General features: G+C 37.9%; 1 protein-coding gene across 1 annotated transcript; it reads right to left on the reverse strand.

Moving 5' to 3' along the window:
• Nucleotides 1–41,070: 41,070 nt before the first annotated feature.
• Nucleotides 41,071–112,464, reverse strand: ddb1 (damage-specific DNA binding protein 1). The gene is made up of 27 exons (XM_038281278.1): nucleotides 112,266–112,464; nucleotides 108,324–108,472; nucleotides 107,794–107,910; nucleotides 107,414–107,635; nucleotides 106,343–106,457; nucleotides 105,550–105,647; nucleotides 98,732–98,890; nucleotides 95,647–95,730; nucleotides 94,413–94,529; nucleotides 89,539–89,641; nucleotides 88,804–88,879; nucleotides 88,602–88,710; nucleotides 78,526–78,704; nucleotides 73,852–74,015; nucleotides 66,212–66,319; nucleotides 64,138–64,345; nucleotides 63,827–63,922; nucleotides 63,529–63,640; nucleotides 61,551–61,674; nucleotides 56,606–56,770; nucleotides 55,995–56,089; nucleotides 52,838–53,008; nucleotides 52,055–52,164; nucleotides 51,214–51,383; nucleotides 45,228–45,330; nucleotides 44,617–44,740; nucleotides 41,071–41,564 (listed from the first exon to the last, which is right to left on the reverse strand). The coding sequence occupies exons 1-27, from the start codon at nucleotides 112,324–112,326 to the stop codon at nucleotides 41,481–41,483; spliced, it is 3,423 nt and encodes a 1,140-aa protein (XP_038137206.1). The 5' UTR covers nucleotides 112,327–112,464; the 3' UTR covers nucleotides 41,071–41,480.
• Between the last annotated feature and the right edge of the window lie 1,804 nt (nucleotides 112,465–114,268).

Here is a 114,268-nt window from a genome sequence, read left to right on the forward strand (position 1 = left end):
TGATTTCTCTGTTCAGATTGTATCATAAACCGATTCCTCTCACAGAAACATACTTTTGAATTACAAAACTACCACCTTTCAGGTTTAACTAGTTTAACTTCCCTAATTACTATTAAATTTAAAGTAGGGAAATCTCTAAAACATGCAGAACAGCAGCTGTTTGAGGAATGAATTTGGATATGCCTACTTAACAATGTCAAAGGGACCCAAAACATTTCAGTTAATTCAGTAGGAATCAGCCAAACTAAGTGAATCAGAAATGACAAACTCTTAGGCAGGTGAAAGCCCGAATCCTGAACAAAGCCTGAAGTTATATTCTACAGCAGTGGATAAAATTCGCTATTAGAGAGTAGGGTACATTGAATATTTTTAGTTGGGAGATTTGTCCATCTTTTGTTTGGGTAAAAAGCTGTGGATTTTTATATTGTTTTAGTGCAAATACATTAATTTATTTTCCAGAGGTGAAAAGAAAATGGCTGATATACATAATGGGATGTTCTAAAATCATCACGTCTGAGCTGATATGTATAATTTTTTAGCCTGTGTTGATTCTGGTAAAATAACAGTTGAATAGTTTTGCTAAAAGCCATTAATCGGATATAGATGAACATTAATTACATGTTGAGAGGTTAGAAACTTCTGACTGGACGTGTTAAATGGATGTTAGAGGTTGAAACCTTATTCATCTCAACATGTATTTTTCACTAAGCATATGCACAAATTATCAGCCTTTCTTTCTTTTCATGGTTTCACCCAAAAGCGATTAAAGATTTGCAGGCATTAATTAGATACTTTTTTCCCTTTGAGCTTATATGGCTTCCTACTGGTTATCTGTTTATAAGAATGACCCGAAAAAACTGGACCTCCTGCTGGTTTTGCTTTAGGGAGTTTCCAATGAACCCAGTGATTAAGATGTAATTATACAGAGCATTATTATCATTAATGAAAAGAAATCATGCTGCATTATGAAATGTGGTAATATCTTCTTCATGATTGTTTTATACAGAAGTAAATGATCCTGCAAGAGGGGTTGTTATCAATATATCTTCTCTCCCAAGCTTGAAAATAATTTATCCTGTCAATTCTTGTAGATAAATAATTTTCAATTGAAACTATACTGCATTAAAACAGTCAATAACTATCCTTGTATGTGAGAAACCACAATAAAAAGGTACATTCTGGCCTATTTTACTTAGAAACATGGCCAGACTGAATGCAGGACTCGTGAGCAGCAATTTTCAAGTCTTCCCACAAACTTGATTAAGGTTTGGACTTTGACTGGACCATTCCACCACATAACTATTATAGTATCTGGTATGAGTTATTCAATAGCTCTATGGTTAAAGTCATTCTATTGAAACATAAAACCTTGTCCCAGTTTTTAGTGTTGTATGTTTCAGGATAATTCTCTCTGATTTATCCACATTTACTGCTTCTTCCCATCAGCTCAGACCAGTTTCCATCTCACTGCTCATGTTAAATATTCCCAAACCATGATGTCTCTAACCATGTTTTACAAGTCTAAATGTTTGGAGTAATGCATAGTGTTGATTTCTTTCCCCTATACTGTATACTTCCGACATTTTTCTACAGATTCTTATTAAAACAGGTATAATTTTTCCCCTTTATTATGTAATACTATAACATGTTTTTAACAACTACCAAAAAGTTTTATACAGTTTTTGCCAAAGCAATAAACCAAATTTTTTTGTTGCATTAAATGTAATAGTGAAGAGATTGGATCTGAGATGCACATCTTTGGTGTTCCTTGCACTATACAGCTTTGTCTCTGTAGAAATCTGACATTCAAGTATTAATCAAGTCCTGCCTCCAACCCTCATCATTTTATCTGTCAAGAGCACATGTGCACACATCTGTCACTTACACAGCATGTTTTTGTTAAAGGAAACATCCGGTCAGCAAGGAATAACCAACGGGTTATACATAAAACTAATAGGTTTGCAGTGATTTGATGAATTTAGCATTAATCAGTAAAAAAATAAAACAATTTTTCGCTGCGATCACCGAGTCCAGAAGCGGCCATTTTTGCACAGATATAGTAACACCTCCCTCCTGACATTTTCCGGCATTGATTTCATGGTGCGGTAAGCCAGAGGCTTAACAAGCAAAATCAATGGGAGCTACTAGACACATCTGCAATCAACAATTATTTAACATTTTGAAAGGACTTCACCATTGAAATTGACAAGAGCTATAGCTAAACTAACAATACCCACATGCATGTCAGTTGGATGATGGAATACATCGGGTAAAAGTGAAAAAAAAAGTGTTATTTCACTTTTCCAATTCATGATCCACCATTGGTTTGTTGTTGGATTGCAAACTTGAAGAGGGAGGATTTGCCATCAGACTTCTGGCGAGAGAAAAAAAAACGTCATTAATCTGTTAATCTCTGCTTCACATATTGCAATGGTCGTCGCAGTCATGTTTAATAGCGCGTTGTGACAAACATCAGGTAGGGCACTGGGACTTGCTCAACACCCGATACCACACCGTGACGTCACAAAGGTGGCAGTAGTGCTCTTTGACAAACATAAATGTCTCCAGGAAATCACATTCAAACAAAATTACTCTTAATTAAAAACACTTATCATTTATTGAAAAGTATGTAATAATTTTATGCTTAAAGTACTTTCAAAAGTTTGTATTCTGAATGTGACTGAACTTTTCCTTTAAACGGAGACACAGAATCCTGCTACACATTACAGCCCTAATTTTTACACATCATATGATCAAATGAAGACAGGGAAGGCACCAGCATTACTGACAGAATGTGAAAGAAATGCAAATCTAACAGGTCAATAAAAAATTCAACACACTAGAGTAAAAAATAGATCCAAATGATAATGCAAGATCGTAGCTGGATATATTCTGTTTTACATGTAGAAAAATCTGGATACACATGGTTCAGACACAAAAAAGGGAAACAGAAGGGGATTATGGGTGGTAATCATCAGTTTTGTAAGACTAGAAAAAGAAAGATGCTTTCAGTGCCATTCATTTCTGTAACTTTTACAGCCGAAAAATAATTCCATTATGTTCCAATCTATACCTAATACCAAGGCAGCTCGCTCACATGGAGTCAGTTTGCACACATTGTTATTACACATTTCAATAGATATACTCTTTGATTCTTTAACTGTATCTCAATACCAGCTATAAAGAGATACGTCTGCCCAGTTAAGGCTTCCCAAAGTCAGCATTACAAGCAATGTCATCTTTAGTCTTATGGCGGACAATAAGATATTTCCCACAAAACTTTTTGACCGAAAGCTAAGCCACAGTTTGGTTTATGTTGCCTGTCACTGTGTCCTCTTCTTCTCAATAATTGCTCGGTTACAATGATCTACAGCAGGAAAAATAAACTATTCTGGTGGTGAAAATTATTCTTGAATGCCCAAGAAATAGATAATAGAGTAAAAAAGTATGAAAATGAAAAAGAAAAGTACAAGCTGGCCTAAGGTATGGTTTCGAGACAATACAACCTGAGGATGAATGGGTTTCTGAACGTCTCTAATGGACACATGCTCTTATTACTCTCTCTGTACTAGCAGAACCCTTTTGAGGAGACACAAAGGAGGCAAAATTAGGTGCAAAGTGACTTCAGTGATGGAAAAAAAAAGACATGAAAAAGAATCACAAAATGCAAACTGAATATAGCAGAGTCATGCAAAATGAGCACAGAGACAAAAACCGTATCATTGAAAAAAGGTAAATAATGACATTATAGCTTAAAGCTAGCATGCAGACGATGGACAATCAAATGCAGTTTGAATGGACTAGAGATGTGTATTGAAATCCCAAAGATGCGGGAAATTCACAAGATTGTGTCATACTATTGAAGATAATTATGGTGAGGAAAATAAGTAATTGAGCACCCTGCTATTTTACAAGTTTGACCCATCTCCAATGCTCTAACTGAGGGAAGGAGGTTGTTCCCCAAAATCTCCCTATACATGGCACTGGTCATCCTCTCCTTAATACAGTGCAGTTTCTCTGTCCCATGTGCAGAAAAACACCCTCCAATCATGCTGCTACCACCCCCATGCTTCAAAGTAGGGATGGTGTTCTTGGGATGGTACTCATCATTCTTCTTCCTACAAACACAATTAGTGGAATTATGATCAAAGAGTTCTATTTTGGTCTCATCTGACCACATGACTTTCTCCCATGACTCCTCCAGATCATCCAAATGGTCACTGCCAAACTTATGACGGGGTTTGACATGTGCTGGTTTAAGCAGGGGAACCTTCCGTGCCATGCATAATTTCAAACCATGACGTCTTAGTGTTTAACCAACAATAAAGTTGGAAACGTTGGTCCCAGCTCTTTTCAGGTTATTGAACTGCTCCTCCAATCTAGTTTTGGGCTGATTTCTAACCTTTCTTAGGATCATTGAGACCCCATGAGGAGGGATCTTGCATGGAGCCCAAGTGGAGGGAGATTGAAAGTCATATTTAGCTTCTTCCATTTTCTAATGATTTATTCAAGTGGACCTTTTTTCCCCAAGCTGCTTGGCAATTTTCTTTTCAAGCCTTTTGGAGGTGTGCAATTTTCTCTCTGGTGTCTTTGGACAGCTCTTTGGTCTTGACCATGTTAGTAGTTGGATTCTTTCTGATTATTTGGGGTGGAAGGTGTCTTTAAGCAGCTGAATTCGGATAATATAACATTTTAAGGCAGACTAACAGGTTTTTGAGGGTCAGAAGTCTAGCTGATAGACAGGTGTTCAAATATTTATTTGCAGCTGTATCATACAAATATATTCTTAAAAAATCATATATTGTTATTTCTGACATTTTTTTTAGATTATGTCTCTCACAGTGGACATGCACCTGCGACCCAGCCTCTTGACCCAGATGACTTGGTTATAGACCTATATTCAATCTTCCTTTCTTACCTAAACTTCATTAGAAAATAGTTGCTAAAAAGTGTGATAACTTAGAAAAAAGTGTGACCACTTAGACCATAATGAACCTTCAATCTGGTTATAGAGCTCATCATAGCACTGAAACATTTCACCATTCTGCAGTTTTTGTCAGTTCAATCTCCAACGTTATGCTCCCTCTGCTGTTTCTCATTATAGTAGCTTCATCTGGTATGTTCCTGTTTGGCTGTGACTCCAGCCTGGAGAGAAATATTAGCTGTGCTGCTGCCATCAAGCCTTTGTTTATAGAAGTTGGAACTTGGCCTATTTTTCAGTGTAGTCCTGTTTCTGTTTCTATGACTAACTGTATGTGCTGTCTTTCATCCTCTGACAGCTAGCTCAGAGCTGGTCTTCCTGGCTGTTTCTTACCTGGGTGAGGCCGCCTGTGGAGCTGGTTGACAAATGCCTCTCTGCTTCCATACCCTCACACTAAGCCAGGTTCTGGTAGAAGTGTCTTCCTGTTTAAAGGGTTTTTTTTTTTTTTCAATGATGCTACATGCCGGCTTGTTTGAGGGATTTGCTGTCAGGTCAATGAATGCAAAACTGACATGACACTGATGTAAAGTGTAAAGCAGGGGATTATTTTACATAAACAGAAGGTAAAAATCTGAAAATGTTTATGACTATTTGTAGCCTTTGCTACATAATTTCCTTAGATGCAATATATTACAACATATTTTCATAAATCCGGTGTTTGTCCATGTATTATTTTTTTCAAGACCGTTTGTTATGTTCCATTTATGTCTTTCTTTAAAATTCCCATGTTCTCTATGTCCATGTCATGCAAAACCCAGACAATTATGTCAAAGTTGAAAAGGATGTTGTTGGTGCAGGTTAGGGGCGTATCACTTCACAACAAAATCTCTAATTGTTGACTTGCAAATGAACCTAATGGATTAATTAACAACCGGCATCACATCAATTGCTTATTTTCAGCCACTCTGGAAACTTTTCAAGCATGAAGGTCCAGCCACAGAACATCAGTTTTCTAACCTCAAGATCTTCTAAGAGCAGAATTTGTAGTTCAATTGATCCAAACAAGTTATTGTTTTCATCATCCATCGCCATGTTTTATTCTCAGTATTATGTTACTTTAAAATTATCTCTTGGTTTTCAGTCAGCAGTAATATTTCACACATTTTTCAAAACCATTCTTTCCCTTGTCAGACCATAGAATATCTTCCCAAAAGCTTTGGGGATCATTAAGTGCTTTTTGTTTTTTTTTTGGCAAATGTTGACAATGCCTTTGAGTTACCTTTCCTCAGCATTGATTAAGAACCTTCCAGTGGATGTAAGGGGAGTTTGCAAAGCTTGAGATGTTGTTTGGAGCTCTTTCATGTCCACCTGGATGACTCCTCATTGAGTCGTAGATGGCTTGCCACTCTTTGTAATGATTATTGGATACTTGTTGAGGACCCACATGCAGAGCTGAAGAGGCAGAGAAGATTTCTTGCAAAATTTAATGAAGAAGTAAAATTACAGAAGCCATAATCCAGAACCTATCGACAAGAAACTCAGGAACAAAAACTAGGAGATACTAGGGAGGAATAAACCCGAGGAATGAAGCATTGAATGGAATCCGGCAAACAGTAACTGCAGAGGAGAAGTATATATGCCCAAACAGAACAAAGAATTGGGAGCAGGTGTGGACAGAAGGATCTAAAAGAAGCTAGGGGAAAGGAGACTGGCACAAGGAGGCAACAAAGCTAAAAAAGGTATATACAAAAGTGCTCAAATGCAACCAGAAACAACTAAAATGACACAAAATGGAAAAGAAACCAATGACTCAGAAAACACCGAATGACATAAATCAAATGGTAACTGAAAACTCAAAAAGAAAACATGAACAGAACCAAAAAGAATCATAAAACTCTGAGGAAAATCCACCACTGTTGTATGTTGAAGTAATCCTCTCTAACATTAAAGATCTGAAAGACAATCATCTGTTTTTGTGTGTAATTTTTATGTATTTAAATATGATGTGTTGCTTTTTGAGATCTTTTTACCAACCTTATGGTTCTGTTTTAGTAAGATATTGAGTCTTCAGGTCTAGTAGGAATCACCGCTGGTTGTACCAGCTTTGCTGTGAACCCACCTTCTTTAAAATTGTTCAGTCACAATCAAATGGTAAAAGGATGGAACTTCTGCAGTTTTTTTTTGTCACATCAACCACTCAAAGTATTCTACACTTTGAGCACCAAGGAATGTGCACCCATTCATACATCAATAGAGGTAGGTGACTGCCTTGCCTAGAGGCACATGGACATGTGGCAAAAGAACCAATTACTACTTCCCTGATAGAGCAAACCTTGACTCTAAATAATTATTGATCTGAAAAGTGCAAGTTAAACTTTTACATGGGGTCATCTATATCTATAAAGCTATTTTGCTAAATAATCGGTAGGACAATTTTAGTAACCAGTCTTAAGATGAAGGCTGTAGTTTGATGGTGTAGCTTGACTAAAGTTTCCTTATCTGTGTTCAGGCTCATTTGATGTGACACCAATTTCATGGATAGAGAAACAAAAACGTCTCATTCTTCAAATCACATCAACAACCTCAAAATAGCCTCCCAACTCTCAAAAGTGTGTGCATCAATCATGAAACAATCATGAAAGATATCACAGAGAGCTCTGGCTTATGAACTGCAGCTGTTTACATCACAACAAACCCCTCTCCAAACCCTGACTCCTGCTCTCATCCCTGTGTTGCTTCTCAAATTCACTTCACTGCTCCAGCCGATGTCTGTTTCCTTTCCACACTGTCTTATGCATTATTTACAGGCGTGTTCGCAGGCTTTCTGCCCATCTTGTGCTTGATCAATAAAACATTCTTGTGCTCTTGCTTCCTCACCTCTCCATCCTCAAATCGTTCTACAACCCAAACGGGAGCTCATGCCCGACAGATAAAGCTGCGTAGATAGATGGCCCTTTCAAACTGGGAGAAATGGTTTTAATCTAGCTCTCTGTCAGCATGTGGTTTGATTTAATTTGGGGAGACACGCCGTCTGAGTGTTTACACCCATTTTAGGCTTTTCACTAAAACACATCAAAAATATGCTGAAAACTCCTAAAAGTTATGCACAGTGTGACCCAATATGAGGTGGAAGCACTGCACAGAATATTAAATAAACCAGTAATCTCTAACAGTGTCAGGTTCAGCAAATGCTGTAAAAAAGGAAGAATAAATTGAGCTTTTAAAAGATTTTCTACAAATCTAAAAGGTATTTAATTAGATCCAAAAGACTTGACTAAATTAAATGACATATTCTTTCACCTTTACTGTCGATTCCATGCTGCTAATACTTCATTTGCATTCATATTATGACCTTTGTTCATGGAGGAAAGGTAAACCTGACAAATCTGTTCATTTTTTAAACTTCATATGATGGTAATGAAATCCACCCAGGGGGTATTTTATAGCTAAATGAAAACGGCCATCTATCACCAGTAAGGCTGGCATTTTAAATTCCTTCCATCAGAATAGAGCTAAAACTGAAGAAAAACTCTGTTAAGAGTCAATTTATTGTAATAGGAGGCCTGACTATAACAATCAAAAACACATTTAACGTTATTATTAAACATCGAGGGGAAGCCATAATTATCTGCTAAAAATGCCTCCATATTTCCCTTCAATTATCATTTTGAAATCTTGCTGCAGGGATTCGATGATGCAAATTTAGATCTGGTTGGGCAGTCCATCCACATTAATTCAGAGGGAACTATAAAAGTAGGATATAAATGACATATTCATTTATAACTAGTCCCTTAAACTTAATTAACATAATGAGTCAGTGAGGAGATTTTTTATGCAGGTTCAGATAAGACAGATTTTTTTGTCTTAGTATGTTGGTTCCTAATAATAGAATATAATCATAAATAGCAACACAGAACTTTCTACTTAAATGTAAAGTAGGAAAGACCTGGTTTTATGTGAGCTCCACTCCATCACTGCTAGAAGAGACGTTCTTGGTGCTTCCTCTTTTTAGAGCCATCTGTTTTTCTCTCATTTCTTTTTGAAGCAAACCTCTTCGCGGGAAGAGCAATGTCAGACAGATAACTTTTAAAAAATGACTGCTCTGTATATAAAACCAGCAGTTAATTTGTTGTGTTGAGGTAAATACGTCATGGCTCTCTGGGAAATGAGAGTTGGGATGAATGTTTCTTTTTCACCTGCGGTTTCTCTGCTTTTATATGTAACAGTCTGAGGATTAAAAAAAAAAGGTCAGTCCTTATACTATGAATGATGAACGGCGCAGGATGTTAATTTTCTCAAAACAATACTGCTAAGAATTTGCAGAATTTGCAAATTTTATCTTCAATTTATTTGTTATGGGGGTGGTTGACCTTTTTGCCATCCAAGGTATGCATAAAAGGCCTTGATTGGATGGAGTACTAAAACTGAACAACAAAATAAAAAAAAATGTCTTTATTTAGTTATTTCTGAGTGAGACATGAGCATGAACTACTATGAACAACACATCTACTGCCTTTCAATAAACGGCTGTTAAGGCAGTTTAGCAACCTCAGAATGTAGCTCTATCGTTCACTTTTCTAAGGAAAAGCTAAATAATTTTCCCCTTTCTGCATGTGGTGGCAAAACAGTCTTCCTTCAGCTTTGTTTGACATAATCCAAGTTCTTCTGGAAATGTGAATAATTTCATTTGATAACAAGCTATAAACATGTAAACATTTAGGCCAGAAGCTATTTTTCTGTATCTATTTATAAATTCATAAAGATCAAAGTGCATCAGCTTTACTTTTGTAGCAGACAAAGACAACTTTCCGATGTTTGATTATATTTAATTTTTCTTTATATTTAAACTGAACTTTGTTTCTTTCATCATTCAACTTTTTACTTTTGTTTTTATCGCTTTGAGATGGGCTACCTATGTGAAGTTTACAGATAATCTTTAGTAATATCATTGTTATTATTATTTGAATAATAATGCAGTGACTCTGGTAACTCATTGCCTATTGATACAGCATTGTGTTTGAGTCCCGGAGGTTCTGAGTTCAAGTCCCACACACTCCCATAGACTGCCACTCTAGGTCCCTGAGCAAGACCCTTAATCCCAGACTGCTCCCCTAGCCTGCTGCTCCTCAAGGGGAGGGGTTAAATGCAGAGTGAATTTCCCCATTGTTGGACAATAAAGGATTTAAATTACATTAACAATGTGTTAACTGTTTCTATTCTGCTCTATATCGCTGTGATTTATCTTCAATCCCAATATACAACACTGCAATATTTTTCATTTAGATTTAGTGTCACATTTCCTTTTTTTAAACACATCTTACTTTTTATTTTATGCTAAAATAATTACATTTATTTATATTTGTGTGTCTGTGCTGTAATGTGGACCTTCAATATCCCAATATCAGTCTATTTATAAAAGCCATGACAAAATGAAAGATAAGAAAATCCACCACATTTTTTTTAAAGCTCCCAAAGTTGTTTCTGGCTATTTACAAATTAATATTTTGCTTAAGATTATAGTCTATTTAAACTGATGGATATGTCATATTTCTGAAGTACTGAAATAAGTTGCTGGCTAAAAAATCTAATTGCACAAATAATCATGCTTTGATTTATAGGTTCACATAGGCTAAAATCATCAAGAAAAATCGAAATTTCATCCAATTTTAATCCAATAAGATACAGTTAGACGTTGTGAACTCACATTATGTCTAAGCACGGTCATTTAACAGTCAAGTTAAAGCAACACCCTTGTTTTTGGACAAAGAAACACATCACCACTACTCTTCTTTTTGCCAGATGCTTTAGAGCACATATGTCAAACTCAAGGCCCGCGGGTCTGACTGTTTATCCATGGCCCCTTGGATGATATTTAATTACCATTAGATCCGGCCCACAGGCCACGGCCGCTTGTGCGCGCTGCTGTAACCTTGCGGGCTACCATTGCATTTCCTAGAGGAAAAAATTATTGTGGTTTTCTTTTATTTAGATTTTGTTGTTGTGCTTTGCAAGTTTGGATTGTTTAGGTTTTTGCTTTTCCCCCTTTAACAAATCAAGCTAAAATAAAAGGAGCCTGGATGGTGGGAGGGGTGGAGCTGATTCTGCAGGTGATAGAGACGGACACGCTGCTGAGCAAGGGGCAGGTGGGATCCGCACGGTACTCTGATCGAGACGGAGTATCACTTACAAGCCCTGACCTCTGCCCTGACTGTGCCGTCTGTTCACGTCCCGGTATTCTGTGCCTGACGTACGGATCCCACCTGCCCCTCATTCGGCAGCGTGTCCTTCTCTGTCACCTACAGGATCAGCTCCCTCATATTACCTGTCAGTTTCTGTTCCCATGAAGTTCTGGATGTTTTTCTGTCGTCTTTTTGATTCTTCTGTCCTTTTTGGCATTATTCTGCTTTTTGTTTTATAAATTCCTTTTTTAAAGAACCTCTGGCTGAATTCTGGGTTCACTGCCGTGATTCAACACATTTTTACATTTATTTTTACAAGACTCGATTTTTATTTGAAGGAAGTATTGTTTTGTCTGTGTGCCATAGATTTTTTGTATTTGATTTTATTTATTCATATTTTTCAGTTGAATGGACTCTCTCGTGGCAGATAAGAGCCATGAGAGAGAATACAACTGATTTGTTTTAATTTTTTTTCTTATTTTACAATCTGAAAGCAGTGATCTGTAGGATCATAGAGCAGCACAGTAATGCATTTTCGGTTTATGATGCAAGAACTTTCAGTAATGTATTTATCTTAATAAGTGTATTAATATAATACACTTTATTAATTATATTGATATTAGCACTTTGTTTAAAAAAAAAAGCCAATGTGTTAGGTCTTGGTTCAATAGGCTATGTTCATTTCATTATGTTTTAATAAACATTTAACCAGTCCGGCCCTCCGCTTGTAGCAAATTATTTTTTTTTTATCCTTGGTGTATTTGATTTTGACATCCCTGCTTTAGAGGATAAACATGCTAACTGTAGAGAATGTTTCTTAACATTCATTGTCTGTTTTCACATTTTATAATGAACTACATTTGCTTCCCTGCGTGTTTTGACTTTTGACTGACCATGCATGAAGGAAAGTCAGAGCTGCTGTTGTATGGTGGCCATCCATCAAAGTCTCACTGCTTTTGTTTAAATATCCAACCAATCAACTGACACAATAAATTGCAGTGCAATTTGTAAGCAGCAGAAAATAACTTCTAGTTGAATTACAATAAAAATGTTCCAGACAAGAGGCAGAAAACACAAATGACAGAATTCTGACCGCATTAAGAGTTTTCTAATTGCTTATCCATCATGTGGTCTTAGAGCAATCTTTGGGTATTTGGTTTTAAAAATTCAAAAAACAAACTTTTCTTTTTGATGCTCAGGTGTGATGTCAAAAACAATAATTGTCCTTTTTGGGAGCTCAACAGGGCACCACGGTCTGCTGAAAAGGAAGAGGCTCTGCCTTATTAGAAAGCCCCCTGAAGTGTCAAAGGAGGCTCTCCTAATTGGTTTTCTGGGAGACAGAGGGTAAGAGTAATAAGTGCTGAAGTTATTAAGCAGAGTGCAGCAGGGTTGCTGTTATTGTTGTTCTTTCTGTGGTGACACTGATGTTATTCCTATGATAAAAAAAATCAGTAAATTAGGGGGGGGGGGGAGTGTATAAAATTACCTTTCTTTAAACTCTGATATTTCATATAGCAAACATGTAGAGAAGAGAGTGCAGTCCTTTTTTTGTTTTAATCAATTCTGCTTTCAATATTTTAGTTTTAATTTAAAAAAAACATCAAAATATTATTCAACAGCTACAGTTATGTTTATCTTTAATTATCCATTGTTGCTTCCAGTAAAACAAATGAGCAACCAAAAGTTGATATTTAAACACTGCAAAAACGATCTAGAAATAAGTCAAAATGTCTTAAATTAAGTGTATTTACCCTTAATTTGAGTAGGTAAATAAGAATTAGTTGCCAATGGGATGAGGATATTTAATCTTAAAGTAAGATAATTAGATAATATGCACTTGAAATAAAACAATAAATTAGTTTTTTCTTATTTTAAATGTAAATTGCCTTATTCCATTGGCAAAGTGTCTCACTAACCTCCTAAATGCAAGAAAAAATGCACTTATTTTTAAGAAAAAATTACTTATATAGATTTCGATTTTTTTCCAGTGAAGTCATAGGGATTTTTATTTATTTGACACAATGGTCACATAAATAAAATTAATAAAAGGTACAAACAATCTTTAAAACATGAGAAATAAAAGTCGAACATTGCTTTTAAACCATGCTTCAACAAAAGTGTAAAAAAAAAAAAAAAAAAACTTATTAAACAGACCTGGACAAAAAAGATAGTATCCTTAACTTGATGTTTTGTTGCCCAAACTTAATAACTGCAATCAAACTATTCCAGTCACTATATTTTGCTCCACTCCTCATTAGCAAACTGCTCCAGATGTCTCCAGTTGTCTCCAGTTGGAACGGTGCCTTTTTCAGAAGGCCTGTTTCAGTTCCTTCCAAAGATGCTCAATAGGTGTTAGTTCAGTCCTCATGATCTGCTATGATAGCTGGCCTTAATTGCTCATTTCACTCACCTGCCTAGTTCTGTCCAGCTCCTAATCATCACTCATATCATCCACCTGCCGGTTGCCCTTATATTGGGCTCAGTTCCAGCTATCATGGCCAGATCATAGTTTTATTTCGGTTTGTCCCCGTTTGATTTCTATTAGTGTCCTGTCTGTCAGTTTTATTAGTTATAGGTTTATTTTCAAGGTGCATGTTCAACTGAGGAGTTTATTTTTGAGCCCATGTCTTCAGGCTAGCTTTAATCCTTAACCAGTGGTGAGAGCGTTTCAGCATTTCCTGAGTGATTCTGTATTCCTGATTCCGTTCCCTCTCACCCATTGACCCTACCTGTCCATGCCTGATCTGCCCGCCTGAACCTCTGTTGGATTCCTGCTGGATTCTGCCTGTCTGAGCGTTTCTGTCTGAGCTGGATGCTCGACGCACGGGACTCTGAACCTGTCCTCCAAGGTGCGTTTCTGTCTGAGTTGGATGCTTGATGCACTGGATTTTGAACCTGCCTTCGCACTCTGATGGATTCCTGAAACCCAGATGTGTCCGTTCCTAAGTGGACTGAACTGTTAAACCAGAATCAGTGATGGGTTGCGCCCCACACCTGCAGTCGCTGCAGTCGCTGCAGTCGCTGCAGTCGCAGTTCCACAGCAGAGCGTTTCTCTTCTGTCTATTTTTGTTTTAATAAACGTTTTTAACTTTCCTACTGGCTGTCTCACCTTAAATACTGGGTCCATCTGTCCCGTTTTACGACACTAATAGAAGGTAATTTCAGGATAGTCCAATGTGGCTGTTTTTAGCTGATTGCTTTAGGTCATTATCCTTTTGCAAGACCCGCAACTATGATCAGGCTTTCTGACACCGGATAAGACTTGATAGGCTTGAGATTTAATAATACCCTTCAGAGATTAAAGACACCTGGCGTCAGATGAAGAAACAAGCAACCCCACAACATAGTAGAGCCTTCTCCATGTTTCACAGTAGAAACAGTGCTCTTTTGCTGATGTGCTTCATTTATACATCTGTGAAGATTGAGCTTATGTATCTTGGCATAAAGCTTATGTGTCTTGGCATAAAGTTTAATCTGATCAGTCGATAGGACAACCTACCAGAAGCTTCGTGGCTTACCAACATATAGTTTACTGTAGCTATTTCCAGTCTGGCTTTTTAATGATTTGTGTTTAACAAAGATGTCCTCCTTAGTTGTCTTTCATTATGTTCATTTTGGCTCAAACAATGACGGATGGTGTGATCTGACACTGACGTTCCATGAGCCTAAGGTTCACCTTCAATCCCTTTAGTTTTTCCTGGGCTCTTTTGTTACAATTTTAATTATATTTCCTCTGAAACCCACATGCAGGATAGTTGGAAACAGACCCATAGATCTTAAATTCCTTAACTGCATCTGGTCCATGTTAAGTGTAGTATACACCATGTCACCAAACAAACCAAGGACTACTTGTAGCCTAGACACCTGTGATGCTAATTAGTGGACATACCTGGATTTAACATTCTTTATCATTATGTTGAAGAATGGTTTAAAACCAGTGACTGACCATTTGTTTATTTTCATAGAAGTTTTTATTATTGATTACTTTTGGAAGATTCAAGATATTTCTGTGACCATTGTGGGTTTTTCTCTTATCAATCTAGTTACCAACAATGTTGTCTGTGTAATTCTTACAAATAAACATTATTTATTGTCAACCATTCCTATGCATCTCTTCTTCTATATTTAGGCTTGTCATTTAGTGAAGGTAAACATCCACCTCAGCCTCAGGTCTTTTGCAGCCTTTAAAGGAATGTACACCCAAAACATGATTAGCCTTCATTTTCTACTCACCCCCATGCTGAACAACACTCTGGAGTACTTTTTTGATATCTCAAATGCATCTGGAGATCTGGGAGGCTTCTTGCTGTCTGCTGACATTCAAATAATGGAGGTGCCCAGCGCCCGAGGCAGAAAGGTCCATAAAAGTCCACAAAAAACGTGTCAATATTCCTCCATACTGCTCGTCCAATGTATTCCAAGTGTCCTGAGTGGGTAGCGTCCATAATTTACTCGAAACGAAGTCATTTAGAATGTTTTTAGAGCATAAACAGTAGTGTATAGGATTTCCTAAAAGCGCGTTCACGAGTCTTCGGAAACCGCGGCAGACCAAACCAGACGAAAGTGCGCAAAAACATTCTAAATGACTTCGTTTCGAGTAAATTCTGGATGCTACCCACTCAGGACACTTGGAATACATTGGACGAGCAGTATGGAGGAATATTGACACGTTTTTTTTGGACTTTTATGGACCTTTCTGCCTCGGGCACAATAGACCTCCATTATTTGAATGTCAGCAGACAGCAAGAAGCCTCCAAGATCTCCAGATGCATTTGAGATATCAAAAAAGTACTCCAGAGTGTTGTTCAGCATGGGGGTGAGTAGAAAATGAAGGCTAATCATGTTTTGGGTGTACTATTCCTTTAAGTGTTTTTTTCCCCCCAAATTGTTCTGTGTTAAGCTCTAGCATATCTGTCCTGGCTTACAGAGTATATTATAAAAATGAAGAGGAGCAAGATGATCCTGCAATAAAAAAGAATAATAATTTTTATCAAAGCAAATCTGAAAAAAATAACTGGATAACTTTGATTTCTCTCAGTATGCTGAAGGTCTACTCACAATGTCAGTTCCATGTGCAAAATAAACCCAGAATACCAACACAGCTACCCTGCTTATCAAAAGGAAATAGGGGCAGGAATGAAAGAACACACATGCATGTCCAGTTTTAATGCTAATGGGTGAAGAAGCGTTAAAAACAAAAAGCCATCCCAGTTATATCCATTGCCTTGAATAAGCTGTGTTCTGCCTAATGACCTGCTATTCAGGGCCAAATTTCCTGCACAGTTCTACGGATGTGAGGTCAATGCATGACTCTGCATGTGCAACCCCGATAGCTTTGATACAGGTAGTCATGGTTGTTTCAGTAGTAGTAATAGAAGACTTACTTGATATGGTTCCTGTTGCTGTCATAAAATATATTTGTTGCCTTTCAGGAAACCATCAGTTAGTAACTATCACCATCGTATTATCACTGCAGTTCTGTGTGTATGGCCTGTCAGCATCTCTGCATGCTCCCATGCCAGCTTGGCTGGTGGCTGCAGTTATCTGCAGCGCCAGTTGTGTCATTCGTGAGTCTCATTTCCTCATCCCATCTTAGTTCCTTTAAGTATTTCTATTTGCCAACACTATTATTTTATTTTCCAATATTTTGCAGGCCAAACTCTGTCCACCATCTTTCTTATTAATTATCATAATTTTGTCACCACTGTCCTGAGCTATCAGGATGGTGTGCAAAGTTCTTTTTTCAGCTAAATATTATTTTTCGAATGTAAGCCATACACCTCCATTTTGGTCTTTGGCAACTTTTATCCAACACATAACTCCTCAGCTATGACTTTTAAACTTCTCCTAAACTTTATATCTCACACATGCTGGTGTGTCTCTTTGGTTAGAGGATTTTGTATGTCCACTAATGTTACGTCCTTTACTGTTGGCAAAATAAAGATCCACAAGTTGTATTTTCTATAAATCCTTCACATCCATTCAATGATTAGTGTTGATGCAATAAATCGACACCAAGTTTTTTCCAATCTTTATATGTTTTCTATATGGACCCCCGGCTTCACTGCAGCTGTAAACTTCTGGTTACTTCTCTCTACGACCTTAGCAGTGTCAGCATTGAATTATCCAAACCTCCTCTCATCAGGCAGCAGGACTAAGAATGACCGGGAGGTTGATGTTAGGTAACAGATGAGTGTGACCTGTTATCTAATATTGATGCGTTTGTGGCCCATAGGCCACTTGACAAATCCCCATGCAAAATTTAAGACCACTATTAAATGTTTCAAACATTCTTAAATAAGGTTGGGTGATGGTTTTGTCACAACATATTCATCATTTAAGCAATGCATGCGTCAAAGGGACGCCACTTTCAAAACTCAAATATCACATTTCAAAAGCTAGTGGGCAGGTTGCTCACTGTACATGCAGAAATAGTTCCCAGACTTTGAATTATTTATATCCTTTAGCTCCACAATTTGTTACTTAACAGAAATGTCCTTTTGAAGCAGCTCATTAAAGTTAGAGTGGGACAGAACATTCCCTTTTACAAGTTAAATTTAGTTAATTAACTTTTGCTTAGAGGGCAGGAGTGAAAAACTTCCCCCTGTTGGTGGCTAAGTAGCAAAAAAAAAAAAAAACTGAAGACAATTACCCAATAAGAGCATTAAACCACTGACTCTTTAACAGTTTGCATAAATAGGTTGCATTTCATAAAATTCTTTAAAAAAAATATGTATCAGATTAAGAAAAGGCAAGTGGTGAATGTTTGCTTTTGCTTTAAAAGACACTTCAATGCTGACCACTCTGTTTAAATGCACTATTTTACTAAGTAATAATAACTAGTTTTTGCCTACAAAAACAAAAAATGAACTTGAAAACATCTGACATAAAGTTCCCTGATGTCTGAGGTGTAGGTGCATAGAAGTCGTCCTCTGCAGAGTTAAGGATTGGTGTTTACCCAATCTTGATAAACTCGTTTGCTCCTCTGCAAAAGGCTTTGTTACTGAACATAGGCGAATGCTAATTCTCAAAATAGAACCAAAAAAAACAACCTGATCAAAATAGGAAAAATAAAAAATAGAAAACAATCTAAAATTTTTAAAAAAAGGCTATAAACACAGACAACTGTTGCACTAGATTTTTGATTTTGCTTTAGTTTTCTGTTGATGACAATATATCCTACTGAACAGAGTAAAAACAGCAGCCAGGATCACCATCCTTAGAGGTGGGAGCGTGAGGTGAGGGATAGCTGGGGCCCCTGCTGTTACAGCTCCAGAAAAATAAGCTGGCAGACATTTGAAAACATGTATCAACGTATTAAGAGATGCTAGAACAAATGTTGCTGGCTGAAGCAGCGCATAGCAAACTATCAGCACCTTTAATGACACATATACGTTAAAAATAAGATCATAGGCAAAGATATTCTATAAATAACTGATGTCCTAAATACCTAATAAAAATAATCAATAAACACGTCAAACCAAGAAATATTCAATCTTTTGGACATAAAAATATAAGCTCTAGCTTCCAATTTTTTCTTATATCCCTTATTCCATTTTTTTGTTATAGATCCACATTTTTCCTGGAAAAGAATAATAAATAGAAGAGCAATTCATTTTTAGTTTAATCAATTAAATCTAATATTATTATTATTGTGGAGGCAGAGGAATGCAACGATAAGCAGATGCTCGAAAGCGCATGATGATGAAGGGTTATTTAATAAAGGAACCAGGAACATCACAGGGTGACAGGAACTGGATGACAACAACAGAGGAACAACGGAGACCGACGAGAACCAGACGAAGGGCAACTGAGAGGATCAGGTTTGAATGAGATAAGGAGTAACCTAAAACAGGTGAGGATAAATACAGTAAGTGATAACAGAAACAGGTGTGAATGTAATCATTCTGTCATTAAAGTATCATCAGAAAGGTAAACTTTTTTTCATCAAGTGACAAAAAATGTCTTCACCTGTCGGAAAGCATGAAATTCAAATTGCAATGCAATTGTTGCTCAAACTGTAATGATATTCCAGGAGCAAGATGGGTTAGGTCACAACTCAGTTTAATTCAAGCAAACTCATGGATAAAAAATATATACACAGATGATCAAGGGATAATATCAATTTGCTGCCCTGCAGTTCACTAGGAGCTGCTAATATATCTTATAACATAATTTTCACATTTTTTTCATGTGGAAATAATTATGATGGTCATGGTCAGAACAAAACGGGAACATTTTCATCACCGTGCTCAAGGCTGGGTTCTAGCAGCGACAGTTTTGCACACGTAAGATTTATTTGCAGATAGCAGGGAGATAAAGACTGTGCTGCCACTGCAGAACCCAAGGCTCATTAAGAAGCATAAGAGCAATATATGCTTGCACCTCAGTCTCTAAAAGTCTCTAGGAACACCAGAACAAGAATTTTTGCTAATGGGGGCTGAGCAATAAAAAATCATAACAATAAACTTGCTATGTTGGCAAAAAATAGTAGGGCACCAGCAATGATGTTCCCATTGCTAAACACAGAAGTTACCAAACATCTGGACGTTTTCACTTAAAGCAAACACCTTATTAAAAAGTAAAGCTTTGTCAATAACAAATATTAATTAAGATCAATTTAATACTGCTGTATTTTATCAATTTACATGTTAAATCTTTTCATTTCAATTTGTGTTGGCTCACTGCTTAATGTCTTTATTCAGTTTGTTTAAAACCGCCTAGAAAAATTTTGCTGTTTTAAAACAGCAAAATAAAACAGTTTTAAAAAGTGAAATAGTGAAATAAAAGTAGGCTAAGTCAAATGTTTTTTTTTAAATAAGTGTTTCTGCAATTGATCTGAGTAAGAAAGAAAATAATCAGCCTATGAAAAAATATTTTTGCACTTAAAAAAAACAAAGATTACCCCATTACCATATTTCAGACGCAGTATATATATGTAAAATTACAGTATTGCAGGGGCCAGAATATTTATTCCATTGGCAGATGATTAGATGATTTCACTAAACTCTTTTACTGAAGGAAAAATACAATAATTTAAAGGAATTGTTTAATTTCTTTAGATACATTTTTTAGGTAATTTGGTCAAAGTGTTCTTTGTTTTTTTAGCCCTCATACTTTTTTATTTATTTTTTTTATTTCAATCTCATTTCAGCAGCCCTGACTTATTTCTTCAGGCAGAATCATGCAAAGGAACAAGGCCAACACCGGTTTTGTGTTCCAGACAGAGAGGGAGCTCTAAGCCCCTACAGCTATTTTTTTTTTTTATCATTAGGATAACAGAGTTCTCCTGCAAATCTCAAAAGTTTGTGAATATTGGCTTGGATGCCTATACCACCTGTGGCTCAGGCTCATCAACATTGTAAACGTGTGACTGGAAACCACAATGCAGCTCTTTGCTCCCTGAAGCATTAACTCTTTAACACGTATTGAAGGATGTTGTGGATTTAACTGTAAAGCACTTAAGTGAACACCACCACCGGAGAAAAAAGGTATTATCATGATAAAAAGCTTTTATATTTATAAATCTGTCCAGACTCAGTGATGCATGATTTTTTTTTTTTTTTTTTATCTCTCTGCACTGTATCTTTCTCTGCCCTGTGAGTAAATGCACTGGTATTGTACACTGAGTGCCAAAAGACATCTAGATTCTCTCCATGCATAATAAATGCATGTTTGGACTTCCAGATTAGCATCTCAACATGGTTATCAAAGAGAAGTGGTGGTATCACACACTTGCCTCCAGTCTGTTTAAAAATATAAATAATAATAGTATTCAGCGCCTAATGTAGGCCACCTCGACTTGAATATTTCATGCTGTATGCCTGCGCATCAAATCCAATCCCATCTAAGTTAACATGGTTACCAGCTATACAGGTGCTGGTCATAAAATTAGAATATCATGAAAAAGTAGATTGATTTCAGTAATTCCATTTAAAAAGTGAAACTTGTATATTATATTCATACATTACATACAAACTCATATATTTCAGATGTTTATTTTGTTTAATTTTGATGATTACAAATGACAACAAATGAAAATCTCAAATTCATCATATCAGAAAATTAGAATATTGTGAAAAGGTTCAAAATTGATGGCCCCTGGTGCCACACTCTAATCAGCTAATTAACTCAAACCACCTGCAAAAGCCTTTAAATGGTCTTTCAGTCTAGTTCTATAGGCTACACAATCATGGGGAAGACTGCTGACTTGACAGTTGTCCAAAAGACGACCATCGACACCTTGCACAAGGAGGGCAAGACACAAAAGGTCATCGCTAAAGAGGCTGGCTGTTCACAGAGCTCAGTGTCCAAGCACATTAATAGAGAGGCGAAGGGAAGGAAAAGATGTGGTCGAAAAAAGTGTACAAGCAAGAGAGATAACCGCACCCTGGAGAGGATTGTGAAACAAAACCCATTCAAAAATGTGGGGGAGATTCACAAAGAGTGGACTGCAGCTGGAGTGAGTGCTTCAAGAACCACCACACACAGACGTATGAAAGACATGGGTTTCTGCTGTCGCATTCCTTGTGTCAAGCCACTCTTGAACCACAGACAGCGTCAGAAGCGTCTTGCCTGGGCTAAAGAGAAACAGGACTGGACTGCTGGTGAGTGGTCCAAAGTCATGTTCTCTGATGAAAGTAAATTTTGCATTTCCTTTGGAAATCAAGGTCCCAGAGTCTGGAGGAAAAGAAGAGAGGCACTTCCTCCACGTTGCTTGAAGTCCAGTGTAAAGTTTCCACAGTCAGTGATGGTTCGGGGTGCCATGTCATCTGCTGGTGTTGGTCCATTGTGTTTTCTGAGGTCCAGGGTCAACGCAGCCACATACCAGGAAGTTTTAGAGCACTTCATGCTTCCTGCAGCTGACCAACTTTTTGGAGATGCAGATTTCATTTTCCAACAGGACTTGGCACCTGCACACAGTGCCAAAGCTACCAGTACCTGGTTGAAGGACCATGGTATCCCTGTTCTTAATTGGCCAGCAAACTCTCCTGACCTTAACCCCATAGAAAATCTATGGGGTATTGTGAAGAAGAAGATGCAATACACCAGACCCAACAATTCAGAAGAGCTAAAAGCCACTATTAGAGCAACCTGGGCTATCATAACACCTGAGCAGTGCCACAGACTGATCGACTCCATGCCACGCCGCATTGCTGCAGTAATACAGGCCAAAGGAGGCCCAACTAAATACTGAGTGCTGTACATGCTCATACTTTTCATGTTCATACTTTTCAGTTGGCCAACATTTCTATAAATCCTTTGTTTTTATTGGTCTTCAGTAATATTCTAATTTTCTGATATGATGAATTTGAGATTTTCATTTGTTGTCATTTGTAATCATCAAAATTAAACAAAATAAACATCTGAAATATATGAGTTTGTATGTAATGTATGAATATAATATACAAGTTTCACTTTTTAAATGGAATTACTGAAATCAATCTACTTTTTCATGATATTCTAATTTTATGACCAGCACCTGTACATTATTAACACAATTGTGTGGAAAGGATGTGCAGAGAGAGCGTCAGTGATCTTGGGATCATTTTTTTTTTTTTCATAAAAATGTAGACTTCATGGTTGAGTAATTTTGTATGGGGGTCATTTCTGTCTTTAATCTTAAAAAGAAGACATCTGCTCTTCTTATCATTGATACACAGGGAACACTCAGGCTGCTTTCACAGGGATGATTATGCATTTCATGCATTTTGAGGCAGGTCTGAAATACTTCAATCACTGTGTCAGCTCTCACATGTCTTAATCTACCCTTCTTATTGTGGATAATTGTTGGATTGGGGAGACGAGACAGAAAAGCTGCACTCCAATCTTCTAGTAATCCCATTTTTAATAGTTCCGCAGGGTGCTAAAGGTCTAAATTTATTATGGCAAATAGACAGTTTTTTTTTTTTTTCTGGAACCCGAATGAGAAATTATTTTAATATTTCCATGCACCCATTTAAAACTGAAGGGAAGTTGCTCGAAGAGACAAACAATGGTACAAACAAAACACGAAGGGAATGTAGTTTCCTCTTTTGTGGGCCAAGTATATTTCACGCAAATGGAGGAAACAGAGAGCCTTCAGACAGGATAACTTTATTTTATCATTGGCTTGCAGCACAGTACAGAGACAGGAGAAAGACATCCCCTCAGCTGCTGGAGAACGAGAATTGAAGTCACAAATTATGTGTCAGAAAGCGGAGGCTTCCTGTCAGAGCTGAATGCATTAACTATGCTGTTTAGATTCCATAAAATAGTCCACCTTTTTCCTTGAGGGAATCGCAGAGTTCATCCGGGCAAATTAGAGGAGTTCTTCCTATATGAGCCTCTGACAAAGAGCAGGGGGGTTCTTTGGAGAGACTAGAAAGTCCAGCGAAACACTCAGAAACACCTTCAGTGAGTGCCAACTCTGACTCTGATGAGGATGTGACAGCTACTGCAAGAACAGGTTCTCCAATGAGAAACAGCAAGAGAATAAAAGGTTTGATGTTTGGTAGGGTGATCTCTGACATTTCAATGAAAAGTATCCCTGGCAAACTATAATAAAACTGGTCAGAGTCTGTGATCTGCAGGAAGTAGAAACTTCTTGACCTGTGCCAAAGAATAGATTTGAGCATATCTGAACCAGTGCTTCTGAAATATGACCATTAAGGAAATACAACACCACTATACACTCACCGGCCACTTTATTAGGTACCCCATGCTAGTAACGGGTTGGACCCCCTTTTGCCTTCAGAACTGCCTCAATTCTTTGTGGCATAGATTCAACAAGGTGCTGGAAGCATTCCTCAGGGAGTTTGGTCCATATTGACATGATGGCATCACACAGTTGCCGCAGATTTGTCGGCTGCACATCCATGATGCGAATCTCCCGTTCCACCACATCCCAAAGATGCTCTATTGGATTGAGATCTGGTGACTGTGGAGGCCATTTGAGTACAGTGAACTCATTATCATGTTCAAGAAACCAGTCTGAGATGATTCCAGCTTTATGACATGGCGCATTATCCTGCTGAAAGTAGCCATCAGAAGTTGGGTACATTGTGGTCATAAAGGGATGGACATGGTCAGCAACAATACTCAGGTAGGCTGTGGCGTTGCAACGATGCTCAATTGGTACCAAGGGGCCCAAAGAGTGCCAAGAAAATATTCCCCACACCAAGACACCACCACCACCAGCCTGAACCGTTGATACAAGGCAGGATGGATCCATGCTTTCATGTTGTAGACGGCAAATTCTGACCCTACCATCCGAATGTCGCAGCAGAAATCGAGACTCATCAGATCAGGCAACGTTTTTCCAATCTTCTATTGTCCAATTTCGATGAGCTTGTGCAAATTGTAGCCTCAGTTTCCTGTTCTTAGCGGAAAGGAGTGGCACCCGGTGTGGTCTTCTGCTGCTGTAGCCCAGCTGCCTCAAAGTTCGACGTACTGTGCGTTCAGAGATGCTCTTCTGCCCACCTTGGTTGTAACGGGTGGTTATTTGAGTCACTGGTGCCCTTCTATCAGCTCGAACCAGTCTGGCCATTCTCCTCTGACCTCTGGCATCAACAAGGCATTTCCACCCACAGAACTGCCACTCACTGGATGTTTTTTCTTTTTCGGACCATTCTCTGTAAACCCTAGAGATGGTTGTGCGTGAAAATCCCAGTAGATCAGCAGTTTCTGAAATACTCAGACCAGCCCTTCTGGCACCAACAATCATGCCACATTCAAAGTCACTCTAATCACCTTTATTCCCCATACTGATGCTCAGTTTGAACTGCAGGAGATTGTCTTGACCATGTCTATATGCCTAAATGCACTGAGTTGCCGCCATGTGATTGGCTGCTTAGAAATTAAGTGTTAATGAGCAGTTGGACGGGTGTACCTAATAAAGTGGCCGGTGAGTGTATAGTTTATATATCTTATATGAAAGTTACAGTACTTTGCAAAATTATTCATCCCTCTTAAACTTTTCAACCTTTTGGGTTTAGTTCAGGCTTGAAACATAAAGGTTCAAGTTTTAATTTTTTGGTAAGAATTAACAAGTGGGACACAATCATGAGGTGGAACAAAATCTATTGGATATTTCAAACTTTTTTTAACAAATAAAACTGGGGCTACTGGCAAGCTAAGGGGGAAAGAGTAGACTAGGACTGTCAAGCAGTCTATATTTTGTTTTTGTTTTCTTGGGGAGAAATTTGAAGGAATATTTCTGTCAAAAGATTATCCTTTAATCTCTTCAGTTGATGGAAACCAGTGGCAGGTGTCAGGCTTGTCTACCTTGGAGAAGCTTCAGCTCTTCCTGCAGCAATAAGCCGATCAACATGTTTGTTTATCAGTTTATAATCAAAACTGAAGCTTAAGAAAAATATCACTAAGCTCACATAATGAACTTTAAGTTACTGGAATATGCAGGTATCTGTACATTTAAACTTGGAAAAGTTAGTGACGTGATTTGGTAAGTACTGCCATAAAATAAAATGGATTAATCCATGGTAAAGTTCTCAGGAAATCATCTCATATGTTTTCATTTTAAAACTGCTACAGTATTCACCGGCAGAAGAAAGTTGGAAAAAGCATAAACAGAATGGTGCACAGCAGTGGGGAAAATCACACCTGCTCCCTTAAGACATTCTCAAACAGTATAAATGCGCCATTTGAGTTCAATAAGGACAGGACTACTAGCAGGGATGGATGGACTGAAGGTTTGAGGCGCTAACATCAAAGACTCCATCACTTTCAGTGCCAGGAAGAGCCAGAGGGGTCGTCCGTCTCCGGAAAACTGTAATCAAAAGATGTAAGATTGAACAGGGGGTTTTCCGGGCTTGGCTGGGGTGAGAACCTCTTGACTCGTTTTGCACCTGTTTACTCTAAAGATAACTGCGTGTCAAACAACCTGAGGAATAAACACTTAGCTCAGTCTCCAAGCTGCTCCTGTGCTTTTCGTTTCAATCGACAGGCCTCGTTTCCCAGAAGAGGCAGAATAAGGCTGACCTCCCCTCTTTAAAGAGGGGCTATTACTCATCTGTGATGGTTAATACCTTAAAGGCTTTTTTATATTCAAACTAATTCTCTATAATTTTGACTTACACTGAACTGCCTGTTTTCCTCATTATCACTCTACTTTAAAATGCTTTACATTTTTATGACACAAACTCAGATTTAAACATCTTCTAACAGGATTTTATGAGGTATAATAATGAAGTTAGGATAGACTAATACATTGGCCCGCTTATATATCAAACAGATGTTAGCTCTTCTTATTTTATTTTTTTGCCAATACGTGCATTCTCTTGCCAATGCATTGAGAAGATATTTCTTAAGATCATATGAAGTTCCTGCACTGCTTCTCCCTCAATTTACTATTAATTTTTTATTATTTGATTAGTTGATAAATGCTTCCGTTTTACTAAATGTAGGCTTGTATGAAATTGTTTAAATTTGTGTCATTTCAATCATGTAAATGGAAAAAGAAAAAGCAATAAAGGCTTTAGATATCAGCCCCCCAAAAAAGGAAGAACATATTGGTGTCAGGGTGAGTGGCTGTAGTTGGACCCAAAATGCAGCGTAGAAGTAGGTTGGGAAGATTGTTAATTGTATGTTTTTTTGTTTTTTTTTAAGTAAAAGTAAAAATACAAATTCTGATCCAGAACTGATGGACAAGGAAACTCAAGAACCAAAAAACTAGGAGACATTAGGGAGGAATAAACCAAAAGAATGACAAGGATTTAGCAAAGAGTAACTGAACTGGAGGTATATATATGGGCAACAGAAACAATAGGAGGACTAATTAGCTGATAAGGAGCAGGTGTGGACAGAAGTAACTAGAAGGAACTAAGAGGAAAGGAAAGGACACTAGGGGGCAGCAAAACTAAGAATACAAAAAAAGATGTAAATCTAAATAACACAGAACAAAACAAAAAATATTTGACATATTTTCTAGTAACTTGACTGTATTTTTTCATATTTCACACAGAACTTGAAAATAACAGATGATCACCAAACTTTGTGATTGTGGGAGGAAGTACCTTCTGTTTATCCTCATTCTTGTTTCATCTGAGCATAAACTCCTTTAACTATCTCTTTTTGGTTCTTTTTTTGGCAGGTATGCAACAAATATATTAGAATTTAGTTTCATATCCTAAAAAGATTTTTGTTTTTTTAAATACAAGGTCAACCATGGACATCTTGTATCCCACAAAAATGTCATTTTTCCTGGGCAGAAAAGTGAGTAAGCCCACAACTCGAATGAAATAAACTCCCATACCTGTTTTCTCTTTTAGAGATGTCTTTTTTCAAACCCAGAAAGAGAATTAATCAGAGAAATTACAGGAGTGTGAAATAGTGTTTATTCGTTTGCAGATTGCCTGTGTTTTTTTTTTCTCACTCCTAAAGGTTTCAGATCAACAAACTCATTGTTATATAAAAAAAAAAAAAAAATTACTTCAGTAAATGCATAAAGCAGTTTTACAAATGTTTCTTTTGCTTATTCGTACTGTCCTGGCCCTATGTTAACAAGCAATGTTCCTAAAACCTAAAGACTAGCAAAAATAAGAGTTAGTAATAACTGGTGATGAGTTTATAACATCTCCACAGATGTGTAATAGTTGCCATTTCTTATGTTTAAATCCTAAAACTATAGCTGAGGCATGATCAGGCCGGGATATAGATGATGTTTGTGACCTCCTGGTTGAATCATGGAGGCCATTTTGGAATATTTTTGATTGACTAGCCTCTCTTCGGAAGGTTTATTGCTGCATTTTTATTCCCTTGGGATTTTGGCTCACACAAGTCCTAAAGATGACTTACGTATTTATCACACTTACAGGTCAGGTAGGAATCAGACTGGCTTCTAATTTTGAGCTCAGCTTTTAACAAAATGTAATTTAATCAAAGCTAATTAGTAATGTAATAAGTGGGCAGTTAGTTTTTCCCATAGGTAAGGTGAATAACTCTTTTCTCCTAATCAACTAAATCAACATTTGAAAACTGCTTTTTGTTTTTACCACAATTATCTTTATACAATATTAAATTTGTTCTTGATGATGATTTGAAACATTTCAGACAAAAATAAAAAGGCAAAAAGATAATCAGTCTCTTGACTCGTTTAGACTCTTCAGTGCTTATTATGTTACTATAATGAAAATAAATTATTCCTACAATATTTGTAGGAAATTAATTTTACTTGTTAATGCCTCCATGTTTTAGTTGTTGTTGTTTTTTTGCTTAAATTTTTAACAAGCATCTTCTTTCAAACACTCAATTGCAGACTTTAAAATATTTACATGCATTAGATGGACTGTAGCTATAGGGAGATCTTCCTAGGTCCTTTGTAAGTTTGCTCTCTTTATTTGTCTACTTTTTTGTTGAGTCGGTTTTTGTTCGACTAAAAAATACATAAACCCTGAAAACAATCAATGTGATAAAAGTAGAAAGCTTAAATTGAATTGTATTTTACCCATCGCTAAATCCTCTCGGCAGAAACTCAAATTTATAAAACTGGCAAAGGTTGGCGCAGATGAGTCTTAAAGGTTAAGTTATGCAGCCATGTAGCCTTATGGACCCTGATGTGTGACTTTTTTCCTCCAGAGGTCATCAACAAGTCACCTACAGAGTTCTAGGTTGTTTTACTTTTCTTTGAGACAGAAAAACATTGTTTTCATTATAGACTCAGAATAAGGATCATAAAGAAAATGAGTTATTTTCTCCAATCTCAAAATTAGCATATTGAATAATTACATTTAGATCAGATCAAGCTGAGGTATTTATGATACAGTCAATTACTGTGATCCTTTATGTCATTTTAACAAAAAAAACTTTTCAAATCTTTATGCTACAATGTTATTGCAATGAAAATGGGGAGAGTTATATGTGCCTTGATAGTGATAAGTAAAATACATTTTTTTTTAAATCCTGTGTAAAAAATATCAATAAGTATAGATGACAATTGTCTTCTAGGACAGCCATTCTCAACCTTGGGGTGCAGATCCCAACTGGGGTCTCGAGATGATTTCCAGAAGTTACCAAATCATTTTGGGAAAATATCAATGTGCAAAATGAACTTAGAAACAGACATTAGAAGGAAGGCATGCAGTTGGTCTCACACTTGAATTTTATTACGGTACATGAAACCAGTTACTGTCCGTCCTAACTAGGCTTCACCAAAACAACAAATCTGTCCTCTAAGGTCACAGCATTTAAGAGAAACCTGGATCAGTGGGCTGTGCACGTGGATGGGAAAATGTTGAAATGTTCCTGGATCTGCAGGACGTCATGGACAGTTATGGCATAACCATACAAATTATGAAGCAAATTATTGCCTCTCACCTCAGGAGGCTGCTTGAAACTTTCCATAAGTACTTCCTGAATAATGGCTGGATAGGCTTTTCACCACCTTTACTGCACACCACCTGTTAATAGAGCTGCAGGACGCCCTGCTCGACTCCTCTCTGATCCTACATTAGACTGTCTTCTCTGCATGAGGGCTGGAAGAGTTCTGGTTGTCTGTAGCAACAGAGTAAGCATCACTGTTGATCAACTGTTTCCATTTGCATCCGCATATCTGTCTTAAAAGTCTGCGCTGACATACATGAAAAAGAAAAACAGATCCCGAGTCCTTAAAGCTGAAAGTGATCTCTGCTTAGCCGTGTCTAACATAAAGCCATGAAAGCAGCTGCTCAAGTAGACCCAGTCATCACATTAAATAGCTGCAGAAAAATAATTTCTGCTTTTGACCAGGAAATTATTTTTCTTTCTTAAGTTCTCAGAAATATAGATGTTTAAAATTACTCACAGGCAGTTTTGTAGTGTTTTTTATTTGTTAAAGTTAAGCTCATGCTTTTATTGTTTCATTTCATGGAAAAGAAAATGAAGGTTGCATTATTTGCTGTCGGCCTGTTGGGAAAGTTAGCCTCTTGATGCTGCTTCATGTTTTTCAAAAGATCCCAATGTGCTTCAAAATAAGAGGATAAAGAAGTGAGTTAAGTCTTGTCTGATTATGTAAATGTAATGTATAAATATATTGATTGGGCATGGAGGGGGGTCATGGATAGCAGTGCATGCTAAAATGGTGGTCATGACTCAAAAAGGTTGAGAAGCACTGCTCTAGGACACTTATCCAGTGTGATCTTTATCTGATGGAGTTATACATCCTAGGGAAATATATTTTTTGTGGCTGGTGAAACAAAAAGGGACACAAAAGACTCTATTAAATGCGTAACATTGTCGGATTTCTGAATAGTTGCCCCCGTTAGGATTGTTCCAGAAATATGCCATCAGTGTGTGGCACCCTAAAGAGAAGGATTTCTGTGTGCTTTGCATTCTTATATGGACAGATTTCCCCAACAACACCCCCCTCTCTCTCACTGATAGCCTCTGCAGACCAAGTCCGCCATGAGTCAAAGCCCCTGCTGAGAGAAATCAACTGCGGCTGGGCCTCTGTGATGTGACCCCCCAAGGCTGACTCAAACGACTTTGTGCCAATATATTCCACCTTCAAGAGATGAGGTGAGGAACCTGGGCTTGCTGCCAGCATGATCCCTGGAAGGGGAAGAGGCTGACATCTTCAGCCACACAAAAGGGGTTGTTAATGTGATTGGCCACAGTGAGAGTCCAGGAAAATCCCCTGGGATGGCACCCATACCACTGTCTACGCTCCGCTCCTTATTCCTTTGGGAAGACCTTTGATGTTTCCCACTGTCTTGGGAGAGTCTAATACAATCTTAGACCTCACAGAGCTGAAATGGCTTCCTAATTTCCCTATTTTTAATTAATTAAGTTGATTTTTTGTGTTTTTCTTCACAGATACAGTATATGTATATACAGATAAGTTAGACAGTACAGCTCTAGACAGGGGCCAGTGACCCAGTCCTGGCCCCTGGTTATGACCCCTGTACCAAATATATAATACAGAATAAACTTATGATAAATAAAAATATACACTGTGACAAGAAAAACTGATAGATGCCTTGGAATAATACATTATTTTCTTTTTGTACAGTTCTTTTATTTACCTCTGCCCGAGGAGTTTATGCTTTTAAAAGAGTCTGTCTGTCTGTCTGTCTGTCTGTCTGTCTGTCTGTCTGTCTGTCTGTCTGTCTGTCTGTCTGTCTGTCTGTCTGTCTGTCTGTCTGTCTGTGTACAGGATAACTTGAAAAGGTATGAACAGATTTAAATAAAAATGTTTACCAGAGGCCTACCTCGTGTAGGAACAATTAATTAAAATGTCCTAATGATCCAGATCGTGTATGAGTTTTAGTTTTAGGTTTAAGTCACAGTTTGGGGGAACATTTGCTGCTTTGCAGAGGTCTGTGCTCTCAGAGGGCTTTCCTGCTTTTATTTATGTTTTAAATATTAAGTTGTTGCACTTTTAGTCACAGTTTTTCAGGTGGAACTGAGGATTTCAGAGGTGCAAGTGTCTCTTTGGTTCTCATAATATAATAAACGATTCACTTTTACCCTGTTTTTCATGTCATTCTTTCGTTCAGTGCCCCCATGAAAACAAACATTAAATCTCAATCTGTCAGTTTCATATTATCATATTATCACTTTAAAGGAATGGCTGAAGTAACAACTACGCCATCCCTTAGTCGTCCATGTTTAGAAACACATGGGAAATGTCTTTTTTATAAGGAACAATTTTATAATATCAATTTATTCAGCTATAATTCTGGAAGACTACAGAGAAACTTGGGTGCCATCATAAAAAACATAATTTACAACAAACTATCAAACATATCATCAAAACAAGTTCATTGAAAATAATAAAAACAGAAATCATGTTAAAAAAAAAAACTATTTCTTAATTTTGTGTGGATCAGCATTTTCATTTCAAAGGTTAATAAATGAAAAAATGTAATTCCACTGCAATTATTTACTACATGCTTCTACTACAATGAGACGATTTTAATTTAGCCAATTTGGGCCTCTGAAGGAATAATTTTCACATGCTGGACCTGCAGAGTGCCAACACTAACCGATCCCTAAAGGAACACAGCCAGCATTCTTACTGAGGCATGCCAGACTAAAACAAATGTGATTGAGTGAGCTAATTTCATTAATTTCATGTTAAGGGCTGCTTCAGATCAGCTGCTGCCACATGTCGCTGCTGCTATTCAGAATCAAAGCGCCCCCTGTTCTCCTACTGAACAGATTTCAGCCAGCATCAATGATTCCTGCCAACATTATGTGACGGCGCAACAGACCTTGGACTGCAGAAATGCTGAAGGAATGTTGGTAGGAACGGGATCTGACCGTTCTCTCTAAACTGCTTCTGTGTTCACAAGTTGCTACAGATTAGACAACAGATTTAGTGCAAAACTCACACATCGGACACTTGGGCATGCTGCAGCCCAAAGCTGTGCAGCTATTAAACAGTAATAGGATGGCTTTATTGTTTTTAATACTATAATCCATCCTGCATTTTGAATGAATAATGTTTGAAATGCAGATGTTCTTGTTAGGGTGGAGCCAGCTTATTGGGGTCAGTTAAAAAGTGGCAATCTGTCTTGTAACCTAATATTTCTAGTTTGAAAGGGGTCATCTTGCATTAGTCTATGTAATCATTGCTATTGCATATTCATTGAGCCGGCTTTGATCATTAATACCTCTGACCTTGATATCTCTCCCTATCTGTGGCATATCCACATAGAAGGGAGTTTTCAGTAAATTCTTCAGGCTAAGAAGTGAAGCCTTGAACTCCAACATATCCTCCCGATTCTGACTTCTAGAGGTTGGCCACACTTCAAGCACAGATGTTCAAGTATCTTGGCTTTTAGCAGGGAGTGTCTGGAGGAGGGGGTGAGAAACTGACTAAAGATCTTTCCTCTGCTGATGCTGTCACAGGAACTACAACAGGCTTAGATCAGAGAAAGCTGAACTTTCATTCAGTTCTTCTCAACGTGTCTTTTTGTGAAATTTTTGCTATTTGGGGTTTGCCATACTGCTTCAGTTTGTTAACTTTTTGCCAGACGTTTTTCTAGTTTGTTTTTATGGTGCTTTTTTTTGTTGTTGTTAGTTTTGAGATTACTTTCTGTATTTTTGTAAATGTTTGTTAGTTCTGTTTTTTCCTTTCACCTTCAGCCAGACTCAGCAGGTAAGAAGTAGATTCAGTTCATCTTTGTTTCCCCAGTGTCTGCACCTGTGCCCTACTCTACTTAGGCAGTCACCCTGCTACTCAAGGATGGGTGGGCTTTCAAAAGGAGCCTGGAGCTTATGTGCTGCCTTCATCATATCGATTCAGCAGGATGAAGAATGATTATTTTTTGTGGGATTCTTGGTCAGTCTGGCTTTGAGGGAAGTGAGATTGCAAATCAGTTAGCCAAGGAAGCTCTGTTGAATGGAATTGATGTTATCATTTTTTAGAAAAACTAGATTGTTTTCATACTTTTAAGGAGCTAATTCACAAGCAGTGGCAGAAAGAATGGAAAAGATGGTCTAAAGGCTAGCATTATTATTTATTTATTATTATTCATTATTATTTTATTATTATTATTATTTATTTTAGCTGTTTGCCTTACATTGAAAATAGCAGACTTTTTATAACATCCAGTAGAACGGATCAAGTTAAATTAACTGCATATGGACTGAGGTGTTGTAGAATATCTAAAAGTAAGCAGGCGGATTTACTGTATACATGCAGGACGTTAGAAAATGTGCCTCATATAGTAGATATTACACAGAATTTATTAAAAGATTTGTCAGATTTAGGCTATCTGTCAAAGCAATCCTTTTTTATACCTATAACTCACATTTAATAAATAAAGCTGTGTTGTAGTCTCTCAACTCATTTAAAGGGAATTAAATTGATAGCTTCTAAGGGCAGCATTTTGCTATGCCAGCGCATAGTCTGCCAGAAATAAATGAAAGAAGTATCCATGGATCCTTTGCTTTTTCTTCATACTCAAGTTGTGCTCTAACTCTCCATGCTGCCTCCATTTGTCCACCTGTATTCTGGTACAAATAAACAATTAATGACTAATATTTGTATATTTTCTGACCCTTTGGCTTTGGTCACGAGTTTCAATAATGTCTGAATTAATAAGAACCAGGATGCAAGCAGTGAACATTTCTCTGTAGGATAGAAATGGAGCGAGGAGCTGCTTCTCCTCTGCATCTAATCAGGAAGCTTCCTGGAGCCCTTCCTCTGAAGGCTTCCTATTCACATGTCACTGAGGGAAAGCAAGGGTGTACTCCACATACCCGATGGATTATAAATGTCCCCTCTTGCCTGGGGATGTCTTTGGAACCCCTAGAATAGGCTTTAAAGCATCACTAGAGAGAGAGATCTCCCTGCATCTCAATGCTCAGCAATCTAATCAGGTTTGGAGAAGTGGGGAGACAATGGATGGAGAGAGACTCTTCCACTAGATAGCATCTTTAACACTTTCTTTTCTGCAACACCTGTTTTACAAAAAAGCAAAGACAGCAACTAACCATGGAGTTTAATTCCTGTAAATATTTCTCCAACACACATAACAAATCTGTACACTAATGTGAATTATGTCCAAAACACAAATCCCTGCAGAGTAAGATTTTGTCATATACTGTGTGAGCTGCCAAGAACTGCTGGACCATAATTAATACCTAGACAACTTTTATTTTCATTTTGTATACACAGTGTATTCAAAACGAAATTTCATTTTGCACCACTTTCTTGACATTTCCATTTCTTAAAGTGCAGCAGTGATCAAATGTTAACATTGTGCAAGGAAAAAACATGGTGCAAAAAACACAGTTATATGGAAGTTCAGAGCATTAGAAACATTATATATATGGTGCAATCAGGCTTTGACTGGGAATGATTTTCGGCCCTGGCATTTTTCCATCTACACTGGCCCACTTATTTTTCGTTTTCCAGCCCAAAAAATTTTCATAAACCTGGATATACGAAATCTCGCCCAATTTGAACCAAAGTCTATTGATCTCTTAGGCTATAAATCTAAAGAGCAATATTTTTTTATCCATAGGCGGCCATCCTAAACTGCCAGATTGGGAAACATCCCAAACTGGCAACAATGCACAGGAAGCATTAGCATTTAGATGCAAAACCCATCATAATTCATTTTTTTAGCAAGGATTTTAAGTTTGAAGAAATAGAAAATTACACCATATGCCAACCGTCATAAGGATGTGTATGAAAAGGAAGGACTATATATACAGCATGCATCATTTAGGTAGTGAACATTGTATTACTGCTTTAAGTTATTTACTGTCACAAGTAGGCGCTTTGGCCGGAGAGTAAGTGTTGGGGCCAGTATGATTTAAGGTGGGCCGGCCCGCCACGCTGAACCAAATACCCGGCATCACAGATTACCAGTCCGAGCCTGGGTGCAATTATGCAACAGTTCAGCTGTCTGATGGCAGTGGGGAAGAAGCTGTTTAGGAATCTGCTGGATTTGCATCGAATGCTGCAAAGCCTCTTCCCAGACTGCAGCAGGAAGAAACAGTCCATGTTGGGGGTGTGGGGGGTCACTGATGATGTTACTGGCTCGGGACAAGCAGCGCTGGGATGAAATTTTTTTTATGGTGGGAAGAGGAGCCCTGATGATCTTCTCTGCAGTTCTCGCCTCTCTTTTCACTTTCTTCCAGTTTGAGGAGTTGCAGCCTCCACACCACAGAGTGAGCCAGCTGGCTCTATGGTGCTTCTGTAGAAGGTCGTGAGGATGGGTGGGGGCAGGTGGGCTCTCCTCATCCTCCACAGCAAGTGCTTTTGTGCCCTTTTGACCAGTCAGATGGTGTTGTGAATCCTATATTTTGCCTTTTCTAAAAACTGCTTTATCCATGCTGGGTAAGATCCTGATGTTTGAAAAAGAAGGTAGGGAGTCAAGGTAGCAAAATTAAGGTTAGCCTCGCTGTATGCAGTAAGCCAACCTTGTAGGTAAACTAGATCCTGGAAAAAGACTGTCTTTGGACTGCTGATTATTTTTGATGTTCGGCTGATCGCCTCCTTCACAGCCTTTCTCCACCCCTTTGTTAATGTGTGCTCAAAATGCTCCGTTTAAAAAGCATCCCCTTTATGATGTCATGGGGGGAAAAAAGCTGCCCAGAGTGGTCTATACGCAGCAACAATGCAAGGGTTAAAATCTTAGTTGTAGTGGTAATGAAATACTGTGGGTGTTGTATTAACAATACACATCAAGTAAAATAACACTGCCACTTTTTGCAGGAATTCTCCTCAAAAACAGCACAAAAAAAAATGCTCTGGGGGACTCCTTGTTAATATTCTTTTATTCTCAAATGTAGCATAAAATTGGGCATTTAAGCTGTAATATTTAAAAGTTATAAGGAGATGGAGTGTCTAAATATGTTGCCACTGTGTCTGTATGTATGTAATGCATGCTATATGCAAACATCTGTCTGTCTGTTGGGGTTTTATCTAATGGCAGAAATTGTTATCAAATAATTTCATTCAGTTATATAAATGTATCAGTGGAACTTTGTTTTATTTCTTGTTTATATAGAAAACAAAGTAAGCAATTCAATTCAGAATAATTCATAATAAAATAGTTTCATGTGACTCTTAAAGAAGGGAATTATTGTATAAAAAAAGGGCAAAAGTTACATTTTTGGAGAATAGAGCGGAATTAAATAAGTTGCTTTTCTTCCCACTCATTTTCAAATATGTAAATCACAGCTCTATTGTTTTTGCTCTGTTTTTCAGCAATGTTTTTATCTCCCCATGGGTATTTAGGGGAGTTACACATCTGTTCATTATCTGTTCTTGCTTAAAATAAACAACATTATGTAATAAAAAACAATACTCTATAGAGAGCTTAGCCAGGTCTGCAATATTTGCATTTGGATAGTTTGACGAACAAAGGGCTGTAATTGAGTAAATATGAGTTCTCATTAGAAATATTAATTAGAAAAGTTGTTTTTTTGCTATTATTATTAATAAACATCCCTGGGTTATAACTTTAGAGCATAATTGTTTGTAAAGATATAGATATTTTTAACATAGTGTCAAACTATGGGGATTTATAACCAAGAAATCTGGAATCCATTTTATTTCTCAAACCCTGCTGGTTTCAATAAATCATATTGTGCTATAGGGGTATTTTGTTTACTGGTCTCTCTTTGGTAAAGCATTAATACTGAGGAGGCTGTGGTTCAGTGGCTCGTATGAGCATTATGGATTCCACTTCCCCTGCCACATCTAAACGCGCCCCTGGGCAAGGCACTTATCCTCGGGATGTTTCTGACTGTTAGAGTGTAACTCTTTCTTTAGAGAAAATTATGTGACTAAAAAATTGCTATATAAACTCAGTCCATTTACAGAGGGAGTAAAAGGACAAACGACTACATGCTTTTAGGTCACATGTGAAATGACGTAACGTTTTCCTTTGGAGTTTAAGAGTCTATTCTAACATCAGGGGGAAATATTTAAATTTACCATATTTGTTATTCAATTAAAAACATCAAAATAAAATATGATGTATGCACTTTTGAAATTGTGGATTGGCACTATTTATGTAATAGTTCATAACATGGTTTAAAATGTTAAAAATAAAGAAAATCCAGTCCGAGTTTGAAACAAGAGATAAACAAGAGCCTGTGTGCCTCAGGAAAGACAGGAGGACAGAAATAGCAGCAGAGAACTGGCAGATGACTTGGACTGCCAGTCATGACCAGTTTCTACAAATCCTCAGTGCAGAGCATTATTACTGAAATGAGATTTCACCATCAGTCTGCCTGTACCCAAGCTTCTACAGTAGCACCCGTTTGCTCTGACAGAACAGAGGTTGTATATTCCCATTTCACATTGTCTACTGAGGATAAAATGAAATATGTACTGAACAGAAATTAATAAAGTTCTTCAGAGGAGGCTTCTACTATTTTAAGAAGTCAGACTCACAAATAAAACATTATTTTCCTACTTGTAAGTATTCATTAAAGCAGTGTGAGCTAACAGCAGCAAAACTGCATTGGCTGCACATAACAGCAGCAATCGTATGAATTTAACAAATACTCAGCATTTAAAGCTGATATAAGAACAGCCGCTAAGCAAGACAAACCTTTGCTCCCACGGCTTGAAACCTTTACTTGCAAGTCAAAGGTTTTCATACACTTATAAAATGCGGACCTTTTAAGATTTCATTCTTAAAGAGGAGTATTTCCGAACTATTATCGTTTTAAAATAGTTTGGGTAAAAATTTGTATTTAGAGAAAAGTTTCTGTAATTCAAAAAAAGGCAAAACAAGCTGAAAAATACACACAAATCAATCATCTGCAAATGTTTAATGTTCCTTAGCAAGTTGCAAGAAGGGCTTTGTGTTGACATTAGATTGCTGCAGAATTCTGGCTCAATATTTGATCAATCATCTTAAGAGGTTTAGGTTTCTGACAACTGATAGAAAACCTTTTTGTCAGAGGTTGAGGTTCGGAATGTTTGTCTGCCAATGTAACCCACTCCAAAAACAAAGAGGAAACCTTTCAGTTGTAAGGTTTATTCATATAGTGGATTTTGAATGAATTGTAAAGAATTCTGTACTTTGAAAAATTCAAAGAAGGTTGTTGTTTCTTATTTTTGTCTGTGCCATGTAGGATGGATAATTTCCACAGCTGGAGCAATAATCCTGGATCAAACCTACGATGAATGTTTGGATAAGCCAATACTTTAAATGTTTCTAAATGTACAGGTGCTGGTCATAAAATTAGAATATCATGAAAAAGTAGATTGATTTCAGTAATTCCATTTAAAAAGTGAAACTTGTATATTATATTCATACATTACATACAAACTCATATATTTCAGATGTTTATTTTGTTTAATTTTGATGATTACAAATGACAACAAATGAAAATCTCAAATTCATCATATCAGAAAATTAGAATATTACTGAAGACCAATAAAAACAAAGGATTTATAGAAATGTTGGCCAACTGAAAAGTATGAACATGAAAAGTATGAGCATGTACAGCACTCAGTATTTAGTTGGGCCTCCTTTGGCCTGTATTACTGCAGCAATGCGGCGTGGCATGGAGTCGATCAGTCTGTGGCACGGCTCAGGTGTTATGATAGCCCAGGTTGCTCTAATAGTGGCTTTTAGCTCTTCTGAATTGTTGGGTCTGGTGTATTGCATCTTCTTCTTCACAATACCATAGAAAATCTATGGGGTTAAGGTCAGGAGAGTTTGCTGGCCAATTAAGAACAGGGATACCATGGTCCTTCAACCAGGTACTGGTAGCTTTGGCACTGTGTGCAGGTGCCAAGTCCTGTTGGAAAATGAAATCTGCATCTCCAAAAAGTTGGTCAGCTGCAGGAAGCATGAAGTGCTCTAAAACTTCCTGGTATGTGGCTGCGTTGACCCTGGACCTCAGAAAACACAATGGACCAACACCAGCAGATGACATGGCACCCCAAACCATCACTGACTGTGGAAACTTTACACTGGACTTCAAGCAACGTGGATGAAGTGCCTCTCTTCTTTTCCTCCAGACTCTGGGACCTTGATTTCCAAAGGAAATGCAAAATTTACTTTCATCAGAGAACATGACTTTGGACCACTCACCAGCAGTCCAGTCCTGTTTCTCTTTAGCCCAGGCAAGACGCTTCTGACGCTGTCTGTGGTTCAAGAGTGGCTTGACACAAGGAATGCGACAGCAGAAACCCATGTCTTTCATACGTCTGTGTGTGGTGGTTCTTGAAGCACTCACTCCAGCTGCAGTCCACTCTTTGTGAATCTCCCCCACATTTTTGAAGGGGTTTTGTTTCACAATCCTCTCCAGGGTGCGGTTATCTCTCTTGCTTGTACACTTTTTTCGACCACATCTTTTCCTTCCCTTCGCCTCTCTATTAATGTGCTTGGACACTGAGCTCTGTGAACAGCCAGCCTCTTTAGCGATGACCTTTTGTGTCTTGCCCTCCTTGTGCAAGGTGTCGATGGTCGTCTTTTGGACAACTGTCAAGTCAGCAGTCTTCCCCATGATTGTGTAGCCTATAGAACTAGACTGAAAGACCATTTAAAGGCTTTTGCAGGTGGTTTGAGTTAATTAGCTGATTAGAGTGTGGCACCAGGGGCCATCAATTTTGAACCTTTTCACAATATTCTAATTTTCTGATATGATGAATTTGAGATTTTCATTTGTTGTCATTTGTAATCATCAAAATTAAACAAAATAAACATCTGAAATATATGAGTTTGTATGTAATGTATGAATATAATATACAAGTTTCACTTTTTAAATGGAATTACTGAAATCAATCTACTTTTTCATGATATTCTAATTTTATGACCAGCACCTGTATAACTTTTCCTGAGATGTATTTGTGCTCTACATGTAGGCAGCTGCATGATTCATTCAGGTTTTGAGATGTTAGCTTTTGACAAGATGCTTCTTACTCAATCAGCCTGGTCCAAAAAAATGATGTTAAAACTTGGTACATTTTTGTTTTTCTTGGTTTCACCTCACCATCTTCAGTGTGTTCCAACAAGTCACTGGTCCAAAGCGCACATCTAAACTGCTTTAGGAGAGTAGCAGGTTTCTGAATAAGGAACTAAACATGTAGTAAAATTTTATTCTGCCTAAACGGCAGCTTCATGCCAAGAGAACAAAAATATTTAAGAAGTTCCATCAATTAGGCAAAGAAGAGTGGTTTAAAATCTACATGCATGCTCTTTGCAACCTGCAGACATTTGTTCCAAAATACATGTTTGAACCTCCTAGTTCTAGTTTTGTATTTAACAGCCAACTGATAAAAAAAGTTCAAGTAAAATTCAAGCCCAGACTTTATGCACTTGGTGGGTGGTTATAAACTGCAGACTGGACCTGATTGTTTGACGTCTTCCTTTACGCTTGTGATCATATGAGTTTTGTTAATTTTATTTGAAAGATTGGCTTTAGAAATAATTGTACTGCAATCTTTCACAGGGTAAAAAAAAAAACCCATCTCCTATTATGTCTTAATCTGAGTTAAAACTGCAGGCAAACGAATACGTTGAAATAAAGCTGAATCAGTTAAAGATTAAAGATGGAGACACGAAACAGTACTAAAACATGGTTTATTAGAATAAACGAAGGAAACATCACAAAGACAAAATGACTATAAATCTATCAATTTCCTTATTTTGTTTCTTACATCATTTATTTCAGATCAACAAACCTTTAACCTGTCCTAAACTGTCACAGTTATCTGGGAGCATGGATCTGCTGAGGAAGTCTTTATTAGCGTATCCTATCCCCATCACACAAACGCGTTCAAACTCACTCAGACCAAGGTTACTTTGATCGTCCCAACATTGTAAGCACTTCACCTCCAGAGCTCCCACTCACCATGAAGCACCTTTCAAGGTCTGAGCAGCAGACAGCTCAGTGAAAGGCTGAGAACTCACACACTGTTTATAATTATTTACACATCTGTAAATTCAAAGGAGGGGGTGGGGGTCTGCGAGGAGCTAGTGGATCCTCGTCAGCTCCTCTACTATCTTAATCACCTCGTCCACTGTGGCTTCACGCTTCATGCCGCTGCCATCATCGATCTGAAAATGAAAGACAACACGCTGTGAGCAGAGACAAGCTGCACTTATGAGTAAAAGCGGGAGGTTAGGATGTCAAAAAAATATTTCCTTTAAATGAAGTATTATTCTCCTTTGCTCTGTTCCCAGAGTTTCACTTATGTACTTTTGAAGTGAAAACGCAAAAGGCTGGAATTTTTAATCTGGCCCACATAGACAACAGACTGCAGCTTTTTCCCCTCCACTTTATTTTAATCTAATTGCACCAGAAGGTGAAAACAAAGAAAGAAAACATTTATAATTAAAGGAGAAACTTCTCCATTCTTAAAACAAAAAGCAACTGAATAAAAATCAGCACCAGCTAAACTGGTTGCATGATTTCTGTTCTCGAATTTTATAGTATTATAACAAAAGACCAACAGATTTTATTAAAATATAGCATCATATTTATAAAAATAAATTCAGTTTCTCTGTCTTACAAATGAGCTAATTCAGCTAAATTTAAAGCAATGTGCCATTTTTTGGATAAATCGTATATTTGTGCATTCTGCCAGATCAGTGATGATTTGGGCGTTTTCTGTCGGTATAGAATCTGACAAAGCACTGTTAACAGCTAATCTAAATATTAATAACTAATACCTGCAGTGTGGCTGAAATGAAACCATGAAGCTGAACAATGTTTGCAAAAGGCAGGATGATTTTGCTGCTACGGTTCAGTCAAAGTCCAAATCTGAAGGAATGGGTGGGGCAGGAAACTAAACGAGCCGTCCGTAAATGATTGGCTAAACTAGATTTTAAATACTATCAAAAGGCAAATTGTTCTGCTGTGCTGAGTCGCTCCTGTTAAACTTCACTATCAAAGGTGCTCCAATTAGAATTAGCTTCACAGTCAAAAGAAAAAAGTTTAAAGGGGTCATAGAATGCAAACCGAGTTTACATTTTCATAGATGAGTAACGATAGTTCAGTGGGTGAAATGGACGTACAGAGAAGTCCAAACCCCAACGACACCTCCTTTCTCTGCAAATCTCACAATTCTAAACTTCCACCATAAAACGGGCGAATCCAAACGAAGCCCTGAGTTGATGTCATTTCGGGGATGTTGTCTTATTTGGTTCTGGTCTGAACTTTAATCACGTCCCGAAATTGACATACACATCAGCTCACCGGTTCATGCATGGACCGGGCATTCGAACCGAGCCATCAGCTCCGAGGCTGGTCCAGGTCCGGAGCGACTGAACGCAACACGGTGCCCGGTAAGGCAGGCAGGAGTAAACACAGGGCCATGGCTATTGTCACCGGGTCGTGTTCAGTCGCTCCGTCCCCTGCTGCCTCCCTGCAACGGCTCGGTTCTGCTGCACTGTAGTCGACCAAAATCCTGGACGATTTTGAAATTTGATGTTTCAGTAAGTGAGTGATTGCGTCTTTTGTTGTAAACCAACCAATCAGCACACAGCTCATCTAAATATTCCTGAGCATACCATAAAAGGAAGAAAACCTGTCGTTTCATTTTAGGGCTTTTAACCAGGCTTGCATTAAGGCTCATAGAACAGTAAATATGCCATTTTCAGCCCAACCAATGTTACACAACCTATTCAGAGACCTTAAGGACCATTACCAAATAGCCTATATAATCACTCTATGACCCCTTTAAGAGTCTGGGAATGCTTAGACAACACTTGAGATATTTTAGCGAATTTAGAAATGTTTAAAATAACCTGTTAACATCACTAGATCCAAAATCTATTCTATTTCCACATAAAAGTATAAGAGGACACCAGGATTGTGAGACAAACTTTTAAGAAGTAAAAATAAAATGGATTCATTGGCTAAATCTGATCTGAGTGGATCTAAACTGTTTCCTCTCAGTGATTTTAGAAGATAAAAACAGAGCCAGAACTGTGAGCAAACAAACAATCTGGGCTGTGACTGCCAGCGCCCAGACAGCAGGATGCCCACTTCAGCGTGTCAGATATCAGGAAAGGCTATTGGAGGCTAAAATGACTAAAGCTCTTAACCACTAAAGAAAGACTCAGCCTTCAAATCTTCCCCATGTAGTTTAACAGAAAAAAATACCTCACAGACAGAAAGAGACAGAAAAAAGGAAACTCAGAAAACATCCAAGCAAAAGGAGATAATCTTCTTTGAGGGCGATTGACTGACAGACTGTCAGCCTGACTGATGGATAAATAAATACTCTTGAAGGACTGAAAAAACCCACTATGGAACAAAACAACAAAAAATAAATCTCAATATCAATCTATTCATCTATCATGTCACAAAAGAAGGAAAAACAATATTTGTTTTTTTAGATATGGAACTTTGGATCCGTAAAGGTTAAAGGAGAACCTTAGCAATCAGATTGTCTTACTTTCATGACAGTAAAAGCAGCTTCACTGAACATGAAAGACAACAAAACTCATGAAATTTTTCAGGTTCCCAGGCCCAAACTTTCATTAGCTAATTTAAAACTAAAAAAGCTTAACTTGGAGTTTTAGATATTTTTGCACATAAATATTTAGGGATGCATGCAACCCAGATAAAGTGATTAACAGACAGCTGGTTGGATGATTGATCGATAAAGGAGGAACTTTTATTTTGATTTTTGTTTTTGTCAAGGGATCGGTGAGTATAGTCTAGAAACAGAAATGTCACATTTAGTTTTCTTGCCTTCCTTTATCTTGCAAAGAAAACCTGGTTTGGAGTACTGTAATTTTGGCTTAAAGGACAGATTGGTGATAAAATCTAGAGAAATAGATGCAACAAACATTATTCTGCATTCAACAGGCAAACGGAAGCTTGTCCCCAAAAAGGTTCTTCAATACTAAATAGAATTTTAAAGATTTAAAAGCAACATAACTTTAACATAATTCATGAAATCTTCTGAAATGGCTCCCCATCTGCTAATCAAAATATAACTTGCGTGATTTAAATAAGGATAGAAACCAAAGGATGTTGGAGATGTAAGTGTTTTTAAAGAGATGTGCAAAAACTTGTAGAAAACTACAACCATAGGCATTACATAACGGATGTCAATGATTAGTGTTGCACTTTGAGCTGAGAGGAAACTGCTCCCACCTGCAGAGTGCTGACCACCTCCTGCATCTTCGCCCGGCTCAGATCTAAGAAGCTTTCAATCAGGTCCCCGTCGATGAACCCTGTGGCCTGCTCTGTCTTACGCTCCGTGTGGAAGGACCTCCAGGTGTCACTCGGTTAAGGATAAATCATTACCTGAAGGATGCTTTAGCCTGAGGATGGGCCTTACAGTGACCGTGCAAACTTCACCTCAGGCAGAGTCAAAGCATATCCAGCAGGTGATATCATTTAAATTCACTAAGTTTCTGCTGATCACAATGGCCTCTCTTTAACCTTTCTTTTCTATCCTGAGAGCATACGGAGGGCATAAACATCCTTTGGCTATGAAATAAAAGGAAGACAGAAGTTTTTAAAAGGGATGATGAAACATAATCTGAGTTTTAGAACAAAATCCTTAAAAGAACTTCTCTTCCAATCTTTTTTTTTTTTTAAGTCCCTCTAATAACAACTTGCAGCAGAATGGTGATCAACTTATTATTTGAGCAATAACCATTAAATAACCCTTCAAAGTTAGTGAAAGATGTCATTATTGCTTATTTCCCCAGAACCACCCTGTCAGTCCCGGTCAGCTGCACGGGTTCAGAAAAGGATATAAGCTGTGCTCGATCTTGCCCACGCTCTTGATGACCTTGGTGAGGCGGTTCTGTAGGTCGAGCAGGAGGCTGTACCAACCCTCGGAGAGAGACGTCACCAGACCTGAAAAAGGCACACAGATAAATAGATTTTATGTAAGAATACAAAATGCAGAGTTAATACTCTGTCTTTAGTCATGTGAGAAAAAACAAAACTACTCACTACACTGATGAAAAGAGACCAAGTCCTGTACTATGACTATGAATGTGTAGGCAAATAGCTCACTCTTGTTACATTTAAAGGCTTTCCCAATAATTTGTAGCACCCTGTTGGCTTATACTATATTTTTTGAGTTTTACACTTTGCCTTCAGTCCATTTCTTTTTTAAACTTAAGCATTTTGTACATTTCCTGTAATAAAACAACACGATCAGAGATACAATACAAGCAATGGAGTCCAGCAAATCTGCTTTTTCTTAGCGGAGTTGTGACGAGAAAAAGCTCACGTTAAAGTTTGAAAACGCCAATAAATTATAAGATGAAAGGAAGGATAAAGACGAAACGCTTAGAACACAATGTAAACATTTCAGTTCGCAGTCTGATTAAGTTCTGCCAACAGGGGGAGACTGCGTACAATCCTCATGTCTGTGGATTGTACCTGGTGCAAAAGTTATTATAAGGCTAAAAAAGGAATCAATGAACTGTCAGGGTGAACAATTGCTGTATATTTTTTTTGTTTTGAATAACTTAGATTGTTTTTGTGTATTAATTAATGAGCATAGTATATGATTAGGCAACTTTAGGCTTCATACTCGTATTTCAGGAAAAAACACCAAAAACAAAAAAAGGACTCACCGAAATCTGTTTTTTAATCCAACATATCTGCATATATTTTTTGAAATTTTTACACAACGCATGAAATTAATGTAATAAACCTATAAAAACTTTAAATATCTAAAAGATGTTTGAAAAAAAAAACAACAATCTGGATGATGATGAATAAATGAGTTGGTATTCATTTTTAGTGAACTTTCCATTTTGCAATGGAAAGTTTTTCCTGTTTAAACCAGAGACCAGGAGCTGTCAGAAATGGGACTGAATTAAAAACAATCTCAGAATTATTTCAAATCAGCCATCCCACTATTTGGAAAAAGATCTACGACTTTGAAGGTAACAGAAAACTATCAACATGCCTGGATATGGTCACCAGAGCAGGTTTACTCTAATAGCAAGGTGCTAAAGGGAGTCTTTAGAAACATTAAAGCTCAGCATCTAGAGCAGGAATGTTCTGCTACCGTTGCTGTGAAAGGTCTTCTGGAATAATGTTCTTTGTAAAGATAAGTCTAAATTTGAAGTATTTAGAAACTGTAAAAGTGGACATGTTTGATTTAAACCAAATACAGCATTGAATCCATCCTAAGGATGGAACTGAAGCACAGAGGTGGAAGTGTCATGGTTTGGGAAAAATTTTATCTTTTATTTTTAATTACAATAAATTAAAAGTTTCCTTGTTTGGATAAAAGCTTTTAAGTGGAATTCAGAATGTTTATTTCCGCGGAAGAGTAAATTATACTAGCTGCATCTTTTTATTACCTCCACATATCTAGAAATGTTACTGTTTGAATAATTTTTTTAATTGTATTTGCGGTAAAAATTCCATTTCATTAGCTTTTATGAAAAGGTTACTGTATGAATATAACCTGTGAAAAAAAAAATCCCAGAACTGATTCCAAGCAGAAACCTGCTCCTGTTGACCTGCAGAGATAGTTTTTCTGTATCAGACACCATGTGGTCGCTTTAAAAAAGTAAAGAGCTGCAATTATACCAAATTAAACTAATTGTTACCTAATAGTAGGACTTTTAAAAACATAAGAAGCCCTTTTTAAACAGGTCACTTATTTTTCACATCTCTTTGGGCACAAATTCCTCTTGATATGTTTATTTCATTGTTCTCATATCTTCTGTATTATTCATTTCTAGCTCTTTAAAATCAAGAGACAATCAAGGCTGCTCTTATAATCAGGAGATACAGGTTTATGGCCTTTAAACAAGTATCAGTACTTTACCAACGTGCATAAATTGAGGAGAAAAATGGAGGCCAATGGAACAGAAGGGATTGCTGTGTCAGTCTTGTTCATTTGAAGCTTTGTTGCTCCCTTAATGAATTTGTTATTAAACCCTCTAATGACACGCGAGGACAGGGTTATAACCCTGCCAGCTGTTTCTCTGGCAGCATCACAGCAGTGGAAGGAAACATGAATGTCGGAAACTTAACACATTATTCCGATGCTGTCTGATTGTGTTTTATGATAAAATATTCCAGTTGGGGACTAAATAGGAGGAATAAATAACATCCTTGTTTTATAATCAGTCTGGAAAAAGATTGCTTGTATAAGTCCAGAACACAAACCAAAGCGATCTTTGCCAAGATGGACTCCTCACTATCGGCCTGATGACATAAATAAAAGATGCTTACATAATTTCTCTGAAGATTAATCTCCATCCTTTTTTACTGATTGTGATCATTTTTTTCTGATTGCAATATCTGATTTTAAAAGTCTTTGAAAAGTTTCTCGACATCTCAGTTTTATGGTTTTTTATTTTATTTTTCCTGGAGGAAATAATCCCATCTCCTTGCAGCTTTTTCTGAAAAAAAAAACATATCATACATCACGGCATCCCGCAGAGCGATAAGACCGACAGTGGCCTTTTATCTTTATTATTGCTGAAACTCATTTGGATTGGAGAGGAAAAGTCTCACGGAGCAAGAAGACCTTTGTTTTCATTTCCTGTGAAACTTTCTTCTGCTACTTTTTAAAGAATCACAAAAGTTGTTGAGGTGTTGTGGAGCTCTGGGACTGCCATGTCTGTTTCCTCTTTTTCCATCTTCTTTATCATACTGCCAGGCTGAAAGTTACTGGTTTCAATCAGAGTACTGAGACCTGATTGCCTTAAGTTTTATCTTATTGTCTGGAAAGTTAATCCTCTCTTAAAGAAAGGGGTTGTTAAGCATCTTAGTATAAATAGATTGGTATAATATGCTTTTTAATTCCAATCATTTTTGAAGCACCTTTAGTTTAATTGTATCATTAAGGTTAAAGGGTTTTTTTGTTTTTGTATTATAAATAGACTAATATCTGCCTGCAGAAGAAAATAAACCTCAGATGTTTTTGGATTCATCCTGAGAAGCTTCTTAGGAAAGAAACAAAGCTGTACAGTTTGGAGCTCTGCAACCTAAATCCTGCTCATATCCACTGAATCAAGACAGTGAGCAGAAGTCTCAACAGTGAGTGTCATAGCATAAAATCAATAAGTGTCTGGATGTGAAGACACCACAGAGAGGGAAAACCAAGAAAAACAGGAATTTAAAGAAACCTGTTTAGGGAAAATTCTCTGTTTCTTTAAAAATTGCGGGGAAAACTACTTTCCACCAACAGTTTAAAAGTACAGTGTTAAATGTTTTACACAGCTGTGTAATGAACGAGATGCAATGAGGGCCCAGAGGTGATATGGCCCAGATTGATCAAATGAGCTGGAGCCAAAATTGCCTACATGACCTGCAGTGACCCTGAAGCACAAGGGATTTAAAGGTGGCAAACAACCAGCAGAAAAACTACTATACAGCAATAACACAAACAGTAACACCTACCAACTCCAAGGCAGTAAGGTTGGTGAACATACTGCGCAAAAACAAAGAATTTCTTGAGTTTCCCAGTGACTCAGGGGAATGCCATATGATGCATCTGAAGATTCAACCAGTGTGTCAGAAATCCAGCAGTTCTGCAAGGCTAGTTTCTAATTCCCACACGTCAGTGCCAGTGACGGGTCAGCCAATCATTCTCTGATTGTTTGCTTTTGAAAGGCTTTTTCCAAACAGCTTTCTGCAAAGAGCTTCACAGATTGTCTACGAACAGAAATCTGCCCCCTTTGCAATCAAGAGACATTTTTATCTCCCTTCCTGTTAAGTAAAAGTGTTCTCCATACACAGAGCCTTTTCATTTTTCTTGGCACGAAAACCTAATAAGCAGAATGAAAAACAAACCTACATCAAAGGAGGCTTTGTTACTTTGGAAAGATGGACGATGTTTCATGCTTTATAAAAAATATATATTTTTTATATATTCTATATTATGCAAAACAGAACGGTAGTGTACTTCACTGTACTACAGTCCTTTGCTCAATCTACTTAAAGAGGCTATAGTATAAAATGCTGAGGCATGATATATACAAGGACATACTGCACTGCTAAGTAGACCCCTAAACTATACAACACTACACCATGCAAACTTTACTTGCTCATATATTACTGATATATTGCTTTTTGCAAAGCTGCCATAAGCTGTTAACCGAGGTACATTAGTTTAGGTTTGTGGTCCAGCTGTTTCGTTCTGAATTGTGCTCTATAAATAAAGTTGCCTTAAACTCTTGCCTTATGGTGTGATGCAATCTACATAGTGATGCTGAGATTTTCTGTGTTTTGTATTAGAATCTGTTATTCTCAGTTGAAGAGTGCCTATGATGAAAATGAAAGCATCTACATACTTTTCAAGTGGGAAAACCTTCAGAATCTGCAGTGCATTAAATACTTGTTCTTCTCACTGTGTATATCTGCTATACAAAATTGTACATTGCACTGTTCAGCACAATGGAGCCAGCAGCTGTAGACTTGTAGTGACACTGAGAGAAAAGTCTGATCACCTCTGATTTAAACCCATTTATGGTTCTGATGACTGATCATTTACACAGGCACTAGTTTATTCTATACTATATTGTGTGACCATTTTTCCTATAATGTTTTTGCTGCTTTAGACAGCAGAATTTCCCCATTGTGGGACAATAATGGTATTTTCTATTCTATTAAACTATATAGTAATCTAATTAGGCTGTATCCTACTATGCTGTACTATAAAGCTCAAAGCTGTGCTATATTTTACATATCTAGAACACTGAGCTACATATCATAATGCACAATGCTGAACTATCTAAAATACAATTTATTATTCAACGCCATGTAACAAGGTTTTGTCACATAATACAACAGTTTGTTGGAAAATCAATAAGCTTCATTTTATTTGGAAATTTTTTTTACAGTTTAGATCAAAATGAATTGCATGCAGTGTAAACAAGGTCTGTATGCAGACCTGTGTGTTAAAACCAGGGGTGGAACGTAAAAATGTTGTGTATCAGTTATTCCCCTGGTCACAAGTTGTCGATTGAACCAAAAAATGTGGCACAGTATAAAAGCATCTCCTGCTGTTAGCCTAACAGGTAGCACATCCATGGAGCATCTATAGCAGAGCTGTAGAAAACAGCTGTGAGTTAAATATGTGCTGGTTTCTCAGAGCCTTTAACACCTTATTCCTAAAAGCAGTCTAGTTTCTCTTGTTTTTTTTTGTTTTGTTTTTTAACTGAAAATGATGAAGACTAGTGGCAAATTAGACAGTTGCTCACATTGGACATTTCTATTTAAATTGCAACCCACCACTGTACCACTGACACCACTGACAGTGTTAAAATCTGCCACTACATTACGTTACCACTTCTGGCCAGTGGTGGATGTGAGTTTAAACCCTGCCAAATCTTTCGTGATTATTGCAAAAAGATTATTTATTGCTGTATTATAAAAAAAAAAGAACATAAGGACTCTTTTCCACGCAAAACCTCAGTTTTGTATTGCAGAAAAATAAATATGATAGATTAAAAAAAGAAGTCTGTCCTTCCAAAACTTTATATTATGACTTAAGTTGCATTGCAGCTGAAAAACTGATAATTAGTTAACTTCAAAGACCTCGACATTAAAGAGTCCCCCGTTTCCCTTTTTATAATAAAAAAACAAACAAGGTGGCGGTATTTATCCGCAGCACGGACATAAGCGTCAGATGCAGCTTTTCATCTTGTGTCTCTCAGCAAGACAGAACATTTAAACATCCATAAAATGGCTGAATATTTTCAAAGCCAAATAAAAAGACCAAGCGTTGTTTAGGGTGAAAGTTGCCCAACAGCTTACCAATCATGCCGTTAACGGTGCCGAAGAGCACAGATCCCTGGGTGGGTGTGGAGCTCTCCCCCAGGTTCTGTAGCACCAGTGAGCCATGACAGAAAACATTTACGAACTCGCCAAGGTGAAAGGCCCCAACCTCCTGCAGGTGCTGGCGCTCCTCGTCGGTGGTGGCAGCGCTTTTGGGAAAACGTAAAAAATAATGTCAAGGGCAAAACTGGAACTTGTTGGGGGCAAAACTATCGATCAATCAAATAGAAAACAAGGAGGCTAGAGACACGAGAAGAGTTGGAAAAGGTCGCCGAATGATAGAGAGGTAATGGCTAAAAGGCTAAGAAACAGTGAAAAGAGCAACAGTAACAGAGACATGCAACAAAAATAAAGGTGAAAAGCATTGAGAGGTCCACTCTGACATATTAGATGGATAATGAGTGAAGGCATAGATGGAACACAAGCTCCTTCAGACCACATCTTTCTTCCTTTTCCCTAAAGTCAACACTCGTCCAACAGTTAAATTACCACAAAAAGAAAGAAGCAGGAGAGTAGCTAAAACCTCGGCTGAAAGATGAATCATAATTTCCAACACAAATGCAAGGACAAAGCTGCACAACACTTTTATACCAACGAAGCTGCTCTAAAAGCTGTGTGTGGAGGGAGCAGCATCTTAATGACGGCATCTGTCTAAACGAGCGAGCATTAGACATGATTTAGGGAAATTTTGGGTAGTTCTGATCTGAAAGAGCAGCTCTGGGAAATATAATGAATATAAATATGAATACAAGAAAAAAAAAAAACTTCAAAAAGGAAAATGATCATTGAGCTTCACAGCGAGAGATTATGCTTTTCTCACCTATCCTTCTGGCAGACGAACAAATTAAAGGCGTTCTCTGCTCCCAGGAAGTTGTCATCGTCTAGAATTTCAACGGCGCTCATCCAGTTTGGATTAAAATCACGGGCAATCTGGGAAAAAAATATGACAGGTATACATGCACAGGTTTGACTTGAAAAATAAAAAATGTCTGCAAATGCATGCAAATGATAAGCAAGAGTAAGCTGCCAAATAAGGAGTTCCTACACGACCTCCAGCTGTTACTGGCTGTGTTTGAAGCTTTGTCACCTCTGGTTTTTACTCAAGTTTTATCTTTTGCCATTCATTAATTTTTTTTTTAGGAGCACTGTTGGAAGGTATAAAACTGTAGTTTTTTTTGTGTGCAAATTATGATGAACTCTAATATTGAAGGGAGGAAATCAATGCAGTTTAGCCAAAGACCTGCTCTGTAATTAGCTGTGAAGCCTGTGATGGACATAGAAGAGACACAGTGATCTTTTATCGTTTTTCCTAATGAGTTGGTAACGTCTCCACTTTGTTTGATTTTAACAAAGGCTTGACTGTAAATTTAATTTTCAGTTTAATTAGCTGCTAATGCCTTATTCTGCAACATATAAGTGTGGAAAACACAATGTGACTTAAAATGAACCAAATACCAAATAAAATCTCTAAAATATAATTAAAGATAACAACACAGAACTTAAACATAATAAAACCCTGTGAGTTGAGAGTAAAAATAGCTTTTTTCCTCTTTTGTTTTATTACTTTCTAGAAGTCTTAAGGGTTTTCTTCATCACATCTCACCTCTTCAAAGTTGCCCTCCATGGGTTTGTAGGCCAGCAGCAGGACAGACCTCATCAGGTCCCCTACCAGTATGAAATCTCCTTTGGTCTTCAGGTAAAGGGCCATGATGTTGTTATAGTGGTTGCACTCGGTCCTCAGCTCCTTTTCAGCCGTCCACTCATACAGACGGACCTGAAACACAAAGGATGACCTGACTGTAGCTGCTATCATAGCACATGTTAACTATAAAAAAAACATGTTGAATTTATTACTGCAGGACTTGGGAAAATGGACTGACATTTCAGCTTCACACTGTGTGAAGTTGTGTTACCCTGAGTTACTGCCTGCTTTAAAATGACCTTTTAACAACGATTGAAACCAACTTGGGAAGCTGTGCCTATTCTTCTCGTTTAAACGTTTAAAGAAATACTGAAAAACTTTCAGTTTCGGTCGATTTTGGCTCCCCCTAGTGGACTAAAGTCGTCTTTTTTTTGCCTGAAGGAAGACGACATTTCCCATCAGGACTAGAGGGGAGTATTGGCATGAGTGTTGCGATTCGATACATGTCGCGATACTTGGGTCACGATACGATATTATCACGATATTGCAGTATCACTATATATTGCCATATTTTCCCCAACTATCAAAATCAAGTGATGAGATAAAACAGCAAGTGCTGTATATTTTCATCAGAAAATATTGATTAGGTATTATTATCCATGTTGTTTGGGGTTTTCTTCCACTGTGACTGCCTCAAATACAGATTTGGTGCTGCACGCACAGTTTAAGGGGTCCATAGCACTTTCTGCCAGAGTGGTGGTGCAGAGGTAGCCCATTTTCCCATCAATGTTTTATGTAACCATTTTATTTTTTTTTGAAAATCGATACTAAGAAGTGAAAGATCGATATTATATTGGGCAGCCAAATATCACGATATATCGCCAAAACGATTATTTCCCCCACCCCTAATCAGGACCAGGGCAAAGCGATGATCTCCCAGTAGCCTGCAGTTGGATTAAACTACATTTCTGTTTCCACTAGCTGTGCGAAAAGTATTGTTCAATGTAATGAATCAACTGTGGTGAAACAATGTTATAAGACTATGTCGAAAATAAGAAATGTTCAACCATTGTTTTGTACTGTATTCCTGCTTTGAAACAGATAAATATAATGTTATGTTTTATAATTTCATAGTTAACACATGTATAAATCCCTGCAGTAAGGTGCCGCTTTGCCTGAATATCAACAGTATCCAAAGGGGGGAAAGGGGGAAGTGACGTATACTGTAAAGGTGTCTGCACTAGGGTTGTCACGATACTAAACTTTTCAAATCGATACCGATACTAAGTAAAATATTCGATACTCGATACCCTTTTCGATACCACAAGGATAAAAACAAAGACTCCAAAATTCTACAGAAATATTTTCATTACTAAAAAAATACAAAAAATAAATAAAAAAAACAATAGGAATAATATTTTGACGTTGTATGCTGTGCACAATATTAAGCAAGCTTGATAAAAAAAACTTACAAAATCAAGTGTTCCTTGCTTGGCTATGTTTTGCAGACATAACAATGACACTGGCCAAACCAGTTAAAAAACAAAAATAATTCTCGTCAGCTGCACCTGTTACAAAAAAAGTCTGAAACTGAAAAATGCACAGAATTATTCAATCACACAGTGTTCGGAAAGTGCATTTTCCTCTATTCTGCACTTTAGATGGCTGTATCGATACTTTTGAAAATGAGTATTGTATTCGGATACAACGTTTCAGTATCGATACTTTTTTGAGTATCGATACTTTTGACAACCCTAGTCTGCACATTTCTAGCTGTTTTGTGTGCTTAGTGCTAATGAAAGCAATACAGACACCTAGAACTAGTTGTAAGTAGATGTATAATCAGAAAATATATTTTATAAAGGTCATACAGTTATTTAGTATTGGTATAAAAATATAAAAGCAACGGAGAGACTGAGGTGTGTCTGAAGCAACAGTTTTTAACCTGCTGGCCTCGTGGTGTCATAAGTTCCACTACATAAAAAAACACAGACTCTCATTACCTACTTGGAGCTAAAACTTTAGGCTCCAAACCCCATGAATAAACCCCACCAAACTGCACACAAAAGCCTTTGCAATACTGTAGGTGTGAAAACCATAGCTGCATGAGCACATGTATGCCTGTGGGATCTGGAACAATATGTCTACATACAGAATGATGGCTCTGCAGCGACAAGCCTCTGCCCCCAGAAATTCAAATAAAGCAGCTGAGTAAGCCAGTAGCAGGGTGAAGGTAATTAGCCAGCTCCAGCAGCATGGTTACAGAGACGCACTGATTCTGCAGCCCTTCACTTTGCATCTTCTCACCAACTGAAATATTACTGCCTCATTGGGCAGCTTTAACATAACAAGCTGATTTAGACCTTTCTACTCCAAAATAGTATTCTTTGTTTTTCTAATATCCCCAAAAAACAAAATGTAAACCTTTATTTCTTGAATCTCATTTAAATATTATATTTAGTTCTACATTTGAAGTCTTATTCCTTGTAAAAATGTCCAAAAGCATGCAGCACTAATGCTATTTTTCCTAAATAAAAAAACTAAAAAAACAAAAACAAAACAAGGATACATATGATAGAAACAGTACCTGTGCATTAATCTAAAATTCATCAACCATGATGGTACAGATTCAACAAGCACAAAGGATTATATTCAGCTATGCTGACCTTGGAAATGCAAAACTGTGAGGAGTAAAATAAAAGCTTTTGTTTACATTAATGTCTGTCTAACCAAACAAGCTTAGTGAGAGTAAAGTCGTCTTTGTCTTAAAACCTAGAGATAGAAAGTAGAGCAGCTGAAAGTAAGTGACTTGATGACCTCCAGAAATCTGAAATCCATGACAAATATATCTTTGATATCTGAAGATAATGCTCCCTTTCAAGTTTTTAATCCATCTATAGCCGGCTGTGGATGAGCGTGGTATTATAGGGCAGCGGGGGGCAGAGCATTTGTTTCCCTGTTTTCAGTATTTTCTTTGTTGGACTAACAGGATGTAAAACAAACCTTTTAGATTCTGAACTTTGAACAAAGATGTTTTGGCACGCTTCAGAATTTCAACATTTCTGTAACAATTTAGAGAAGAAAGGCTTTTCCACCCCATTTCTGTCCCACCACTTACTGTACTATTTATGCTGGCCAGTAGTTTTCCATTGAACTCCACCATAGAATAAACGGCTCCTTTCACCTCTTTCTCAGCCACGGTTTGCAGCTTCCCTGCAGGAAAGATCAGTCAGTGTTCAGTCAGCATTTAAAGTGCCACACATGCGATGCCGAGTTAAATTAGAACCAACATCTCCAACTGAGAACAAGTGGGAAAGAGATGTGAGGAAAATTTGATATGGAGACAGTGCTGCATTCAGAATATAAGGCGAGGGTAAAAAAATCAAGGGACGGAGAAGATTAAATGAAATACAAGCAACGTATTTTGTAAGGAACAGCGTGTAAATGGGGGAGAAAAAAAAACAGTGCTGAGGGAGGGGGGTTGGAAAGGACATGATAAGAAAATGATTGAGTGAGAAGGGAAACAAGAGCACAGTAGGACATGGTGTTCTCGCCTAAAATACGATATAGGGCGTAGGGAGGAGAAAATGAAATGGGTAAAGGATGAATAAAAAGAAGCTGAGCAATCTGGCTGAAGGAACAAACAAGGAAAGTTGGAAAGAATCAAACAGCGCAGTCGGACAGTTTGGTAAAAAAAGGAGAAAAGCTACTGAAAGCTGGGCTGCTGACCGTCAGTGTAATGGAAGACGACAATCCGTCCCTGCTTGGGCTCGGGCTCCTCTGGGTAAACCATGGCCGTGCCGACGATGAAGTACATAGACGGGTCTTTTCCCAGACGACATGACACGATGCTGAGGGAATACTCGCAGGGGAGGAACTGGTGGGCATGAAGGACTGGAGGAAACACACAACAAAAAGAGGGATCAGATCCAACCCAACTTTATTTATAAACTCTATTTCTAAAAGGGGTTCAAACTTATAAAAGGCACCGATAAGTGAGCCAATGAGATGTCCTAATCATATTGTGCCAGTCTATAAACTCTATTAGCCCCTATCTTGGAAATTAAGTGCCAAAGTGCAGATTTTGATTAAAAGTGTAAAAATTATTTGATCAATGAGTAAGAAAAAAGGAAACAATGCACCCAAATAAAAATCAAACTACAAACTAAAAATCAAATCTAATTTCTGTGCCAGGTTCATGACTGTAAAACTGTCGATGTCTCATGAAAATGGAATAAAAACAAAAGTAATGCACTAGTAATTTTCTCTTCTTACAAGTGTCTGGTCAGACTGTCCTCTTTATGTGGTCAGTGGATCTGCCAGACTGCAGGAAAGGAGAGGCTGCTTCAGAGCTACTTACACTATATTGCCAAAAGTATTTGCTCACCTGCCTTGACTCACATATGAGCTTAAGTGACATCCCGTTCCTAATCCATAGGGTTCAATATGACGTCGGTCCACCCTTTGCAGCTAGAACAGCTTCAACTCTTCTGGGAAGGCTGTCCACAAGGTTTAGGAGTGTGTTTATGGGAATTTTTGACCATTCTTCCAGAAGCGCATTTGTGAGGTCGCACACTGATGTTGGACGAGAAGGCCTGGCTCTCAGTCTCCGCTCTAATTCATCCCAAAGGTGTTCTATCGGGTTGAGGTCAGGACTCTGTGCAGGCCAGTCAAGTTCATCCACACCAGACTCTGTCATCCATGTCTTTATGGACCTTGCTTTGTGCACTGGTGCACAGTCATGTTGGAAGAGGAAGGGGCCAGCTCCAAACTGTTCCCACAAAGTTGGGAGCATGGAATTGTCCAAAATGTCTTGGTATGCTGAAGCATTCAGAGTTCCTTTCACTGGAACTAAGGGGCCAAGCCCAGCTCCTGAAAAACAACCTCACACCATAATCCCCCCTCCACCAAACTTTACACTTGGCACAATGCAGTCAGACAAGTACCGTTCTCCTGGCAACCGCCAAACCCAGACCCGTCCATCAGATTGCCAGATGGAGAAGCGCGATTCGTCACTCCAGAGAACGCGTCTCCACTGCTCTAGAGTCCAGTGGCGGCGTGCTTTACACCACCGCATCCGACGCTTTGCATTGCACTTGGTGATGTATGGCTTGGATGCAGCTGCTCGACCATGGAAACCCATTCCATGAAGCTCTCTGCGCACTGTTCTTGAGCTAATCTGAAGGCCACATGAAGTTTGGAGGTCTGTAGTGATTGACTCTGCAGAAAGTTGGCGACCTCTTCGCACTATGCGCGTCAGCATCCGCTGACCCCGCTCCGTCAGTTTACGTGGCCTACCTCTTCGTGGCTGAGTTGCTGTCGTTCCCAAACACTTCCATTTTCTTATAATACAGCTGACAGTTGACTGTGGAATATTTAGGAGCGAGGAAATTTCACGACTGGATTTGTTGCACAGGTGGCATCCTATCACAGTTCCACGCTGGAATTCACTGAGCTCCTGAGAGCGACCCATTCTTTCACAAATGTTTGTAAAAACAGTCTGCATGCCTAGGTGCTTGAATTTATACACCTGTGGCCATGGAAGTGATTGGAACACCTGATTCCAATAATTTGGATGGGTGAGCATTGATTTACTTATTATGCAAAGACAAATGCATCTTCGTTTATCAATACTGTCTCTGAGATCTCATCTATCAATCTTCCTTCACTTGTATGCACCATGCATGCCTTTAAATGGGTTCAAAGCTGTTTTCTCAGTAAGATAGGCAGTTAATACTCCGAGGTAACTGATGAATATGGCAGCACACATATTAAAGCATAAACCCTCTGCATCTGAAATAGGTTTGATACCAACAGTATAGTCAGGCTGCTCTTAGAGTCGCTTACTATCCTATTGTTAATACGCAACATGCAGTAATTCAAGGCGGGTTTTGAAGCCACCAGGCTTTAAAAGAAAGTCTTAGTGCAAATAAAAATCTGCAATGCAAAACAGAACAGAGCAGGAAGCCTTTTTAGAAAGTAGGGGTGAAGAAAAAAATGGATTTGAGCTCAAATCGCATTTCTAACATTTAAAGATTCAGAATCGATTCTCATTTTCTTTAAAAATGATTATTTTTGTGGATGCATATGTGCCTTATCAGGCACCGTAGTGTTTGGCGAAACCAATGAGCAGGGTGAGCTATGCACAGGCATGCAAGCGTTAGCCTAGCAGGCTACAGAGTGGTGTGTAGTGTTGTGTGAGCTACTGTACTTGTTGTCGCTAAAGTATGGAGGACAAAGAAAAAGAAATTCAACCGCCTCCACAGTCTTTAAAAGCAACCATTTGGAAACACTTTGGATTTTACCTTCAACCCGGCCCGGGTAAGAAAGGGCTTGACATGACTCGTGATTTGCAGAGATTGCAACGGTTAAGTAAAGTATTTCGGGAGTACTTCAGATCCCCGTTCTTATCTCGAAAGACATTACCCAAACTTGTTGGTAGAATTTACTTTTCAGTGTTTACATTATTGCAATAGGTAAATAAAACATTTACAAATATAAATTCTTTATAAATGTACTCTTCTTTCATTCCAACAGACTGGATTAGATCCTGAGAATCGTTTTGAATCGTAAATTAATTGTTTCTGAATCAAATCGTTTGGATTTAAAAGAATCGAAAAAAAATTAAATTGTGACCCCAAGAATAGATTCAAAAGCGAATCGTGGGAATCCCAAAGATTCACAGCCCTAATATAAAGGGTAAAACAAAGTGTCTGCCTCCTTCCTGGTTTCTTATTTATTTGCATGTTTGTCAAACCCAAACATTTCTGAGCATTAAAAAAATATAAAAATCAGTCAAAGACAACACAAGTAAAAACCAACTGCAGTTCTTCAAATTAATGTTTTTATTATCGGTCAAGTTCTCTTTCTCTAGCCACAGCCGGGCCTGACTACCGTTGAACCTTTTCTAAATAAAGAAATCCCTTAAATAGGACCTGATAAATGGAACAATGAGTCCTACTGTTTACCATAATGAGAAGGAGAATGTCCGGACATCTGCCCGTGACCTCAAAGTGAAATAACTGAGGTTTTGCAGCAGAACAATGATCCAAACCTCACCAGGTAGTCCAACTATTAACGGCTGAAGTGAAGGACCCAGTAAAGCCCTGACCTGAACCCTACTGTGAGAACTTAAAGGGGAGGCTTGTACTCATTTCGGCTGAATTACAACAAATCTGCAAAGATGAGTGGGACTAAATTCCTCTACAGCTCTGGAAAAACACTCACTGCAAATTATTATAAATGCTTGATTGCAGTCGTTGCTGCTAAGACTCAAACTGTTTTTTTTTTAGATTTAAGGAGAAATCACTTTTTCACACTGGGCCATGTGTGTTAGCATTTTTTCCTTCTTTTATATCACATTTAAAGGAATAGTACACCCAAAACATGATTAGCCTTCATTTTCTACTCACCCCCATGCTGAACAACACTCTGGAGTACTTTTTTGATATCTCAAATGCATCTGGAGATCTGGGAGGCTTCTTGCTGTTTGCTGACATTCAAATAATGGAGGTCTATGGCGCCCGAGGCAGAAAGGTCCATAAAAGTCCACAAAAAACGTGCCAATATTCCTCCATACTGCTCGTCCAATGTATTCCAAGTGTCCTGAATGGGTAGCGTCCAGAATTTACTCGAAACGAAGTCATTTAGAATGTTTTTAAAGCTCAAACAGTAGTGTATAGGATTTCCTGAAAGCGCGCGCCTACGAGTTCACGACGCTACGGAAACCGCGGCTGACCAAACCAGATGAAAGCGCGCATTCAGTTCGGCAAAGAACTCATGCTCTTCCTCAACACTGAAGTCCTCAGACATTTTTCTTTCGTTGTTTCTTTCTTTGCACAGGTAAACAGCACATTTCTTCTTCTACGCTTGCATTATCGGCAGAGCAGACGCTGAATGCCTGTTTCATCTGGTGTGGTCTGCCGGCTTCCGTAGCGTCGTGAACGCGCAGGCGCGCGCTTTTAGGAAATCCTATACACTACTGTTTATGCTCTAAAAACATTTTAAATGACTTAGTTTCGAGTAAATTCTGGACGCTACCCACTCAGGACACTTGGATTACATTGGACGAGCGGTATGGAGGAATATTGACACGTTTTTTGTGGACTTTTATGGACCTTTCTGTCTCGGTCACCATAGACCTCCATTATTTGAATGTCAGCAGACAGCAAGAAGCCTCCCAGATCTCCAGATGCATTTGAGATATCAAAAAAGTACTCCAGAGTGTTGTTCAGCATGGGGGTGAGTAGAAAATGAAGGCTAATCATGCTTTGGGAGTACTATTCCTTTAAAACCTGGGTGTGTCTTTGACTCGTATTTAATTTGTTTGATTCACTAAAACACATTAAGTGTAACAAACATGCAACAAAACTAGAAATCAGGAGGGGGTGAAGACACCTTTTCAGCTATAAAGCATGTGTGTATATACAGACATACATATACAAGTATATCTTTTAAATAAAGGCTGATTCAATAAAGCATCACTGAAACAAAACACAACAAAGCTCAACTGAATAATCCAAAGTATCACGCCGAGCACAATTAGGTGATTAAAACTTTACAGTCCTTATGAGATCAACTTTTCCTCTAAGCTGAACACTTTTTACTGTCAGAAGATTTACATGATACAGCAGCTCTTTGAGCTCAAGCGGAAAGGCAGCCTCAGCTGTCTCACCTTCAAAGGTATGCTGATCCACAACCAGAAGACTGTGAACCTCCACCTCCTCACCAAAGGAGGTCTCATGTGGAGAAGTGCTGCTGGGGAAGAGCTTGCTGGAGCTCACGCTGCTGGAGAGCGCCTGGAAACGGAGACAGGACGCAGAGAGAAGTGAGGACAAAGACAGATGCATTATGTGGCAAAGAAACAGAAACATAATACACAATGTGTCTGCGTGGGAAGCACCGACAACCCAGTCGGCACCATCTGCTGCAGCAGATGTGCCGCATTTAAAATCGGGTAAACATCATCCTGGTCATGATATGCGAGAGGCTCTGCGACGGTAAACACAAACAAATGAAAGTACACACCTGTCCCCTTTGGAGAATCCATAGAGCTGAGCAGAACAGCAAATACAGGCAGGTAATGTAAACATGGCTGACAGGAGCCTCTGATTAATTCTCCAACTGACCCGACACTTTGAAATGCTGGCGACTAATTCTAAATTAAAATATTTTGGAATTAAAATTAGCTTAATTAGAGGAAAATGTTAGCTAAGATTGCTTCAACTGTTCCTAACATTCTTCATTCAACACTAAATAGGTCTTTGAGGTACTGATGGTACAAAACCAATTAAAGATCGCTTGCTTCTCACATATGGAGGCTTTAGAAAGACTAACTGGTTACTTAAATAACTTCCTAAGTAGATCTATTTAATTTAGATGCTAGATTTAGATGCTAGACAAAACCGAGTCTGTTCTATATAGAAGAGTTATTCCTGATTGAGGGGAATAAAGCACTGAAATAAAATGAGCCATGAAAACTACCTTTCACATGCACAAAAAACCTGAATATTTATTTGAATAGATCATTCTCAAACTAGACTGTGAACTTCATCTTCATTTAATTGAGGTTTGTTGTCTGTCTGAGACAAACTAGTCAAACACAATTTGACAGAATCTGATGATGTTAAATGTCATGTTTAAAGGTTCTTTGGCTGCTAGTGAGGCTCCTGCCTAATAAAAATATGAAATGACCTTCATTATGGAGTGTTTACAAAGCAATATCCTGACATTGCTTCAATTTAGGACCAACAAAACTGCTTTAAGGCTCTTTAATTTAAAGATGGACACTCTAAGGAGTATCATTTCCAACTATAAACAATTGATAATGCTTCAGTTACCATTAGCTACCATGGAAAACTGCTTCATCAGAAATGGCAGCTCCTGATTTTTTATTTTGTTTTTGATTGGAGCCATCGATTACCAATTTGTACTCTTTATTTTCTTTCCTTCAGTACCAGGTAGCCCATTCGTTCTACCTTGTGTCACTGTGCCTCTAATCTAGGCGGAGCCATTCACACAACGACTGCAGGAAATTATTCCAGGCCAAATAACTCATTTTTTAAATCTTTCATAGAGTCACTGACAGAACTGCAGCATTATCTCTACTTTCTATATTATTCCCCCCCCATAGGTTTAATCCTATTAAAGGACGTTGTGTCTCTTCTCTGTCCCATATGATGTTTACACAAAGTCAATAGCTCCATTCACTCACCTGGGCTGCCTTAGATCATTCATACCACATAACATAATTTATATAAACATAACCATTTATGTTCAGTGGAATTTGATTGAATTATATTGTTATCAATAGGAAATGCTCAGTTTGGAAGTGAATTCAAATCTAATGAAATTATTGGGTTGGATTAAAGTGAATAAGATTGATCTGATTTGGAGCAAATGGTGAAATGAATAGTTATTATAACAAGCCTTAACGTGACATTTATCAGCTAATGAGTTTTTATAGGTGAACCAAAGATGAGTTGACACTGAATTAATTTTCATTAGTAAACATAGGCACCACTCATCTAAAAGAAAACAGATAAATAAATGAAACGCTGGGAGAGCCAGTCTGCAAAGTACATCTCATGCCTCAGTGTATGAAGCTCCAGTTATCAGTCAGCAGGGCTGCTTATGCAGTGGGCAGGCAGTACCTGTGTGCTAGCACTGGGCCGTACGACAGATGTAGCGCCACTCGCATCCTGTATCTCCACCCGGCTGGACAGAACCCCGAAACACTGCGAAACCTCCTGGTAACAGATCCGCCTAACAGGGAAAAGAAGAGAGAAAACAACTGCACTAAATAAACAAATAAATACATAAGGTAAATAACAATAAAATAACAATACTTATAAGAGTTAATATATTTATCCATTAACAGAGCGGAAAAGAAAAATAGCTAATGCAAATAAAAACACTTAAAACCTTTATCTTTTTTAGAGTGTCACTGACCTTGGAGTCTCATAAAGCGGAACTGTGCGAATATGGAGTTTCTGAATTTCATCAATGGTACCGATGGTCAGTGTGCTGTTGTTGGCCAATGCCAAGCTACCAGAACAAAGAGAAAAAAATGCAACAAAAAAAACATTACACAAACAAAAAAAACCTTTCTATCCTACAGACCTAAACAGCTGAGCTGATAACATTACTGCAGTCTGTGGAAAAGGTGTAGAGAGCTACCTGAGCTCAGAGGAAGCCCTGTTCAGAGTGACCAACAGATCACCAAGATAAAAATGTTCTATCAGAAACATTTCACTGCTTACCTGTCTGGGTAGCCCTCAGAGTTGAGCGGGCACATGTAGTTAACTTCCTTGAGATTGACGTTGGAAAACACCAGCTTGTGATTGGACGAGTAGATAACAGTGGGCCGGTCGGAGCAGGCGAAGACGTTGGAGGTGGAAAGTGATCTGAAGGTCCGCAGCACGGTGGGCTGTGTGCCAAGGGTGACCTTCTTTCGCTCACTGAGGGCGCCTGGGGAAAAGAAACGAGGTTAAGGCTTTTATTTAACTCTGGGTCTAAAGTGGATGTACCAGTTGTTGTTAAGGTCGGAGGAACAATTTGCACTAATATTTGTCCTTATATGCTTGGTGAGCCCTGATCTTTGTTTAGAAGCACCTGGCTTTCCTGTTTTCTTAGATTTTTCTTTTACATAATTTGCGTGTAATAAACGCTATATAGCACTCTACACAGGGCCTGCCTGTCTCCTAATGTTCTGGTCTTCTCTGCTCTCTGACTGAAATCTTTTCCACGTCTGATCTTGTGATCTGAGCAAACCAAAGTTAATGAGTGCATTTATATGCACACTCATACTGCAGTTAGAAGTCCTGCCTTGCGTTTATTCAATTCAAAGCAAGAAGTTTACATGGGAGTAATCTGATTATTCCTAAATCCCTGTGTACTTTCTTGCAGCATCATCCCAGCACTGGGTGAGGTGTGTGCAGAAGTTTCCTGCACTGTCTGCAAACAAGCAAAAAGAAAACTGTTTATCATTTGTCTGGAAGTAAATACAGCTGCAGCCCTGATATTTCATTGATTGTTGACAACCCTTCTAAAGTTGCAGCAGTTCTATCCAGTCATGTGGCACAATGGTATTTCAGATCGATGATATGACAATACAATGTCATCTCGTGCACTGAGGAAATTGTGTTCTAATCTGTAATGACAATAAGATGCATCTTTAATGGACTAAATTTTAACACCCGACTGCTTTTTGAAATCTAATCACTTGTTAATGTCCTTAGGCGTAAATACAGTTTGATGTAACCTATGTACCGTTTATTGTGCAAATAATGAATCAAGAACACACAATTAGTCTGGATTGCCCCAAAAAGGTCATAATGGGTTTTCTAATTAGAAAAAGCAGCCATTCTGGTATATTTAATCTATTACAAGCAGATGTACAGCCAGTTAAATTTGCTGTAAAATGTCTTTTTGTCTAGAATTTTCCCATTATATGCCGTCAAAAAGGTATTTTGACAGGATGATGCCGATTTACAGGCATCGACTGGAACAATCCGGCTTCTGAGAGTCATTACTACAAAACTGGTGGAGCACACGGTGTCCTGCTGGGGAGCACATTTACTTAGAGGTGCTTTAAAGATTGCAGGTGAAAATTTGAAAAATATATAAAAACTATTTAGTAAACAGGATGAAATAAAAGAAAATGTAAGTAACTTTATGTAAAATTAAGATGCAAACTGCAGCTACAGCTTAACAAGCCACTAGGTTGTGGCTTAACCTCAGTAAGATGGGATATCTTATGAAAACTGAGCCTAAGGTCACAGCGTTGGATGTTAAAACTGCTGACTCTTATTAATTATTCAAGAAACATACAGTCCTGTTGTCTTATTAATAAGTCAATGAAATCAACTAGTTTTCCTTAGATAGAAAACTTTAAATCAATTTGACTGTATGATCTAGTGAATATTTAAGTACTGAGATTACGTGTTGTGAATTGGCGCTATATAAATAAACTGAATTGAATTGTCAAGCAGTTTCTATTTTCCCTGCTGCTTTCAGTTGATTAATTATTTAAAACTATCACTGACAACATGCTTTCACACAGAAAATATTCCAGGCTTAATGCTTTGTTATTGTACCTGCCTTGTTTAATATTTGTCTTACTGTTCGATTATCACTTTACTAGCTTACAGCTCTTTGTTAGTTTTTATAACTGTATAAGAACTTTAGTGGAGTTCTAGTCTTTAAAGGAGTTTTCTAAAGATAAAAGTTTGACAGGAAGTCATGCAGTTCTGGCTGAAAGAATATCCCTAAAAGCAAATGAGATGAGAAGCTCCGATCTAATGGCCGTAGCGTTGGTGGTGAGTGGGAACCTACCAGTCTCTAGGTCGAGACCAAAGTAGAAGAGTGCTCCATCTCCCAGGGCACACAGCAGGTAGTAGCTGCCTTCAAAGGTGGTCATTAGGATGGAGCGGGGGATGATCTCTGAGGACATAAACATGCAGCTAATTTAGTTTTCTTTTGCAGTGACTAGTTACATCATCAACAGTGAAAAAAGACTGCAACATCGTCTTTGTTAGAACAATCTGAGAGTTTCTTCCTGATTACTTGTAACAGAAAAAGTCCTCACTTGTTTGATTTATTTCGTTTTCCAACTGGCTAGTTGGTTTGATTTTTATTCTTTATCTTTCAAACGGAATTTAAGTGGGGTAAAGTTTGCAAATATGAGGAAAAAGAAAAAGAATAAAACAAAAACAACATTTGCTACATTAGAGGATAAAGGACTATCAATCGTTTTATAATAGCTCTCAACTTTCAGTAAACCTTTGCAAGTGCCACAGTCTTTTTATTTCAGCCCAAATTTTCAACATCCAAAAGCTCCATTTTATTAGACAAAGAAAAAACAAACAGAACTCCAGTCTAATTCTAAAGGTTTAAACATCAGTTAGCCGAACGCAGATGGGAAACTTGCAGCAGTGATTGAGGCAGAATCCAAACCGAGTCCTTTCAGCTGCCAACACACCAATTACATCCAGCTCCAGTAATTTTATTATAACTTTTTAAAATATCTTTTTCAAGTTGTAAACTAAGCAAATATGAATTTCCAGACAATGTTCAAGTCTTCTACTTTTATCAATATCCAAAATGCAACAACACCTAACAATAGTTTAGATGACGGAGCTGCAGAGGAAGGGTACACTTCGCCTCTTGGCTTCATTTTTTTTTCTCCAAGAAAATAAACAATCTAAATAAAATGTTCCCTCACAGGATGCTGCTCTCTTCCTAAAAGTAAATGAATCCTCCTTACAAGCAAACAGTCTCCATCCCGAGGCTGAAACAACAGCTTGAGCATATAGAGCTGCAACCAAAATCATCAAACCCCAAAGCAAAGTTAGTTTATTGGGATATTTCTTAACTATTTAGATTTTTGAAATAGAAATATTAAACAAGCAGTTGAAATATAACAATGATGTTAATCTAAGTAAAACACTAAATGTGACTTTTAATAATGACTGCAATCCCAAAACATTTAAACAGCAGAACAGAATTGTTCATAGGAGTACGAACTGATCAGGTGTGATCTCAGGCACACTGGCTGCGACCACTAAAAGGAGGGAGAGATCTGAAACCCCAGAACAAGTGTTTTAAATATGTCCCTGGTATAAAAGAACTCAAGTGTCTGAATTGGCTCTTCAGCTTGGAATCAGGTTTCATGGAGTGGTTCTAATGGCTTTATGATTTGATTCAGATATGCCAAAGCAGAGCCACTTCTAAAAAGTTGAAGAGCATCAGCTACCGAGGAGTGGGGTGTGAAATCGCATAATTTAAGCACTTTCACTTTTTTTTTTATGGCTAGTGGTATGGTTTTGTGGCACTCTGCTCATTTTTCATTTAAAAAAAAATGCTGCTACTGTTTTGTTTCCACGCTTCTCCAAAGCGACTGCAACAAAATTTAAGAAGATGTATCTGGTGATGCAAATCTGAAAAACAAGAAATAAAAGTTTAGGTGTGGAACAGGAAGCAAACACCTGAACGGGAGACAGGGATGTTTCGAATCATATCACAGGGTTTATACATGAATTAATAACTCAAATTTAACTCTTTTTAATGCTCTTTTAATGCTCTTAGAAATAATTTTAATGCCACCAACAGGTACCCGTCGACAGGCTGCAGCCATGTCCCGAATTCCTCGTTTTCCCAAACCACTTTTGTTGAAATTAGCTTTTTTTTTTCCATACAGCTTTGCGATCAACCGGACGCAGTTCCACGCAAATATATTGTGACATAATATGTCTGACGAAATTGTTTTTAAATTTTTTTTTTTAAATAAAGCATTTTAAAAGCCACAATAAACACATTTAATGAATTTTAATGCCAATTAAGGCCGTAAATTTAAAAAATAAAAATTCAATGACTTTTAATGATTTTTAATGATCCGCGGAAACCCTGTAGCAGTACAGCTCATCTAGGTAATAAATAGAAAATCTACAACCCATGTCACCCAAAGCGACTTTACAGAGCCATTTTCATCACATCTTACCAACAGATTAGTTAAGCAATCTAAGGAGACCCAACAGATCTCATCTAGTCATTGATTTGAAGAATTCTGGAAGAGCCTGCAGCAACAGAGGACAATTGCTTATATTGTGTCGTCGACTTTGCAGGAATGCCTTATACATACTATGCATGTAGCGACAGTGGAGAGGAAAACTTCTCAGGACGAAAAATAAGTACTTCTAGCGGAACTAGACTGTGTGAATGGGATTATGCCATGACTGACGGGGGCTTTGAGCAGAAAGAGCATAAACACACAAAAGGAACAGAAAGGCACTGATCCAGGGGTTATTTTTATGTGAGAGAAAAGAAAAAGATGAGCTGCAATATTATCTCCAGAAGTGGCTTAATTTAGGTGAGAAGCTTAGCTAAGCAGATGAGCTCAGCCATTATTCAAGCCTAGAAGATGAAAGAGAGCACATACAGTTAGCTGCAGAAAAGGCTGAGCCAAAAGCTACGTCTGCCTCCAGAGGAGGCAGGTGGTGAAAAAGTTCAGACTGTTTCCAGGTTTCCTTTATTTAGACTTGGTGGCAGCAGACACTGAGGTTTCAGTTTCCAAAGTATGGGGAATTCTTAACAAAGAAGGGCCACATGTTGAACCGAGGGATCAAACTACTGACCCAAAAATCAGATCTGCTCCAATTAGACAATATAGCTACCGTATTTTCGCGACTATAAGGCGCATATAAACGTCTTTTTTCCCCTCAAAATGTGTGCAGCGCCCTATAGTGTGGTGCACCCTATGTGTGTTGTTACTGCAGACGTTGTTGAGACCGCCATGAGAACGTTAAAGGGGGAAGTCTGGCCGTGGATTGTGTAGCCGATGTGAAGAACAAGGTGAAACAAATGAATGCTGTGCTTGCTGTTATTCCGGGGGGTCTGACAAAGGAACTTCAACCGCTCGACATCGGTGTGAACCGGCCGTTCAAAGTAAGGCTGCGAGCGGCGTGGGAGCGATAGATGACCGACGGAGAGCACAGTTTTACGAAAAGTGGAAGGCAGCGCCGTGCAAGTTACGCCACAGTTTGCGGATGGATTGTAGATGCTTGGGCTAACGTGTCTGCTGGCACTGTTGTTCGAGCTTTCGCAAAAGCCGGCATCATTTCCGAGGAGCCGCACGGCACAGACAGGCGAAGAAGGGGAAATTGGCATGTCTGATTAAGCGCAGCTGTGTAATTCAGAAACAGAGGATGATGACTTCGATGGGTTTTATTAATACTTTGTAATAAATACATGAATAAAGCACAATCATACTCAGTTTTGCTCCCGCTCTATTTTTTAAATACGCAGTAGAGGTATTTAAACACAGTAGAGGATATGTACCGGTATATAAAACCCGCGCCCTATAATCCAGTGCGCCTTATGTGTGTGTTAAATACAGTAATGGCAGACACAACTGAGACTACCCCTTTTAGTACGGTGCGCCTTATGGTCGTGAAAATACGGTAGTTAAAGAGATTTAAAGGTCCTCTTTAGTGGATCAATGAAAACTGGAAATTACTGGGCTTTTGGATCAAATGTGTGTCTGAAGGAGGAATAAGAAAGCATATTCTGCCTTTAGTGAAGCACAGAAGTGGCTTGATGATGTGTTGGGGCCGTTTGGCTTCACTAGCACTGAAAGAAGCTCTAGGAGGAGGCATCATGTTTTCGGTGAAACAGCTGATGCATGGACGCCATTGGACAAACAGGACAACCTCCCAAAGCATATAATACAAAGTATAAAGGCTTTGTTCCGGTAAACATAACTTCTAGAAAACAAGCAGAGTGGAAATAATCCCCTTAGATGAACACCTATGGAAATCTGTGGTTGGATTTGGAAAAGCTGGATGCTGCTAAAAAGATCAAGAATGTAAATGAACTGCAGTCATTTGATGATTTGTTTTTAAAAAGGATTCAACACCACCTTCTCATTTTGCAGTGTCCTTAAAGGGAATAAATCATTTTTCCTTGTAAACATTCAAGATAGGTCTATGGCGTGTACAAACTATGTTCATCACATTTTGAGCACAATAAACCCTAAGATAATAAGATTTCATCATCATTTCATTTTCAGCTCCTTTCAGACTGAGCTGTTTTTGTGGACTTTGTCATCTTTATGCAAATGTGTTTTGCCTGGCTGTGACCATGACCTCAATGCTTATACTCAATTTTTATGTGTGAAAAAGGCTGCATAACAGATGCACAATGGTACAAGTGCACATCTTTGACCGTGAGTAAGACCCAGCAGCTGAATGAGGGTCCAGCTGCTCCAACCAGCAAAGATGGAGCCGTTTCTGAATGCTAAGTATGTCCTAATCTTTGAGGGCCACCTTAGAGAGTTTGAGAACCAACTTTATAGGCACATTTCTGCAGTACCAAACTGTCCCCAAATATATTCTCACCTTCCTAGAAACCTTTGTCTGCAAGTGTTACTTTATTATAAAGAGTTGATGTGGTTCAAATACTTCTAGAGGGCGTTTTGGTTGTTTCAGTTTGGAAGAAAAAAAATCAGACCCAAATATCATTAGCACACCAATGGAGTTTAGAAAGCAAATTAGCATTATGCTAATTGCTAGCTGTCTGCATCCCAGTCCAAATAAATCATATGCACATTTTTTGGGACGTAAAAATGCACATGTTTGGGTGTGCTATTACAATAAAAATCAGATGTAAGATTTGATAAGGAACGAATGTGTTTTAAAGTTTTATGTTATATTTGTCTTAGCTTCAGTTACAAAGTAATGAAAAATACTGAAGGCCTGGGGTCTGCTTGGGTTGTTTGGTGGAAGGGCAGTGCCTGCAGACTTTGATGTCATAATCAAGAGGTTTTTGAAATGCTTTGTAGACAAAAAAATAGTTAATTATTACCAAAAAGCAACTGGATGGTTTTTTGTACTTGGACTGTTTCTAAAAACAGTAGAGACCCAGATGGGAGTACAAAATAAGCAAAATAATACATGGTAGGACCCCTTTACAATTGAAAAAAAAAAAAAAAGAATAAAATTTGTTTTCCAGCATTTTCAGATAGAAATGATTTTAGTTCGATTAAGACAATCATAAACCCTTAAAAAGTATCACTTCATTAATTTGAGCAGAGTAATAGTGCATGCTCGATTACTTTTCTAATGTTTGATTTGATATGATGATGATTTTTAGACATGCAAATAAAGATACAACTTTTATGAGACACTGGTCGTCACCATCTAAAACTTTTTCTACACAAGCGGAGCTATGAAAGTGCTGATTGGCTTAAATCCAAACGTTGGATTTAAGCCATTGGATTCACGACCTGAAACAGTCCAGCTTCAATCAACCAGGAGGTTTCGATTATAGCTGCTGACAATGCCAGCCACCATAGATAGGCTCCAAAACACTCAGTTGCTTGGCTAGCAGAGGATAGCTACTGAAGGGGTCAGATAAAGAAACACATCGCTAAAGGAATTTCCTACCACATTGCACAATTTATTTGAAAGTTTAATAGAGAAATAATTATTCAAGCTATATCCCTCTCAGTTTTATTATTCCCTGATCTGAAATCATCACTAAAAGGTTGTGAAAGTTCATCACTACTCAATCATTCTAATTCATTATTTCCAAAGTAATTTTCAATGTTAAAAATATCTTAATCTTCACTGGTTTTGAGTCTTAATTATTCTAGAATATTTTGATTTTGAAGAACATGTGCAATATTATTACATTTATGATAGAAGTTTTCCATTTCTGTTAATAATAATGTATAGATAGGGAATACATAGATAAAGAGTAAAAATGTCACAGTAAAAACAATACTGACTATGATACTGAGGGTCACTCTACATTTTAGCTGGAGTCCAAATATGTCAGGCAGAGATTTGAAAGGCATTAATGCTCAAAAATAAAACCAAGTAAAATTAAGAACAGAAATAAAAAAAAAAAGTGCATCAGCTAACAGTTTAGTGTAGATTTACTGTCCAAATGAAAAGGGATATTATGAAATATCAATTTGAGAGCAGAACAACCAGCCTTAGCTTTATGAGTGTGTTAAGCTGGGCTTACACTGTACGATTTTTTGGGCTGACTTTCAACCTGATCGGGCATCCTGTAGTGTACAGGGGTAACGAGGGGCGATCAGCCTCTCACAACTACCTCCTGATCAGGAATCGTAAGGTCAGGAGAAAAATCAATCAAGTTTGAAATTAAGTCGGCCGTAATAAGGTGGTCGTGGGCAAATCGATCAGTGGGCATGTGCAAGGACTCTTCTTCTTCTTCCTCTCAGACAAAAAACAGTACGAGTGACATGGAGTTCTTTCCGTAAAATTGACAGACCGTAGTAGCCACGTTTGCTCAGCCATGTCTTTGTCCAAATACGTCCCCGCCTTTTCTTTTTAGGGCTTTCAGGACGCGAAATTGCACAAATTGCCAAGGCAGCATGTTTCACTCTAGTGAGCTTGATATTCCTCTTCTGCTCGTTTGGCTTCCGGATAGGCAATACTGAGTAGTGCCATCTCACTGCGGAGCTGAGTCTGACGTGGTTTTAGATGTGCAGTGTGAGCAGATAGATCACATCAGAGCGTCAGGCCACAGAGAATAAACATCGTAAACTGTGAACTCACACTGTGCGACGAAACCCTGCAGTTTTTTCGTACAGTGTGAGCAGTAGCTGCGTGCAATGATTGAAAAAAAAAATCATATAGTGTATGCCCAGCTTTAGGGTTTGTTTGGGCAGATATGGAGAGAGACCTGGAGAGAGAGACAGACCGAAAGCTATATGACCCATTGTTCTACTGCTTCTCAAAAAAGTTTACTGGAACATATCCTTGTCACTTCACTGAATTAGGTTTTGGCTGTTTTGTTCACACAAATTGTTTAAGCTCTGCACACAAATGTTTTATGAGGCTGAGATGAGGACTTTGAGAGGGTCACTGCAACACATGCACCCTGCTGTTGTAAGCCACACTAAGCTAAACTGGTTGTCTGCTTATGATAATCTATTTCAAAGACCTATTTTGGCCAAAGTGCAGGTAACAACGCTGCCTTATTTTTATTGATTTGTCCAGGATGTGAAAGAAGGGACGGATTATTTTTTAATCGTTATGCAAAAATATAAAGCATCTTAAACTTGCAGCGGCAGATCTGGGGTATAGCAAACCATTTATAATATAATAATCTATGTATGTAAAATTCTGCTATGAAATAAAATAAAACATAAATCCCTCTTTTACATTTCTGTTCATCTTAAGTGACCTAAAATAGTAAATATTGGGTATATTGATGTGATACAGTGGGAAAAAAAGTTATTTTATATTATATATATATATGTAAAATATATGTTTAACTATGATATAAATCATATACATAAGTAAATAAATATATTCCTTTGTTTCGTTCAAATTTTCTATAAAAAGCATCAGTGGAAATATGTTCTGCTGTGCTGCACCTTATTAAAAACGATTCTCCACCTGCTCATGTCAGACATATTTCCCCTTTACCCAGAACACTCTCACCTCCTCCCAGCATCTCCTTGTGCAGAGCTGTGAAACAGGGCAGTTTGAGCACACGTGCAGAGATGTCGGTCCACAGTCCAACAGCGCAGAGCGTGGACTCGTTGCCACCCTCCCCCAGAGGTGTGATGTCCAGGCAAGCCACCTCATGCTCCATCTCTGTGGTACTGAGGAGGAGGAGATAAGAAAAAGAAGTTGGCTTCCATGCATGGTCTGTGGTGGTGTGTGCATAGCACAGAGAAGACTAAAACAGTTGGAAAGAGCAGTGTCAATGACACCAAGCATAAATTAATATACATTTTTCATGTCATGTAAGCTGCATTATGTTAAATACTAAAACATTCAGCTGTTAAGTCTCACACTGAGGTCAGATTAAATATTCATTGGAGGACAACTAAACTGTGCTTAAACTGCCTCCTTTTGCGGCTCATGCAATGAAGCAACAAAAACTGTTTTTTCTAAAATAATACTGCTAGTAATATACTTCATATTATAATTTGCTATGCTTTGTTTAAAGTAGGAGTTTATTTGAATTAGTAATAAATAACCATGGCAGAATGTTATCTTACTGAGCTAGGGAGATCGCAATAATACAACATCAACAGAGCTGCATCTCACTTTAAATTGAGCAAATAATAGAAATATTCTCAATCTGCTCAGAGTCCTCGCATTCAAATAGCTTCTGACAGAAAGGTTTCAGTCTTCAACGTGTGATTAAGCAAACCAGGCCTGTAACATTGAAACAATTTTGTCCCCCACATCTAAGCAGCTGGTTATTGATCCAGCCCAAACACTATTTCATAGCCCTGATGAGTCTCTTTTATCATTTCACTACTTACAAACACTCAAACAGGAAAGCAAACATTGTGCTTCAAGCAGTCCTGTTGGCCCTTTTACAAGCTGCACTTCCCTCTACAAGAGTGCAAAAAAAGCATTTTGTACTCTCTGTTATAGAAGAAAACTGAAGAAAGAATGAAGGTAAAGATTTATAACGGCCTGAAAAAACAAATGGCTCAGACACCCCTTAAAGCTGCACTCTGTTAAAAACAACATCAAGGAATGCCTCAGGACCTCATACCAAGCCTTCAGGCATAAACACTCACATTTTCAAACTGTGTTAAGATGAAGACAATAAACACTGGATGATGACACATTAAAAACACAAAGTCTAGGAGAGATTTGTGGTAAAAAGCAGGATTAAAGCATTAAATAAGTAAAACCAATATGCTCCCTTTTTCCCAATAGGAACACTTTTATTGGTTGAACAGGTGAAGGTGTTCAACAGGACAGCTTGCCCTCTGTTTACCTGGATGTACCAGCAGCAGTCCTGGCTTTGGTTTAAATAGTTTTAAAAGAGTCACAGAATCCAAAACCGAGTTTACCTGGTCATAGATAAATAACAGTAGTTAAGCTGCTTAGCCTACAGTTGGGTTCCCTTCTATAAGAATTACAAAGCAGGCAGTTTCTCTATTGAAAATGAGCCAGGGCCACGGGCGTAAATGCAGTGTTCCAGGCTGCATGGAGAAAGGGGAAAATTTTCACAGTCTTCCCAAGAATCCAAAGACTCGACAGACATGGATTATTTTTATGTATCAGAAGATCCCTACAAAGTTTGCTCAGCTGTTAATTTGCTGTAAGCATTTTACCGAAGAAGACAGCTTTCAAAATCTTGTAGGTTTGGTCGCTCTGTCCCCCGCTGGCATGCTTAGAGCGCATGCTGCACTGTAGTCCACCAAAACACTGAACGATTTTCCAATTCCCCAGACATTTTTTTTAGGTATGAAAAGTAGGACATGCCTGGGGAAAAAAGGACGCCTGGTCACCCTACCATACCAACAGTTTGATGTTTCATTGAGTGTGTTAGTGTTTAGCAGCTTTGCTCGTTGTAAACCAACCAATTAGCGCACAGCTTATTTAAATATTCATAGTGTATTTGGTGCTGGTCCTTAATGTCTCTGAATAGGGTGTGTAACATTGGTTGGGCTTAAAACAGCATATTTGCTGTTCTATGAGCCCTAATGCGAGCCTGGTTAAAAGCCCTAGAATGAAACAACAGGTTTTCTTCCTTTTATGGTATGCTCATGAATATTTAGATGAGCTGTGCGCTGATTGGTTGGTTTACAGAGAGCGAAGCTGCTGAGCAAAGGCGCATCATAGCAACAAGCACTCACTCACTGAAACATCAAATTGTTGATATGGTAGGGTGACCAGACGTCGTCCTTTTCCCAGACATGTCCTACTTTTCATACCTAAAAAAATGTCCAGGAGGAATTTCAAAATCGTCCGGGATTTTGGTCGACTACAATGCAGCACGTAGATGAAACAGGGCCCCAGCGGGGCACAGAGCGACCAAACCTGACCCAGTGATGGTAGCCTGGACAACGGTCCCAAAATGACGTCAACCCGGGGCTTCGTTTGGATTCGCCCGTTTTATGGTGGAAGTTTAGAATTGTGAGATTTGCAGAGAAAGGAGGTGTCGATGGGGTTTGAACTTCTCTGTACGTCCATTTCCCCCACTGAACTATCATTATTCATCTATGACAATGGAAACTTTGTTTTGCATTCTATGACCCCTTTAATGTTAACAATGTCTTACCGTTTGAAATCAGATCTAATCCAGAAGATTAGTGTGAAATATCAACTGGTAATGAGCCCTCATGCATTTAAATAGGGCTGAGCGCTGTAGCTTGAAAATAAAATAGATTTTTTTTTTTGCACAACAAATTCGATTCATTGGTTATTTTCTCCCTTTAGTTTCATGAAAGCCAATTAAAACTGACAGAAATGACTTTTAAAAGGTGCTTTCTTTCCTTCTGGGAGTTGACCAGAAATTAAAAAGTAGCTAAATATAACCTGTGAACATGCTTGTAAAAGTAGATGGCAGGCTGTGTAACCAAATGCATGCAGCTTATGGCCTTTCACAATAAGCTAGTTTATGTCCAAGTATGGAAACCTACGGAATGTCTACGTGAAATAAATCCCCATTGCCCAGCTCTACATTTCAATAAGCTCTAGGTTCAAATTATGCTGTGACACATCTTTTCTTAAAGCTTGAAATGCAATAAAAAAAAATACTAGACACTAAAAGAGAGAGGAAGATAATAATACCTTGATCATAAGTAATGATGTGATTGGGCCATACAGCAGGATAATTTAGAAAAGGAGAGTTCGTGTTGATGTGCTCAAAGAACATCCCTTTCATAAACATTGACTTCTAAGGGGCAAGCTTTAATATTTTTATTGGGACAAGGCAATAAATCAATAGAAATGTATATTGTAATAAACTACTGATCAATATTATTACTAAATACATCCAACACAAACTTTAAACACTTTTAACAGCCTTGTGTAAACACCCAGATCTTTATTATGAACTTATAAATTACCTTATCCAAAAACAACATCTGATGTGAACTTTGTAGGATCATTTCCTCTATAATCTAATCTGTGTTTCTACTTTTGTAGTTGTATTACTTTTTTAATAAAGAATATATGCATGGTTAAAATGATTTATGTGTGAGGAGTTCACTGCAGTTTTATTCCATCAGTGGGATAATCCACAAATTTTTTCAAGTTTTATGCAAATTGTACAGACTCAAAGAAAATGTAAAAAAAATTTAGTAGTATTCGCTATGCAGTCCTCATGCTTGATGGTATTCCTCAGGAGACCAGCAGCGACATTTCTATTCCCTTTAAACTCAAGTGCAGGCTGAGTAACAGAAAAGGAGTCAACTGTTAAAGAGTTAAGGGATTAGGCTGGTATGTGGGAGCTAGATAAGTATATCCTCAGATTTGTATGGCCATGGAAATTTAAGGAACATCTTTTCTATTAAAGTTAATTTGTTTTATTTTAACAAGTTTGAATATTGCAAAGTACCAAGAAATAAAAGAAGGATTGTACCAATGTGAAAAAGTAAGTGAGGCTTTGTTGAATAATTTCAAATCTATCAGCAGGCCTGCTATGGCACAAAGGTCTTCTCTTCAAAATAACCTGTCTGATGACACAATGGGTGCAAAAGGGTTAAAAAAAAATGAGATTATGTCCTAATCAAGGAAATATGAGAAATAAATTCAGTGTCTGAAAAGGATGACAACTTTTCTTTCAGCAGTGAGTAACATTAACCACACACAGAGAAAAGATGGCGCAGTGAGGAACCTCCCAGAAGTGGTCAGCCAACCAAAATTACTCCAACAGCGCATCAGCAACTCATCAAGGACAGCGACAAACAAACCCAGAAGAACATTTAAAGCCCTGCTGGGCCTCAATCGCCACAGTAAAGACTCGTTTTCATGATATAAGAAAAAGACAGAGCAAAAATCGTAAAAACAATAAGATCAAGAAGCTGAAGACTTGTAAATAAATGAAACAATGAAATCTGCCTTTAGCATAAAATCCCTACTAAAGAACTGAAATGCACTTAGGTTGATTTAACAGGACAATGATCCAAAGTACAAAAGCAGGAACACTGAACGCCTCAATGGTTTGGATACATTTTATTCACCAAGAACAGATGAAATCAATATCTGAGAACTGCTTTTTGCTTTTACTTATGGTTACCTTTGGTTTGATAATCTCATATTGATTGACTGTAAGCAAAAAATGAAAACTGAAAAAGCTGTAAGAGCATTAATACTCTTTCACATCAGTACATGTCATTGGTCATGCCCATGTCATACCTGATCTGTTTGAGCTCTCCAGCTAGGATCTGCAGGTAGTAGAGGGCCCGTCCCACAGCAAGCACTACTTGTGTGTGGTTGCAGGCGGCTACGCTGATGTTCTTCCCCTGTGGCTCCTTCCATTCACTCACCAAGGTCTTGCTGTCCTGAAGCACCAGGCGCACAGAGCCTGATGTGATCTGGAGGGACAAAGAAATGTTTAAGGATGAAGAACTTTGCTGGAAACAGGACTCAAGAGGAAGTTTTTTGTTGTGAAGCATCGAGAAAGAAATCTTTGGTGGAAATCAGACTTTTAATAGAGTTGAACAGGGCAAAGCAAACTGCTCTCTAAGGATCAACAAAGAGGCTTTGGTTGATGCAGAGACAATGTTTAAAAGTAAATACTTTACTCTCAGCAATACATGTAGACACAAGCTGAAAGCTTAAAACAAGATCAAACATGGAGCACCAGCACAGCCTTCATCAATATCTTATTAACTAAAAAAGCAGAAATTACCCTCTCTTATCTGATTCTGGAACTGAAATTTGTCCATTAATTAAAAATGCTTCAACTTTCTTAAGCTGCTCCATTATTGTCTAGTTAGACATAAGGTTAGTAAATATAAATGTAAAAGATGCTAGAAAAGAAGAACAAATGCTGCAAACTGTTTGTAAATGTCTGTGCTCAGTTATAAACAGGAATTTATTTAAGCCTCTTTTTCCCTCAATAGAAAAAGAAGCTCAAGTTCCAAATTTAACAATAATTTCAGAGCAAACAGCTACTGCTGTCATAAACACTTTCATTACAAATACATTTTTTTAATGATGACTTCACCTAAAAACACTTTAACGCCTTAAGAGAACAGAAATTAGCCTAAAGATACTTTGCTAACATTACTAGCATAACTAGGAAGAGAACACTATTGTCTCATGGGGCAGTATTTCCTGAAAAGTAGCCAATCACAGACAGTTTACTCTCTGTGTAGTTTTATCCCTCAAAGTTAAGGTGACCAGATTTCTGAAATCAAATCTGGGGACATTTCCAGCTTGTATATAAAAAGAAATACATATAATCAGAATTAAAATAGGAAACGGGGACAGTGATGCTTTCATCCATTTTTATATTTTTATTAATATTTAAACAACAAAAATCAAGTGTAAAATCTAGGAATGTCCCTCTTCTATTTCCTAAGATTAATAAAATTAATCATTTGATGGTGTTTATTAGTGCCATCTGGTCATTCAGTGTTCTCTGTCTCTCCATCTCCTATTTGTAGCGGACTTCTGCCTGCTCTATGTTTTACTCTTATAAGTAGATTTTTCCTCCACTCTCATTCAGTCTTCTAATCTTCTTCCTCTTCTATCAATCTTACACTAATCAAAAACAGACATAATACAATCAAAATCACATAACGACAGATCGGTAACTAAAAAATTAGAGCATAATTTCTATATATTCCCAACAACTAAGACCGTTTATTTAAATTATTGGATGCAAACTATTGGTATTTCAGCATACCATGAAGCAAATTTCTCATCTTGATCAAAATATTTATGTTATACTAAGAGGCTTAAAAGTTTCATTAAATCTAGACACAACTTGCAAGAGCGCATCTCACAACTTCAAAACGAACTTCTTATCGCAGGCATGGATTAAGAGATGCTGAGATTGGAGGTAGAGAACAAACCAATTTTGTATGATCCTAATTATCCCTAATACAATGATGCACAACGAAAAGAAATGTTTGGGGAGAAACGTGATGGATGCTGATGGTGAGTTTTAATTATGTCATTAAATCAAGCATTTATTTCCATATGTTTTGCTCGTATAAATTTAATAATAATAAAGTCGCGCATGCTCTCCTTGAGCCCCGAGGGAGTTGGAGCGGAGCAAGATGGGAGGAACCGTGGAGGCTGTAGGCTTTGGGCAGGCTGTCTGGTGGTTGCAGAGCATGTGGGATTTCGGTGTAGTGCTGCGCTCTGCTCCTTATCCATTCGTTCACAGCAGCCAACCAGCATCTAACAGCGGTACCTGCGGGCAATATGCCTAAGCTTGTTTTTTTTTTTTTTGAGTTTTTACAGTACTAGTGGCTCGTTTTCCTGGACAGTAGGCTGACAGGAAAGGGGGTATGATAGAGGGGGAGAGACATGCGGGAAAGGACCACAGGCCTCCATACATGAGTCGTGCGCACTAATCACTGCACCGCCAAGCCCGCCCCTAACCGCTCATTCTACCGTAATAACAGTCTACATGCAAAATTTCGCCCTCATTCATAAAACTGTAAAATCGAGGACATTTCCAGGTGGTCCAAAACGGGGACTGTCCCCGGAAATCAGGGAAGTTGCAGGTACATAAAATCAAGCAACAAGAGCAGAGGACCATAAACTCATGCTTGTGATATATTGGGGTATTTATGGTATTAAATCTGCATGTATAGATAATTCAAAAAGCATGTGGAGATTAGATTAGATTAGATGCTTATGTTTTAATAAAACTTAATGAAAATCAGTATTTATTATGCATTTGCACTTTTGGCCGAATTCTGACTTCATTGAAAATATAAGCTTCGGACATGTGAAGCAGGGTTTTTATACATGCTCCTTAAATGTTTTCAACTCCATGCTGCTCTAAACTGAAATGCGGTTTTCCTTCACATCTTGAACATGTTTTGTTTAATCTGAGACGGAGTTTCCAATTTTTTAATACCCGAAAAGTGTTTTATTTTCTAAGATCGTCCTTGTTTACTCCTGCTGTAGAGCCTGTTTTCTCATTGATTGTTGCAGCAGTTTTCCTAGTCCTGTGTGTACCTTCATGCTTCCAGTTACTTTGCCACTGAAGCGCCTGTATTTCCTCACTTTTGGTGAATAGAGGATATTCTATAATAGTCAATTCAATCTAAAATGCTAAACTTTGCTTTTTAACGGACATTTCTTAACATTTTAGTTGTACTGTACTTGTAAAAGCTTAAAAATACAACCCGTGTGGCAAAAGAAAAACAGTATTCTTCTTAACTATAATTATCTAAGAGCCACACAGCAATGATGAGACCAGATAAATAAGGAGCTACAGGTGCTGGTCATAAAATTAGAATATCATGAAAAAGTAGATTGATTTCAGTAATTCCATTTAAAAAGTGAAACTTGTATATTATATTCATACATTACATACAAACTCATATATTTCAGATGTTTATTTTGTTTAATTTTGATGATTACAAATGACAACAAATGAAAATCTCAAATTCATCATATCAGAAAATTAGAATATTACTGAAGACCAATAAAAACAAAGGATTTATAGAAATGTTGGCCAACTGAAAAGTATGAACATGAAAAGTATGAGCATGTACAGCACTCAGTATTTAGTTGGGCCTCCTTTGGACTGTATTACTGCAGCAATGCGGCGTGGCATGGAGTCGATCAGTCTGTGGCACTGCTCAGGTGTTATGATAGCCCAGGTTGCTCTAATAGTGGCTTTTAGCTCTTCTGAATTGTTGGGTCTGGTGTATTGCATCTTCTTTTTCACAATACCCCATAGATTTTCTATGGGGTTAAGGTCAGGAGAGTTTGCTGGCCAATTAAGAACAGGGATACCATGGTCCTTCAACCAGGTACTGGTAGCTTTGGCACTGTGTGCAGGTGCCAAGTCCTGTTGGAAAATGAAATCTGCATCTCCAAAAAGTTGGTCAGCTGCAGGAAGCATGAAGTGCTCTAAAACTTCCTGGTATTGGCTGCGTTGACCCTGGACCTCAGAAAACACAATGGACCAACACCAGCAGATGACATGGCACCCCAAACCATCACTGACTGTGGAAACTTTACACTGGACTTCAAGCAACGTGGATGAAGTGCCTCTCTTCTTTTCCTCCAGACTCTGGGACCTTGATTTCCAAAGGAAATGCAAAATTTACTTTCATCAGAGAACATGACTTTGGACCACTCACCAGCAGTCCAGTCCTGTTTCTCTTTAGCCCAGGCAAGACGCTTCTGACGCTGTCTGTGGTTCAAGAGTGGCTTGACACAAGGAATGCGACAGCAGAAACCCATGTCTTTCATACGTCTGTGTGTGGTGGTTCTTGAAGCACTCACTCCAGCTGCAGTCCACTCTTTGTGAATCTCCCCCACATTTTTGAATGGGTTTTGTTTCACAATCCTCTCCAGGGTGCGGTTATCTCTCTTGCTTGTACACTTTTTTCGACCACATCTTTTCCTTCCCTTCGCCTCTCTATTAATGTGCTTGGACACTGAGCTCTGTGAACAGCCAGCCTCTTTAGCGATGGCCTTTTGTGTCTTGCCCTCCTTGTGCAAGGTGTCGATGGTCGTCTTTTGGACAACTGTCAAGTCAGCAGTCTTCCCCATGATTGTGTAGCCTATAGAACTAGACTGAAAGACCATTTAAAGGCTTTTGCAGGTGGTTTGAGTTAATTAGCTGATTAGAGTGTGGCACCAGGGGCCATCAATTTTGAACCTTTTCACAATATTCTAATTTTCTGATATGATGAATTTGAGATTTTCATTTGTTGTCATTTGTAATCATCAAAATTAAACAAAATAAACATCTGAAATATATGAGTTTGTATGTAATGTATGAATATAATATACAAGTTTCACTTTTTAAATGGAATTACTGAAATCAATCTAATTTTTCATGATATTCTAATTTTATGACCAGCACCTGTACTATAACCTCATTATTAGGATTGCTGCAGGTACCGAGAAGAGTGGAACTATAAATGGATGTGTCGCACCGTTTGAAGGGACAAGTACTACAGCTGTGTAATGAGATGTAAAGGTAACATAACTTTAACACAGGATGCTGAATATAATCCTTGAAATAAACTGCGGAAGAGGAAAAAAACAAAGTTTTGTTCAGTTTGCAGCAAGCAAAAGTCAGTCCATGCAAGATTCTATGAATCCTAAATGAGTTTTTAATCCATGCCTGCTTAATATGAAAACATCCGGATGGTGTGTATCAGTTTAGCATCTGAATACATTTGAAGTTTTGTATAAACTGCTGCCTTTATGAGGGTGCGCTCTAAATGAATCACGCTTTAAGCAAAAGACTTTAATCTCTGGGCTCACAGACTGAAAATAGAAATGCTACACAAGCCGTTTCACATTGTACAGCACTGCTAATCTTGCTTTTCCAACATATATAACTTTTTTAATTAGTAAGAAACATTAAATATGGCTTATTTTGCTGGAATCAGTCAACTTAATTTCATGCAAGTTTGTCTCAGAGAATGTTTAAAAGAAGAAGCTGGGCAATCACCAATATGTAACAAACTGCTTTGCCAAAGAAATTACACCTTTGCTTTATTTATTCCGAATTCTATTACAATGCAAATGAACATTTTGTGGTATTTTTGGGATAGACCAAGCCTAAGTAGTGTATAATTAGTGGAATAATGATGAATGGTTGAAAGGTATGCCAATGCATTGCAACTGGCTATTACCCTCTATGTGGCAGCAAACCCACTTTAAGTGTATTACCGGCACCTAAAGGGCTGGAGGGAAATATTTAGTGTCTTACTGTTGCTAAATGTAATGTGACTAAAATGGAGTGCCTCTGTGATTTAAAAATTGTGCTTTTCTAAGTTGTGAAGTGCTAATGCAAATAATTTCCAAGCCGTAATTTCTAACATGCACTGCAAAATGATCATGGATATGATGTGTGTTGTAGTCCTTGATCGTCATGGTACAGTTTGTTCAGAAATGCTGCAGAGCAGCTCTATCCTCACTAAGACTCCTTTCCCACCGGTTGAAAAACTGGTTTAAACCTGGGAGCAATGGGCTTTTAGTGGTAGCGGGAACGGCTCACTGACGAGCGTCTACCTGGGTAAAACAACTCGATAAGCGTCCGCGTTAAAATCGCCTCAGGCAGACCCGGGTTGACCCCCTAAATCATGTGACACAATTGAAAGCAACATACGGACGTCAACACAACGTGCCAGTCGCTTCCGATTAGGGCTAGGTAAAAAAAATAAATAAATTTAATCGATTTTGAATCAATTCCTTTACATTTTTGCAAAATTGATGTCTAGGGAATCAGATCGATTCATTTTAAAGTGACCCGCGTGACGTTCACATTCAAATAGGCAGAAAAGATGCACTCAAGATTACTTAAAGCCAGATAGCTGCAAATATACTCAATAGGTCAACTGAAGACATTAACAAATGGGGGCTGACCAGAAAACACCCTGTAGTTGTTACAGACAACGCTGCAAATATGGTTTGTGCAGTGAAGATAATGCAGCTCATGGATGTCTGCTGTGTCACGTCTGCTTGCTCGAGTGAGGCTTCACTTTTTCACTTTTCACAAACAAGTTTGCACTTATGAGACAGTTTTGTTCACATCTCATGTTTAAACTGTGATTTACAAGTTTGCACTTTGTGTTTAATGTGACAGGAAAAAACAAAATACATGAGTATTCTGAAACACAGTTGAACCACTTTCATTATTGTAAAAACAGATCGAATCGAAATTAATCGAGTTAGAACTGTATGAATCAAAATCGAATCGATTCAGGACTTTGGCGAAAATACCCAGCCCTACTTCTGATGTAATAAGCCGAAACAACTCTGCTTACATTCGATAAACACGGAGCAGCTCTGGTGAGAGGGATTCAGACATGAAAGAGCAAAAATAATAAAGAATACTGACTACACTCTGGCTCCTGTTCATGTTGCTCTCCATTATTTACTTCCCTTATTTCCGTCACACTTTCGACATCATCAAAACTCACCCTACGTGATGCAATCATCAGAAAGGGAGTGGGGAGGTGATGGGTGGTTGAAAGTGGGCGCACAGCTTATCAGGAGGGGGTCGGATTCAGCTTTTTAGTTAAATGTGAAAAGAGCCCAAAGTTGATTATTAGCAGGTCAACTCGGTTTGGAAAAACTCAGGTTTTTAGTGAGAACGCAGTTTTAAATAAAAAAAATGAAAAAGAGGTTTGTACTATGACTACTTCTGAAGGGAGAAAGTTGTTCTGGAAGCCCTTTTTTTTGGGTATCAAAATAAAGAGCGCAAACGTGAATTTGCATCTTTTAGATTTTCATTTCATAATTTTTCTTTTAATGCCACAAATGTGTAACATTTATTGTTGGTCTTCCGCATTAAACCAAAAGAAAACATACTGTATGTCACAACATTTGAAAAAGCTCAAAGGGTGTGAATACTTTAACAGTAATGTTACTACAGTGGTGATACTGATGCTTCAGATCAAACTGCAGGAGTATTTATTTTCTTTAAAAGAGCTAACTAGTGCTGTCCAAGGCATAGATGGCAAACATCAAAACTAAAATGAAGTCCACACAATAAAATGCACTTACTGTTATGTTTTTAAAATCTGACTGGGGTTATGCGTCTATCTGAATCAAAATTAGAAAGTTAGCCTCAAAGACCAATTAGCAAAGGAACTGCTTCAAAATGAAAAACACTCAAAGCATATCTCAGTTAGAAAAAAACAAAAACTCTCATTAAATTTGTGTTAGTGACCATTTGCTCTATTAGTTCCACATTAACTCGTCTGAACTCTGATTTAGTCTGCTGCTCCCTTTGAGGGGAACGTGTACGCTTTTCCTGATGCTCAGCATTGTTTACAAGCTGCGCCTTTAGATTCGGGGCCTTAAACTACATGCTTTGGAAGAAGGCACATTCGCCTCAAACTTGTTTACTGAAATGAGCTGCACACATTTTTAACTGCAAGGTTAATTAAAACAGCCAAGCTGGTGCAGGATGATGGACCCAAATAATGAGCTACACCGATGCTAAAGGCTGCAAACGGGTGCAGAGTCAGACATTATGCTCATTATGCGTAACAAACAATGCTTTCATGTTATCTGAAGTCATTTATTAATAAAGTACATAAAAGTAAAGCTGTGCATGCAGTTTTTATGCAATTATATCTTTAAAAAAGACAAATGTCTACACTCAGTTTTTTTTTTTTTTACACAGGTTTTGTTACCGTAGTTTTAATGTGACGGCTAAGCTGAAAGCCACATTAAAAATGACAATGAACGTTAAAACTTTAATATAAATCAACAGCTACTTCTATTAAATTACTTTAGGCCTGAAGGCCAGAGATGAGCAACTGTCTTTTTTAATACAGAATACTATAATTGTTTTTAGTGTAAACAATGCAGACTGATTGCGTGGTAAAAGAGACATTAACATTTTCTATCATTAGAGCAGTAGCAGGTCTGTCCCAGCATCCTAAATATTAATTTGGTAGAACGCCCTGCAGGGATGATCTGGTTTTCAAAAATAAAGACTGAAGAGCAAGTTTAAACGGAGTACAATATTCATGTCGGCCAAGTTTAAAATGCATGAAGTATTTTTGCACTCCTTATATTGTGGATTAATAAAATATCAAAGAGCCACAATAAATATACATATTTTCAAATTAATTTTAGACTCAGAATAAATTAATTTCAAAGATCTTCTGTCTTTGCTTGTTTGTAACATTTAAATGAATTCAAGTCATTAAACTGATTTTAACCAGACAAAAAGAACAAAAGCCAGTATAAAAATGAGTTTAAAAATATATACCGGTACATAAATTAAAGGAAATAACTTATCTATACCAGCCTGGCGTTCTGTAAAAAAGTAACTGACTTAACTGGCCAGAACCAGCTGCCATTGAACATTTACAATAAGTGTCAGGGAGTCATTTTCAAGGTTGATGAGGCCATTTGACCACTGATTAAATGAAGCTGATTGTAAAACACTATCTTTCAGGATAATTGGAAGAGAGCAGATTTCACAGATTCATCAAGCCTTAAAACTAACCCTGATCTTAACAAAGCCCCAGGTCATCAAACTTTCGCCATGTTGGTTTATTAGCATGCTTTGTAGTACATAGTATATATAGTACCACTATTTCTGGTTTAAATAAGACTTGGAAATGACTTTAACTCTTCCCAGAGTAGTTCAATTCAAGACTTTGTTTTTCATCAGCTGGTATTTCCCCTCCCCCCCATAAATATGCAGTTTAACATCCTAAATATCTGATTTATCAAGAAAGAATTACTTTTGAAGATGCCTTTTGTCCATGGAATTTAGAAGATTTTTTTCCTCTGAACAGAATTTCTAATAAAAAAAAAAAGTATCATCTGCTAAGGCTGCTACATGTTTGTGTTTTTATTCTGGTGCGTTTACACACATTTTCTGTGACTGACATACACATTCTCCCTACACACAGGAGCGCTGTGACAGGCATGTTTTTAGCAATGCCACAGGCCCGATTCTGGCAAATTCAGCCATGCAACGTCTGTGATGGATGCAAAGAGGGGATTGCTTAAGCTGTCATGTAGCCACTACTAATCAGGGACTGATTGTAGCCCTCACGTAACACGAAAGGAGCGCAGTGGGAAAGAAGATTTTTTTCAATCAAAATGGAAGAAAAAATAAACCGATTTCTGGCCAAAAGTAGAGGCCACTTTTTTTTAAGACTGTGAGATTGGATCAATTCAAAAGGTGATGCAGGAGTAGAAAGAGAAACTGAAATTCATCACCTTTAACTCAGAAGATGCAATAATCTGCAGATACTTAATAATTAAAGCCTGTGTGATGTGTCCACAGCAGCAAGACAGAGGCTGCAGACAGTGGATCGTTTTTATTTATTATATTAAGATCTAAAAGGCTCAAACTGAACCTGCAGTGCAGAGGGACAGAAATCTAGCAATGTATGGAAATTTTGTTAATCAACATATATATTTAAGCTTGCTCCTTTAAAAAGGATCGAGTGAAACTAAAAGCACAATTTCTTGCTTCATTTATTTTGTCTAAACTGATATCCAGCATGGATGGCCGGGTTTAAATTTGGTGTTTGCAAAAAAAACAGCAGAACTTCTGTCGGGACATTAGCCCAGAAAAATCCAGTAGAAACAAACCTATAAAACAAGGTAAGTCTGGGTGCTTTTTTTTCTCCCCTGAACAACCCATGATTTGAAAACCACAGCTTGTGTTTAGTCTGTTTAACTTTGACAGTTAAATTCTTTTTATGATGCGAAACATTTAGGTGCAACAAAAAAGCAGAAATTGAATCTGTGAAAAGGGGAGAACATCTTTTTCACAGCAGTGTTTGTGTACGAACCTGAATGAGTTGTTGATGTGCAACATTTCCACAGTAAAATGTTTGCTGGTTGTCCACAAATCCTGGCAGCTCCGTCTCCTCAACCTCCTCTCCGCTCAGCATCAACACTCTGCAGGCAAAAAAAAAAAGCAATTTTATTTTAGATTTGTGCAATCAGAATTGATAGCATGAATATCTGCCAGGCTGCAGAGTGGATCCTCACCTTGTCTGACCCACGAAAGACAGAACCAGCATATCATCCGTCTCCCTGCCTGCCTCAGAGCGAAGTGGCCATAAACCTGGAAGTGAGGGAATTCAGGAATGAAATTTAATGTGTGCCGTTCTGCAGGGATCAACCTGAACCTTTAACTACTCCATCAGTTAGATGCAAACATTTCTGAAGATGAACAGGCTGCAGGATCTTCTGAGAGAGAAATCGATTGGAAAAGTAAATAATCGCCACTCATCTGGAAGCCAGGGGGCATGCCAGCAGCTGGGAGTTTCAAGGCAGACAATGTCAATAAATAACTGAAGCCTAACAAGTGCAAGCAGACCTTTTAGTGGCCTGTACGTCTAGCTTAAGCATGAGACAAATCCTTTGAGAGGAACCTAAATTTGAGGTATTTTGCATTTCCCCACTTTACTGCTTCCCACAGCGGACACTGGAGTGTATTTTGGTTCACTAAATGAAAACAAATGTCGCCAAAATCAACACTGGCAGCTTTCCTGATGCTTTGAAAGCAACATGCCAAGACCTATGACACGCTCTGCATCTGCTTAGTGTTGTTTGCCAAGCCTGAGAGATCAGCAGCTGGCGCTGTGGCTGCTAGGGCAAACAGATGTGCAGGTTCAAGTGTCTCCACTGGCAAAGCAGTAGAGGATTCAGGGCTAGATAATGTCAGCGCTTGAGAGGAACTGTTGGATAACACTTAGGTTTCAACAAACAGGAGACACAAACCTTTGATTCCCGGAAGATCGATGCTGGCATGCTCATGAATCCCAATGCCGTTTCGGATGATCCGAAGAGATCCCTCCTTGAACGCCCCAGAGCACGTCACTAGCTGGAAACAACAGAAACAGTGACTCTGAATAAAACAGTCCTGGTTCCGGTTCTAACACTCTGATAAAATCCATTTCAAGCATTTTTATAGTAAAATTGGAGACTGGAGAATTGAATCACTTGGCATTAACTTTAAAATGTAAAAGCTTGGTGACAAAAGAAAAAAAGCAAACTAATGGGGTGAATCACCAGCAATCAACCCTTCATTTAGTTAACGACAAAAAGACGACCGAGGCGAAACATGTCCTCATCTTACTTCCCGTTTTAGTAGATCTAAACAGGTCAGAAAAAGTTCAGCTTAAAAAATTAAACACGTCAATTCATGCAAAAAGGTTTCACTAAACCAGAAAATCCAATAAAAGCTTCTTTAAAATCATTCAGTTGAAAAGGGAAACTGTATAAATCAGTAACAGATCAGTTATTTTGTAGCTTAAATGGATGAAAATCCTAAAATTCTGAGAACATATTTTTCCCATGAGGCAAAAAACAAAGGAAAACTTTATTAATAGACCTGTATAGTTAATTAGATTTGCACCATCATCACACAGTAATAACATACAGTTCTCAAGTTTTGGTCTTCGAAAATTATTTGAAAATTAACACCAACTTTCTCACTCTGTTTGGCAGTTAGACATAAAAACTGTGTAGGGCGAGAGCATTCAAGGCCACGAAGAAAATGAAAACTTTAAGCCAAATACGTACAGTTTTCTTGTTAGAACAGAGTAAATCCTAATAAAATCTCAATCAATTGAAAAAACTAAAATAAATTATAATAAATAAAAGTTGTTTTTTTTGCAAAATGGCACACTGATCATTTCTATGCCACAAAGGCTGTGTTACAGCCTCAAGGGGAACAAGCTGCACAAGTCTTTGAATCTCTCTTCTGTTGAATTCCTGTGCTTAGCCAAGACTGCAGCAGAGATAACATCAGAGTGGACGTTCCTCGGAGGTCCAAAGTCCTCAGTTTATATTTAGCTTTAACATCAAGACCTCATAGCCAAGAGCCAGAGTGGAGTGATACAGAATCCAACAAGTTTGAGGTCCAGTTCGAGGATCTCATGGGTTGGCACAGGCTTCAATGAGGACGTTTCACAGCAAAGTGTTTCCCTCTGCTGAAAACGCCAAGATATGCATCAGGATTTGGGTATCTGCCCACACCTCAAAGATCATCAATGCCTGCTTTAATAAACATGGTACCACTCTGCTTGATGGCAAACTCACCAAACCTAAACCCTGCAGAGAATCAATGGGTTATCAAAAGGAAGATAAACAGCAGATCCAACAACAGAGATGAGCTGAAGGCTGCTAATAAAACAAGCTGAGCTTCCATTAGACCTCAGGAGAGCAACCATCCGGCTGGCTCCCTGCCACACTTAAAGGGAAATATGCAAAAAGAACTCCGACCAAGAGCTGAAGCAGATACAGTACAGAAGATACTTTTAATACATTTGAATGGGTTTATTCAAAGATGCACTGAGACAAACGTCTCCCTATTATGGCTGATATTAAACCGTATTATACAGATCGACTCTGTGGACGCCGGGTAACAAAACAAACAAAACAAAAAAACAATCCTCCGCTGCATCAATCTCAGATGCCCAAACAAATACTGCATAACTTCTATTTGAATTACTGAATAAAATCAATCATTTGAGGAGAATCAGCATTACTGACATGACTTCCGAACTTTGGACATCCTCCAAAATAAAGTAAAACAAATGAAACTCAGCTACAGGTTGCAGGGAGGGTGTTGTTATTGTAAAAGTGGCCTCAGCAGCAGCTCTGCTGGATCGGTTCATCTCGAAGCTTCCGAGACTGTCATTAAGAAAGATGATGGCATTATGATCCGACACCACAGAGGTTAATAAATCTGCTTTCTGTGCAGCCTGACTGCAGAGCACCCAATGTTATTTATTCATCGAGTCATGCTATACTAACAAGATTAATACCAGGCTTCCATAATCTCATCCTGCACCACCTGCCGCCTTACAGTTTCCTCCTGATAGACCTGGCAACCCTCCCAAATAAGACTCAAAAATGCTCGCATTAAATGTCCAGGTTTCTGATAATCTTCCTTTTTTTTTTTAAATTCAGCTTTAGTGAGATGTTAAGCTGCACATCTGTGCATATTATATTCATCTCCGGCAACATGTTGAGCTGCTATGCATTTTTATCTTAAAAAGGGTCAAGCTGCGGTTTGTCCAGTAAATTGTGCCTCAGTGCTTTGAGTCCGTTTTTCTCCCTCCACATTAGCAGTTTTGGAATGCATGTGCATCAATTAACAGGGCAAAATGCTCAGTGGGTTTGCAGCAAATGGCAAATTAAAACAACTGGGATTAGATTTAGTTCTGAAAGTCGGCAGAATGAGATGAGACAGACAGTGTGTGCGGATGAAAGAGGACGTGGCTGATGGCGTGCTCGTCTCTGCCCAGAGACTGCTGCCTTTGGAAGCAGATCCAGTGGCCTGAAGCCTGGAGTCAAACCCTGCCAACAGAACCTTCTGCACAGCATCTACATTTCCACTGATTCCTCTCCTGCCTTTTCACTGAATCTACACAAAATTAGGGATGGGGATCGTTAATATTTATTGATATCGATACCTTTATCGATACTCCTTATCGATCCGAGTCTTTATCGATACCACTATCGATACTTTTCTGTTATTTGGTGGAAAGACGATGCGACAATATGTTTTTAACAGACAGAAAGGAAGTGGGAAAAAAAATTATTTGAAGAAATGTCCTATATTTTGAAGAAAGGTCTTCTTTTGGTTTAAAAAAATATATATACATTTTCACAATTATTGGTTAATGTATTGTCTACTGTCACTTTTCATCATGTTTTTAGTGATTAGGAAAATATTTAGCAAATAAATAATCATATTCTAAATTAAATGTAATTTTTAATAAATGTTGGCATCAGTAGTTTAATTATATATTCTAAAATAATTAGAGCAATATACAACTTTATTACTCATGTTTCTCGCCAAAAACTCAATTTCCCTTTTCTTTACGTTGCACTTGAACGCATAATGATAACCTAATTGTCGTTTTACTGAGCCAATCTGAACACATCATCACGCAGCACGTCTGAAACTTTGTTTACTTTTCAAGCTAACTAGCTTGTATGCTGCCGATTACAATACGGATTTCACAATTACTATTTTTAACTGACCGGACAAGCTTCAAAGTCTGTGTGCGCGCTTACCAGCGGTACTCTGAGTGGATGATGAATACGGGTAGACAATGGTGCGGCAGCAGCAGGAGGAGGAGGAGGAGGAGTCTTTTCAACCCGGAGACAGTCGAAGGTACTGCATTTGGCCTTTATTTGATGCACAATATTAATGTGCTTGGCCATTGAGGTTGTGTTCCCCCCTTTAAAAGAGATGATTTTGCAACATAAGTTGCATTTCGCTTCTTCTTTATCTTTGAGCTTGGTAAAATGAAGCCAAACTATAGACCTTTTCGTCCGTTCAGCCATCCTCGAGTCGCAAGCGAAGTTAACTGCCAGACTTCACTTGTTTTACTTTTAATATCTGTTTGCTTACAATTTCATTCCAAAACATTGGTGGACATGCTGCAGTGATCGGATTGATTCGATTTAAATGCTGTGACGCGACTCGAGACACACACAATTATGTTACAGGACCTCCGGGAGAAAAAAAAAAAAACGACCAGACTCGATAGCGGTATCGATAAGCCCAAACGTTATTGATTTTCAGGTTTTGAAAAAAGTGGAACCGGGTCCTTGATGGAACCGGGTTTCGATCCCCATCCCTACACAAAATAAAACGATTTTGGTAGGTAAAGGTCTCTGATATAACGTCAGACCAAAAGCTCACACCTTGCTTGCATTTAAAGCATGGATACAGTGTTTCCCACAGGATTTTAGGAGACTATGGTGGGAGAGTCTCTGAACCTCAGGGGTTTTGCACATTTTGAAGCATGGTGTATCCCACTTAAAGGGGAACGCTGTGTTTTTTTTTTTTTTTTTACATTAGGACTTGATTTTATATTACATCATGTTCTACTCACCCATATTAGTTTTGTGTCATTTTGGGCTGTTCTGAAGATATTCCGTTAGGTTATATCCAAGTAACGTCTTCATATGGGCAACGAGTTGAAGGAACAAACTAAACTGTTCATAATGTATTCTTTATGGTACGCCAGCATTCATAACAAGTAGGCGAATCACTGTCCCCCCAATGTCTCTTTCATTAATGGGAAACACTGGATTACATATCTCATAAAACCACAACAAAAAGACGTAAAAAAAAAAAAGTAGACCTGCGTTTTAAATGTGACATTAAAAATTATTACAGGATTGTTTTCCTTTCTCATAACAAACATGGGGTGACATTTGTTGAAGGTCAACAGAAATAAGGATTTTTAAAAAACATACAGATGAAAAAGATTAGGCTCTTTGAAAATACCACAACGAATGACAGAGGCAGTAATCTGCCTTCTGCAATTGAACATAAAAAGCCATTCAGTTATGTGTACCAAACGGCATAACATTTTACCATAGATGTGAACTCCAAAGGAGTAATAGCTCCCAGTCTGGATATTACAATACTCTGTGCATAATGATGCACCAAAGTCACTGGCAACATGAGATCCTGAGGAATAGGAAAACAAGGGAAGCACGGAGGAACAGGGTCTTGACCTTAGAGGGAAAGTACCGTACATGAGCAGAAGCATAGCTTTTAATGCTTTGTTAAACAGAAGAACGGAAATAAAAATAAACAAAAAAGAGAAGATTTGGAAATGTACCTGGCCCTGACCCTGCCTCTCCAGGTCCACCACACACATGTCCACAATAGGCCCCAGATTGGTGAAGGTCTCCATGACGGTCACATAGGAGCCCTGCTCGTTGCTGTCCACGTTGAGCTGCGATCACAAACAGTTCTCTTTACAAATGGATAAAAGGTCATCACAGGCGAGGAAAGGTGTCAACAACGACTACGCTTTGTGTTTGGTTAGAAAGAGCTTATCAGTTTATAATGCAGACTCAAAATAAAATACACAGCTAAGATAATAAGGTATGAAAACTACAAGAATAAAAAATGAAAAAACTTTTTTAAATTGGAATTTTGCTTGTCATGTCACACAACAAAAAACAAAAACAAATTAGAAATAAACAGAATTAAAATAATAAAGTTACATTGCCTCCAGAGCCGCTTTATCAGAAATATCTGCTGACATCATTATAATTAACCGAGCAATTATTTTTCATTTGTCTCTTTTTTACTTCCTAAATTTCAACAAAAACAAACAAAAGGTAATGTGTTTGTGTCGGTGCTGAATTTATGTCAGCAGAGTTCTACTAATTTAAAGCTGCAGTCTGTAACATTGAGAAGAGAGCAGACTTCGACTGAGAATTTGAAGAAAAACAGGTTTCACGTCACTCCCCCACCCTCTCTGCTTCACTCATGCCCCACCTCCAAGCTCCACCCCTCTCACAGCATCTGCGCGGCTACCGCATGTGACCAGAAGGGGGGGGGGGGGGCGGGATTCAGCGTGTGTGAGCTGTGATTGACACTCCATCAGACGCTCCTCTGGCTGTGATTGGTTGTTTTGACTCGTCCCGAATTATTCTTTCCAGATTGAAATACAGGCAGTAGGCGGGACCAATTGAAGCAGTTTTTTTCACAGGTTACATATCACATGTACTGCTGTCTGGGCATAGGGACAGTTTTAGCCAATATGACAAAAAAGTGATTTTTAAAAACTTACAGACTTCAGCTTTAAGTTCAGATTCAAGTTCCCCCGTCTTCCAAGTTTTCAAAGACCAGACAAATGATTTGGGTTCATTTCAGTCATTTCTTTCAAGGTGAAAGTGTATCTTTATATCCAGAGGCTATGTTAAACCTTTTTTTTTGCATCTTTCCACACCTCTGTGACATGCAATACATGCAGAATTTAGCTATTAAGAAAAAGACTCTGATTTCTGCCAGGTTTGTTGCAATACAGGCATTACTATCCTTCAATAAATCTTGCTGCTTACCTTCACAAGCTGGGAGTCTCCCAGTCTGGAGCCGACAAACACCACACCATTGTCCAGGTAGGTCAAACACTCTGCTATAGAGGTCTGCCAGAGTAAAGAGACAAACATGTACATTTCTGTTAGATCAAACCGTTGTAGGTACCAGATCTGCTAAGGTGGTCAGATCTGCTCGGTGCCCTGCCCCTTCCTATGACATCAACATATGGTAACTCCACTCAGACAAACTTTATTTCACTCGTTTCTTAACCCTGTAATGCCAAATGTATCATATTTGATACACACGGTTTCTGAAATGTTTTGCGTCGGACACCTTTTGCATAATTTAATGGTAAAAACTTTGCTCAAAATCCTATTGTACACAATAAGATAAACCTGATAACAGACGGCAGAAGACTACACAAAAGATAATCTTGACTTATCGCATAGTAATAAATTATTAATATTAAAAATGTATTTCTGTTCTTTCTTTTTACATATTTTGTTAAAAGGCCAAATAAGGACTTCAAACCAAAAAAAAGTAATTTTCTGTTTTGTTTTATTCTTGGATCGCGCTTTAAAGGGTTATTGATCAAATCTCGTTTGGAGTACCTATATTTGCTGTTATTTTACATTTCACTGGCGATCTAAAGTAGCCGAAAGTAGAAAACAATCATTGTCAGTCTTGAAGGAAAGTACTGGGTTCTAAAACTAAGCTCTGCCATTTAACAAGGTGACAAAAAGTATCAGCATATTTTATTTTTCCTTTTCATAAAGATCTGAGGGCAGTGCGGGATAAACGGGACATCTTAAAAAATGACTTTCATAGAGATTTTAGACAAATAAAACAGCTATTCTACTTGTAGAAAACGAATGGTTTCTGTTAACACAAATTCAAAAGCAGTGTAGCTTAATATGCCAGCTTAACTGACTTAGCTAAAATAGGCTAACCTGTTAGCTACTGAGCACAGCTAGCCACAGCGCTATCCAGCTCTCCCCCTTTATATCATGGTCTAACAGTAACTTTCTTCACCATAAACAGATTTTTTTTCAGTTTTGTTATCAATCAGATAAAACTTCATCAGTCATTAGACATGCTAACACTACAGACGCTTTCGACTTGGCACACTGACCCTGCGTGGAATTATTATCGTTGTCTGGGCAACCACAATGTTTTACATCATGTGGCAATGTTCAGCCAATCATGTAGCATAACGTCACTGTCATGCGCAGGACCCGAGCAGATCTGGTACCTACCCCGGCATCATCTGCCTCTTTATTTAACTTTAGTTACTAAAGTTTTACATGCAAAAGAGCTGAGTTATGATATAATGTTCAGCATAAAATGTAGCTTTAATTAATCAAAAAATTAACTTCAGTTAAACTAAATTCAAAATTATTCAAGGTAATCACAGTTTGAATCCAAGTGCTGTAGAACTCTCTGCTAAATGTAGAATTAAGAAGACAATTAAGAAGTAAAACAAAGATTTCTACTTTCTGGCATCATAAAAACAGACAGAACTGTTTTGGCAAACATGGTTTGGTTTTACAAGATCATTTACTTAAAGGAATAGTAAACCCAAAACATGATTAGCCTTCATTTTCTACTCACCCTCATGCTGAACAACACTCTGGAGTACTTTTTTGATATCTCAAATGCATCTGGAGATCTGGGAGGCTTCTTGCTGTCTGCTGACATTCAAATAATGGAGGTGCCCAGCGCCCGAGGCAGAAAGGTCCATAAAAGTCCACAAAAAACGTGTCAATATTCCTCCATACTGCTCGTCCAATGTATTCCAAGTGTCCTGAGTGGGTAGCATCCAGAATTTACTCGAAACGAAGTCATTTAGAATGTTTTTAGAGCATAAACAGTAGTGTATAGGATTTCCTAAAAGCGCATTCACGAGTCTACGGAAACCGCGGCAGACCAAACCAGATGAAAGTGCGCATTCAGCTCGGCAAAGAACTCATGCTCTTCCTCAACACTGAAGTCCTCAGACATTTTTCTTTCGTTGTTTCTTTCTTTGCACAGGTAAACAGCACATTTCTTCTTCTACGCTTGCATTATCGGCAGAGCAGACGCTGAATGCGCACTTTCATCTGGTTTGGTCTGCCGCGGTTTCCGTAGACTTGTGAACGCGCTTTTAGGAAATCCTATACACTACTGTTTATGCTCTAAAAACATTCTAAATGACTTCGTTTCGAGTAAATTCTGGATGCTACCCACTCAGGACACTTGGAATACATTGGACGAGCAGTATGGAGGAATATTGACACGTTTTTTGTGGACTTTTATGGACCTTTCTGTCTCGGTCACCATAGACCTCCATTATTTGAATGTCAGCAGACAGCAAGAAGCCTCCCAGATCTCCAGATGCATTTGAGATATCAAAAAAGTACTCCAGAGTTTTGTTCAGCATGGGGGTGAGTAGAAAATGAAGGCTAATCATGTTTTGGGTGTACTATTCCTTTAAAATAAAAAATGCATTAAGTTATTGATGCAAAATTACTGCAGACTTTGCTGTTTGACATTGCAGTCAACAAGCTGTCTGCACAATCTAGCGTACAGTTAGAGATTTTTTGAAAAGCAATCCATCTCTTGCTCAACACCCAGTCTGCTTGATTGCATGAAGCTCAAGCTTGCAGCTTTTGCATTACTCAGAACAAAAAAATAAATAAATGAATAAGGGTTCCACCTCTAAACTCACATTACTGATACTACAAACTAAAGGATGCATGTTTTAAAGATGACATTCAGCCTCGAGCACAATACTACTGGAAGAGCCTTTGTCTAAATCCCCATTTAGGAGATAAGTGACATTTTGGCAACAGGAGCTTAAATCGTTTTTCTCCTCTTTTCTATAGGAATGCGGCAGACCCATTAGCTGCTCGAAGAGCCATAAACCATTAAAGAGTCAATCGTAACAAAAAGAGGGAACAGAGGTAGTTGAAATAAAAGGAAGAAATGGAAAATCAACAAGCAAGATAATGGATGATCGAAACAGGGAGCAAGAAGCAAATGGGAGAAATGCCAGAGGACAGTCAGGTGAATAAACAGAGTGAAGACAGGCCGAGATAAGGAGGCAGGGGGAAAAAGATGAATGAGCACCTCTCCGAGCAGCTCCACATGCAGGTCTTTGAGAGCCACCGTGCCGTCAATTAGCTCCTCTTTCTCCAGGAGCAGCATAAACAGGCGGCCCTCCATGTCTCCTAGCAAGTAGCGTGAACCGTTGGGGTCCACCCGGTTATGGCAGACAATGGTGCTTTGCTGCAAGAAAGACAGAATGAATGAATAGAAAAATTAATCCAAAAAGTATAACATAAAAGTCTTTAAGCCTCAGAAATGATATCTGTATTCATAAAACAAGAACCGCCGTAAAGAAATATAGAATGTCATCATAAAAACATTCAGTTCTTCAGAGTATGTTTATAAACCGGGCAGCAACAACAAGAAAAAATCTGGAGGAAGAATACCGTTACTAAATTTACAACAATTACTATTCCCACCAGAAATCCTTTCAAAATAATCCAAATTATCAAAACATATAGAGACTTCTAATGATTAATCAATGAATTTCTTGCTTTGGGTATAAAGATGACATCACAGCGGTCTGTGGACTAGGGCTGAAACCATTAATTGGATTAAACAGGATTATTGAAATAATAGTCAACTAATTTAGTAATCGATTGATGTAACTGTAGTACAAAGACATGCTTTTAGCTGATAGAGGAACCCATTCAACGGTAATTAACCAAATTTGAAAAAAGAAAAAGAAAACATTTTTGCATTTAGGATATAAAACCTTTTTGTCCATCGAAATGCTCTACCCACAATTCCTCAAGCGGAGCAGTTTTAGTTTCATCTGGTTTCAATCCTCTAAAAAAAATATTTTTTAAGAAACCTTTTGCCATCTGATTTTTTTTAATCGATTGATCGAGGAAAAATAATCAACAGATTAATCAATAAGCAAAATAATCATTAGCTGCAGCCCAACTGAGGACTTCCAACAGTTTTTTGTTGTGTTTTTCTTTGACAAAAAAAATAAACCAAAATGTCCAGTCAATCTGTGACTTAATAGGAACAAAAGGCCGTTTGGATAAAAGGTAACAACAAAATCTTGGTTATGCTGTGATTTGGCCAGATAGGTCGGGCAGGGAGTTAACAGCCAGACCGATTAATCTGCTTTTTGTTAATAATCTAGCTTTTCAAGGGCGAAAAAAGCTTTAAATCTTGTCTTGGACAAACTTAATTGTACTATCTTGAGTGTCGGGGCTGCAGGTCACATTAGTTGGCAAAAGAAAATTTTTCTTCCAAAGCAAAATGATTTAACCTCTCACTGTGGTCGACAGACTGCAGTGTGAATACTCCTAATGGAATGCAATTTCAACATAGCAGTCCACACCTTGGTTCAAAGAAACTCTACCTGGAATATGGATATTACGCATGAGGGCTCCAACACTCATCAAAGACCCTATGCTCTAGTTCAACTGTGCAGGACTAATGATTTACATTTGTTTTGTGTGTGAAATAAAACTAGAACACCATATAAATTTAACAGGCACCATAAAAGAAAATATATTCCCTGTTTCTATGCTAATGAGAAAGGTCAAACAAGTCTCCCAACCTGACCAGTCTGTAGATTGTGCAAAAACTTTTTTTCCTCTCCTCTGTGGTCAAAATAGGTTTGAAACAGATCAGGTAGATGGCATGTTTTAAGCTACATAAGTGATGCTTTTCTTTATCACTATGAGGGTTTTTTTTTGTGTGGTTGCCTCTTTAGATATCAATTCTATGCATGTGAGCAGCCTCAGAGAAAACGGAGAGCACGTAGGGAGAATTTCAAGTAGTTCCTACCCTTGACGAGCTTTGGGAATGTGTGAAAGTGGTGTTGAAGCTGACGGGGACAAAACACCGGGAGAGCTTTATCCTGTGTTTCAGAGGGACATAACCGCACACAGACACTCAGGAGTCTGATGCGTCTCTACCAGCCTTTCATACAGCACTTTAGATGCATTTTACTCTTCCTTAGTTCTGCTAGAACAAGAATAACTACATGAGGTCATTCCTGCACATTGTGCTTTAATGTAACAACACTTTATTTTCTGATGGAAGAGTTTCCTTTGTAGTAATACTTCTTTTGCATGAACTAAATTCCCTTTGGAAAACATTGAATCACTTTCTAATTTACCTCTTCTCTGCAACACAAACTGGAGCAGATTTCAAATAGTCCTCAATTTAATTTGGAGGAAAACAAAGCAGCTGTAAATAAAAATTAAGGAACAGGACAGAGTATTTATTTAAATACTGCAAAGGACATAAATATTTTTTATACAAAAAATACTCTCTCCTAGAACTATCCTAGTAATCTGATCATTCACCACTTTATTAAGAACCTAAAATCTAAAACGCTATATTTGATTCAGTGCTGAACCCCTTTCTAAGGTAGCAACAACTTTTTGTTGTTATTTCTGGAGGCAACATGATTCAGATGGACACAGCAGCTGAAATACAAATTTAAACCAACAATATTGAGTTTGTTCAATGCAGAACATCTTAAAGATCCCCGAGTACCTTTAGTGCCCCCTGGAGGCCAAGCTACGCAATAACAGCAGTGCTAAACACTGGCTAAGTCCAATTTTTTTAAAGTCACATAAAACAAAGGTGATCTATTTTAGGATCATAGCTAAAGCTGTTCTTTATAGTCTTGTGTTTGTGTGGATCTACCTACTCTTGCCACTATCACACAACATTTCCCCAATGTTGAACAAATAAAGTCATTTCTATTCTATTACATTCTTATAAAACTCAACATTTTGTCAGAATATTTTTAAAGGCTCATAAAACAAGATTTTTTTTAAATTATCTTCATGCATTGTTTATTTTATGTAATAATTGGTCTATGCACCTTGTGCATGAATTACTGCCTCAATAGGGGGGAGAAACAGGCGACAAGTCTGCAACACTGCTGAGGTGTTAGGAAACTTAGTTGGCCAATGAAGCAGTGATTGGTTTGCAAAGGTCATTAAAGCAAGTATTGGCATTATTTTTTGTTCAGGAAGGTGCCAGGTCCTCAGTGTTTGTTAGCAGAGCAAAGAATTAAGAGCTCTAAAATCTTCCCAGAGGCTTCACTGGCTTTGACTGTAAAAAAGGACAGACATATTCTTTTTTCTTCTTAACCCATGTAGGCATCTTCTGAGACATTCTGTGGTTCAGATAAAGCTCAAGACATGGAAAGAAAAGGCAGAGGATGTGTCCTGATAACCCCAGCTGCAGTCACTACTTGTGAAAAAATTACATTTAACCTATTTTTATATAAAATGTTTTATTTTCAGTTTTTCCAAACAAACTTTTTGATCCTATTAAAATATTTAAGAATTACTATATGCAACTCAAATACTGTTTGCTGAAAAAATATACGCGTAAAATTTAGAAAACAGCTTTGAATGCTGAACGAAAAAAAAAAATAATGCTTCTGATGTGTTCCTGCAGGGATTTAGAGACAAATATAACTCAATTAAACAATATTTTTTGAGGCTGGCTTCTACTGATGGTAATCAGAGCCGCCTCCGATGTTGTCATTCTCCTTGGCACAAGATGAGACAATTTTCTATTTTACTTTTACCTTCACAAAGAATAGCCATCTTACAATGTCAAACTTTGCATCTACGGTACTTTTATTGCAGTGGCTGTTTAAAACTAATATTCCTATAAACTGAATCAAATTAACCAGTTTTTTAAAGAAGTGACTACAGGTGAACGCTAATTTTCCAAATATTCCTACTGGCTTCTCTATCCTGTTTTTTTTTTCCTGCTCCAAGTATTTTTCAACTAAATTAGCCAATCAAAAGTCTAGTTTAACTCAACACTGATGAGTAACATTCACACATTTCTGATCTATATCAGATCTCACTTTTCAAATCTATCTCTAAACCTCCTGCAACACATCTATAAATGAAGCTGGTGTGGAGCTGGAACAGCTGCATAATCCCAGAGGCTGCTGGAAGCTTTTAAAGATGGAGCAGACCAGCAGGATGCCTATTTAAGTTCATGAAACAACAGATGGATCAAATGGTTTATTCTGTTAAGATCTTCCTAAATAAAAGACTGAAGATTATGTAAAAGCAACAAAACAAATGTAAAAAAAAAAAAAAACATGCATCTGCCTAATAGGTTAAACATATTAAAACATCTACAGGATTTTATAAAAATGGATCAATAAAGAATCTCATTCCTTAATCCTAAACAACAACAGCTAGATCCCAACAGACACCTTTTCCCTCAGTCAAATGTGTGAAATCACAAAGAGGCTGCTGCTGCATGAATGAACCATTGAGAGCCCCCAGTCAGACTGATAAGTTACTAAGCAGCAAAGCCAAAGGCTCCATAACAAAGACACAGGAGGATAACAGCTGCGTAACTCCAAATTAGAGACTTCTACATCAGCAGAATATAAATGTTCCCCCCAAAATGTATGAAACCTTGGTTCTGCAGCACGCAAAGAGATCAGCCGCTAATTATAGAAGCAAGAGGCAGCTGAAGAGCTCCTCTGGGCATTGAGGATGTGTTACGACTGCTACACACTGCTAGTTCAGCTTAAGAACACTAAGGAAGTGGAAGTTATGTTTAAGAAGCTGCCTCTGGATGCAATTTGACACCAATTAACAGATTCTTAACGAGTCATAACATTTGCTACAGGCAAAATCACAACAAGTTTGACCAAATAATAAAAATAAAATAAAAAATTTGCCTTATTCTTTTAGAAGACTTTTTTTCTGCCTTCTACTAATTCTCTTGTTATTCATCAGGATGTCCCGATCTGATACCAGGCTTAAAAACTAATATTAGATTAAATCAGCCTGCACCCAAAATCTCCATAATTACCAGAGATGCACTGATCCGATACTTGGATCGGATATTGGATCCAATATTGACTAATGAGGTGGATCAGATTATTGTGACTAATTCTAGTTATCGCAGATCCCATCCAGTGCACTTCAGTATTACTTCTTTGGCTTTGTTGCTCTTGTTAACATATTACATTCATATCCGTTTTATTTAATTACTTTTGTTTAACAATGTTTACTACAAGGCTAAAGCCTTCACTCACATGTTAAACAGAGTTGTTCCGATTCCAGTATCTGAAATATCTCAGACACTGCAGAGAATGTTGGCATTGGTATCGGTGAGTATTGGGGTCCAGGCACCGATCCGATAGCATGTCATTTTAAATTAGAAATTAAATTCACAGGTTCATTCCATTAGTTCTGACACAGTTCGTCTTTGCCGCTCCTAAAAGAGTTGCGCTGCGCTTTTACCTGCTGCCTTAGACAGGTGAAGAGCTGATCATATAGCTTACATTTGCTGTATTCATTCATGTTCCCATTCAAGGGTTTAACCTCAGCAAGGCCTCACCACAATGATAATCTGATCACAGACATTCAGGCGTAGTATGATTATATATATTTATGTAACAAACCAATATCGGTACTCTGTATCAGCTGATACAACACAAGCATCGGAACTGTATTGGGTACTAATATTGATCTATTAGTTACTGATATCGATTTTTTTTTAAAAGCTACACATTTTACCTAAAGCAATGAGGGAAATTTTCAGATAGAGCTGTGGATTCCGTTTGCTGTGCGGTGCAGTGCCATATCTAGTTAATCACAGTAGAAGAAGTGGACCGACTCAAACCCTTAACATGGATATCAAAATGCATTTTTATTATTTGGCGTGCTGATAAAACACAATGCTTCCGTCTAATGTTTCAAAAAGGTTTATAATAGTTAGTTGTTCTCACACCTATTGTTATGACTATTGTTCTATTTAGGTAATTTCACTTGATCAAAACTTTGCTAACTTTCCACACTAGAAGAAATGCAATAAAGGTATTTATGATTCACACTTATATGTTATCGGGTCAAAATCATTATCATTATCAAACAGTGGTCAAAGCTGCAATGTTGTTTTTACAGTTGCACAAAGATATTCCTAATTAAAAAATACAATTAAAACGGGTTTTTGTGCAGAGCTTGTATGCATCTTTGACAGGACTCCCACCTTTCACACACATTAAAGATGTTCAGGAGATAACAGCTGTAACTGAACTGCTTCCAGTGCAACTGGGTTTAATTGACCTCAATTAGCCTTTCCTTCAGTCTACAGGAGGAAAACAAAAGTGTCCACTGCTCCCTGTGCTGTTATCAATCTTTAATTTGCATCATATCATCAGCTGCCATCTGGACCAATTCATCTCGATTAAAGGGGAGCAGGAACAGATATTTAACATGAAACAAGAAAGTTAAGGAATTCTCTTAACCTCTTACACCCTAAGGGGATATAAATAAATTTCTGCCTGACAAAAACACACAAAAGTAAATAACTTATAGCCTCAAAGCTATTAGATTTAAGAAGAAACTTTTGGTACGTCTGTAAAAGTAAGATGTCATAGAATGGTTTTCTGGTGTCAGCACCATTGTAGCTTTGACCCTGCCTGAAATATTAGGGACAAAATACAAAATATTTTGCAATTTTTGAACCTCGCCAAAATTTTCTTTGAAATAAACATTGCAAAACACTACCAAAATATTATTTATGGCACAAAAAAGTAGTACAGACTTTCAAATCTAAATGTTGTGTAAAAATATACAAAATGTGGACTCAATCAGATGAATCATATTTATTTTAGAATGGTATTAGTGAGAAATTTCTTAGGCGGAAAGGCCATTTTGGCACATTTATCCATAAATGTCACCAAACTGTGCCAAATATGTTTTTTTACATCAAAACTGGGGGTTTGGTAAAACTACAAGGTCATGTAGCAGCTGGACCCGCCGGTGGGTCCGTAGGGTTCAAGGGGTTAATATTTAACACTAGCAAAAAAAAACTGAATATTTTAAATCTATTGGATTTTTTTTGTTTACCTTGATTGTTGGTGGTGCAATGGCCAGGTACTTGTCTCCATTGTGGTAGGTAATTGACTCTTGTCCTATGATTATAGCGCCACCAAATGGCTCTGGAACTAAAATACAAGCAGAAAGGGAAAAGAATTCATTGTTAATTCCCAGAATTTGCACACAACTTTTTAACTTGTCCAAAGTTTAAGGATACAGCCCACACTTTAAAGGTGTGAGCCACAAAATTCATGAAAAAATAACACAAAATGAAGTGGAGCAGGAAATGAGACATTTTACGATCATAAGTTTATAAATTTCATTCGATAATCTCTATTTTATATATTGGTTTAAATTAAAATAAAAGCCTCAGAAAGATGGCCAAGAATGCACACAAGAGATGCCTACAGAAACATATGGGAATTATTTTCCGGTTTATAAAAATCCTCTATTTTACTTTAATTTAGAAAAAAAACAAAAAACGGATAAAACTATATCAAACGCTGAATTTCAGTCAGCAACAAATGCTGTAATCATAGACTGTAATGTATATTGAAATATAGCACATACCATATTACGGTTATTGAATCAGGTTATTAATATGCTAATGAATTATTGTTCACCACAAAAAAATATGAGCATAAAGCTTTGTCTGAGCTCAAAAGCTGCATAAGAGTCCAGGTTGCTGATCAATGTTTATCTACTCTACATTACTCTACTGATTTCAGCTTGGATTATGCATTTTCCCAGGTTCTCTTCCCCCCCCATCAAAGATATGTAAACCAGAAAAAACAACTAAGAGACACTGTTAGTATTGATTTACCTGGAATAACCATGGATGCCTCAGCCTCCACATTCTCCTGCTTCCAGGGGCCTTTGTTAAATTCCTTCTCCCTGAGAGAAACTTCATAGGTCTTTACATGACGTCCTTGAGGGTCCTAGGACACAAAATAATAAATGACAGGTTTGGTGGAAGGAGGATAACAATGGCGCTCGCAGCTAAAAGGTCGACATTGCACAGTTTGATGAAACAAATTAAATATTAATCAAGTTGGTTAAAAATTGGGAATAAAGGGTGGCCGAGGAGATTTTAACGCGGGCTGCTTGCCAATCAGGTTAGACAAGCGTCAGTGAGCTGCTCCCACTTCCACTAAAAGCCAACTGTTCCCGGGTCTAAATTGGTTTTTCGGCCAATGCGAAAGGGTTATTACACATGCCATTAACTGAAAGATCAACCCACTTAGAGCTGTTATTAACACAAAATTGGAAGAATTTTTTTTTTATATATATATATATATATATATATATATATATATATATATATATGCATGTATGTATGTATGTAAAAGTTATTTAGATGAAAAACCTTTGCATCTATAAATATATGCTCCAACAGAAACCCTTTTATTGGAGCAGTTTTAGCTTCATCTGGTTAAACTCTGTAGAAATCTTAATTAAATAATTGTAAAAAAAAGACAAATTAACGAATTAGCAAAATAACTATCGTCGCAGCCCTAAACATGTCATGTTAAAACACCCTAACTTTGGAAACATGCTCCTGTCATATGCAGCAAAGCCTGAATGTGATTCTCACCAAACTTATTTGGTCCAGTGCTGCTATGGTTGCCGTGCTGACAAATTATTTAGCCATTTGTGATGCAATCATTTAAAATGGGCCAGCTCTTTTCACATCTAATTATTTATATATTTAACCTATTTGGATCAAACTACAAACTGACCTAATTCTTGACTTTTGTCTGTGAATATAGAACATTAGAACTAATTAAAAATATTGTGTGTAGATTAAAAAATCTACACACGCTTTTACTGTAACATCAGGTTATTTTATTCTTCCTTAACTTGATAGAAACATGCAAATATAACCTGACCGTACCTGGTAGATGAAGCACACTGTCGGAGCTTGGCAGCCATACAGGAAGTGAACGTCGATGACCTGCAGCTCCTCCAGCCGGATGTTGAAAGCCTTTAGCTCCCGGTTGTCCCGGTCCAATGGGATCACCTTGAACAGTCCATCATACAGCCTCAGACCAATCATGCGACATTCTGGGTCAACAATTCCGATAATACCAGTTTCTGATGGACGGCCAATGCGATCCTTGAAGACAATAAAAAAAATAAACATAAAAGATTGGTGAAATTATGGCAAGGAGCAACGCAGCTTGTAAACTTCCTCAGGTTAAATCAATTGAAAGAAGTGTAATTTTTAAAGTTTAAAATAAAATGAAAACCATCCCAGCTGCATAGAGGCCACACCTGGACATTTCCATGGGCTCGGGTGATGATATCAATGCTCTCCCCATTCTGTTTGTATTCCAAGATACATGCGTTGTACTTGGTTGTGAGAATGAACAGCAGGTCCTTGCTTTCACCCTGGAAAAAAGGCGAAAAAAAGACGTTTTTAGTGAATATGGTTTGCTAAAATGTAATAGGAGAAAATAGGTGAACATGAGTCGTTCCAAAAACCCCGGTAGTCCGCCGACAAAAGCTAATAAGGAGTCAATATTTAAGAGCCTCTAATCTTGCTTTTAGCTAAAACAAATGACTGAAAATATAACCTGAGTCTTAACTTAAAAATATTTTTTTTCCATGTGTGTCTTTCTAATCACAAAAAAGGACATGTATTAAAATATCTCAAATTCAAAGATATAGTTTTGACACAAGAGAAAAGATAGTAATCGATCTTTGATAATTTTTTATTCCAGCAGACTAAATGAAACACAAAAAAATAAAAATAAAAAAGATTTACCAACAACCTTTAAAAGACTCTTTTGTGTAATTCCTACCTTTGGACGGAAAAGCTCCATGACGGCAATTTTGCCATACATGCCCACTTCCTTGACAGGTCTAAGTCCCTCAGCTGTGACCACATAGATCTCCAAACGTGTGTTTTTAGCTATGAGCAGATTAAGGTCCTCAGCAGAGGTGAAGTGGCCTGAAAGAAAGAGTGCAACATTTGAAATGATGGTACATTTTGTTTAGGAAGCATTGGTGCATCTAAATAGAGGTGAGCTATAGAGAACTTTAACTCCAAGCATTTTCACTTTAAAACACTGCATTTATTTTAATTTCAAAACATCCAGAACTATGGCTTTATTTCCAGAAAACATGTCATTGCTACATATTTGTTGAATAGTGATGCACTTTATCCTCAATTTTATTTTTCAATTTTTCCCTTTATCACAAGTACTACAAAAATACATCCAGTGCCAGCATCGAGAAAATTAAATGCTTAACCCCTCAAGCGTTAAAAGGACAGATATGATCCTGGCACTTTGAATTTAAAGGAAAACACTTTAACAATTACTCCCTTCAAATTGTTTTAAAATCTATTAGGAATGCAACTATAAATTATTTTGCTAATCGATTTATCTTTTCAATTACTAATAAAATAGCCAACGACTCTTTAAAGACTTTTTACAAAGTTAAACCAGGTGAGACTAAAACTTTACCCCTTGTGGAGTTATGGATAGCGCATATTAACAGACATTTTTTTTTAAATCTTTAATGCAAAATGTTTATATATTTTTTTACAATCTAGGCATAATTACCGCTCTGTCAGCTAAAAGCATGTTTTAGAGTCTCTATACCCCAGTTAATGACTAAACAAAATTAGCTGACGATTATATAAATAATCGATTTCTCGTGATTGTTTCAGCCCTAAAATCTATACTATATATTAATTTAATAAGGAGCTCAAACCACATAGAATTTCAAGTTAATACTATTAAAAAAAATGTCTATTTGGAAATAAATATTTAAGGAAAACAGGAAATAAAACTGTAACCATAAGTCTTGATTTATTACAGTGCCCAATAAGTCTAGCACAGCAGTCACCCAGCAGACACTGGTCAGGGGGCAAAAACACAAAACATAAACCAGTATGAATAGTTGCAAAAACAGTAACAGATATAAATTGATTTTTTTTTTTTTTTTTAAATGGCACTATAACAACTGTAAAGTCAAGTATAGATACTAAAAAAAAAAGTTTTTGCAATGTACCAATGTACAAAGTACAACTGTTATAAAGGAATTAATGTTGATTTTGTTTTGGAATTTAAAAAAAATGTATAACTCTATGTCATCATTGGAGTTTCACAACACCAAAAGAATGATCAACTGTTTCATTTCAAGTTCAGCATCCACCCATCCATCTTCTCCAGCTTAGTCCTGTCAGGGTGGCGGTGAGGCCAGTGCCTATCTCCGGCAGTCTATGAGCGAGAGGCGGGGTACACCCTGGACAGGTCGCCAGTCTGTCACAGGGCAACACAGAGAAAAACAACCATTCACGCACGAACGCAACCACACACTCACACCTAATGACAATCTAGAGAAGCCAATGAACCTAATACTCATGATTTTAGACTATGGGAAGAAGCCGGACTACCAGGAGAAAATCCACACATGTACAGGGAGAACATGCAAACTCCATGCAGAAAGACCACGGGCCAGGAATCCATTCCAGAACCTTGTTGCTGCAATATTGTCTACAACTAAATTAGTTTTTGCCAAATAGATAGAATCTGAGTCATAAATGCCCATCACGTTGTATCTACACCAAGATTAAGAACCTAAATCTGTAACGAATGAAAAGCCTCATGAGGAAAATGTTAATTGATCAAAATTAAAAATGCCATTTTGAATAATAATAATACTATGCTATGTTTTTTAAAATTTGATAAGATATAACAGTGTTACATTAAGGCATATAATCTTAAAATACAGATAATTCAACATATCTAATCTGAAGCCAGAATGTATGCTTTTAGGCTGGACAGTCAGGAAACAACTGAAAAAGAACTGGATTAGTCAGTCACTTCATTTGGATGGGATTAAACTGATTTCAGATAATAAATCAAAAAATCTTGGTGTTATTTTTGATCAGGGCCTGTTATTTAAATCCCATTTTAAAGAGGTTTATAAAATGTCCTTCTTTCATCTGCGGAATATTGCAAAAATGAGAAATATCCTGTCCAGGGATGATGCTGAGAAACTAGTCCATGCATTTGTTACTTCAAGGCTGGACTATTGTAATTCTTTACTGTCAGGAAGTCCACAAACTGTAGTTAAAAGCCTTCAGCTGATCCAAAATGCTGCAGCCAGAGTTCTGATGAAAATGTAAAAGAGAGATCATATCTCTCCTATCCTGGCTTCTCTTCATTGGCTTCCTGTTAAATCCAGAATAGAATTTAAAATCCTCATTCTCACATATAAAGCCTTAAATGGCCAAGCTCCATCTGAGATCAGAGACCTGGTTGTTCCTTATGTTCCTAACAGAGCACTTTGCTCTCAAACTGCAGGTTTACTAGTGGTTCCTAGAATTTCTAAAAGTAGAATGGGAGGCAGATCTTTTAGTTATCAGGCTCCTCTCCTGTGGAACCAACAACTAGTTTTCGTCCGTGAGGCAGACACCCTGTCTACTTTTAAGGCTAGGCTTAAAACTTTCCTTTTTGATTAAACTTATAGTTAAGAGTGGCTCAGGTTATCCTGAACTATCTCTAGTTATGCTGCTATAGGCTTAGATTGCAGGAGGACATAGGGACCCCCATTTCATCATTTTGCAGCATTCTATCTCTATTCTCCCAATCTGCAAAATCTGTTAGTTCAATCTATAACATTATTCTCTCTCTGCTTTTTCTCATAGTAGCATCACCTCTTCTGTTCTAGTTCGGCTGTGACACCATCCTGGAGAGAAATATCAGCTGTGCTACAGCCATCAACACCCTTGTTTATAGATGTTTGAGATTGGCCTGTTTTTCCAGTGTAGTCCCTGTTTCTCTGACTGTGACTGGCTGGATGTGCTCTCTTCATCCTCTGACATGGGAGCTGGCTCGGAGCTCGTCTGCCTGGCTGTGTGTTTCCTGGACGGGGACGCCTTTTACAGTTGCTTTTTGTATCTCTGCTTCTGTCTCCTTAAACCCCAGTCGGCCTCGGCAGATGGCTGCTCACACTGAGCCTGGTTCTGCTGGAGGTTTCTTCCTGTTAAAAGGGAGTTTTTCCTCTCCACTGTTGCTACAAGCACGCTTAGTGTGAGGGATTGCATTCTATTCAATGAGTTGATGCAATCAATTGGTTTTCCTTAGATAGAAAACTTTGAATCAATCTGACTGTATGATCTGGTGAACTGGAAAGTGCCTTGAGATGACATGTGCTGTGAATTGGTGCTATAGAAATAAAATGATTTGATTTAATTTTTTCCATTTTTCTCAGAAATTTAGGGATTTCTTAAAAACTTGCTCATACGCAGATACTTCATGAGTTTGCTGCACAATATAATTCCGATGTATGCTGCAGTGTGACTGCTATGTTAGCAGGCAGAGACTATATTACCCATGTATTTCTAATTGCACCTGCGGCAGGGCTGTTTCTCTCCCCGTTTTTACCGGACGACTTTACTAAGTGTTATGTGATTATATCTGGTTCTAATAAAGGGAATTGGTGTTATATGCCATCTACTTTTCAGTTGTTTTTTAGTCTGCCATTACTCAAACAATACTCGCCAAAAAACAACAAAAAACCAGGATTTAATTTGTTTTAATCGTTTTGGCGTTGCAAGAATAATTACAAAGATCTATCTCATTCACATCACATACCGCACTACGACCAATATAAGAAGTAAACATCTGAGCTAAAGCTAGATGCTAACACGGGCCTGTGTGCAGCGCGGGAGCTTAGTTAGCAACGCAGTTAGCAAATGTTCCAGTCCTGCACGGATCCGCCATATTTACCAGTGATGCAGGCGTTCACTGCCGTAGGCTTCTGTGCTGTTACCACGTAGTTATAGGACATCTTCACAGCAATGCACGACAAAACACTAAATGAGTGTTTATATCTCACACAAACGATTATATCATTGATAATAATTACAATTCCGGAAGCAGTTGGGGAAGTCGTTTAGGTTAACGACGTGCTTGGATTCTGACCTGGGGCGCCCCATGGCGGCCGGAGAGCGTTCTACAAGTTAGTGGGGCAGTGCGTCATGCAGTGCGTCTTCGCCTTCTTCTTCTTCTTTTTCTATTGAGTTTTCTGGCAGTTTACATCCTGTGTGCATTACCGCCATCAACTGGACGGAGATGTAATTCAGAAATATAATGCCTATATATCTTTATATCTTCATGAAACTAAATTCTATCTATACTTACACACACGCACATACACACACTAAATTCTCCCAGCTAATTCTGTATCTTTTAAATATTTAACAAGTGCTTTAATTATCTTATCTGATTGATGCTTCCGTAATAAATCAACCATCTTTACTGAACTCCCCATTACCCTTTCCTGTTCTTTCCTCTCTTTTATATATTTGCTACAATAGATCAACACATGTTCTACTCCTTCGATTTCTCCACAATAACAACAATTACCCGTTGGATGTTTCCCTATTATTTTTAGACCTTCATTTAAACTGGTATGCCCAATCCTTAACCTGTTTATCCATATTTCCTCTCTTCTACTCATTATACTGTTATATCTTATGCTAATATCTTTATGTATTTTATATAAATGTCTTCCTTTTTCTTCTAAATTCCATCTCTTCTGCCATACCTTATTTATTTTGCGTCTTCACCTTAAGCGGAACGCAAATATCTAAATATCTTTGCTGTTTACTTGCTCCACCCTGTAAAACAAATAAAATCATATTTTTTAATGACATTATTTAGATTTTTTGATCATATTTTTATCTTCTTTTTATAAAATAATGAAAACATATTGTGTATATGGGCTGCATCTATTAAATTTGTTCCACATTTTTACTGTTAATATGTCAAATGTATTTAGTAATACTTTAGGGCTCATTCTAAAAGCAGTTATGTCTGCTGTTAGGTTTGTTCAACCACAGAAACAGAGCCGATTTAATATTTAAATAACAATTTAAAATACGTTAAAAAAAATAATACAAATCTATTTTTAATTCAGTTTATTTCTATAGCGCCAATTCACAAAACATGTCATCTCAAGGCACTTTACAATTCACCAGATCATACGGTCAGATTGATTCAAAGTTTTCTATCTAAGGAAAACCAGTTGATTGCATCAACTCATGACTCGAATGCAATCCCTCACACTAAGCATACTTGTAGCGACAGTGGAGAGGAAAAACTCCCTTTTAACAGAAAGAAACCTCCAGCAGAACCAGGCTCAGTGTGAGCAGCCACCTGCTGAGACCGACTGAGGTTCAAGGAGACAAAAGCAGTCATACAAAAAGCAACTGTAAAAGGCGGCCCCATCCAGGAAACACACAGCCAGGCAGATGAGCTCTGAGCCAACTCCCTCATCAGAGGATTATGAGAGCACATCCAGCCAGTCACAGTCAGAGAAACAGGACACTGGAAAAACAGGCCGATCTCCAACATCTATAAACAAAGGTGTTGATGGCAGCAGCACAGCTGATATTTTTCTCCAGGATGGTGTCACAGCCAAACAGGAACAGATGAGGTAAAAAATTAAAATTAAGCCCAATCTTAAGTAAACTGCTGGATTTCAGTTATTGTAAGTGGTAAAAAAAAATAAATAAATAAATAAAAACAGCAGTGATTGTTTTTTGTTTATTTTTGTCCACAGGCGGTCGTTACCTTTTTGGGATTTATGCAGGTCTACTTTCATCCATTCATGTTGCACGTTAGCACAACTTGATTATCCGAGGCGCATTGAACTCACCTAAGCTAGACGGCGCGTTGCCATGGACACGGGCCTTTTAGCGTTGGACTGTGAATTAACTGGAAACATT

This window comes from Cyprinodon tularosa, unplaced genomic scaffold (genome assembly GCF_016077235.1).
Source record: "Cyprinodon tularosa strain WSP-4 unplaced genomic scaffold, ASM1607723v1 ctg1031, whole genome shotgun sequence".
NCBI classification, from domain to species: domain Eukaryota; kingdom Metazoa; phylum Chordata; class Actinopteri; order Cyprinodontiformes; family Cyprinodontidae; genus Cyprinodon; species Cyprinodon tularosa.

What these genes read in the sequence shown, in the direction of transcription:
- ddb1 (XM_038281278.1), bottom strand. Translation starts at nt 112,326, where the DNA reads ATGTCCTATAACTACGTGGTAACAGCACAGAAGCCTACGGCAGTGAAC. An exon ending in CACATCAACAACTCATTCAG is followed by an intron (nt 78,705 to 88,601) that starts GTTCGTACACAA and finishes TTGTCCCTCCAG; the next exon opens with ATCACATCAGGCTCTGTGCG. An exon ending in GGATCAGCATACCTTTGAAG is followed by an intron (nt 56,771 to 61,550) that starts GTGAGACAGCTG and finishes TGTTTCCTCCAG; the next exon opens with TCCTTCATGCCCACCAGTTC.